Below are 144,179 nucleotides of genomic sequence, written 5' to 3'. Positions count from 1 at the left end.
AAGGGCTGAGTACCGGCCATTAGAGATGGCCATTAGCAAGTTTGGTAGGCTGCTAATGACCATCAGAGGCGTTAGAGTGCATTTTTGGAGTAGACTGGTTACCGTAACTCAACTGTCACATATAATTTGACTGCGGTCATGACTTGTGACTGCCAGTGAGGCGGTAATACGGTCACCGTAAACAGCCCTATTCATGACGCATTAGAAGGTAATACATTTTTGCAGTTAAAGTAAGTCTTTACTATAAAGCCCATTAAAAAAAAATCCACATAGGAGGTTCCATTACAAATGTAGCGACCTTCGAATGTCATGGTATAATTTGCACTATGGATGACACTTTCAAGTGAATTTACTGCTGTATGCTAATACCCGTACATAATATCCTGATCTTGAATGCAAACACGGTAACAAGAATGTTTGAATTGATTTATGATGTATTTGAACAGGAAAATGTACCAGCTTAAGCACTTAATGCATTGAACCATCATAATTACAGTACCAGTCAAACGTTTGCACACACACCTACTCATTCAAGTTAAAAAAAAAAATATTTTCTACATTGTAGAATAATAGTGAAGACCTCAAAGCTATGAAATAACACATTCTGAATCATGTAGTGACTAAAAACAGTGTTAACTTCACTAGGGTAGGGGTGCACTATTTTCACTTCCGGATGAAAAGCGTGCCCAAAGTAAACAGCGTGCTACTCAGGCCCAGAAGCTAGGATATGTATATAATAGAAAACACTCTAAAGTTTCTGATTTGGCAGGCAAAAACCTGAGAAAATTCCATCCAGGAAGTGGGATTTTTTATGTTTGTAGTTTTCTATTGAATGCCATTACAGTATCCATTGACTTAGAACTCAAATTGCAGTTCCTATGGCTTTCACTAGATGTCAACGGTCTTTTGAAATGGTTTCAGGCTTGTATATTGAAAAATGAGGGAGTAAGACCACTCTGAATGAGTGGACCCTATAGTGTCCCAGAGCTTTTTTATGCTCGAGACTGAGAGCGCGCCTTTCCTGTTTAACTTTTAAATTGACAACGTTATTGTCCGGTTGAAATATTATTGATTGTTTAGGCTAAAAACAACCTGAGGATTGATTATAACATCATTTGACATCGTTTGACAAGCTGTTCTTACCATAATATGGACTTGGTCTTTTACCAAGTAGGGCTATCTTCTATATACCACCCCTACCTTGTGACAACACCACTGATTGGCTCAAACGCCTTAAGAAGAAAATAATTTCCACAAATAAATGTTTAACAAGACACATATTAATTGAAATGAATTCCAGGTGTCATCAAAACTATGTTTTCTCACACAATTGCATAGCCTATGGAAATGTTCTGCAACATGGGCTTATAGGAACATTTATTTAATTCCATGCATCAACCAGCTATGAGGAGCTGGCTCTTACTGGGCAACAGCGGATCCTATTCTGCTCACACTCTGAACGCCAGCTGTTTGAGAGAATGCCAAGAGTGTGCAAAGCTGTCATAAAGGCAAAGGGTGGCTACTTTGAAGAATCTCAAATATACAATATATTTTGATTTGTTTAACACTTTTGTGGTTACTGCATGATTCCATATCTGTTATTAGTTTTGATGTCTTAACTATTATTCTATAATGTAGAAAATAGTAAAACAAAGAAAAATCCTGGGATGAGTACGTGTGTCTAAATCTTTGACTGGTACTGTATATATATATATATATATAACTTGCATCGATTAAGTTTCAAACTGTTATGGCCCCACTAAACTTGGTTTGTGCCCCACCTTTGCAACCTCATTTAAAATGTTCTGGACACGCCACTGCTCTCAGGGTACCTGTTATTCCATCAGTCAGTCCCTATCTGACTGTTCTTGATTCTCTCTCTGTCATCCTATTTAGCTCTCTAGTGGCAGCAGGATGTTTTGCTAGGCAAAATAATATTTTACCTAAATGCAGATGTTGTTGTGCTCCATAAACTGAGCCTTTGTTTGCTTCTCCTCTCGAAAGGGTACACTACTGGAATTGACAGAGGTGTTGACTTCTTCTGACATGGAAAATAATAATTTAAATTAAACATTGAATATCCCTTTGAGCATGGTGAAGTTATTAATTACACTTAGGATGGCGTGTCAATATATCCAGTCATTACAAAGATACAGGCATCCTTCCTTACTCAGTTGCCCGAGAGGAAGGAAACTGCGCAGAGATTTCACCAGGAGGCCAATGGTAACATAAACAGTTACAGTTTAATCCTTAAGAGTTCATTGATGCACCCGTGCGTCAATCTGAGTAACATAATTTTAAAAATCCCCATCAAAATCCGTAAATGTAAAACTTCTTCTGGATAAGTGTCAATTCCACGGGACGGTTGAGCTAATGTAGGCTAATGCAAATAGCATGAGGTTGTAAGTAACAAGAACATTTCCCAGGAATTAGACATTTCTGATATTGGCAGAAAGCTTAAATTCTTGATAATCTAACTGCACTGTCCAATTTACAGTAGCCATGCTATTGTAGCCATTCTATTGCTAAGAATACCATGCTATTTTATCAAAGAAAACGGCACTTCATTTGATCACTGGGACCCTCAGGAAGAGAAATAAGAGCAAGATATCAGACTGTAAGTCATAATTTTACCTTCAGATGTGAATGTGTAAAAACTGTCATGGCGGAAAATGTTTCTGTTGTTGATTGCTCTTCTCAAACAAAAGCATGGGATTTGTTCTCTGTAATAGCTATTTTTAATTGGAAAACATAGTTTGATTACCAAGATTCTAATCTTTTGAAGGGTGTAAGACACTTGCATTTTCAAGAATGTTTAATGTTACGAAGTTGTATTTTTAGTTGTCACTCTGAAATTTCCCCTGATGTTGATCCCTGTACGGGGATTGCAGTCACAACAGGTTACAATTTTGAACAATGCACAATTTTGAACATGAAAAGTTATTAATAAAGAAATTAGGCACATTTGAGCAGTCTTGATACAACATTGTGAACAGAAATACAATGGTTTATTGGATCAGTCTAAAACATTGCACATGCACTGCTGTCATCGAGTGGCCAATATCTAAATACATGAGGGTGTTTCTCTTGCAATTCAAAGATGATGGTACAAAGATAAAGAATGGTTGTTTTTTTCTTTGTATTATATTTTACCAGATCTATTGTGTTATATTCTCCTACATTCCTTTCAGATTTCCACAAACCATTGTATTTCTGTTCAAATGGTACCAAGAATATGCATATCCTTGCTTCAGGTCCCTCAGTCGACCCTCAATTTGGGTTTCCAGTCTCTCCAAAAGAATGTGGTGATCGATGGTATCAAAAGCAGCACTACACCCAAGCAAGGGCACTGCGTTCATCCACCTCTGGCCTGCTCGCCTCCCTACCATTGAGGAAGTACAGTTCCCGCTCAGCCCAGTCAAAACTGTTCGCTGCTCTGGCCCCCCAATGGTGGAACAAACTCCCTCACGACGCCAGGACAGCGGAGTCAATCACCACCTTCCGGAGACACCTGAAACCCCACCTCTTCAAGGAATACCTAGGATAGGATAAGTAACCCTTCTCACCACCCCCCCCCCCCTTAATGATTTAGATGCACTATTGTAAAGTGGCTGTTCCACTGGATGTCAGAAGGTGAATTCACCAATTTGTAAGTCGCTCTGGATAAGAGCGTCTGCTAAATGACTTAAATGTAAATGTAAGGTCTAGGAGCACGAGGACAGATGCAGAGCCTCGGTCTGACGCCAATTTACGCCAATTTACCACCTTCACAAGTGCAGTCTCAGTGCTGTGATGGGGTCTAAAACCAGACTGAAACTTTTCGTATACATAGTGTGTCTTCAGAGAGGCAGTGAGTTGCTGTGCAACAGCTTTTTCTAAAATGTTTGAGAGGAATGGAAGATTCGATATAGGCCTATAGTTTTTTATATTTTCTGGGTCAAGGATTGGCTTTTTCAAGAGAGTCTTTATTACTGCCACTTTTAGTGTGTTTGGTACATAGAGAGCCGTTTATTATGTTCAACATAGGAGGGCCAAGCACAGGAAGCAGATCTTTCAGTAGTTTAGTTGGAATAGGTTCCAGTATGCAGCTTGAAGGTTTAGAGGCCATGATTATTTTCATCATTGTGTCAAGAGATATAGTACTAAAACACTTGAGTGTCTCTCTTGATCCTAGGTCCTGGCAGAGTTGTGCAGACTCAGGACAACTGAGCTTTGGAGGAATACGCAGATTTAAAGAGGAGTCCGTAATTTGCTTTCTAATGATCATGATTTTTCCTCAAAGAAGCTCATGAATTTATTACTGCTGAAGTGAAAGCCATCCTCTCTTGGGGAATGCTGCTTTTTAGTTAGCTATGCGACAGTTTCAAAAAGAAATTTCAGATTGTTCTTATTTTCCTCAATTAAAGAAGACACTATACAGTGTCTTCATATAGTATTCACACTCCTTCACTTTTTCCTAAATAAATTGTGTTACAGCCTGAATTTAAAATGGATTGAGTTTTTTTGGTTACTGGCCTACATACACTACCCCATAATGTCAAAGTGGAATTATGTTTTTCAAAATGTTAAATGTTTCAAATTAATTTAAAAAATGAAGAGCTGAAATGTCTTTAGTTAATTTTTGCTTAAATAGGTTCAGGAGTAAATATGTGCTTAACAAGTCACAAAATAAATTGCATGGACTGTACCCCACACATACAGTTCAATTTTCCTGTAAGGTCCCTCAGTCGAGCAGTGAATTTAAAACACAGATTCGACTACAAAGACTAGGGAGGTTTTCCAATGCCTCGCAAAAAAAACAGCACCTATTGGTAGATGGATATAACAAAAAAGCAGACATTGAAAATCCCTTCAAGCATGGTGAATTGTTAATTACACTTTGGATAGTGTGATACACCCTGTCACTACAAAGATACAGCCGTCCTTCCTCACTCAGTTGCCAGAGAGGAAGGAAACTGCTCAGGGATTTCACCATGAGGCCAATGGTGACTTTAAAGCAGTTGCAGAGTGATGGGAGAGAACTGAAGATGGCTCAACAACATTGTAGTTACTCTATAATACTATCTAATTGACAGAATGAAAAGGAAGCCTGTACAGAATACACATGTTTAAAAATATGCATCCTTTTTGCAACAAGGCATTAAAGCAATACTGCAAAAAATGTGGCAAAGCAATTTACTTTTTTTCCTGAATACAAAGTGTTTTGTTTGGGGCAAATCCAATAATATTTTTATGAATTTGTTTTTCAGGATAAAAAATAAACAAAATGGAGTTAAGCATAGGAAAAATCTGGAGGAAAACCTGGTTCAGTCTGCTTTCCACCAGACACTGAGAGATGAATTCAACTTTCAGCACAACAATAACCTAAAACACAAGGACAAAAATACACTGGAGTTGCTTACCAAGGCCGAATTACAGTTTTGATTTAAATCTACTTGAAAATATATGGCAAGACCTGGAAATGCTTGTCTAGCAATGATAAACAATCAATTTGACAGATCTTGAATAATTTAGAAAAGTATAATGGGTAAATGTTGCACAATCTAGGTTTGGAAAGCTCTTAGAGACTCACACAGAAAGACTCACAGCTGTAATCGCTGCCAAAGGTGCATCTACAAAGTCTTGACTCAGGGGTGTGAATACTTATGGAAATTAGATATTTCTGTATTTAATTTAATACATTTGCATACATTTCTAAAAACATGTTTTTACTTTGTCATTATGGGCTATTGTGAGTATGTGGGTAAGAAAAACATATATTTAATACATTTTGAATTAAGGCTGTAACACAACAAAATGTGGAATAAATCAAGGGGTATGAATACTCTTATATTTATGTATGAATACCCCCCCCCCATCAATTTGACAGATCTTGAATAATTTAGAAAAGTATAATGGGTAAATGTTGCACAATCCAGGTTTGGAAAGCTCTTAGAGACTTACCAAGAAAGACTCACAGCTGTAATCGCTGCCAAAGGTGCATCTACAAAGTATTGACTCAGGGGTGTGAATACTTATGGAAATTAGATATTTCTGAATTTAATTGAATAAATTAGCATACATTTCTAAAAACATGTTTTCACTTTGTCATTATGGGCTATTGTGTGTACGTGGGTGAGAAAAACATATATTTAATACATTTTGAATTAAGGCAGTAACACAACAAAATGTGGAATAAATCAAGGGGTATGAATACTTTTATATTTATGTATGAATACTCCCCCCCAGATTGTCTGTCAGGCCTAACCGACAGACAATCTGGGCAGTATTCTACCGCCTGATTGCTCTGAAAGTCTAACTTGTAGGGTAGACTCATTTCCTATTGTCCTGACTGGCTCATATTACGACCCACTGGGCACAGATGTCTATTCCACATTGATTCAACCTAATTTAACTGAAATTACTTGGAAACAATGTTGATTCAACTAGTGTGTGCTCATTTGGATGGCAAGTCAAATGTGGTAGATAGAACATTTGCAATGTTCTCCTTTTGCATGTACAATGAAGACTTCATACATTTGAGGCCATCTAACCAATTGATGTTGTTGACTTGCAGATACCATGGCCTTAAAGAATATGATTCATTTCTCACATACTAGCTGAAGCAGTATTTTTTTACCAATACGCCGCAGTGACAGTGTCATTCTATGGCCACCGCCACCATAAGTTGTAGGTAGTCTAACTGACAGGCCTCCTCCAAAGACGGTGTAAACGAAAACCACCTCCATCTACGTACAAATGGCACCCTATTTCCTATGTAGTGCACTACGGGTCAAAAGTAATGCAGTATATATTTGGGATGCAGGCCCAGAGAAGAGGGCTAGCGCTGCCCCGGGCCCAGGGGAGGGCACTGGTGCAGGAAATTGAAAAGCGGACAACACAGACCTCATACGTCCTAGCACTTAACAAGCCTACTTTGGGGTGACAAAAAGAAACCTAGGGCTTTTATTGATTTGATTGTTCAGGCTGATGTGTTAACTGACAGGCCATCTAACGGTGACAGATGTAACATTACTGCTGCAGGGAGGGATGAGAGGAAAGTGTGGGAGGTTTTAGGGTTCAGATAAAGAGGAGTGTACAGTTGTGGTATGTTGATTTAGTTCCAATATGTAGCTCATAATATCTTCCCTTGTGTTTATAAGTTGGCCCTATGTTAAGCATAGGCTATTGTTCACATGTAAGACAAAATGCACTTGCGTTGTTATTTGGAGTGTTCATAACAACCTCGGCTTGGATGACAATCCCACAGAGCTTCTTTTGCACATTTGTGGCTCTTTTGTGTCTACATCAATGTCAAGTCAAGGTCATATACCTGCCCACCACATGCTTATGGAGTTTACAGTTGTACTTCTACTAGCCATAAGATCTTACGATACGACCCAGACATCGTCAATTCATGGATGTGTGGTTTTATAGATATAAAACCTTTGTAACATGTTGAGGGAATTGTATGACTTTTTCATTCAAAATAATACTGCTATTACACCTGTGGTCTGCTGTTTGCAATAGCATACCTGTTATGGGTTCGTGTTTCACATTCATTGTTGTTCCATGGACGCCTTCTGTGGTTTGTAGTACAACAGTGCATTGTGGTTTGTAGTACAACAGTGCATTGTGGTTTGTAGTACAACAGTGCATTGTGGTTTGTAGTACAACAGTGCATTGTGGTTTGTAGTACAACAGTGCATTGTGGTTTGTAGTACAACAGTGCATTGTGCTTCCAGTGAGCAGCTGATATTTCATAATAAGGCAACCCACATGCAGCAGTTACTCTTCCTGGGGTCCACATAAAACACACAACAAGGGACAGAACCGTTGTAGACTGTCCCGCAGCGGTCTAAGGCACTGCATCTCAGTGCTAGAGGTGTCACTACAGACCCTGGTTTGAGTCCAGGCTGTATCACAACTGGTCGTGATTGCGAGTCCCATAGGACGGTGCACAATTGGCCCAGCGCCATCCTGCCCTCATTGTAAATTTGTCCTCAACTGACTTGCCCAGTTAAATAAATAAATAAAAATAAGATATTACATTAAGTAAAAAAATATAATAAAATAAGAGTTATATATTGGAAAGAGACAACACATACTATTACACCATTGATATACAGTACCAGTCAAAAGTTTGGACATACCTACTCATTCAATGGCTTTTCTTTATTTGTACTATTTTCTACATTATCTACTTATTATACATACAGTTAAATTAAACTATGAAATAACACATATGGAATCATGTAATAACCAAAAAAAGAGTGTTAAACAAATAAATATATTTTAGATTCTTCAAAGTAGCCACCCTTTGCCTTGATGACAGCTTTGCACCCTCTCGACCAGCTTCAATTAGAATACTTTTCCAACAGCCTTGAAGGAGTTCTTAAAAAAATGCATTTTCTTCACTCTGCGGTCCAACTCATCCCAAACCATCTCAATTGGGTTGGGTGATTGTGGAGGCCAGGTCATCTGATGCAGCACTCCATCACTCTCCTTGGTCAAATAGCCGTTACACAGCCTGTAGGTGTGTTGTGGGTCATTGTCCTGTTGAAAAAGAAATGATGTCACAACACAAATGATTCGCTCAAATGCATTAAGAAGGAAAGAAATTCCACAAAGTAACTTTTAACAAGGCACACCTGTTAATTGAAATGCATTCCAGTTGATTGCCTCATGAAGCTGATTGAGTGAATGAGAAGAGTGTGCAAAGCTGTCATCAAGGCAAAGGGTGGCTACTTTTAAGAATTTCAAATATAAAATATATTTTGATTTGTTTAACACTTTTCTGGTTACTACATGATTCAATATGTGCTATTTATTGGTTTTGATGTCTTCACTATTATTATACAATGTAGAAAATAGTACAAATAAAGAAAGTAGGTAGGTAGGTGTTCAAACTTATTATACATACAGTTAAATTAGATCTTTAGAAAGAGAAGTGCTGTGATACAATATGTTTTTAAAATATTTTTCATGCTAAACTTGCTTTTTGCCTGAGTAACCTCTGGTGGCAGTACATACCATGATGACATGTCTACATATAGTACATAACTGAGCAATTCATTAAATCTGTTTTTGGTTTGGGTACAGTGAAGAAACCCATAGTGGCGTGTCTGGTGGGGTATGTACATTGCCTTCAGAAAATATTCATACCCCTTGACATATTCCACATTTTTGGTGTTACAGCCTGAATAAAATGTAAATAAATGCTCACACATCTACACACAATACACCATAATGATAAATTGAAAACGTGTTTTTAGACATTTTTCAAATGTGATAAAAATGAAATACAGAAATAGCTCATTTACATTCACACCCCTTACACCCCACACCCCAAATACTTTGTAGAAGCACCTTTGACGGCGATCACAGCTTTTGAGTCGTCTTGGGTATGTCTGTATCAGCTTTGCACATCTAGATTTGGGGATTTGCTCCCATTCTTCCCTGCACGTTTTCTCAAGCTCTGTGAAGTTCGATGGGGAGAGGTGTTGAACAGCAATCTTCAAGTCTTTCCACAGATTTTCAATGGGATTCAAACTTGGGCTTTGGCTGGGACACTCAAAGGCTTTCACATTCTTGTTCCGAAGCCATTCTAGCATTGCTATGGCTGTATGCTTAGGGGTCATTGTCCTGTTGGAATTTAAATCTTCACACCAGTCAGTAGTTAACTTGTTCTTTGAAAAATAGCATTGTATTTGTTCAAACAATTTTCTCCATCAGTATACTAAGAACAGGCAGCAAACGTATAGGTCAGCTGTTAGAGCCAGCATATGGTGCTTTACTATTTTTAGGTAGTGGTATAGGTCGCTATCAATAAAACGTCACGATAAGGTGCAGAGCGTTCGATTAGACTGCTGGGGGGCAAGGAGACCCCAGCTCTGCTAAAACCATTGACAACTTTTTATTTAACCAGGTAAGTAGACTGAAAACACATTCTCATTTATAGCAATGACTTGTGGAAAGGTTACAGGGGAGAGGAAGGGGGATGAATGAGCCAACTGGAAGCTGGGGAGGAGTAGGTGGCCATGAAGACCAGATTTTGAATTTAGCCAGGACACCCGAATTAACACCCCTACTATTGCAATAAGTGTCATGGGGTATTTAGTGACCACAGAGAGCCAGGTCACCCATTTAACATCCCATCTGAAAGACGGCATGCTACACAGGGAAATTCTCCCCAATCACTGCCCTGGGATAATTTTTTAGACCAGAGGAAGAAGAGCCTCCTACTAGCCCTCCAACACCACTTCCAGCAGCATCTGGTTTCCCATCCAGGACCAACCCTGCTTAGCTTCAGAGGCAAGCCAGCAAGGTGGTATGCTGCGTGTCATTGTTAAATAAATGTTAACTATTTGGTTGTAATATCATCACCTCTTGAAGAGCATAGATCAGAGAACTACACATTTCCAATTATTCCATGCAATACAATTGCACAGCTTTAGCTCTATCATCAGAGTTAAACAGCATGTAACGGCATGCTTTTCATGATCAGTAAGCATCAATTGATCATGTCATTTTAGATACAGTATGTGAGGGTAGACTTACACTATCTCTCAATATTGGTCACCATTAATTAGACATTTGAGTGAGCTAAAAATAAAATAGAACTATACATGACAAGAATGAGTGGTTTAGGTTAATTTCCCATCCTTTATGAGCTTTGCCTGTCAAGGACCAGAAGGGGTATTTGCCGATGTACTGTACTGTTAGCTGGTCATGTTTACATTGCAACCTACTGGTAGAAATATTGTTCAGTTGGTAAGTAGACCGAATGTACATTTTTCTCCATCCACTGTAGGCCTATCTAGCGAAGTTAGCTAACATCCCCTTTTAAACATTGTTATTAAGAGTGTTTAATCACAACTGCTGCCGACAGACATGTCGTGGAAATTCTAACCAGAAAGGAAGAGACTAGATTCTTCAAACAACAACTTTTTATTGTAAGATTAACAATCACTCAAAAGGTGCAAAGTTAAGAGCCCAATGAACAAGAGTTGGTTCTCAGCTTTTATAACCTTAGTCTACGTGGCAGTTTAGCAGGTGTGTGAGATCATGATGGGAACATAGAGTACAAACAAGTAATAATGCCAGTTTTGTTACTCCTTTCTGTCACTGAATTGTTTCTGCTGCTCAAGCTAGCTTCTTCTCTTCATATCTCCACACAGCTGTGTACTCTAATGGTATGAAAAGAACACGATGGACCAAAAAACTGGTCACTCTCAGATGGCCCTTTGTCTTTGGCCGCATAACTAAGTTACTCAGAAACAAGAGAGGAAAAACACTACCTACCTCTTACTTACATCAGAGAAACAGACAGTGGAAATGTACAGGTTTAAGGCTCAAACAGTGCATGTGCATAACAAAGTTTGTAATTTTCCCCCATAGACATGATAGGCTACATTGATTGAGGGACCAAATTGGCAAGCTAATAACAGATCACATCCATATGGCTAGTTAACAAGCTAACTTACAGGGAATAAACTGGATGACAAAATCCAAATATTCTTTGATTTTCTGTCCGCCTATAGTGGTGATGACAATAGTCTGACTGACAACTTTACCTGGACGAGGACTTGCCAATGGCAGGCTATTTCCAAAAGCCTAATCTCTGGTGAAGCTAAAAGACACATGTTGTTTGCTTAGCTAGCTAGCTAGCTATATGCCAAATGGATAGGCTACCCATGACGTATCTGAAATGTCATGATCAATTTATGTTTACTGATCATGATAAGGATGCAATTATTTGTTATAAAATTCGGATTATACATTTGGAAAAATCGGAAATATGTAGTTGTGACTATGCTCTTCAAGAGGAGATGATATGAAAAGCAAAGAGTTATAACATTTACTTAACAATCCCTTGAAAATGGCAAGTAGTTGTCAATGGTTTTAGTGAAGCTGGAGGTCTTCTTGCACCCTGCACCCTATTACATTAGCTTCCTTTCACGCCTGTGGACACACACACTCCTTTAGGCATTGGTTAAAGACATGGAAAATAGGGGTGGCAATACAGTCTGCTGCCATTCTACATTTTTTTAATGTTATTTATCTTGTTTTTGGTCATATATTTGCTTATTTTTTGTTAGGTTTAGTCACAACATTTTTCAATTGACAGTATGTTTACCAATCAGCTGAGCAGCCTGACTTGTGTGCCACCTTTTTTGCATAATTTCTTTGAACCATCAATTCAATTCATCATTGATCCAGGGGGCTCTAACAGTTCTCACAGTTAGTTTCTTAGCAGGTGCAAGACCAATTTTACAAATTCTCAAAGTGCTGCATCTGGATTCTCCTCCTTATACACATCAGACCAACATAAATTTTTTACACCTTAAAAAAAAATTGTCCTGAGAAAATATTTGGAATGATTTCTTATAAATAACTTTAGGCCCTGCCTTTGGTACTTTAGCATTTTGTGTTATTGCCCCATTATGGTTACTACAGCCAATGGGAATTGATATTGCTTTGCAGCATTAGCAAAGATATTATCAAGAAAAGTGGATGTCACAGATCCAACGCTATTGGTATACACTTTAGTTGGCTGACTTACAGGCATTAGCAGCCTGGTCTCATAGACTAGACATAACATAGTAAATGTAAATCCGGGACACTCAAATTAGTATGATACTAGAACAGTATCTTTTGAGGCTCTTGTTATCGGGCCTTAATTAAAATGATATGTCAAGATGGCCTCCTCTCCTCGCCTGCTCCACACCCCCCTCGCCAGTCACAGTTACGAGACACCATCATGGGACAGACAGAAGGGTTGTTGATGCCCACCCTGAGTGGAATGGCCACAGTGTAAGTAAAGCCGTGTTAGAATGACTATATAGTTTCACCTTTCACTGTGTCATCGTCATATGACATGTGTAAAATAAGGGAACAGGATGGGGTTTTATGGGATGTCTAAAATAATGCTGGGGCAGTTATAGGAAAACTCCACCAAAAACTATCTTTTGGTATTTGTTTGTTAGTCCATTGTTGATCTACTACCAACATGTTTTGCATGTCAGCATTCAAGCTTTCAAGATATATAACTTTCAAAATATTGAAATACACCTGGTTTGCACCATTCAGTACAATGCAAAATGCATCATACCAGGTGTTTGGGACTAGATCAACAATGGACTAATGAAACAAATACCAAAAGAGAGTTTTTGGGTGGAATTTGCTTTTGAGGGTGTAGAAACAAACTCAATATACTTTAAAATGACTAAAACCAAATTGAAACTGTGTAGAAATAATGGTCCTACATTCATACAGTCTCTTGAATGGGTCCAGTTCGCTAATAATCCCCAAAATGAACGCTAGGCAGTCATCGAGCATCGGAAATTCAAAAAATGATAGATATTTTTATTTTGACCACGAGGAAATATTTAACATTTTCAGTGTGGCCCTTCGTTGAATACTGAATGCGGCCCCCGGTGCAAAATGTGTTTGACACCCCTGGACTAGAGAGAGTTAGGGCGTCTACTCTCTGAAGTGGTCCCAGTAAGTTTCACCGTAATACTTTATGCATATTTCATGGCTGTTTTTTATCATTTGCATCTCATAAGAGCCTGACAATCTTTATTGAACTTACATTAAACTGTTTACATTATTGATGGCATTACTAATTGTTGTAATGAATTCATTATTGACCAGAGGGCGTATTTGTTGCTTGACAACCTTTAACTCAGTAATCAATGGGCAGTGGCCAGCACAACTGATTAAATACACTACAATTACACCATGCCAAAGGGCCTGCAGCACAAGCCAATCATTCTGTGGATTTACACAGATTGTTATCAGGTTGCAGATAGCCTTGAAAATAGCCGATCTGTCACAGATTTGGTCTCCAGAACATCTCAAATACCTGTCTGGTTAGATTAGGTTACTGATACACAAGCCAGATACAGAATGAAATGTTTAACTATGGTTTCTGTGTTGGTGGTAGGTTCACCTTCCAACAGGACAATGATCCTAAGCACACAGCCAAGACAACGCAGGAACGGCTTCAGGACAAGTCTCTGAATGTCCTTGAGTGGCCCAACCAGAGCCCGGACTTGAACCCGATTGAACATCTCTGGAGAGACCTGAAAATAGCTGTGCAGCGACGCTACCTATCCAACCTGACAGAGTTTGAGAGGATCTGCAGAGAAGAATGGGAGACACTCCCCCAATACAGGTGTGCTAAGCTTGTAGCATCATATCCAAGAAATCTCAAGGTTGTACTCACTGCCAAATGTCTTATGTAAATGTGATATCAGTTTTTTTTAAATATACATTTGCAAACATTGAAAAACACCTGTTTTTGCTTTGCCATTATGGTGTCTTGTTTGTAGATTGATGAGGATTTTTTATTCATTTAATACAGAATAAGGCTGTAGTCTACCAATATTTGCAAAAAGTAAAGGGGTCTGAATACTTTCCGAAGGCACTGCATTTTATATTCAGTAAAAGAGAGGATGTGTTCTTGTAAACATGGCAGTGTAAACATGTTTCCCTCCTTGTAAGCTATCCTCTGTCTGTCTGCACATCTGATGTGATTCAGATAGAAATGGGATCAGCTACAAGGCGACATCTTGTTTTGCACTTATAATCGATACCAAGAGAGTAATGTTGTCTCCTCAAATCAGAATCACATTGGACATTTTATCTGACAGTCTGCTTTTTGTTGTTGAAAACACAACACATATTACCCTTCACTTTGGACTAGAGAGGTCTTGGCAACCAGGGTGGGTGTCTGTGTGTGTGTGTCGCCCGGCCAGATGTGCACTGTTTCTTAAATTAAGTGGCTAATGAGAATACAGCAGCTGCTTCCCTTTAACACTAGACCTACAGTATTGATCTGCAGTCTGCAATGCACACGCACGCACGCACGGACACACACACACACACACACACACACACACACACACACACACACACACACACACACACACACACACACACACACACACACACACACACACACACTTGATCTGAAAGATCAAGTCAAATTCAAAGCAACCCATGAAAACATCGCTCTGTTCTTTTCAGACACAGAAGACACCATTCTTTCCACCGACAGTGCACTCGGAAAGTATTCAGACCCCTAGACCTTTTCCACATTTTGTAAGTTAGTCTTATTCTAAAAATGGATTAAATAGTTTTCTTCCTCTCATCAATCTACACACAATACCCCATAATGACAAATAAACATTTTTTTTCTTCTTCAAATGTATATTAAAACACATTTTGTTGAAGCACCTTTGGCAGCAATTACAGCTTTGAGTCTTGGGAATTTCTCCCATTCTTCTCTCCAGATCCTTTCAAGTTCTGTCAGGTTGCGTCGCTGAACAGCTATTTTTAGATCTCTTCAGAGATGTTCAATCGGGTTCAAGTCCGGGCTCTGGTAAGGCCACTCAAGGACATTCAGAGACTTGTCCTGAAGCCATTCCTGCGTTGTCTTGGCTGTGTGCTTTGGGTCGTTATCCTGTTGGAAGTTGAACTTTCGCCCCAGTCTGAGGTCCTGAGCGCTCTGGAGCAGGTTTTCATCAAGGATCTCTCTGTACTTTGCTCCGTTCATCTTTTCTCGATCCTGACTAGTCTCCCAGTCCCTGCCACTGAAAAACATCCCCACAGCATGATGCTGCCACCACACGTGACACTTGGCATTCAGGGCAAAGAGTTCAATCTTGGTGTCATCAGACCAGAGAATCTTGTTTCTAATGGTCTGAGAGTCCTTTATGTGCCTTTTGCCAAACTCCAAGCGGACTGTCATGTGCCTTTTACTAAGGAGAGGCTTCCGTTTGGAAGCTCTACCATGAAGGCTTGATTGGTGGAGTGCTGCAGAGATATTTGTCCTTCTGGAAGGTTCTCCCATCTCCACAGAGGAACTCTGGAGCTCTGTCAGAATGACCACCAGGTTTTTGGTCACCTTCCTGATCAAGGCCCTTCTCCCCCGATTGCTCAGTTTGTTTGGGCGGCGAGCTCGAGGAAGAGCCTTGGAGGTTCCAAACTTCTTCCATTTAAGAAGGATGGAGGCCACTGTGTTCTTGGACACCTTCCATGCTGCAGAAATATTTTGGTACCCTTCACCCAGGTCTGTGCCTCAACACAATCCTGTCTCTGAGCTATATGGACAATTCCTTCGACCTCATGGCTTGGCTTTTGCTCTGACATGCACTGTCAACTCTGGGACCTTATATAGACAGGTGTGTGCCTTTCCAAATCATGTCCAATCAATTGAATTTACCAGAGGTGGCCTCCAATCAAGTTGTAGAAACATCTCAACGATGATCAATGGAAACAGGATGCACCTGAGCTCAATTTCGAGTCTCTGTTTTTTAATTTCTACAAATTCTAAAAGCTTGTTTTCACTATTTCATTATGGGGTATTATGTGTATATTGATGAGGAAAATGTTTAATTTAATCAATTTTAGAACAAGGCTCTAACGTAACAAAATGTGGAATATGAGGTCTGAATACTTTCCGAATGCACTGTATGCTCAAAAAGTAATATGAACATTCCGAAGTGAATCGTTTGATGAATGATGAATTTGGGTGTTGAATAGGAGACAATAAATAGTCCAAGACATTCTTGACTGCTCAGGACAAATAAACCTGCAATTAGACAGAAGGGTGGGAATTAGGTCAGGATGGTTTCTAACGTGCTTTTCTGTCGCCCCTTGATATAGGCTAACAACACAACTATAATGATTTTGAACAACAGCAACAAAAAATAGAGCCCAGTAATGATCGATACTTGCGAACAAGAAACAAAATAAAGAGATTCTACAATGAACCACAGCCCAGATAGTCAAACGGTACTTTCTACAAGCACTCAATGAATTTAATTAATTCATCCATTCGTTCATTTATTCCAATCTTTTTTGCAATATAATACAATACATGATAGTCACAAAAACAGAATGGGCATTGGAACTGAGCGGCAGGGTAGCCTAGTGGTTAGAGCGTTGGACTAGTAACCGAAAGGTTGCAAGTTCGAATCTCCGAGCTGACAAGGTACAAATCTGTCGTTCTGCCCCTGAACAGGCAGAACGACAGATTTGAACGACACTGTTCCTAGGCCGTCATTGAAAATAAGAATTTGTTCTTAACTGACTTGCCTAGTAAAATAAAGGTAATATAAAATAAATAATAAACAACATCTCTAATCAGATAGTAAGATAAGGCATGTTTCTCAGATCACGTTTGCTGTGAGAATCACATATGATTTCTCTCCCTTGTAAAAGCCAGGGGGTGACAGAGTGAGATGTAGGGGTTGTTTGGGGGCCACAATGACAACTTGGTGTGTCGCCAGAATACTAATCTCCCTAGCCAGTCTGGGTGGGATGGTTCCTCTGATCCGTGTGTGTGTGTCAGTCCAGGCAGGATGGTTCCTCTCTTATCCTTGGATGGATATTTTTTCCCTGTGATTTTGACAGTTGGAAAAACAGGCCCTATCAAAGAAGAGGTTAAAGGGTCTATCTGCCATTTGACACATTCATTAATCTACCACACATTACATACACTGTTCAGAAATGAGAACATTAACTTAGGTAGGGGATATGCAAGATTTATTGATATATAGGCCAAGTCCAGAATATAACCACTTTTTTAGCACACAAATGCACAGGGATAGCCTACTAAGAATTTAAAAAATGAATATTAACATGGTAAAACATAAAATATGGATGTCTTCAATTATATGTCTGTCTGCAGAGAGAGTCATACCTAAAGTAGTTCAGGGGATTTCCACCTCAGCTGCAGGTTCAGGTTGCCATGTAAATGCCACCACCCAGTGACAAGGCTATTGTCAGCTGTTGTCAGAGAGTTAGTCATGTTAGTATTAGCATATATTAGAATACCTCAGCACAGCTGTCCATCTCCTCAGAGATAATGAAGGCAGAAGGACCACGAGATCGGACTGAATGGGCACCTGTATAGATGGGGGGAGGAATTGAGTGTGTGTGTGACTATCAAGTGTGTGTGTGACTGTCGCCCCATTGCACTCACTTCTGTCATCATGAAGTGCTTTGAGAGACTAGTCAAGGATCATATCACCTCCACACTACCTGTCACCCTAGACCTACTCCAATTTGCTTACCGCTCCAATAGGTCCAAAGACGATGCAATCGCCAAAACACTGCACACTGCCCTAACCCATCTGGACAAGAGGAATACCTATGTAAGAAGGCTATTCATTGACTACAGCTCAGCATTTAACACCATAGTACCCTCCAAACTCATCATTAAGCTCGAGACCCTGGGTCTCGACCCTGCCCTGTGCAACTGGGTCCTGGACTTTCTGACGGGCCACCCCCCAGGTGGTGAGGGTAGGAAACAACATCTCCACCCTGCTGGTCCTCAACACTGGGGCCCCACAAGGGTGCGTTCTCAGCCCTCTCCTGTATTCCCCGTTTACCCATGACTGCGTGGCCATGCACGCTTCCAACACAATCATCAAGTTTGCAGACGACACTACAGTGGTAGGCCTGATTACCAACAATGACAAGACGGCCTACAGGGAGGAGGTGAGGTCCCTTGGAGTGTGGTGTCAGCAAAATAACCTCACACTCAACGTCAACAAAACAAAGGAGATGATTGTGGATTTCAGGAAACAGCAGAGTGCGCATCCACATCGACGGGACAGTAGTGGAGAAGGTGGAAAGTTTTAAGTTCCTCGGCGTACACATCACGGACAAACTGAAATGGTCCACCCACACAGCATGATGAAGAAGATCCAACAGTGTCCTCAGGAGGCTGAAGAAATTTGGCTTGTCATCTAAAACACTCACAAACCTTTACAGATGCACAATCGAGAGCATCCTGTTGAGCTATATCACCGCCTGGTACTGCATTTGCACCGCCCTCAACCGCAAGGCTCTCCAAAGGGTAGTGCGGTCTGCACAACGCATCACTGGAGGCAAACTCCCTACCCTCCAGGACACCTACAGCACCCGGTTTCACAGCAAGGACAACAACCACCCGAGCCACTGCCTGTTCACCCCGCTATCATCCAGAAGGCGAGGTCAGTACAGGTGCATCAAAGCTGGGACCAAGAGACTGAAAAACGCTTCTATCTCAAGACCATCAGACTGTCAAACAGCCATCACTAACATGAAGAGGCTGCTGCCAATGTAGCAGTGTGATGATGTTCCCCTAGATTATGCACCAAGTTGCACACAAGGACCAATTCAAATAGGCAAGGTCAAGAGGGGATGTTATTAATAATTTAATAATAATAATAATAATTCAGTGCATTTTTTATTTAATTACAGCTGCATAGCTAATATTTTTCTTTGGAGTACAAACACTTTTTCACATCAATATTGTACATACATGTGATTGTAAAAGTTGTGTATATTTTGGTTTGGCCCATCGCGGGTTATCTGTATTTCCATACCCCCTTATTGTTCTCTTTTGCCTGACCTTCGGCTAGCAAGGTATGTTGTCCTTGGCTCTGAAATTGTTTACTATAAAACCATCATAATGTTACACAATGTGCTGTTATGCTACCATAAGTTTGTTACAATGTGGATAAGATAAAGATTTCTGTTAACAAGTTTCACCAAGCTCGCTAACTCGGGTATCTATTGTAACTTGTGAATACTTGGGACAGTGTTTGAGTGAGTGTCCATGTTCTTGCGCAGGTGCCTGATAGCTCGGACTGAGCCAAGGGTTAACATAATGTGTGTTGTCTCTTCGTGTGCAGGTATGTCTTTTACTTTGTCCAAATTATGTTCTGTATCATTTTACTTGTATTGTATGGTGTGCTGTTGTGCGTTGAATGTGTGCACGCAGCACCTGTTATTTCCTTTTGGCGCTCCTTTGCCTGACCTTCAGCTAGTAAGGTGCCTGAGAGCTAGGACTGTGCCAAGGGTTAACATAATGTGTGTTGTCTCTTCGTGTACAGGGCAAATAAAAATAATTCAACTAGCAGACGGTTAGTTGTGGCAGCGTCCTAATTAAAAGTACACAACGCAGAATGAACCACGCTACACCAACATACAGACTCAAATCTCTGGCCACTTAAATAAATGAACTTAATAAAGGTATGTCTAGTCACTTTAAATGACGGCAATTTAATAATGTTTACATATCCTACATTACTCATCTCACCATCTACTGCATCTTGCCTATGCTGAACGCCATCGCTCATCCACATATTTAAATGTACATATTCTTATTCATCCCTTTACATTTGAGTGTATAAGGTAGTTGTTGTGAATTTGTTCGATCACTTACTAGACATTACTGCATAGTCGGAACTAGAAGCACAAGCATTTCGCTACACTCACATTAACATCTGCTAACCATGTGTGTGACCAATAAAATTTGATTTGATTTGTGTTTGTGAGTGTGTGTGGCGTCAATATACTTGTTTGTGTTTTATGTGTGTGTGTGTGTGTTTGTGTGTGTGTATAAAGGTGGGGCAGGAATTCTAAGAAACTTGAAATGAGTCACCTTGCTGACATCAGTCTAACTCTTTAAACTCACATTTCCTTCAATCAACTTATTCAACAGTGTCAGCCTGAATCAATCATTTACCCTGACAACCTGACAGTTCCTGGAATTTAAACAACAGGTCAACTAGAAAGACCCTAGCCACAGAAGACAGACATGCTATTGTCAACTCACATTTGTTAACATTGTGAATTAACATTGTGCAATCATAAAATTACTTCAACAGAATGCTTTGGCAGGAATATCAAATGATGTTTGCACTTTGTTTTATGCTACGCTTTTATGCTTGTTTTAATTCAATACTAAAGAAACAAACAAGTAATGTTATTACAGTGTAATCATTGTTGTACCATTCACTTTCTAAATTGTAATAAACACTCCTGGATAATGTGAAACCATCATCTTCAGGAATTTCTATTTTAGTCTCACTAATGAAAACACACTATGCTAAGACAGCATTACCGTATCTGGTTGTTCAGAGACACCAACAAGACCAGGAGGACCTGTGGTGGTCCAACCACAGCTCTACCCATTCTGAATCAAGTCATTGTGACTGATGAATCACAGATGAGACTGCATCCCAAATGGTACGCTATTCCATATATAGCACACTTATTTTGAACAGAGCCCTATGGCATAGAACAGTGGTTCTCAATTCTGGTCCTGGGGACCCAACAAAACAGAATTGTGCACCCCTTTGTGTCCCCAGGACCAGGATTGAGAACCACTGCAATATAACGGAAAAACTGTAAATTATATAGTACATTTTTGTATTATCAACAGTAAATTACTCAGAAACATTTTGCTTCAGCATATTGTAAATGATGGTGCATTGTAGGAAGATGTTGTGGGAGGGGAAACAATTGTTGTATTTCAAATGGTACTTTAATTCCAACCCACAGAACACAGTAATGTACCGTATCATTGGAGCGCCAAAAACCTTTTGACCTCTAGTGAGTGCATGGCATTGTTGTTTTGAGGAGTGCCTTGTAAAGAGGCCATATTTGTTGCACCCAGGAGTGAGAATGCTGTACCAATTGAACTGATATGTGGTTATAGTGCCCTGTTCATCTCAAATGTTTAGGGGATATGAGGCTGCAAGTCTTAAACCTTAAATGATTTAGCATTTTGCCACATCCTTTTGGTCTGTTTTGCCTTGTCGTCACTGCCAGTTTGGAAGCCTTTGATCATTGAGACCTCTAGAAATGCAAGTAATGTAAAACACCAAATATTCATTAATATGTTGTAATGTTTGTAAACACGTTACCTAGCAGCCAACCTGGGGGTATCCTACTAAGCAGGTTAGAGCCAGGTAACTTTGATCAACTCTGAGTTCAACTCAGGATAACCAGTCATGAGAAAGTGTCTCACTTTAACCCAGGTAAGATTCTATTGCAACGAATCCTTCAGAACATACCTGCTCGGTGGCAGGCTAACACACAGCTAACTCCACTAACCCTGAATGAAATGACTGAGCCACAAGTTGAGGACCAATGAAATCAAATTTCCTCCCTCTTGAAAATATTGCGTTATCATCCCCTTCATTTGAGGAAGAGACTGATTCAAAATTGTATTATTCAAATGTTTTTTTTTGTGTACATTTAAAAAAAAAATCTTAAAATGTATTACATTACACATTTAGTAATGACAGAATGCATTTGAAACTTCACACACAGTAACACTTTAGCATGACTTATTACAATCATTGTGGGGAAAAAGGTGATTGTGGTTGTGCACCAACAGCACAGCAAAGTTGACGTTAATGATAAGTAATAAAACAAAGACGGCATTTCTAAAAGCCTTGACCTCTAGAAGCCTGAGTTGGAATGTAAAAGCCAACTAAAGCTGGTTGGCTTTAGAAAACTCTGATTAGATCTACCTTGCTTTGTAGGACCTCTGCTTGCACCAATCCCTTGTAATTACTGTAAAATACTGTGAAATACAAACCCCTCACCTCAATGAATTTTATTCATTCATCCATTCGTTAATTTACTCCGATTATGGTAGCATTTACTTTTTTACAATATAATACAGTCCATTTTACGGTATTGTACTATGTGGCATTAGACAGTACTTGCTTTGATACCGTATTTATATTACAATAGGTGTAAAGCATTTTACTTGCCACCGAGCTGCTTGTAAGCTACTGTCAAATTCACGGTAACCCCTTTGGGGCCTGTGATGAGAGCCAAAATGGTTGATCTTCAAACGAGCTACTCACTGATTAATGCACTTGTGTCTAGTGTCTCACCTGCTATTACCACCTTCTGTCACCTCATCACTCTATCAATTACATCTGAGGGTTTTACAGTGTGGAGCATCAATAATTTAGGCTACTTCATCTAGTAAGTGCAGTGTGAAGAAAGATTTAATTGGTAGAGATGGTGAAAAGATGGTAACGTGTAACAGGACTAAAAAAAAATGCCTGTGTTGTACAAAATGAATCCTGATTGTACAAAATGTATTATAATGCTGTATAAAATGTATTTTTTAATATATGTAATCTTACATACAGTTTCTTCAGAAAGTAAATTACTTTTGAAACATTTTGTTGTGTTTGAAATTAAAATGTATTACATTGAGATGATTTTGTCACTGGCCTACACACAACACTCCATAATGTCATAATGTACGTTTTTTGACATTTTTACAAATTAATATAAAAATGAAAAGCTGAAATGTCATGAATCAGTAAGTACTCATCCCCTTTGTTATGGCAAGCCTAAATAAGTTTATTTGCTTAACATGTCACATAATAAGTTGCATGGACTAATAACTGTGCAGTAATGGTGTTTAACATGGTTTTTGAATGACTACGTAATCTCTGTACCCCACACACAATTATCTTTAAGTCCCTCATCAAGCAGTGAACTTCAAACACACAAAGACCAGGGAGGTTTTCCAATGTCTCGCAAAGAAGGGCACCTATTGGTAGATCATTAAAACATCCCTTCGAGCATGGTGAAGTTAATAATTACACTTTGTATGGTGTATCAATACACCCAGTCATTACAAAGATACAGGCATGCCCCCTAAATCAGTTGCCAGAGAGGAAGGAAACTGCTCAGGGATTTCACCATGAGGCCAATGGTAACTTTAATACAGTTACAGAGTTTAATTGCTGTGATAGGAGAAAACTTAGGATGGATCCACAACATTGTTGTTACTCCACAACACTACCCTAATCGGCAGAATGAAAAGAATGAAGACTGTACAGAATACAAATATTCCTAAATATTCCTATAATACTGCAAACAAAATGTGGCAAAGAAATATACTTTTTGTCATGAATACAAAGTGTTAAGTTTGGGACAAATCCAATACAACACATTACTGAGTACCACTCTCCATATGTTCAACCATATTGGTGGCTGCATTAGGTTATGTGTATGCTTGTTATCATTAAGGACTGGGGAGAAGACAGTGAATGTTCCCGAGTGGCCGAATTACAGTTTTGACTTAAATTTGCTTGAATGTCTATGGCAAGACCTGAAAATGGTTGTCTAGCAATGATCAACAATCAATTTGACAGAGCTTGAAGAATTCTGAAAAGAATAATGGAAAATGTTGCACAATCCAGGTTTGGAAAGCTCTTAAAGACTTACCAAGAAAGACTTACAGGTGTAATTGCTGCCAAAGGTGCTATTACAAAGTATTGACTCAGGGGTGTGAATATATATGTAAATTAGATATTTTTGTATTTCATTTTCAAACAAATTGCTAACATTTCTAAAAACATTTTTTCACCTTGTCATTATGGAGTATTGTGGGTAGATGAGTGAGAGAAAAAATATATTTAATCAATTTTGAATTCAGGCTGTAACATAAAACGTGCAATATGTCTAGGGGTATGAATAGTTTCTGAAGGCACTACACTTTGCAGAACAAATGACCTAGGAAAATAGGGTCTTTGCAGACACTTACAATGCAACAAACTGCACCTTGAATGACCTTGGGCAATAATAATCATCATTAGTAACCAAAATGAATATTAACACAGTGTTTTACATAACTGGCAAGGCACAGATTGTTCCCCTACCGAATGCAATAAGGAACAATTCTATTGCTTCTCCTGTTCTCTAGCTTCTGGTGACATTTGCCATGTATAAAATACGGCCCAGGATTAGCATCCCCCCTCTCTCCCTCCCCTACAGGCCATAGCCATTTCCTACCATGATTAATTTCATTGTTGCTTGGGATATTATTATTCACTTATTTGGTTCGGCTGGTGGCTGAGTTCCATAGCAATTTTATAATTCAGGTTAGGTTGCAGCAGGGAGGATTTTTAGGTCTGCGTCATAATCCTATTTCCTACATAGTGTACTTTCTTTGACCATGCAGAGCCCTTATGGGCCCTGGTCAAAAGTAGTGGGGCCCGGCCGAGGAAGGGAGGCCGTATACACAATGTTTTTCTCTCTCTCTCTCTCTCTCTCTCTCTCTCTCTCTCTCTCTCTCTCTCTCTCTCTCTCTCTCTCTCTCTCTCTCTCTCTCAATAAAGGAATGTCAACGGGGCGTTGCTGTATATGATGTGAGCCATATACCTGTAAAGCTCAGAGAGGATCTCATGACAAATTAAGTAGAAGTGCTGTGGTTACAGGTTCACCTGCCTCATCTGAAGCCTCTTCGTTTAGGGTGCTGCTATAGGCCACCAAGTGCAAACTGTCAGTATCTGGAAAATATGTGTGTGATGTTTCTTGGTGACCTGAACATCAACTGGTTATCATCTAAGTGTCCTCTCAAGATGAAGCTTCTTATTGTTACTAATGCCAACCTGGTCTCAGAGCATTTCATATTATTCTACACGTAAATCCTAGACACCATATTTATTATGAAAGGTTCTATAGATAAAGTCTGTCATCATTATCATTCCTGCCGTTATTGTATGTCCACTTGTTTTATGAACACAACAATTAATTCTAAGTATTAATGGGTATGAGCACAATGGATTCAAATGTCACCATCGTCTCCTGCATGGATGCATCCCAAATGGCACCCTATTCCCTACATAGTGCACTACACTTGACCAGTGCCCTAGGGAATAGGGTGCCATTTTGGGATGCAACTATGTTATGGAGCTAGAGTGCCCGTGCAGCATTAGGCAGGTATTGTGTTATTTCACAGGCTCTCCTCTCTTATAATAGAAGGCACTGCACTGCCATGAGATATGGCAGGAAGAGCTTGAAAAAAACATTAATTGGGAGCCTGTCAGTGCAAACTGGAGAAAAAGTCAGTCACCTATTCTATCACTGCCTTATCAGCCAGAAGGAAGGAAGATCTGTCTGAGGCCTGTCATTAAAATAGGCTCAGCGTTTTATTAAAGATTGTTGTGTGCTAAATCTCAAGGTCTAGTCAATGGCAGCAGACAAATGAAATGAAACTATCCTCCTGGCCCATCTTCAGTCAGTGGAGACTGGAGAGATAGTGTTCCTGTCGCTGCAGTACAGAAGGAGACTGTTTATAATGGGGACATCATGCATCATCTGTATGCTCTACCTTCTGTGTCCCAAGTTACCCCCTATTCCCTTATATAGTGCATTACTTTTGCCAGAGGCCACCTGGAGATAGAGTTCATGTCATCAGGAGACTGAGCTAGAATAATCTGGTTTTCACATCATTGGGTTTCTATTAGGTCTGTCAAACAACATATATATTGTTTAATTAAGTTGTAGGATTTGCTGTGATTAATCACAATTAAACGCAAATTAAGAAATTGCTCAAATTGAGACATATTTTAAGATTTTGTTTTATACAGAAAGCATTACAAGAATATTGACTTCTTGATTTGGTCCAAAATAATGGTCAGCAAAACCTCAATGTCAACTTGTTTTGACATTGCGTTGTTGCTTTTAGATGATGTATTGTGGATGTTTTAAGTGTATTTTGAACGCATTCAGACAAATGCGATTAATCACGATATATATATTTTTTCTGCTATGAAATTACAAAAAGTCGACTTGAGTTAACGAATGAACTCTGACAGCCTTTGTTTTAATATATTTTCCCCCATGAAATCTCACACACAGTTCAGATGTTCTTATTCACCTTATGAAGCTTGGCAACAAGGACGAGTCCAATTTGTTGCGATTGTTTTCCTCATTGAAATTTATTGAGACTCACCTGATGATGTCGTTAAATTTCAATTACATTTGTCAGGGCCTCCCGAGTGGCGCAGCGGTCTAAGGCACTGCATCGCAGTGTTAGCTGCGTCACTACAGATCCTGGTATGATACCGGTCTGTGTTGCAGGCGGCGCACAACTGGCCCAGCGTCGCCTGGGTTAGGGGAGGGTTTGGCCGGCCGGGATGCTCTTGTCCTATCGCGCTCTAGCGACTCCTGTGACATGCCGACCGCATGCACGCTGACATGGTCACCAGGTGTAAGGTGTTTCCTCTGACATATTGGTGTGGCTGGCTTCTGGGTTAAGTGAGCAATCCAGAATTTTGATTAAGACATTAAGAGCGAGCTAGGACGAACTTAGTCAATATAACTATTTGTTTAGCACTTTTGAAATGTACAGCGACATAATTCAGAACATGGGATGTTCTTACAGTGTTCCCCCTGTACACCATGTCAGGGGGCATATAAGCAGACAATGAAAGCTCTTACAAAATGTAAGAGATTATAGGCTACATGTGCACCACCAAGTCAGAACAGTAGGCGAAATTAAGAGGGGTAAATAGACCAAATGATTCGGGTGAGGCACATGGGCTACTGACATCTTACTACACAGCATACACTTAGTATTACTTTCTTAGCTACAGTATACATATCTCCCTGGCATATTACATTGTTTATGCAGCAGCACACAATACATTTTGGACACCTTGAGCTTTGCTCACTTGAACAGGAAGCTGGCACGGCTGGGTCCTTCGTGAGCAAATTTTAGTCAATAAGATTCTTGCTACGTAAGCATTTTAGTCAATAAGATTCTTGCTACGTAAGCTTAACTTTCTGAACATTCGAGACGTGTAGTCCACTTGTCATTCCAATCTCCTTTGCATTAGCGTAGCCTCTTCTGTAGCCTGTCAACTATGTGTCTATCTATCCCTGTTCTCTCCTCTCTGCACAGACCATACAAACGCTCCACACCGCGTGGCCGCGGCCACCCTAATCTGGTGGTCCCAGCGCGCACGACCCACGTGGAGTTCCTGGTCTCCGGTAGCCTCTGGAACTGCCGATCTGCGGCCAACAAGGCAGAGTTCATCTCAGCCTATGCCTCCCTCCAGTCCCTCGACTTCCTGGCACTGACGGAAACATGGATCACCACAGATAACACTGCTACTCCTACTGCTCTCTCTTCGTCCGCCCACGCGTTCTCGCACACCCCGAGAGCTTCTGGTCAGCGGGGTGGTGGCACCGGGATCCTCATCTCTCCCAAGTGGTCATTTCTCTCTCTCCCCTTACCCATCTGTCTATCGCCTCCTTTGAATTCCATGCTGTCACAGTTACCAGCCCTTTCAAGCTTAACATCCTTATCATTTATCGCCCTCCAGGTTCCCTCGGAGAGTTCATCAATGAGCTTGATGCCTTGATAAGCTCCTTTCCTGAGGACGGCTCACCTCTCACAGTCCTGGGCGACTTTAACCTCCCCACGTCTACCTTTGACTCATTCCTCTCTGCCTCCTTCTTTCCACTCCTCTCCTCTTTTGACCTCACCCTCTCACCTTCCCCCCTACTCACAAGGCAGGCAATACGCTCGACCTCATCTTTACTAGATGCTGTTCTTCCACTAACCTCATTGCAACTCCCTCCAAGTCTCCGACCACTACCTTGTATCCTTTTCCCTCTCGCTCTCATCCAACACTTCCCACACTGCCCCTACTCGGATGGTATCGCGCCGTCCCAACCTTCGCTCTCTCTCCCCCGCTACTCTCTCCTCTTCCATCCTATCATCTCTTCCCTCTGCTCATACCTTCTCCAACCTTTCTCCTGATTCTGCCTCCTCAACCCTCCTCTCTTCCCTTTCTGCATCCTTTGACTCTCTATGTCCCCTATCCTCCAGGCCGGCTCGGTCCTCCCCCTCCCGCTCCGTGGCTCGATGACTCATTGCGAGCTCACAGAACAGAGCTCCGGGCAGCCGAGCGGATATGGAGGAAAACTCGCCTCCTGCGGACCTGGCATCCTTTCACTCCCTCCTCTCTACATTTTCCTCCTCTGTCTCTGCTGCTAAAGCCACTTTCTACCACTCTAAATTCCAAGCATCTGCCTCTAACCCTAGGAAGCTCTTTGCCACCTTCTCCTCCCTCCTGAATCCTCCTCCCCCCCCTCCTCCCTCTCTGCAGATGACTTCGTCAACCATTTTGAAAAGAAGGTCGACGACATCCGATCCTCGTTTGCTAAGTCAAACGACACCGCTGGTTCTGCTCACACTGCCCTACCCTGTGCTCTGACCTCTTTCTCCCCTCTCTCTCCAGATGAAATCTCGCTTCTTGTGACGGCCGGCCGCCCAACAACCTGCCCGCTTGACCCTATCCCCTCCTCTCTTCTCCAGACCATTTCCGGAGACCTTCTCCCTTACCTCACCTCGCTCATCAACTCATCCCTGACCGCTGGCTACGTCCCTTCCGTCTTCAAGAGAGCGAGAGTTGCACCCCTTCTGAAAAAACCTACACTCGATCCCTCCGATGTCAACAACTACAGACCAGTATCCCTTCTTTCTTTTCTCTCCAAAACTCTTGAACGTGCCGTCCTTGGCCAGCTCTCCCGCTATCTCTCTCAGAATGACCTTCTTGATCCAAATCAGTCAGGTTTCAAGACTAGTCATTCAACTGAGACTGCTCTTCTCTGTATCACGGAGGCGCTCCGCACTGCTAAAGCTAACTCTCTCTCCTCTGCTCTCATCCTTCTAGACCTATCGGCTGCCTTCGATACTGTGAACCATCAGATCCTCCTCTCCACCCTCTCCGAGTTGGGCATCTCCGGCGCGGCCCACGCTTGGATTGCGTCCTACCTGACAGGTCGCTCCTACCAGGTGGCGTGGCGAGAATCTGTCTCCTCGCCACGCGCTCTCACCACTGGTGTCCCCCAGGGCTCTGTTCTAGGCCCTCTCCTATTCTCGCTATACACCAAGTCACTTGGCTCTGTCATAACCTCACATGGTCTCTCCTATCATTGCTATGCAGACGACACACAATTAATCTTCTCCTTTCCCCTTCTGATGACCAGGTGGCGAATCGCATCTCTGCATGTCTGGCAGACATATCAGTGTGGATGACGGATCACCACCTCAAGCTGAACCTCGGCAAGACGGAGCTGCTCTTCCTCCCGGGGAAGGACTGCCCGTTCCATGATCTCGCCATCACGGTTGACAACTCCATTGTGTCCTCCTCCCAGAGCGCTAAGAACCTTGGCGTGATCCTGGACAACACCCTGTCGTTCTCAACCAACATCATGGCGGTGGCCCGTTCCTGTAGGTTCATGCTCTACAACATCCGCAGAGTACGACCCTGCCTCACACAGGAAGCGGCGCAGGTCCTAATCCAGGCACTTGTCATCTCCCGTCTGGATTACTGCAACTCGCTGTTGGCTGGGCTCCCTGCCTGTGCCATTAACCTCTTGAAACTCCCCATCCCGGATCCGGGATTGTGACTAAGCCTCAGGCTCATTAGCATAACGCAACATTAACGATTTCTGAAAATCGCAAATAAAATTAAAATAATGCGTTTGCTCTCAAGCTTAGCCTTTTCTTAACAACACTGTCATCTCAGATTTTCAAAATATGCTTTTGAACCATAGAAATTGACTAATTTGTGTAAGAGTATGCTAAGCTAGCATAGCATTTTGTGTAGCATGTAGCACGCAACATTTTCCCAAAAGCCAGATAACCAAATAAATAAAATCATTTACCTTTGAAGAGCTTCTGATGTTTTCAATGAGGAGACTCCCAGCCACATACCAAATGCGCAGTGTTTCCTGAAAGCGTCTGTGTGTAGGAGAAATCGTTCCGTTTTCTACATTGCGCCTGGCTACCGAAACGAACCGAAAATGCAGTCACCTACAACGTGAAACTTTTTCCGGATTAACTACATAATATCGACCGAAACATGGCAAACGTTGTTTGGAATCAATCCTCAAGGTGTTTTTTCACATATCTCTTCATTGACATGCAGTTCTTGGAAGCTTGCTTTTCTCTCTCTGCCCCATGGAAAAATACTGGCAGGTGACTTTTGCGCACCAATTTCGGCGCAGGACACCGGGCGGACACGTGGTAAATGTGGTCTCTTATGGTCAATCTTCCAACGATCTGCCTACAAATACGTCACAATGCTGCAGACACCTTGGGGAAACGACAGAAAGGGCAGACTCATTCCTCTTGCGTTCACAGCCATATAAGGAGATCATGAAAGACAGAGCCTCAAAAATCCTTGTCATTTCCTGGATGCCAAGTCATCTTGGTTTTGCCTGAAGCTCACGTTCTAGGGCACGCACAGAGAAGATATTTGTATTTCTGGACACGTCAGAGTGTTTTCTTTCGAACAGTAGCAATTATATGCATAGTCGAGCATCTTTTTGTGACAAAATATCTTGTTTAAAACGGGAACGTTTTTCTTCCAAAAATGAAATAGCGCCACCATAAGTGTAAGAGGTTAAACCCCTACAACTCATCCAGAACGCCGCAGCCCGTCTGGTGTTCAACCTTCCCAAGTTCTCTCACGTCACCCCGCTCCTCCGCTCTCTCCACTGGCTTCCAGTTGAAGCTTGCATCCGCTACAAGACCATGGTGCTTGCCTACGGAGCTGTGAGGGGAACGGCACCGCAGTACCTCCAGGCTCTGATCAGGCCCTACACCCAAGCAAGGGCACTGCGTTCATCCACCTCTGGCCTGCTCGCCTCCCTACCTTTGAGGAAGTACAGTTCCCGCTCAGCCCAGTCAAAACTGTTCGCTGCTCTGGCCCCCCAATGGTGGAACAAACTCCCTCACGACGCCAGGACAGCGGAGTCAATCACCACCTTCCGGAGACACCTGAAACCCCACCTCTTCAAGGAATACCTAGGATAGGATAAGTAATCCTTCTCACCCCCCCCTTAATGATTTAGATGCACTATTGTAAAGTGGCTGTTCCACTGGATGTCAGAAGGTGAATTCACCAATTTGTAAGTCGCTCTGGATAAGAGCGTCTGCTAAATGACTTAAATGTAAATGTAAATGATTTAGTCATCAAAGTCTGGAATTCTCTGGATTGATTGTGCTTTCAAAACAAGTAGGAACTCGGGGAAAAAACAAGGTTGAATCATGATGACGTCATTGATCTTCAAGTCGTAGCTCAGAAAGAGTTCGGATTTACAATTCCAAGTTGGATGACCGTTCAAACCGTACTTTCCCAGTCGGAGTGTTTTTGTTCCCAACTTCCCAGTTGTCTTGAACTCACTGAAGTCAAGTTTTCACAGTTCCGAGTTAACAGTTGTTTTGAGTGCGGGACAAATCATGCTTCATTGACAGCATGGCCAATGTTGAATGTTTATAATTTTAAACTTGGAAAAAAGCCCCTGAATCCAAGATTTGGGACCACACAGACACTCCACAGAATAGCAGGCTTGTGATTGTCACTGATGCCACTGTCACTGATCCCTTCCAAACCACTTATTGTTGAATTTGCGATTTCCAACTTGTTGTGTAATGTTTATGTCCAATAGCCGAAGAGCACCGATACATTTAACTATGATTTCTCTTCATTATTTCCCTTAATTTGACAAGGATTAAAATGTATTTTCCAGTAGGTTGTCAACTTGATTCATGATGATGACTGCTAGCTAAGATTTTGATGATGTATGATGTTGACATGATCAGTCCACTCAAAGCTACTGTAGATATATCGTGATTTGGCGTTTTATCTGTGGCCAATGACCTTGTGCCTTCTTGGATGGGCACTTCTAATGTAACTCTATGGCAGCACCCAAGGGGCTAGAATCTACCCTTAGACATGGTGGTGACGTAGTGTCCCCATGAGTTACAGAACACTGAGCCAATCACGGCGCAACACTCCGTATTTTCTGCTGCTTGCCCCACCACCACCACAGAAAGCACTCGGCTAGGCTGAAGCACTGCCTTTCTTGAGCTGCCTTAATCAAGAAAATAAAAAAGAGACCATGTTTGTATGCGTCTTTATTAACTAAATGTTTTACATTGTTTGCAAACTGATATGTGACACTTATTAATAAGGCTGTTTTTTTTTGTTGCTAAAAATATGGGGCTCAATATGTGGCACCTGCCCTGAATGGCGGGTCGCCCCTGGGTGGAACATAAGATACTACAGTTTTTAATGTCCTGTTGGTAGTCTCGAACGGAGGTCATTCAGTTTATTCCCTGGTGATTGCAATTTAGCCAATTGAACGGATGGTACCCACTCGTAGACTAATTCACACAAGTCACCCCGATCTCCACCCCCTGTACCTCTGTCCTTTCGACATACTAATGACAGGGATTGCGGCCTGTTCTCGGAGAAACAGTATATCCTTTGCGTCAGACTCATTAAAGAAAAAATCTTCATCCAGTTCGAGGTGATTAATCAATGTTCTGATATCCCAAAGCTCTTTTCGGTCATAAGAGACAGTAGCAGCAACATTATGTACAAAATACGTCACAAACAATGCAAAAGAACCACACAAAATAACACAGTTGGTTAGGATCCCGTAAAACGGCAGCCATCCCCTCCAGAGCCAATGTGGACCATTGACATTCGATGTCAATACAGATTTCTGTTCCCAAAACAGAAATTTGTAGACTTGACCCTTTGGCAAAGTTCCCAGAATTGTATTGTTTAGATGTCAGATATAAGCATTCTTTAGAAAAGTTGACAGAATTAGCATGTCTTAGTCTTCCTTTGAAACAATCGGAATCTACATTCCCGTACACACTGTACATACAGTACACATACAGTACCTTGCTAGTCCTATCACCCTGCCTTGAAGATTATGGTTAGCAGTGGTCAGGGGACTGATTTAAACTGGGGAGGGTCACTCAGGGATTATCCGTGTTTGATGCAGGCGAGACTGCTGACCTATGTGGTAAATTGGTTTACATTTTTCCTAAGAGATGCTTTGAAGTCGTCTGCAGAGGAAGTTGGTTTTATCAGTTTTTAACGATCACTCAGAGCCAGGGCTGAGAAACAAGTGAAGATCAGACGCGGCTCTTATTCATAGGCTTTGAAGTGTTAGTATCCTTGTAGCTGGAGAATACTTCTCAACATTGTTTTGAATGGGTTCTTATGTTACACAATACTTGAAGATTAGGTTTTATTCTGAATGATATTCTAGAACAAAATTAAATTCTGTATTTAATTAAGGGCCGTGTTCTGTTAAACAAATCTCTCATCACTGTGCAATTTTTAAGCACCCCAAATCTTTGGGTGTGTCCCAAATTACACCACATTCTATCTCTCTAAAAGTTTGTGCCGGTGACCATTGCAGTTATTTTCTCATCTAGTTGTTTTGGGGTCTTTTTTTTACACATGTAGCATTTTTTGGTGTTTTGTCTCGAGTCAAGGGGTGTAGTTAACTACTTAACTCCTCTATTAACCCATTACTGTAATCTATAGATATTCAATGGGGAGGTAAAACCAAGTTTTGTTTGGGCATTCACATAGATCTCAAAGGACTCAATAGTTAGCTCTGTTCAGCACCTTTGTTTGAAGTTGGCAACTTGACATCAGCAACAAAGGAGAGAGGGAGAGATACATCGAGCAGTTGTGTTTAAAGGTTGCATCTGCACACTATCTGAATTTAGATATGTTTCTGTTAAAATTGGTGTTCCTACCATGCACCTCTCAGTCCTATACCTCAATACAAAACATTTTTGCCTGTCTTCTGGGGGGAAAATGGCTTGATGTCTAAGCTGTTACTCACTGATGAGGCATTCAGGTATTGGTTGACTGATGGATGGATTTGTATTTGTTTTTTTTATGGATCCCCATTAGCTGCTGCCAGGGTCCAGCAAAATTAAGTCAGTTATATATTAAGTGTGTGCCTTCAGGCCTCTACTCTACTACCACATATCTACATCACAAAATACATGTGTATGTGTGTGTAGTGCCTATGTTTGTGTTGCTTCACTATCCTGCTGTATTTTTTTAATCTGTTTTTTTTTTAATACATTTTTACTGCTTGCATGAGTTACTTGATGTGGAATAGAATTCCATGTAGTCATGGCTCTATGTAGTACTGTGCTGGTCCCATTGTCTGTTCAGGACTTGGGGAATTTGAAGAGACCTTTGGTGGCATGTCTTGTGGGGTATGCATGGGTGTTCAACATGTCAATACCTCTCACAAATATAAGTAGTGATGAAGTCAATCTCCCTTCCACTTTGATCCAGGAGAGATCGACATGCATATTATCAATGGTAGCTTTCTGTGTACATCCAAGGGACAGCTGTGCTGCCCTGTTCTGAGTGACACCTTGTTCCCTTTATATTGCACTACTTTTGACCAGGGACAATAGGGCTCAGGTCAGAATAGTGCATTATGGAATAGAGTGCCATTTGGGATGGAGGCAGACTGTATTAGAAACTTAGCATGACTTCACATGCAGAGTGAATGTGACTCTCAATAAAATGGTAATAGAAGTCACTGTCATTATGCTTATCGGAAGAGGGTGGTCAGTGTGGCAGTGTGCCACCCATGGCTCTATATTTCTTCCAGCCAGGTCACCTGTGAAACAAGTCAGTATTCGACATCCCTCTACTGTATGTTTGAGGACGTTGGGAGATTGTGGAAACCTACCACTAGGGGCAACAACGAGCGCTGTTACCTTCAAGTAGGTTTTAGTTTTGCTAAGGTGTTATGGATGGGGATTGTGGATGGGCATCAGCATCCATCTCTGATTCCAAAGGTTGCAAGTTCAAATCCAGCAATAGAAATTAATTTTTTATATTTTTTAAGCATATGCCTCTGAATGTCTGATGGCGCCGGAGAGGATGGCTGCCGTTTTATTGGCTCCTAACCAACCATGCTTTTTATTTTTTTGCATTGTTTGTATCTTATTTTATATAAACTCAGCAAAAAATGAACGTCTCTTTTTCAGGACCCTGTCTTTCAAAGGTAAAGGGTTTAAACACTGTTTCCTATGCTTGTTCAATGAACCATAAACAATTAATGAACATGCACCTGTGGAACTGTCATTAAGACACTAACAGCCTACCGACAGTAGGCAATTAAGGTCACAGTAATGAAAACGTAGGACACTAAAGAGGCCTTTCCACTGACTCTGAAAAACACCAAAAGAAAGATGCCCAGGGTCCCTGCTCATTTGCGTGAACGTGCCTTAGGCATGCTGCAAGGAATGAGCGTTACACCGAGGCCTGTACACTGGAGCGAGATCGATTTGGAGGTGGAGGGTCCATCATGGCCTGGGGCGGTGTGTCACAGCGACATCGAACTGAGCTTGTTGTCATTGCAGGCAATCTCAATGCTGTGCGTTACAGGGAACACATTCTCCTCCCTCATGTGGTACCATTCCTGCAGGCTTATCCTGACATGACCCTCCAGCATAACAATGCCACCAGCCATACTGCTCGTTCTGTGAATGATTTGCTGCAAGACAGGAATGTCAGTGTTCTGCCTTGGCCAGCGAAGAGTCCGGATCTCAATCCCATTGAGCACGTCTGGGACCTGTTGAATCGGAGGGTAAGGGCTAGGGTCCCCTTTTGTTCAGGGACACACTATTCCATTTCTGTTAGTCACATGTTTGTGGACTTTTTTCAGTTCATGTCTCAGTTGTTGAATCTTGTTATGTTCATACAAATATTTACACATGTTAAGTTTGCTGAATATAAATGCAGTTGACAGTGAGAGGACGTTTCTTTTTTTGCTGAGTTTGTAATGTTGCTGCTACTGTCTCTTATGACCGAAAAGAGCTTCTGGACATCAGAACAGTGATTACTCACCTTGAAATGGACAAATAATTTTTCTTTAACTTCTTGCGTCGAGCAATTCCGGATACGGGATCCTATTTATAGCCTCAAACTGATTAGCATAACGCAACGTTAACTATTCATGAAAATCTCAAATGAAATGAAATAAATATATTTGCTCTCAAGCTTAGACTTTTGTTAACAACACTGTCATCTCAGATTTTCAAAATATGCTTTTCAACCATAGCTAAACAAGCATTTGTGTAAGAGTATTGATAGCTAGCATAGCTATAAGCCTAGAATTCAGCCAGCAACATTTTCACAAAAACAAGAAAAGCATTCAAATAAAATCATTTACCTTTGAAGAACTTCAGATGTTTTCAATGAGGAGACTCTCAGTTAGATAGCAAATGTTCAGTTTTTCAAAAAATATTATTTGTGTAGGACAAATCGCTCCGTTTTGTTCACGTTTGGCTATGAAAAAAACCTGTATCCAGTTATAGCCTCAAGCTCATTAGCATAACGTAACGTTAACTATTTATGAAAATCGCAAATGAAATGAAATAAATATACTATCTCTCAAGCTTAGCCTTTTCTTAACAACACTGTCATCTCAGATTTTCAAAATATGCTTTTCAACCATAGCAAAACAAGCATTTGTGTAAGAGTATTGATAGCTAGCGTAGCATTTAGCATAGCATTTAGCGGGCAACATTTTCACAAAAAAACAGAAAAGCATTCAAATAAAATCATTTACCTTTGAAGAACTTTGGATGTTTTCAATGAGGAGACTCTCAGTTAGATAGCAAATGTTCAGATTTTCCTGAAAGATTCTTTGTGTAGGAGAAAAATGCTCCATTTTGTAAATCACTTTTGGCTACCAAAACAAACCGAAAATTCAGTCACCAAAACGCCTAACTTTTTTCCAAATTAACTCCATAATATCGACTGAAATATGGCAAACGTTGTTTAGAATCAATCCTCAAGGTGTTTTCACATATCTCTTCATTGATATATCGTTCGTGGAAGCCTGCTTTCTTCTCTGAATCACATGGAAAAATGCAGCTGAGGTTTGCGCACCAATTTCGGCGCAGGACACCGGGCGGACACCTGGTAAATGTGGTCTCTTATGGTCAGTCTTCCAATGATATACCTACAAATATGTCACAATGCTGCAGACACCTTGGGGAAACGACAGAAATTGTGGGCTCATTCCTGTCGCATTCACAGCCATATAAGGAAACATTGGAAAACAGAGCTTCAAAACTTTTGCTCATTTCCTGTTTGAAGTTTCATCTTGGTTTCGCCTGTAGCATCAGTTCTGGGGCACTCACAGATAATATCTTTGCAGTTTTGGAAACGTCAGAGTGTTTTCTTTCCAAAGCTGTCAATTATATGCATAGTCGAGCATTTTTTGTGACAAAATATTGCGCTTAAAACGGGCATGTTTTTTTTATCCAATAATGAAATAGCGCCCCCATAGATTTAAGAGGTTAATGAGTCAGACGGGAAGGATATACACCAAACACCAGAACAGGCCCTCACCCTCATCCTTTGCAGGAGAAAGAAGCTGAGATTTTGCGGAAGGAGATCAGGATACCTTGTGAGGATCAGGCGATGAGTGACTAATTTGCCTTTGCCATCCGTAGTCTTAGCCAACATTCAATCACTGGAAAATAAATGGGACGAACTAAAAGCGCGTATATCCTACCAACGGGACATTAAAAACTGTAGTATCTTATGTTTCACCGAGTCATGGCTGAATGACGACATTAATAATATACAGCTGGAGGGTTATACACTCTATCGGCTGGATAGAACAGCAACCTCTGGTGAGACATGGGGTGGCGGCCTATGTATATTTGTAAACCACAGCTGATGCACAATATCTAAGGAAGTCTCAAGGTTTTGCTCGCCTGAGGTTGAGTATCTCATGCTAAGCTGTAGACCACACTATTTACCTAGAGAGTTTTCATCTGTATTTTTTGTAGCAATCTACATACCACCACGGACCACTCAATGAGCTGTATACCGCCATAAGCAAACAGGAAAACACTCAACCAGAGGCGGCGCTCCTAGTGGCCAGGGACTTTAATATCGGGAAACTTAAATCAGTTTAACCTAATTTCTATCAGCATGTTAAATGTGCAACCAGAGAGAAAAAACTCTAGACCACCTTTACTCCACACACAGAGACGCGTACAAAGCTCTCCCTCATCCCTCCATTTGGCAAATATGACCATAATTCCATCCTCCTTGTTCCTGCTTACAAGCAAAAATTAAAGCAGGAAGCACCAGTGACTCGGTCTATAAAAAATTGGTCAGATGAAGCAGATGCTAAACTACAGGACTGTTTTGCTAGCATAGACAGGAATATGTTCAGGGATTCTTCCGATGGCATTGAGGAGTAAACCACATCAGTCACTGGCTTCATTAATGTGACTGTACATACCTACCCCAACCAGAAGCCATGGATTACAGGCAACATTCACACTGAACTAAAGGGTAGAGCTGCCGCTTTCAAGGAGCGGGACTCTAACCCGGAAGCTTAAAATAAATCTAGCTATGCCCTCCGACAAACCATCAAACAGGCAAAGCATCAATAAAGGACCAAGATCGAATTGTACTACACTGGCTCTGACGCTTGTTGGATGTGGCAGGGCTTGCAAACCATTACAGACTACAAAGGGAAGTACAGCCGAGAGCTGCCCAGTTACACAAGCCTACCAGAATAGTTAAACTAGTTCTATGCTCGCTTCGAGGCAAATATCACTAAACATGCATGAGAGCACCAGCTGTTCTGGAAGACAGTGTGTTCGCGCTCTCCCATAGCCGATGTTAGTAATAACTTTAAACAGGTCAACATTCACAAGGCCGCCGGGCCAGATTGATTACCAGGATGTGTACTGTGAGCGTGCGCTGAACAACTGGCAAGTGTCTTCACTGACATTTTCAACCTCTCCCTGTCCGAGTCTGTAATACCAACATGTTTCAAGCAGACCGCCATAGTTCCTGTGCCCAAGAACACTAAGGTAACTTGAAAAAATGACCACCGACCTGTAGCACTCACGTGTGTAGCCATGAAGTGCTTTGAATGGCTGGTCATGGCTCACATCAACACCATTCTCCTAGAAACCCTATACCCACTCCAATTTGCATTGGACACAGCTCAACACCAAAGTGCCCTCAAAGCTCATCACTTAGCTATGGACCCTGGGATTAAACACCTCCCTCTGCAACTGGATCCTGAGCTTCCTGATGGGCCGCCACCAGGTGGTAAGGGTAGGTAACAACACATCCACCACGCTGATCCTCACACAGGGGCCCCTCAGGGGTGCGTGCTCAGTCCCCTCTTGTACTCTCTGTTCCCTCATGACTGGATGGCCAGGCATGAATCCAACACCATCATTAAGTTTGCCGATGACACAACAGTGGTATGCCTGATCACTGACAACGATGAGACTGCCTATAGGTTGGAGGTCAGAGACCTGACTGTGTGGTGCAAGGACAACAACTTCTCCCTCAACGTGATCAAGACAAATGAGATGACTGTGGACTACAGGAAAAGGAGGACCGAGCACGCCCCCATTCTCAAAGAAGGGGCTGTAGTGGAGCAGGTTGAGAGCTTCATGTTCCTTGGCGTCCACATGACCAACAAACTAACATGGTCCAAGCACACCAAGACAGTCATGAAGAGGGCACGACAAAACATTTTCCCCCTCAGGAGACTGAAAAGATTTGACATGGGTACTCAGATCCTCAAATGGTTTTATAGCTGCACCATCGAGAGCAACTGACAGGTTGTATCACTGCCTGGTATTGCAACTGCTCGGCCTCCAACCGCAAGGCACTACAGAGGGTAGTGCATACGGCCCAGTACATCACCCGGGCCAAGCTTCCTGCCATCCAGGACCTCTATACCAGGCGGTGTCAGAGGAAGGCCCTAAAAGGCCCCCCCACATTGACTCTGTACCAGTACCCCCTGTATATAGCCTCGCTATTGTTAATTTACGGCTGTCCTTTAATTATTTGTTACTTTTACTTTTATACTTTTACACAATTTGATTTGATTCCAAAGGTTGTAGGTTTCAATGCAGCTATAGATTTTTAAAAAATAAAGATTTAAAAAAAATATATTTATGTTTTAGCCTTTCCCTAACCTTTACCTGAACCATTCAGAGCTAAGGTCTAACCTTAAAAATTCTGAGTTAATGCCTAAACTTAACCTTAAACACCTTGAAATATGACGTTTGGAACAACTTCAAAACCTGACATTTAGTTCTGATGCGAGACTGTGAGAGCTGGGAGATTTCTTCTCATGTGACAGTACACTTTATACAAAGTCAAATGATAAACGGATGCTCTCTCTCTGTCATGTTACAGTACAGCAAAGGATAAGACAGGCAGCTGAATGAGAAACCTGGGTATTGTTTGGCCTTTCTTAGAACAAACACTGTGCTTGGTGGATTTGACCTTGGTTGACCTTACAGAGTTGTATTGTGTATTCCAACTAGTAGCAGAAAATAAGAAAGTGTATTTGAACTGAAGCAGTCCTCTCTTCATCCCTTGTCATCCTTGTGTGTGCAGACCCTAATCTATATTACTACCTAGTTGCTCTTTTACATGCATTTTACAGACAAAAGACATCATTCAAAAGTGGTCACAGTACATGGCTCCTGGCAAGACTTATTTTCAATCTGCCTCCATTTGTCCCAATACCTAAGAGCATTTAATCACGAACCACTTTGATTTGCGAGTGTATGTAAGGAGAGGGTAGCAGTTCTACATAATTTGCCTTGAGGGTAGACCAATGCACTTGAGCACTATTTTCACTAATAATAAAACAGCTTGTTACACTAAGACTACTCACAAAAACTACAGAATGCTGATGAGATACAACCCCAGAGCTCATGCTCCTTCAGTTTAGTATGGGTTGTTTGTGTTTGGAACCAGACCTGTGAAAGGTTTCGCTCCCAAGTGGTGCAGTGGTCTAAGGCATTGAATCTCAGCTAGAGGCGTCACTACAGACAACCTGGTTTGAATCCAGACTGTATCACAACCGGCCGTGATTGGGAGTCCCATAGGGCAGTGCACAATTGGCCCAGCGTCGTCTGAGATTGGCCAGTGTAGGCCGTCATTGTAAATAAGAATTTGTTCTTAACTGACTTGCCTAGTTAAATAATGGTGAACAATGACACACTGTATGTCTCTCTCATACAGTATAGTATTGCATGTTATGTGGCAGCCAGTATCACAGGATAGCATTGAGGTGTTTAAAAAAAGAATATTATCCATAATAAATTAAATTGACAATATTAAATCAATTGCATTTGTGACCAGATGCATTCTATGGAATGGAATTCCCACAATGTGCTTCCATGTTTTCTTGCATATACCTTTTCACTTTGTCAGCAAGGTAACTGACATCCTTGTCATTATTAAGTAGCCTGGCTCAGTCACTTATAAAGGAATACATCATGTTCTCTGTGCAATCCCAGAGAGAGCAAAAAGTCATGAGGATGAGGAGCTCCACATCTGGGCTTGTCATGTGCTCACAATACATTACACCTATGTAATTAAAACTGTCATATGTGAAGCTGGGACAAACATATATATGTGTTACAACTTTCTCGGTCCCAGTGAATGCGTGGCCCCTTGACATAGGATCTCCTGAGATCACGTGATTTTATGTGAAGTTAGTGTGACACAAAAGTTCAACATGTGATACCATGAAACTACACATGTGACATTTGAAAACCCATTTGTTGTTGAGAACATTTTCAGGACATTGTTTCATGGTCCCCTGGATTACTTGGGACCCAACCTCACTTCAGATTAGAACTCACATCCTCTTGGTCGCTAGGTACCTGAAATTTCTGCTGCGCCACCAGATCTGTGGACATATTGGTGATTGACTATACATACTGTACACTGAGTGTACTAAACATTAGGAACACCTACTCTTTCCATGCTATAGACTGACAAGTTGAATCTAGGTGAAAGCTAAGCTCTCCTATTGATCTGTTAAATCCACTTCAATCAGTAGAAACCATGAGACAATTGAGACATGGATTGTGTAAGTGTGCCATTCAGAGGGTGAATGGTTAAGACAGCATATTTAAGTTCTGTCATGATGTTGCCCTCTTTGGGTACAGCAAGCCCACCCCCCTCTCCCTGCCTCCCCCTGCCGCCTTCAACTACGATGCTGTGGTCAGAGAGAAGTCGTAAATTCCTGGGAACACTATGCCTCATGGCCACACAGTATAAGAGACAGAGTGAATTTTCATAGTGAACAAAGGAATTTCTTCCACCTCACAGAACTTGAGGTCCGAACAAATTTCATGTTCCGGACAAGGTGTAAAAGATTGGTGAAAAATCCAGCTTCAAACTGCTCCGTTTGTTACATTTTGGGGAAGCTCATGGGAGACGGTATGGCCACATTGCCATAACGCTGTTTATATAATAGCCTCAGATATGAGGTTTACATCTAATTGTTGTATAAGATGAATGAGTGAGTATGATACTGTCTGTAAAATTGTGCGATGTGATTTTGGACTGTTTAATGAAGGAAACTCCAATTCCCTTTTGAGTTAGCTAAAGCTAACTCTCTCTCCTCTGCTCTCATCCTTCTAGACCTATCGGCTGCCTTCGATACTGTGAACCATCAGATCCTCCTCTCCACCCTCTCCGAGTTGGGCATCTCCGGCGCGGCCCACGCTTGGATTGCGTCCTACCTGACAGGTCGCTCCTACCAGGTGGCGTGGCGAGAATCTGTCTCCTCACCACGCGCTCTCACCACTGGTGTCCCCCAGGGCTCTGTTCTAGGCCCTCTCCTATTCTCGCTATACACCAAGTCACTTGGCTCTGTCATAACCTCACATGGTCTCTCCTATCATTGCTATGCAGACGACACACAATTAATCTTCTCCTTTCCCCCTTCTGATGACCAGGTGGCGAATCGCATCTCTGCATGTCTGGCAGACATATCAGTGTGGATGACGGATCACCACCTCAAGCTGAACCTCGGCAAGACGGAGCTGCTCTTCCTCCCGGGGAAGGACTGCCCGTTCCATGATCTCGCCATCACAGTTGACAACTCCATTGTGTCCTCCTCCCAGAGCGCTAAGAACCTTGGCGTGATCCTGGACAACACCCTGTCGTTCTCAACTAACATCAAAGCGGTGGCCCGTTCCTGTAGGTTTATGCTCTACAACATCCGCAGAGTACGACCCTGCCTCACACAGGAAGCGGCGCAGGTCCTAATCCAGGCACTTGTCATCTCCCGTCTGGATTACTGCAACTCGCTGTTGGCTGGGCTCCCTGCCTGTACCATTAAACCCCTACAACTCATCCAGAACGCCGCAGCCCGTCTGGTGTTCAACCTTCCCAAGTTCTCTCACGTCACCCCGCTCCTCCGCTCTCTCCACTGGCTTCCAGTTGAAGCTCGCATCCGCTACAAGACCATGGTGCTTGCCTACGGAGCTGTGAGGGGAACGACGCCAGGACAGCGGAGTCAATCACCACCTTCCGGAGACACCTGAAACCCCACCTCTTCAAGGAATACCTAGGATAGGATAAAGTAATCCTTCTCACCCCCCCCCCCCTTAAATGATTTAGATGCACTATTGTAAAGTGGCTGTTCCACTGATGTCAGAAGGTGAATTCACCAATTTGTAAGTCGCTCTGGATAAGAGCGTCTGCTAAATGACTTAAATGTAAATGTAAATGTAAATCAGAGGACCGCCCCTGAGCCCAGTTAGAGTCAGACATCCTGGGACAGGCCCTTTCTGTAATTCCAAATAAAACCCAACTTTGAGAAATTATCACCAGACCATGTTTTTCTCAATTAGGCGGGGACGAAGTTTGCAGACCACTGAATCTACTGAATCATTTAACCATACCACGTGCTTAAACTCTTAGACTATCGATACCAACAGAATAAGAACAAGTCTGATATTGAACAGGGTATGGTAATAGGTGCCAGGTGCACCGGTTGGAGTGTTGAGAACTGCAACGGTGCTGCGTTTTTCACACTCAACAGTTTTCCGTGTGTATCAAGAATGTGTCACCACCTAAAGGACATCCAGCCAACGGCAGGCCAGTAGTCAAAAACAGGTAATTGATGAAAGAGAACAAAGGAGTCTGACATGAATTGTGCAGAGCAACAGACAGGCTACAGTTAGTCAACTGACAGTCTAGTACAACATTGGTGCCCAAAGACACATAAAAGAATGCACGACTTAATGTACCTTGACATGAATGGGGTATGGCAGCTGACGACCTAACCGAGTTCCACTTCTTTCAGCAAAGACCCCAAAACGGGGATTTCAGTGGGATACAGAATGAAAACACTGGACACTGGAGAATTGGAAATTACATTGCCTGGTGAATCCCGGTTCCTGCTGTTTCACACTGATGGGAGAACTAGGGTATGGAGGAAACCACAGGAGTACATGCATCCATCATGACCCATGTCAGCATTTCAAGCTGCTGGTGGTGGTGTGGGCTGTGTTTTCATGGCACACACTGGGCCACTTGATACATTTGGAGCAACGTTTGAATGCCACAAGATATCTGAACATATAATAGAATAAAACTCTACTGCCCATCCAGGATGGACACTTTTCTTTGGCATCACCTTCCATTAAAAGGACCACATACAGATACATTCTCACATCATACACATTTAAACCAGTCAGTCCATCATGTTGCATACACTATATACACATAGAGGACATTAATACATTCACTCACAACTGACTGCTGTCCCAACTGCACTGGATAGATAAGTACATACAGTGGAAAGAAAAAGTATGTGTACCCTTGGATTTAATAACTGGCTGACCCTGCTTTGGCAGCAATAACTTCAGCCAAACGTTTTCTGCAGTTGCGGATCAGACCCGTACAATGGTCAGGAGGAATTTCGGACCATTCCTCTTTGCAAAACTGTTTCAGTCGAGCAATATTCTTGGGATGTCTGGTGTGAACTGCTCTGTTGAGGTTATGCCACAGCATCTCAATCGGGTTGAGATCAGGACTCTGACTGGGCCACTCTAGAAGGCGTATATTCTTCTGTTGAAGCCACTCTGTTGTTGATTTACTTCTGTGTTTTGGGTCGTTGTCCTGTTGCATTACCCAACTTCTGTTGAACTTAAAATTGGTGGACAGATAGCCTAACATTCTCCGGCAAAATGTCTTGGTAAACTTGGGAATTCATTTTTCTGTCGATGATAGCAAGCAGTCCAGGCCCTGAGGAAGCAAAGCAACCCCAAACCATGATGCTCCCTCCACCATACTTTGCACTTTGGATGAGGTTTTAATGTTGGTGTGCTGTGCCTTTTTCTCCACACATAGTGTTGTGTGTTCCTTCCAAACAACCCAACTGTAGTTTCATCTGTCCACAGAATATTTAGCCAGTCGCGCTGCAGAACATCCAGGTGCACTTTTGAAAACTTCAGATGTGCTGCAATGTTTTTTTGGACAGCAGTGGCTTCTTCCGTGGTGTACTACCATGAACACCATTCTTTTTTCGTGTTCATGACGTTAGCATGTTCCAGAGATTTCTGAAAATCTTTAGCTGAGACTCTAGGATTCTTCTTGAGCTGTGCTCTTGCATTCATCTTTGCAGGACGGCCACGCCTAGGGAGAGTAGCAACATGCTGAACTTTCTCCATTTATAGACAACTTGTCTTACCTTGGACTGATGAACATCAAGGCTTTTAGTGATGCTTTTGTAACCCTTTCCAGCTTCATGCAAGTCTACAATCCTTAATCTTTTGTCTTCTGAGATCTCTTTTGTTCAAGGCATGGTTCACGTCAGGCAATGCTTCTTGTGAATTGCAAACTCAAATTTTGTGAGTGTTTTTAATAGCGCAAAGCAGCTCTAACCAACATCCCCAATCTCGTCTCATTGATTGGACTCCAGGTTAGCTGACTCCTAACTCCAATTAGCTTTTGGAGAAGTCATTAGCCTAGGGGTTCACATACGTTTTCCAACCTACACTGTGAATGTTTAAATTCTGTTTTCATTATAGACAAGAAAAATACAATAAATTGTGTCTTATTAGTTTAAGCACTCTATGTTTGTCTATTCTTGTGATTTAGATGAAGATCAGATCAAATTTCATTACCAATTTATGCAGAAATCCAGATAATTCCAAAGGGTTCACACACTTTTTCTTGCAACTGTATACAAATCAAATCAAATGTATTTATATAGCCCTTCGTACATCAGCTGATATCTCAAAGTGCTGTACAGAAACCCAGCCTAAAACCCCAAACAGCAAGCAATGCAGGTGTAGAAGCATGGTGGTTAGGAAAAACTCCCTAGAAAGGCCAAAATCTAGGAAGAAACCTAGAGAGGAACCAGGCTATGTGGGGTGGCCAGTCCTCTTCTGGCTGTGCCGGGTAGAGATTATAACAGAACATGGCCAAGATGTTCAAATGTTCATACATGACCAGCATGGTCGAATAATAATAAGGCAGAACAGTTGAAACTGGAGCAGCAGCACGGCCAGGTGGACTGGGGACAGCAAGGAGTCATCATGTCAGGTAGTCCTGGGGCATGGTCCTAGGGCTCAGGTCCTCCGAGAGAGAGAAAGAAAGAGAATTAGAGAGAGCATATGTGGGGTGGCCAGTCCTCTTCCGGCTGTGCCGGGTAGAGATTATAACAGAACATGGCCAAGATGTTCAAATGTTCATAAATGACCAGCATGGTCAAATAATAATAAGGCAGAACAGTTGAAACTGGAGCAGCAGCATGGCCAGGTGGACTGGGGACAGCAATAGGCCTATAGCAAATGCAGCATATGGCATTTTTTTTCACATGTAATAGCACTTTTCAGTAGTGCTCAAAGAATTCCATTCCATGAGCGCAGCATTTATTTTTCAACTGGAATCAATGAGCCCAATCAGTCCTCTATGACAACAAAAGCATAAATTACAAGGAGGGGTGGCTAATAAGTCCTTAGTTTTGGGGTCATGCTCAGGTAAAACAATATGGCAAATCAATACTTCCATATTTCCAAGTCCTATTCTTGAAGATCAAGGGGTATAACTTTTAATGGAATGACTGGAATTCTGATAGACTTTGTTTTTTAAGGTAAAGATATAATTTAATCGTATTATATGCAGTAGAAAGCGATGGGTTGGAAGAAGCCTACATAACCAACCAAAGTAAAATTTAACATCCATAAATGGCCAGCTGTGTAAACTTTAACATTGATTTATCCTGCAATAGATGTCCTTCAATTGGTAACATACATTTGTGTCTTCTAATGCCTCTTATGGGGAAAGAGGCATTAGTAACGGAATGTAATCAGATTACGTTACTGAGTTTGGGGTAATCCCCATACTGGTGACCGTAGCGTACGTGTAGGTATGTACGGCAGGACCAAATCGGAGAGATAGGTAGGAGCAAGCCCATGTAATGCTTTGTAGGTTAGCAGTAAAACCTTGAAATCAGCCCTTGCTTTGACAGGAAGCCAGTGTAGGGAGGCTAGCACTGGAGTAATATGATCAAATGTTTTTGGTTCTAGTCAGGATTCTAGCAGCCGTATTTAGCACTAACTGAAGTTTATTTAGTGCTTTATCCGGGTAGCCGGAAAGTAGAGCATTGCAGTAGTCTAACCTAGAAGTGACAAAAGCATGGATTAATTTTTCTCCATCATTTTTGGACAGAAGGTTTCTGATTTTTGCAATGATACGCAGATGGAAAAAAGCTGTCCTTGAAAGGGTCTTGATATGTTCTTCAAAAGAGAGATCAGGGTCCAGAGTAACGCAGAGGTCCTTCACAGTTTTATTTGAGATGACTGTACAACCATTAAGATTAATTGTCAGATTCAACAGAAGATCTCTTTGTTTCTTGGGACCTAGAACAAGCATCTCTGTTTTGTCCGAGTTTAAAAGTAGAAAGTTTGCAGCCATCCACTTCCTTATGTCTGAAACACATGCTTCTAGCAAGGGCAATTTTGGGGCTTCACCATGTTTCATTGAAATGTACAGCTGTGTGTCATCCGCATAGCAGTGAAAGATAACATTATGTTTTCGAATAACATCCCCAAGAGGTAAAATATATAGTGAAAACAATAGTGGTCCTAAAACGGAACCTTGAGGAACACCGAAATTTACAGTTGATTTGTCAGAGGACAAACCATTCACAGAGACAAACTGATATCTTTCCGACAGATAAGATCTAAACCAGGCCAGAACTTGTCCGTGTAGACAATTTGGGTTTCCAATCTCTCCAAAAGAAAGTGGTGATCGATGGTAAAAAGCAGCACTAAGGTCTAGGAGCACGAGGAGAGATGCAGAGCCTCAGTCCGATGCCATTAAAATGTAATTTACCACCTTCACAAGTGCCGTCTCAGTGCTATGATGGGGTCTAAAACCAGACTGAAGCATTTCGTATACATTGTGTGTCTTCAGGAAGGCAGTGAGTTGCTGCGCAACAGCCTTTTCTAAAATTTTTGAGAGGAATGGAAGATTCGATATAGGCCGATAGTTTTTTATATTTTCTGAGTCAAGGTTTGGCTTTTTCAAGAGAGGCTTTATTACTGACACTTTTAGTGAGTTTGGTACACATCCGGTGGATAGCGAGCCGTTTATTATGTTCAACATAGGAGGGCCAAGCACAGGAAGCAGCTCTTTCAGTAGTTTAGTTGGAATAGGGTCCAGTATGCAGCTTGAAGGTTTAGAGGCCATGATTATTTTCATCATTGTGTCAAGAGATATAGTACTAAAACACTTGAGCGTCTCTCTTGATCCTAGGTCCTGGCAGAGTTGTGCAGACTCAGGACAACTGAGCTTTGAAGGAATACGCAGATTTTGAGTCTGTAATTTGCTTTCTAATAATCATAATTTTTTCCTCAAAGACGTTCATGAATTTATCACTGCTAAAGTGAAAGTCATCCTCTCTTGGGGAATGCTGCTTTTTAGTTAGTTTTGCGACAGTATCAAAAAGGAATTTCGGATTGTTCTTATTTTCCTCAATTAAGTTAGAAAAATAGGATGATCGAGCAGCAGTAAGGGCTCTTCGGTACTGCACGGTACTGTCTTTCCAAGCTAGTCGGAAGACTTCCAGTTTGGTGTGGCGCCATTTCCGTTCCAATTTTCTGGAAGCTTGCTTCAGAGCTCGGGTATTTTCTGTGTACCAGGGAGCTAGTTTCTTATGAGAAATGTTTTTAGTTTTTAGGGGTGCAACTGCATCTAGGGTATTGTGCAAGGTTAAATTGAGTTCCTCAGTTAGGTGGTTAACTGATTTTTGTCCTCTGGCGTCATTGGGTAGACAGAGGGAATCTGGAAGGACATCAAGGAATCTTTGTGTTGTCTGTGAATTTATAGCACGACTTTTGATGTTCCTTGGTTGGGGTCTGAGCAGATTATTTGTTGCAATTGCAAACGTAATAAAATGGTGGTCCGATAGTCCAGGATTATGAGGAAAAACATTAAGATCCACAACATTTATTCCATGGGACAAAACTAGGTCCAGCGTTTGACTGTGACAGTGAGTGGGTCCAGAGACATGTTGGTCAAAACCCACTGAGTCGATGATGGCTCCGAAAGCCTTTTGGAGTGGGTCTGTGGACTTTTCCATGTGAATATTAAAGTCACCAAAGATTAGAATATTATCTGCTATGACTACAAGGTCCGATAGGAATTCAGGGAACTCAGTGAGGAACGCTGTATATGGCCCAGGAGGCCTGTAAACAGTAGCTATAAAAAGTGATTGAGTAGGCTGCATAGATTTCATGACTAGAAGCTCATGCCGATACACCGATACAATGCACTTTGTATTTAGTAGTCCAACAGCAGAAGGAACAAATTAATGTTTGAACACGTTCTTCTAGACCATGAGCATTCTGAAGCGCCGGCAAGAGGGAAGCCTCTCAAACAGAGGGTGGGAGTGGTCGCCAACGACAGCCAGTGCCTTCTTTTTGGTAGCCTTGTGGAACAGACTGCTCAAATGGGCCTGTGGTTGACCAATTGCTTTACTGGCTGTGTTTACAATTCTAGTCATCCCACTAAGATTACCATACCAGACGGCCATATTGAACGTGAGGATGCTCTCCACCAAGCTGCTGTACACCCTCCAGAACATCCTGGCTGACCCCAAACCCCTTCAATTTCCTGATTAAAATCAGGCGCTGGCTTGCTTTAAAAAAATATATAGTCTGCATTCTCTGTAAAACTCAGCTTGTTATCAATTTGTGTCCCTATGTATTTTAAACACTCACCCACCTCTACTGGTTGGTTGTTCAGAGAGAGAGTGGTTGGGACATTGGTAAGTTGTTGCCATTGATGATCCACTCCTTTGTCTCATCCACATTGATGTGGAGGGCACTTGACCGGCACCATTCTTGAAGGTTGTTGGTCTGTTTGAAATAGCTGTCCCCACCTGACGTAACATCTTTTAAAAAGAGTCCTACCAGAGCCATGTCATCCGCGTACTTGAAAAGGCTCACAATGTTTCCTTGCATCTTCATATCATTAGTGTTAATAGAGAACAACAATGGTGAAAGGACACACCCCTGGGGCGCCCCTGTGTTCAGGGTCAGTTCATCAGAGAGGGCCGCATTTATGAGGACCCTCGGTTAAAAAGTCATAGATCCAACCTGCGAGGCCTCCGTTGACATTCAGGTTCAGTAATAATTTCAGCAGTGTATGTATTTGCATTGTATTGAAGGCTGAACTAAAATCAATAAATAAAATGTGTGCATATGATTTTGCATGTTGAAGGTGATTAGACACCATGTTGACCAAGGTCAGGGTAACATCCTCAGTCCCCCTCTGTGCCTTATAGGCAAACTGTAACGGTCCAGTTGATCTGCTATGGAAAGGGTAAGGTGCTTATTAACAACCCATTCCATGCATTTGTCCAAAAGGGGCGTGAGGGCCTCAGGAGAAAGTCATTTTATGATTTGGCCCCTGACTGCTTAGGAACCACTGCCTCTGATTGGGAACCATACCAGGCCAACATAGAAATGAAACAACCTAGATTACCCTCCATGGTCACACTCCTGGTGCCCAGTCCAGGCAAAACATCCAGTCCCGCTCCTTGCAGGAGCCTTCCTCTGTGCCGGTGCCCATTCCAGGCACGGCGTCCAGTCCAGCTCCATGGCCAGAGCCTTCTTCGGCGCCGGTGCCCAGTCCGGGTGCGGCGTTCTACCCAGCTCCATGGCCGGATCCCTGGTCTGGGCGGGTGCCCCCGCACCAGAGCCGCCACCGATGCTGGCAGATCCGCGAGCGGAGTGGGTACTTCGCTCCGCACCGTGCATTTCACGAAATAAAAGATGTGGAATCTATATCACGCTGCGCCTTGGTCCGAATGTTATTTTGACGATTGTGACAACCGCTCCATACTTTCTGATCTAGTATGTTAATTCTTCAGTGAGTCCTTCATGTTCCATCACACGTTTCGATTAATGTCTTTCTCATGCGGGCGTGGTTACTGACTTTGCAAAAGTTTTTATGAGACACCATTATCTCATTTAGAAGGCTAAAATCACACTGTTATCTTCACAAGTTTTCCCATATTTAATCATATCATTTTTACAACATTTAGATGTAATTCTGACTAATACATTGTGAAAGCTCTTAACTTCCTGGCGCACCCATCCCGTTAGCGGGATCATTTTTGTCAACATCCGCTGAATTGCAGAGCGCTAAATTCAAATTAAATATTTAATTTTCATGAAATCACAAGTGAAATATAGCAAAACACAGCTAAGTTTGTGGTTAATCCACCTGGTGTGTCAGATTTAAAAAAAAGCTTTACAGCGAAAGCAAACCAAGTGTTTATGTAAGGACATCTCTCTCAGTAGACAAAACATTACAAACAGCTAGCAGCCACGTAGATTGGTCACGAAAGTCAGAAAACCAATAAAATGAATCGCTTACCTTTGATGATCTTCAGATGTTTGAACTCAGGAGACTCCAGGTTACACAATAAATGTTCCTTTTGTTTGATAAAGACTATTTTTATATCCAAAAACCTCTATTTGTTATAGTTCTTTGGGCAAAAGTCTCTCTATACCACTCAGACATCCCATTCTTGGATACTGAGAGGTAAAGGGAGAAAGTTAGAAACCATTTACGACTAGTCGTTAAGTCATAAAACTGCCCCCACTCCACCTCTTCCTCTCTGGTGGGAGAGAGGGGGGGCTATCTTTGATCCTCACCCAGGAGTGAGGATCAAGTGACAATGTGCTTAACATGTCACATAATAAGTTGCATGGACTCACTCTGTGTGCTAGAATAGTGTTTAACATGATTTTTGAATGACTATCTCATCGATGTACCCCACACATACAATTACAGTATCTGTAAGGTCCCTCAATCGAGCAGTGAATTTCAAAAACAGATACAACCACAATGACCATGTCACGCCTTGGTCTTAGTATTTTGTGTTTTAGTTTATTAGTTGGTCAGGCCAGGGTGTGACATGGGTTTATGTTTGTTGTATTTCTTAGTGGGGTTTTTTAGTTATTGGGATTGTGGCTGATTAGGGGTGTGTGTTGCATAGGTTTGGCTGCCTGAGGCGGTTCTCAATCAGAGTCAGGTGATTCTCGTTGTCTCTGATTGGGAACCGTATTTAGGTAGCCAGGGTTTCACTTTGTATTATGTGGGTGATTGTTCCTGTCTCTGTGTTAGTGTTCACCAGACAGGCTGTATAGGTTTTTTCACGTTCCGTTTGTTGTTTTTGTTATTTCATGTATCGTCATTTGTTCTATTAAAAACATGAGTAACCAACACGCTGCATTTCGGTCCGACTCTCTTTCGACAAACGAAGAACGCCGTTACAGACCAGGGATGTTTTCCAATGTCTCACAAAGGAGGGGACCTATAGGTAGATGGGTAAAAATAAATATTAAAGCAGACATTGAATATCCTTTTGAGCACAGTGAAGTTATTAATTACATTTTGGATGGTGTATCAATACACCCAGTCATTACAAAGATAAATACATCCCTCCTAAGCCAGTTGCCAGAGAGGAAGGAAACAGCTAAGGGACTTCACTGTGAGACCAATGGTAACTTTAACATAGTTACAGAGTTTAATGGTGGTGATAGGAGAAAACTGAGTATGGATCAACAACATTGTTGTTACTCCACAATACTAACTTAATTGATAGAGTGAAAAGAAGGAAGCTTGTACAGAATAATAATGTTCCAAAACATGCATCCTGTTTGTAACAAGGCACTAAAGTAATACTGAAAAAACATGTGGCAAGCAATTAACTTTTTGTCCCAAATAAAACCTTTTATGTTTGGGGCAAATCTAATACAACACATTACTGAGTACCACTCTCCATATTTGTAAGCATAGTGGTGTCTGCATCATGTTATGGGTATGCTTGTAATCGTTAAGGACTGAGGAGTTTTTAAAAGGGAAACGGAATGGAGCTAAATATAGGCAAAATCCTATATGAAAACCAGGTTCAGTCTGCTTTTCACCAGACACTGGGAGATGAATTCAACCATCAGCAGGGCAATAACCTCAAACACAAGGCCAAATCTACACTGGATTTGCTTACCAAGAAGACAGTGAATGTTCTTGAGTGACCAAGTTACAGTTATGACTTCAATCTACTTGAAAATCAATGGCAAGACCTGGAAATGGTTGTGTAGCAATTATCAACAACCAATCTGAGCTTGAAGATTTTTGGGCTGCGGACTCCTACCTTGCAGGGGTATTTCACATGTATACATTTTGTTTTGGAACACTTCACATGTGATCACATGAAAATCCTGTGTTTTTCCGTAAGGCTGAGGACAATTCTTGAATGTTTGTAAGAGTTTCTCAAGACATTTGTTTTACCACTCGTCAGGACATCTGGTGATGGACCCAGATGGTCTCAAACCATCCCAAACCATTATAAGTAAAGCAATGAAATGGTGGTTTTAGAGTCAGTGGGATGCTGTTCAGCTGAAGTATGACCCCGCCTGGGATTTGAACTCATATGCTCTGCATTCCCATACACATTCATTACTTAATAATAATATATCTCAGCACTTAGTAAATCTCGGCACTTAGCCTTCTGCACTGTTATTTTAGTTATAACCTGACTATCCTATTTGAGGTTTTTCTGTATATTTGTCTAATGTTGGTAGGGCATATTATTCTGTTTTAACGTTGCTCCTGAATCACTATGATAAATGTAAGTGTTGATTTTTAACAAAGCTGAGATTAACTTTGAAGTTCAAAGTGTAGGAATACAGGCAGTGTCAGTTAACAGCAGAGGCATGGTGGCATAGCAGAACAATCAGAATGCCATGAACTAAGAGGTTGTGAGTTCAAATTCCAAATGAGGACTCGTTGAATAATAATTAACTGTATAAATAAACATACATTATGTAGTCAAATATGTCATGTAAAAAAATCACTATGTGTATCATAGCTACTCTTTTCACATGTGAAGCGTTCCAAAAACATAATTTCACATTACTTCTTCAAAGCAAATTATAGTAAACTATATAAAATCACATTTTACTGGTCACATGCACCGAATAGAACAGGTGTAGACTTTACAGTGAAATGCTTACTTATGAGCCCTTCCCAACAATGCAGCATAAGACACATTTTTGCTAAAGACAAAATAAAATAGTACACAATAAAAACAATAAAGAGGCTATATACAAGGAGTACCAGTACAGAGTCAATGTGCCGGGGTACCAGGTAGTTAAGAGGCTATATACAAGGAGTACCAGTACAGAGTCAATGTGCCGCGGTACCAGGTAGTTAAGAGGCTATATACAAGGAGTACCAGTACAGAGTCAATATGCCGTGATACCAGGTAGTTATGAGGCTATATACAAGGAGTACCAGTACAGAGTCAATGTGCCGGGGTACCAGGTAGTTAAGAGGCTATATACAAGGAGTACCAGTACAGAGTCAATGTGCCGGGGTACCCGGTAGTTAAGAGGCTATATACAAGGAGTACCAGTACAGAGTCAATGTGCCGATACAAGGAGTACCAGTACAGAGTCAATGTGCCGGGGTACCAGGTAGTTATGAGGCTATATACAAGGAGTACCAGTATAGAGTCAATGTGCCGGGGTACCAGGTAGTTAAGAGGCTATATACAAGGAGTACCAGTATAGAGTCAATGTGCCGGGGTACCAGGTAGTTAAGAGGCTATATACAAGGACTACCAGTATAGAGTCAATGTGCCGGGGTACCAGGTAGTTAAGAGGCTATATACAAGGAGTACCAGTACAGAGTCAATGTGCCGGGGTACCAGGTAGTTAAGAGGCTATATACAAGGAGTACCAGTACAGAGTCAATGTGCCGGGGTACCAGGTAGTTAAGAGGCTATATACAAGGACTACCAGTATAGAGTCAATGTGCCGGGGTACCAGGTAGTTAAGAGGCTATATACAAGGACTACCAGTACAGAGTCAATGTGCCGGGGTACCAGGTAGTTAAGTGGCTATATACAAGGAGTACCAGTACACAGTCAATGTGCAGGGGTACCTGGTAGTTGAGGTAATTGAAGTAATACAGTATGTACATGCGGGCAAAGGTGTAGGAGTAAAGTGACTAGGCAATCAGGATATATAATAAACAGAGTAGCAGCAGTGTGTGTATATGTGTGAGTGTGTGTGGTGTCAATATACATGTGGGTGTGAGTATTTTGTCTGTGTGAGTGTATGTAGTCTGTCTGTCTGTCTGTCTGTCTGTCTGTCTGTCTGTCTGTCTGTCTGTCTGTCTGTCTGTCTGTCTGTCTGTCTGTCTGTCTGTCTGTCTGTCTGTCTGTCTGTCTGTCTGTCTGTCTGTCTGTCTGTCTGTCTGTCTGTCTGTCTGTCTGTCTGTCTGTCTGTCTGTCTGTCTGTCTGTCTGTCTGTGTTGGAGTGTCAGTGTAGTATGTGTGAGTGTGTGGGTAGAGTCTAGTGAGTGTGCATAGAGCCAGTGCAAGTGAGTCATTTAAAAAAAATTGCAGAAAAGGAAATAAATAATATACATTACTTTTGAATCACTCCCACTCCAGAGTTGAAGGTAGAACTAATTCTATGTTCTTGGCTCCAAAATTCATCAATATCGTCCCTGAAGCTCATCCAAACCCCATAGAAACAATAGTTCCCTGTTGGAGAAGGTTGGATGGACCTGTAGCTAGGAAGCAATTACCAGACATGACTGGCTTCCCTCACAGCTTATCATGGGATACAATTAATTGGATTTAACTGTCCTCAAAAACGATTATGTTCCTCGTGGGTTCAAGCAGCACATTGCATTCCAGTCATGGCAGCCATCGTTGCACCCCCTCACCCTTAATCTCCTACTGGCAGTGCAGAGCAGAGACGGCAAAGGGACAGTGGTGGATTGCAGATAGACAATGTTGCTGTACCGTTCCTCCAAGAACATTTCCTTGATATTGGTGATATTGGACCTGTCCAGATCCCGCCTGACCCAAGGCCTCGTCTTAAAGCCTTGTTATACAGGAGCACTGAGAGTCAGCACTCTAGTAATTCCAGGAGAAAAGCAAGTGGCAGTATCAGAGGACAAGGCTGTGCTCACAGGTCCACAGAGAGGTCCACAGGTCCAGTAACCGTGTCACGATGCCATCATATCAGATCCTTTCTGGCTTGCAGGGCTCTCTATGTGGCTTTCTTTGTCAGGTCCTTACACCTGTTGCTGTCTGTTCTCAGACTGTCTTTGAGACTCTAAGGTCAGGGCCCAGATTCAGAGACTAAGAGAGACTAGCCCTAATGGGACTGGTGGCTTCTTCTTCCTCCTCATCCTCTGCTGGGCGGCTCAATCTCCTCTCATCTCTCCACACAATAAACACTAACTAGGCCTACTGCTGGTGGTGGCTGGTGGCTTCTATATGCGGGCCAATGTGACCATGTGGCCAATGTGACCACATGACACACACCAAGTTGTCTGGACCCAACTGATGCTGACTGAGAATGGAGGACGTGTCTGTTGGAGCATTAGACTCTCTCTGTCTCTCTGTATATCTTTCTGTCCCCCCCCCCCCCACACACACACACACTCAGTCTCTCCATTTCACTCCCCCGCTCTCTCTCTCCACTATGAAAACAACATCTGTATGAGTCAAAATTACATTTCAGTAATGAGAGGGTGTAGCAGCAGAGCAAGTTAGAGGCTAAGCAGGCGTTTTCACATAGTTTCAACACTTTATAAGACCCAAAGGAGAGACTTATATTTGTGGTTCTGCTGTAGCTGTCAATGCAGTCTTTGTAATGATATTGAGATGTTGCCAAAGGTTATTTTTTATTGATCCAACAGGCCGCTTTACAAATATGGATTAATTGTCAAGAGCAAATATCACATCCGTAGACAGTTTGTGAATTGTGAAAGTTTCCCCCAGGTTGCAGGTTGCTATGAAACTGCTATTCCGACATTGATGTGAAGCTTTTCAGTACGTGAAAAGTAAACCTTTTACAACAACTGGTGACATTTGCATTCACCACAGTCTTTTCTACCTACTCCTTTCCTCATATCAGTTTGGGTCATCTATATATTCCACTTAGCACGTCTTTTTAAAAATCCGAAATGACTTACAGTACAGTGAGTGCATACGTTTGATGTGATCCCTGCAGGAATTGAACAACCTTGCTGTTGCTAGAGTCAAGCTCTTACAAAGGACCATCTGTAACCATCAGCTGCCAGCCATGACTTCCAGACACCAGCATAGACCTTAATCACTAATGGGAAAACTTGTTGCCCTTTTCCTATAATAGGTACAAACAACATCACAAAGAAGTATGTGTTACCCTTTAATATCAATACTCCAAATGGCAGAATTAGCACTTTGTAAAAACACTGAATTTAATATCATAGGTGACATACAAACATACAGTACAGTAGTCAATAGAATCCATTAAGCAAAGCAGGCCAGATTATCTCTAAAGAGCATGCATGGTTATTGGTTCCATTTCACAACCTTGTGGCGTTCAAATGGTAACCTGCACTCTCCTACTTTCCTCCCATCCCCTCCCAACCCCAACAAAACTCTGCATTCTCATAGGATACATCCCAAATGGCACCCTATTCCCTTTATAGTGCACAACTTTTTATGCTGCATAGGGAATAGGATGCCATTTTGAACATAACGATACGTTCCCTGACACAGCACATGGAGATAATTCAAGCATATACCTGCTAATTCCATACGATAGCTTTTATTTTATGTTGATTTTCAATAGGGTTTTGGCTGGTTTAACAGTATCTAGTGCTGTCTTCCTCTGTTTCACCAATGACACACTATTCCCTGTATAGTGCTCTACTTTTGACAAGAGCCCTATGGGCCCGGGTCAAAAATAGTGCAGTATACAGGGAATAGGGGTGCCATTTGGGATGCAACCATCCTCCATACACAAATTTGTGATAATGAGCTTCTTTCTGTGCAAAAGCGTTGACATTCTGCACAGAGGTACAGTACTAGCAAGAGCCTAAAAACATCAAACACAGAAACAACCAGGCTTATTCCCACAATGGATTAGCTGCTCTGAGTGAATGTGCATCTGGCTGAATGGACAGGAGGAAGCCAGGAACGTACATTCTCAGTGTATCCAAAATGGCACCCTATTCCCTATATAGTGCACTACTTTTGACCAGGACCCATAGTGGAATATGGTGCCATTTGGGACACATCCTCTATTTCCCTTATCTACGTGTTCCGTACTCTTGGTAGGTATAGGAAAGAATACAACTAGCTGTTAATTATCTTTTTCATTAGGCTGCTCTGAAAGGTCTGACAAGTCTTAATCATGACCGTTCTCACTTTGCAGAGACTCTGAAAACACTGTTTGCAGAAGAGAGAGGGCAGGAGTAGTTGAGAGGAAATGAGAAAGGAAAGGAGCAAAAGTCATATGCATTATTATTAGGCACCTAGGCATTTTTTTTATTCTAGGACACAGTCCCCTGATTTATCCAGTATTACACAGGATCCATGGAAACTATGGATTCTCTCATAGAGTAATGCTGAAATGTAAAAACTGAGATACATGTAGCCTACATACTTTCCTTGTCATTTCCCCCATATTTTGTTTAACTTTCTTCTCTCAAAAACATTCTGAAGGTTTCGCTGTGTAGGCCTGATCCATTCACCCCTGATATGTCAGATAATTATACAATCATAGAAATGTAGTTCTTATATTAATATACAACAGAATGTGACTACCCAGCAAACCAAAATTGGTTCTATGAAAGATCCCAGAACATTTGTTAGGTTGCGGGAAATGTTCTCATAACACGTAAACGGTTGAGTTGTGCTGATGATTATACAATGTTTGTATAAAACATTCGACTGAAAATGCAAGAACGTTCCAAGATCACATTTTGTTTGTTTTTTAAAGGTTTCGACCATGTTTTATTAGGTTGTGGGAACAGTCTTTTGTATGTAAAAAAATGTGTTTTGGGAACATATATTTTGTGATGTCCCCATAATGTTCCCAAAACACATTTTTTACATACAATGTTTATTTTAGGTTGCAAAAAACGTTCAACTGATGTTACAAGAACGTTCCCAGAATATATTGTTTAGATTGTGGTGTTATTGTGGGGGCATAAGAGATACAGTATGTTGCCAAAACACAAAAACTGTTGACTACAATGTAGGTCAAATAGAATTACCTGAATTACCTGATGCTGCAAGAACGTTCCCAGAATAAATGTTTTTTTAATGTTCTTTAATAACCCATAAGGTCGATGTCCACACCCCAGTCTTTTTGCATTGGATTCGTCTCAATCCACCGCATCCGCCTATGTCGCACTTTTGCATCTGTGGTGAAAGGTGACAGAGCTAGAAAGGTATTTGTCAGACCATGAAAGGTCTGTAGTGGCCGAACGGTTTGGCCTAAAAACTATTATGAGTCTGTCACGAACACGATGATTCTTTCCGTTTGGCTCTACGACCCCAACAATAGTCTTGGGACTTGTCTGAAGTCGGTACAGCCGATCTGCCAACTTTTGTCGGCAGTGTCTGAACAGTTTGGGCCACACACTAGTATGACCCCTCTGTGGAAAGGTGAGACTCTCACAAACCCGTACATGTCAGTGTACTGCTCTAGGATGCCCACAGAAGACTCGTCTGAAGGTACCAGTTGAAAAAATGAATGGAACTATATACAATGTCGTGAAAAAGTAGTTGCCCCTTTTCTCTATTTTTGCATATTTCTGATACTGAATGTTAATCAGATCTTCAAAAAAACTAATATTAGATTAAAGGGAACCTGAGTTTATAAATATCAAAATAATTATACTTATTTTTTATTTAATTAACAAAGTTATGCCACACCCAATTCCCTTGTGTGCAAAAGTCATTGCCCCCTTACACTCAATAACTGGTTGTGCCACCTTTAGCGGCAATGACTGCAACCACATTTTTCCTGTAATTGTTGATCAGTCTCTCACATCACTTTGGAGGAATTTTGTCTCTCGCTTCCATGCAGAACTACTTTAACTCAATGACATTTGGGGGCTTTCAAGCATGAACTGCTCGTTTAAGTCCTGCCACAACATCTCAATTGGGATTAGGTCTTAGATTAGGCCATTACAACATTTCAAATGTGTTGCTTATAACTATTTTCATGTAGACTTGATTGTGTGTTTTAGATCATTGTCTTGCTTCTTAACCCAGCGAGCTTCAGCTTCAGCTCACAGACGGATGGCCTGACATTCTCCTGTAGAATTCTCTGATACAGAGCAGAATTCATGGTTCCTTCTATTGAGGCAGTTATATACATTATAAAATAGTACATCACATTACATTTCATAACACTTTTCACAACACATTCAGTGTGTTCCCTTAGGCCCCTACTCTACTATCACATATCTACAATACAAAATTCACTGTGTGTAGAGTGTGTGTCTTCTGATGTGTATGTGTGTCTGTGCCTGTTTGTGTGTCTCTTCATAATCCCTGCTGTTCCATAAGGTGTATTTTTATCTGTGGTTTTATCTGATTCTACTGCTTGCATCAGTTACCTGATGTGGAAAAGAGTTCCATTTAGCCATGGCTCTATGTCGTACTGTAGAAGGTGCAGTTAGATCTGGCACCAGTGTGACGATGTATGATTTGCAAGTAGATATGTATAAAATGGAACTCCCCATTTCCAACACGTAATTGAATCACCCAGTTTACCAAATTACGCAAGATTTTAGTTCAGGATTAACCAAGATTATGAACTGGGTGGTTCGGCCCTGTGTGTTTATTGGCTGACTGAAGCGCTATACCACAGTTATGACAAAACATTTATTTTTACTGCTCTAATTACATTGGTAACCAGTTTATAATAGCAATAAGCGGGGGGTTATGGTATATGGCCAAAATATCATGGCTAAGGTGTCCAGGCAATCCTGGGGCGGCAGGTAGCCTAGTGGTTAGAGCGTTGGACCAGTAACCGGAAAGGTTGCTAGATTGATTCCCCAAGCTGACAAGGTGAAAACTCTGTCATTCTGCCCCTGAACAGTTAACAGGCTGTCATTCAAAATAAGAATTTGTTCTTAACTGACTTGCCTAGTTAAATAAAAAAAACATCCAAGATGTGTTGTACATAAGAACAGCCCTTAGAAGTGGTACATTGGCCATATACCACACCACCTTGTGCCTCATTGCTTTTATAAACTCGTTACAACTGTAATTGGAGCAGTAAACATATTTTTGGAGTCATACCCAAATGTAAACTTGAGTAAATGTAAACTTGTTAGCCCAGGCCCACCCATGACTGCGCCCCAGCCCAGTCATGTGAAATCCATAGATTATATAAGGAAATCAGTCAATATAAATACATAAATTAGCCCCTAATTGAAATGGTTGCGTTTACATTTTTGTTCAGTATGTATTTTAGAGGTGGCAGCCGATCAGAAGATTGGAGGTGTGGCTTGTGGGAGGCATGGTTTTCAGAAAGTTATTTTTGGCCACCCGTTAGAGTAAAAATATCCTTCCTGTAAGTAATTTGCAGTTCACGAAAAAGAAACATTAATTTTACTGACCTGATTTGTTTTTCTGAACTAATTATTTGTTTGAACTGCTGGCTGCAATGAGTTCCACAGCAGAATTAGTACACACTGCTCTGGCTCAGCTGCTCAGGTGACTTGCACTGACCGGGAACTGTCTATCATGTTTTTTCTGTGAGGGAAAATAGATCATGAATCATAGAGGAGAAAAAGACATGTATAAAACACATCATTGATTGCATGGTGCAAGAATGAATGCTAATCATTTACTATTGGATGTTACTGTCACTCCCTGACCTTAGATATCCTTATTATTCTCTATGTTTGGTTAGGTCAGGGTGTGATTCGGGTGGGAAAATCTATGTTTTCTATATCTTTGTGTTTTTGGCTGAGTATGGTTCCCAATCAGAGGCAGCTCTCTATCGTTGTCTCTGATTGGGGATCATATATAGGTTGTCATTTTCCTTTTTGGGTTTTGTGGGATCTTGTTTTCTGTATAGTTTATTTTGCCTTACAGAACTGTGCGCTTTTGTTTTTGTCGTTGTTATTTTCCTTTTGGTGTCATCAATAAAAGGAAAGACGTACGCCTACCACTGCCTGCACCTTGGTCCGGTCATTCCACCAACGAGAGCCTTAACAGTTACTCAATGGGCTAAAGGAGAAATGTTCGCTTACCTAGAAAGACTCACAGCTGTAATCGATGCCAAAGGTGTTTCTAAAAAGTATTGACTCAGTGGTGTGAATACTTATGTCAATTAGATATGTCTGTATTTTATTTTCAATAAATTAGCTACAATTTCTAAAAACATGGTTTCACTTTGTCATTATGGCGTATTGTGTGTAGTTGGGTGAGAAAAAATGTATATTTAATACATTTTGAATTCAGGCTGTAACACAACAAAAGGTGGAATAAGTCAAGGGTTATGAATACTTTCTGTATATCAGTGCATAAAAACAGCCGTAGATGCTCCATCTACCTGCTGGGTTGCTAGATGAGCTGCTCTGCCTCAGAGCCTCAAAGCGAACCGGCCACAACAGCAGGTGAACCATGAAGCCATGCATGGCAGCATCACTCTACCATTGCGGACTAATCGGCAGATGTATTTTACAGCTGTTCCCATGACAGAACCACCAGAACGACCACTCGTTCAGTTTGCTTCATCAACCATGGACTCCCTCACCCTGAAAACGCCCTGAGCAATGCTCCAGCAAGGCAGGCAACAGACTGTCTGGCAGCAGTCATCTGGACACACAATCAAACATCACACTCAAAGGGGTTGACAGTTGACCTAGGGCTGACATTAGGAGGGGAGAGTAAGGCACTGTGTGGGTGGGTGGGGACTGGGGAGGGAGCCTTGTGGTTTACAGTTTTTTTTTACAATCGCTTACACACTAAAAGTGGTACTTGAAGCACACTCAGTGAGACCAGTAACTCATGTACCTAATCTTCAGACCAAGTCTGCAAAACTGCAAGCACATTATTTGCTTTATAATCAGTTTGCAATTGTAAAACACTAAACACAGATCTCTACATTAGACACATCATTCAAAACTAAAAGGTCTTGTGTTTTGTTTGGAAAACACTGCCATTCCAAATGCCTCACTCATTTACAGATTACCCACAACCAGTGCTGACATGTGAACACACTTATAGCTAATTTCTTCACTTAGAAATCAGAGATTGAGCACTATAAATTGGCTTCAGGTTGGCTTTCTTGGTTTGGACAACAATGGAGGCCAATTTTGGAGATAGAGTTAGAGGAAGAAGAGTGAGAGTTTTGAGGGGGGACGAGGACAAGGAGGATGAGGAGGAGGACAAGCCTATTTGTTTATGTTCTACTGTATTTGTTTTGTCTGTTACTGTTCATCCTGAAATCTGGAGGGAAATACGATGTTTTGAGAAAGAAATACATATAATCCCCCCCTTGCATTTCTGTTTACATTGTAAATATTTACTGCATATGGATACATATTGTATTTGTGCATATACTTGTACGTGTGAGTGATAGACAAACTGCCGTGGACTCCACTGGAACACTGAACATGCAAAAGACACGTCACATCCGTGTGTAGTTGACGTGTATAGAGCTAATCATTTGATGGTTCGTGTGTAGAGTTTTGATGCAAAAACACAATTTTGAGAAGAGTTCAAATAGTTTTGAATGAAGTGTTTGGTTTTGCAAGAGATGTGGGACATTTTGCATGTTGTGTGTGTGTTTTGGGGTTTTGTGTGTAGAGTTTAGTGAAAAGGAGCCATAGTTTCAGAAATCATGTGTAAGCAATTGTCAAAAACTGTAAACGTGAATTATCTTCTTGGTCATTAGTAGGCTCGTTATGTGAGCAATCACTGAGTATTTAAAGGACTGGTGCAGTCAAAAACGTGAATAATTTTCCTATGTTTTATACATATTTCTACAATTTGATGTTGCAATATATACTGTGAAATATTGAAAATTATGTTAATGCCCTTTAAGTGTAAGATCTGTTTGAAAAGAAAAAGCCTGAAATATCATTTTTTTTTGGTGGGATGGAGTTTTGGCCTGCCTGGTGACCCTTCTGAAAAAAAATGCATAGACCAGCATAGGCTGGTGACCAACCTTCGTTGTGCTTTCACTGATGACCAGCCTTCATTGTCACATCCCGACTTTAGAGAGCCTTGTTTATTATCTATTTGGTTAGGTCAGGGTGTGACTTGGGTGGGCAAATCTATGTTTCTATTTCTTTGTTGGCCTAGTATGGTTCCCAATCAGAGGCAGCTGTTTATCGCTGTCTGATTGGGGATCATACTTAGGCACGGTCGGTTGTAGTTTGTTATTTTTGTTTCGTGTTCATCTAATAAAATGATGTACGCTTACCACGCTGCACCTTGGTCTAGTTCTTCCATCAACTAGCGTGACATTCATTGTGTTTTCGTTGGTGACCAGACGTCGATGTGTTTTCGCTGGTGACCAGCATAAGCTGTGTTTTGAACACTGGTGACAAGCATATAATGAATTGTCACCTGCAAAACTAGCAACACATCACATTATACTGGCTTGCAAATATATTCCTATTGGAATCCAGCCTGAGTGGGGATATCCAACAATTGTAGCTTTCATTCACACATAATCTGCATTCAGAAAGTTTATTAATGAGACTGCCTAAACCGTCTAAACTGGAACAACCATTTCAGGGTGCAATAAATCCAACTAACAAATTGAATTCGTTTAGAACAATGTATGTTATTCATCTTTGTGTTGCATAAAAGAAATTAATTGATTCATTAATCAAATGTAGATATTGACACAAACAATTCCCCAAAAATCTAACTGCAATAGAACATGATGAGTATGGTTTTGCAGACCAGCTTGACCATGCTGGACCAGCATAAACCAAAATAAGTTATGGAGGGTTTTGTCTGGGGCATATCAGGAAGGGATATTTACTGTTTTGAAAGAACTATCTTGTTATTTTCCTCTCCACCATGTTTTTCTTTTATGCCATGAAATGCAATGTTAAAAAGTTCCTGTAATCTTACCGTACACTACAGGCTACTAGTTTCAGTGAAAGTAAGGTAAACAACAACAAGATACTGTAACGGCTTTCTTTAGGTGAAAGAGAATCGGACCAAAATGCGACGTGGCTATTTAGATTCATGTTTAATAAAACAACTAAACACAAACACTACAAAACAAGAAACGTAACACGAAAACCGAAACAGCCTATACTGGTGCAAAGTAACACAGAGACAGGAACAAGGACAATCACCCACGACACACTCAAAGAACATGGCTGCCTAAATATGGTTCCCAATCAGAGACAACAATAAACACCTGCCTCTGATTGAGAACCACTTCAGACAGCCATAGACTAAGCTAGAAAACCCCACTAAGCCACAATCCCAATACCTATGAAAAACCCCAAGACAAAACACACCACATACCAAAACCCATGTCACACCCTGGCCTGACCAAATAAATAAAGAAAACACAAAATACTAAGACCAGGGCGTGACAGAACCCCCCCCAAGGTGCGGACTCCCGGCCGCACACCTAAACCCATAGGGGAGGGTCCGGCTGGGCGTCTGTCCACGGTGGCGGCTCCGGCGCGGGACGTGGACCCCACTCCAACAAAGTCTTAGTCCATTTTCCTCGCGTCCTTAGATAGGCGACCCTCGCCGCAGACCTTGGCCGAGTAGCCCTCACCAAGGACCGCACTGGACTAAGGGGCAGCTCAGGACTGAGGGGTAGCTCGGGACTGAGGGGTAGCTCGGGACTGAGGGGTAGCTCAGGCAGGTAGTTGGCTCTGGCAGATCCTGGCTGGCTGGCGGTTCTGGCAGATCCTGGCTGACTGGCAGATCTGAAAGAGTCTGGCTGACTGGCGGATCCTGGATGACTGGCGGATCCTGACTGACTGGCGGATCCTGGCTGACTGGCGGATCTGGAAGATCCTGGCTGACTGGCGGATCCTGGCTGACTGGCGGATCTGGAAGATCCTGGCTGACTGGCGTATCTGGAAGAGTCTGGCTGACTGGCGGATCCTGGCTAACTGGCAGATCTGGAAGATCCTGGCTGACTGGTGGCTCTGGAAGATCCTGGCTGACTGGCGGATCTGGAAGAGTCTGGCTGACTGGCGGATCATGGCTGACTGGCAGATCTGGAAGATCCTGGCTGACCCATGCTGACTGACGGCTCTGGCTGCTCCATGCTGACTGACGGCTCTGGCTGCTCCATGCTGACTGACGGCTCTGGCTGCTCCATGCAGACTGGCATCTCTGGCTGCTCCATGCAGACTGGCATCTCTGGCGGCTTCTTGCAGACTGGCAGCTCCATGCAGACTGACTGCTCCATGGCAGCTCTGGCAGCTCCTTGCAGACTGGCAGCTCCTTGCAGACTGGCAGCTCTGGCTGCTCCTTGCAGACTAGCAGCTCTGGCTGCTCCTTGCAGACTGGCAGCTCCATGCAGACTGACTGCTCCATGCAGACTGGCAGCTCTGGCAGCTCATTGCAGACTGGCAGCTCCTTGCAGACTGGCATCTCTGGCTGCTCCTTGCAGACTAGCAGCTCTGGCTGCTCCTTGCAGACTGGCAGCGCTGAACAGGCGGGAGACTCCGGCAGCGCTGTAGAGGCGGAAGGCTCTGGCAGCGCTAAACAGGCGGGAGATTCCGGCAGCGCTGTAAAGGATGAAGGCTCTGGCAGCGCTAAACAGGCGGGAGACTCCGGCAGCGCTGTAGAGGAAGAAGGCTTTGGCAGCGCTAAAAAGGCGGGAGACTCCGGCAGCGCTGGAGAGGAGGAAGGCTCTGGCAGATCCTGGCTGGCTGGCGGTTCTGGCAGATCCTGGCTGACTGACGGATCTGGAAGAGTCTGGCTGACTGGCGGATCCTGGCAGACTGACGGCTCTGGCTGCTCCATGCTGACTGGCAGCTCTGGCTGCTCCATGCTGACTGACGGCTCTGGCTGCTCCATGCTGACTGACGGCTCTGGCTGCTCCATGCTGACTGACGGCTCTGGCTGCTCCATGCAGACTGGCAGCTGTGCCCAGGCGGGAGACTCCGGCAGCGCTGAAGAGGAGGAAGGCTCTGGCAGAGCTGGAGAGATGAGGCGCACTGTAGGCCTGATGCGTGGTGCTGGCACTGGTGGTACTGGGCCGAGGACATGCACAGGAAGCCTGGTGCGGGGATATGCCACAGGAGTGCTGGTGCGTGGAGGTGGTACTGGGTAGACCGGACCGTGCAGGCGCACTGGAGCTCTTGAGCACCGAGCCTGTCCAACCTTACCTGGTTGAATTCTCCCGGTCGCTCTACCAGTGCGGCGAGGTGGAATAACCCGCACTGGGCTATGCAGGCGAACCGGGGACACCGTGCGCAAGGCTGTTGCCATGTAAGCCGGCCCAAGGAGACGCACTGGAGACCAGATGCGTAGAGCCGGCTTCATGGCATTTGGCTCGACGCTCACTCTAGCCCGGCCGATACGCGGAGCTGGAATGTACCGCACCGGGCTATGCACCCGCACTGGGGACACCGTGCGCACCACAGCATAACACGGTGCCTGCCCGGTCTCTCTAGCCCCCCGGTAACCACAGGAAGTTGACGCAGGTCTCCTACCTGGCTTCGCCATACTTCCTGTGAGCCCCCCCCCAAGAAATTTTTGAGGCTGACTCTAGGGCTTCCATCCGCGTCGCCGTGCTGCCTCCTCATACCAGCGCCTCTCCGCTTTCGTCACCTCCAGCTCTTCTTTGGGGCGGCGATATTCTCCTGGCTGTGCCCAGGGTCCTTTACCGTCCAGTTCGTCCTCCCATGTCCATTCCTCTTTGAGCTGCAGCTTGGGGCGGCTATACTCCCCTGGTTTAGCCCAGGGTCCTCTCCCGTCAAGGATTTCTTCCCAAATCCAGAAGTCCTTATTACGCTGCTCCTGCTGCTGCCTGTTACCACGCCGCTTGGTCCTGTTGTGGTGGGCGATTCTGTCACAGTTTTCTGTAGGTGAAAGAGAGTCAGACCAAAATGCGGCATGGCTATTACGATCCATGTTTAATGAAACAGAAGAAAACACGAATCAAAATGCAAAACAAACAAACGTAACACGAAAACCGAAACAGCCTAATACTGGTGCAAACTAGCACGACAGACATAAGGACAGGAAAAGGAACAATCACCCACCAAACCCAACACCAAACAGGCTACCTAAATATGGTTCCCAATCAGAGACAATGACTAACACCTGCCTTTGATTGAGAACCATATCAGGCCAAACACAGAAACAGACAAACTTGACACACAACATAGAATGCCCACTCAGATCACACCCTGACCAAACAAAACATATAAACATACAAAGCAAACTATGGTCAGGGTGTGACAAGGCAACAAATTCAAAAATGTTACTAATTTACAATTCATATAAGGTAATCAATTAATTGCAAGATCTTCATTAGGCCCTAATCTACGGATTTCATAAACTGTTCAGGGGCGCAACCATAGGTGCGCCTGGGAGGGCTGAGGGCCCACCCACTTGGGAGCCATGCCCAGCCAATAAGAATTTGTTTTTTTCCCAACAAAAGGGCTTTATTAAAGACAGAAATACTTCTCAGTTTCATCAGACGGTCCCTCAGGTGAAGAAGCCGGATGTGGAGATCCTGGGCTGGCGTGGTTACACATGGTTTGCGGTTGTGAGGCTGGTTGGACATACTACCACATTCTCTAAATTGACGTTGGAGATGTCTTATGGTAGAGAAATTAACATTCAATTCTCTGGCAACAGCTCTGGTGGACATTCCTGTAGTCAGCAAGCTTCCTCAAAACGTGAAACATTAGTGGCATTGTGTTGTGTGACAAAACTGCCCATTTTAGAGTTTTTATTTATTTGACAAAACTGCCCATTTTAGAGTTTTATTTATTTTATTTTCCCCACCACAAGGTGCACATGTGTAATGATCATGCTGTTTAATCATCTTCTTGATATGCCACACCTGTCAGGTGGATGGATTATCTTGGCAAAGGACCAACGCTTACTAACAGGGATGTAAACACATTTTAGCACAAAATTAGGGAGAAATAAGCTTTTTGTGCGTATTAAACTTTTCTGGGATATTTTATTTTAGGTCATGAAACATGAAACATGAGACTAACACTTTCCATGTTGCATTTATGTTTTGGTTCAGTAATATTATTAAAGCAGTTCAAAATTAAACACCTCCCATCACAAAATAGTTCTGGTTTGATCCTTTACACAGGGGTTCCTCAAAGATCCTTTTCAAAGGAGTTTCTCAAGGAACCTTTTTGAACTGGAATGGTTCCACATGAGTGGCAATTAAGAACCACAATAGGTTCTTCTAGGCTCTGTTAGTTCTAAGAGTGTACATAACAAGCATGCAACAATTATGGCCTGTCTTCACCGTCATGCCTGGTTCTGGTTTTCCTTAGTTCTCTTTAGTTATAGTTCCTCCTTGTTCTTCTATTGAGGAAACAGCAAACGTGCGTGAACCACCTGTTGCATGAACTTGAACTTGCATGAACATGAACTTGCATGAACATGAACTTGCCACATGTATATCTGGAAACTAGTCACAAACCTTGAGTTGTCTTTGTTTCCAGCACTAAACAAATCGCCCTCCCTCCCTCCCTCCCTCCCTCCCTCCCTCCCTCCCTCCCTCCCTCCCTCCCTCCCTCCCTCCCTCCCTCCCTCCCTCCCTCCCTCCCTCCCTCCCTCCCTCCCTCCCTCCCTCCCTCCCTCCCTCCCTCCCTCCCTCCCGCTCCTCCCACCTTTTCCTCTCTCTCGCTGTTCCTAAAAGCATGTTCAGTCCCTGTCGTGTATGCCATTGTGACGTGTGCTGTTGTCTTTTGACTAGACATATAACCAGCCTCAAACGACTGTCATGCTATTTTTCCAGGTTTACCATTGACAGCTTAGTGTCCCACTCACGTTCTCGTGTGCGTCTCCAATGGCAGTCTATTCCCTCTGGTCAAAAGTTATACACTAAATAAGGACTAGGGTGCCATTTCGGATCCCTGTGACAGTGTTCCTGCTGTGACCTCAAGGACAGATCAGGGGACTTTACATTCTGTTTTTGCAGAGAGAGAGAGCGAGAGAGAGCGAGAGAGACAGAGAGAAAGAGAGTGAGCCCACTCAGGTACAGGCCTACTCTGCTGCTGTGTGTCCCATAGTTTCCAGTCAGAAATAAGTTAGATCTTTTTACTGTTCGGTGGATGGAGGAAGAAGGATTTTAATGTTACCCTCATGGATGTGGTATATATACTGTACGAAATGTAATAACAATCTCCTGGCAGAGGCACAATAATTGACTTCGCCAAAGTATTGTAAAAAAGTAGGTTCAATACAAATTATGATGTAGAATTGTACTTTATTTTCTACTGTTCATTGTGGTATCATGAGTACAAAAAATGTACCTCTATTTAATACCTTTCTTTCCATTCATAATATTGGATTTCTGGAATTATATGACAGGATGCAACATACGGTGCATTCAGAAAGTATTCAAACCACTTGACTTTTTCCACATTTTGTTACGTTGCAGCCTTATTCTATAAATGTTTGTTTTTTTAAATCATCAATCTACTCACAATACCCTAAACATGACAATGCAAAAACAGGTTTTTAGACATTTTTCCCAATTTATAAAAAAAAAATATACTGAAATATATTTTTTACAAGTATTCAGACCCTTTGCTATGAGACTCGTAATTTAGCTCAGGTGCATCCTGTTTCCATTGATCATCCTTGAGATGTTTATACAACTTGATTTGAGTCCACCTGTGGTCAATTCAATTGATTTGCGATGATTTGGAAAGGTACACACCTGTTTATAGTACACGTGCATGTATATAAGTGCATGTATATAAATGCATCTATACAGTGTGTGTTAAAAGCTATTTGATCCATGGTATTGCTTTTATACCGTATCCTTCCTTTTCAAATTCACTATTGTGTAACGGCGTTCTTCTTTAGTTGAAAGAGAGTCGGACCGAAATGCAGCGTGTAAGTTACTCATGTTTATTTAGTGAAGACAAACGAACGAACTATACACGAATAACTAATAAATACAAAAATAACAAACAGAACGTGAAACCTATTACAGCCTGACTGGTGCACACTACACAGAGACAGGAACAATCACCCACGAAATGTAAAGCGAAACCCAGGCTACCTAAATACGGTTCCCAATCAGAGACAACGAGAATCACCTGACTCTGATTGAGAACCGCCTCAGGCAGCCAAACCTATTAAACACACACACCCCTAATCAGCTACAATCCCAAACACTACAAAAACCCCAATACGAAAATACAATACAATAACCCATGTCACACCCTGGTCTGACTAACTAATAAACTAAAACACAAAATACTAAGACCAAGGCGTGACATATTGAGAGTTTTGTACTGTCACATGAGGACATTTTAATTACATTGCAGGTAATCGTTAATTTGTACTGTATATACAATACAATTTGCTTCTCAAAATGAATACATCATTAGTAACTTATATTTATCGAATTTGTGTCCTCAGGGCACCATTGTAAAGGAGACACTGGTCTCAATTGGGCTCCCCTGATTAAATAACAGTAAATAAAACTCAGGTTGAAAAGAAGCACGATAAACTGAAGAATAATTGCTTTTATCTAAATTGTTATTTTCAGCAGAAAGTGGAATGAATGAAGTTGCTTTAACCCATGCAATGTTTCTCAGAATATGTCATTAAATTGTACTGTCACACAGTCGTGATTTTAGCATGTAAATCTTGGAGGGGCCCCAAAAAAGTAATGTGGGATACATGCCAGCAAAGCCACTACACAACACTAAACAATATGTTAATTGCACTATAACGGTGACAAACAGTGCCCACAAACTGTTAGGGCCCACAAAAGTTGTCCCAACAGCAGACTCCCAACACCTTACAACTGCTACACCTGGCTATCAGCGGCACCTTGTCTTGCAGCAAAACAGTTCCTTCAGCCTAATTTTCTGCTTAAAAAAACCCACATGATATGGCTGACTTGCTTAAACAAATATGGTTTGTACTGACAATTGAGATGTACAAACTATGTCATAAGGGGACAATAAGCGGATAAGAGGCAATCCGTAATTTTGAGTAAGACATTAATGAGCGAGCGAGGATGGACATAGTAAATATAATGATTTATTTAGCACTTTTGAAATGTATAGCGACAGAATTCAGAACATGGGCTGTTCTTACAGTATTCTCCCTGTACACCAAGTCAGAACTGTAGCCTTGTCACGTTCTGACCTTTATTTCCTTTGTTTTGTCTTTATTTAGTATGGTCAGGGCGTGAGTTGGGTGGGCAGTCTATGTTTGTTTTTCTATGTTTTGGGGTATTTCTATGTTTCGGCCTAGTATGGTTCTCAATCAGAGGCAGGTGTCATTAGTTGTCTCTGATTGAGAATCATACTTTGGTAGCCTGGGTTTCACTGTGTGTTTTGTGGGTGATTGTTCCTGTCTCTGTGTCTGCACCAGATAGGACGGTTTGGGGTTTTCACATTTCTTGTTTTTGTAAGTATGTTCATGTTAAGTGATTTATTAAAACATGAATCAAAGTAACCACGCTGCGCTTTGGTCCGCCTCTCCGTCAATGGAAGAAATCCCTTACAAGGCTAAATAAAGTGGGCATAAAAGCAGACAATGAAAGCTCTTACAAAATTCGATGATTACATTTCTCAAAAATAGGTGATAGGATACATGTGCACCAACAGCTTACTACAAAACATACACCTATTATTACTTTCTTAGCTACAGTATACATTTCTCCCTGGCATATTACATCATTTATGCAGCAGCATACAATACATTTTTGGACTCACCTTGTGCTGTGCTCACTTGAACAGGAACTTGGTGCGGCAATCCTTTGTGGGCAAATTCTGCCATCAAACTTTGTTATCAAAATATGGCATTCTCTGGATTTATGGAGCTTTCAAGACAACTGGGTACTCGTAGAAGAAGAAAAAGGTTGAATCATGATGACATCAGTGATCTACAGGTCGTAGCTCTAGAAAGAGGCCCGAGATTCGAATTTACAATTTCGAGTTGGATGGAAGTTCAAGACATATTTTCCCAGTCGTAGCTTTGGTGAGTTCCCAGTTGTCTTGAACTCACTAAAGTCAGATTTTGCCTTTCCAAGATAACAGTTGTTTTGAGCGAGGCATAAATCATGCTTAATTGTCAGCATGGACAATATTGAATAGTTATAATTTTAAACTAGGAAAAGAGACCCTTAATCTTAGACTTGGAACCACACAGCCACTCCAGTGAATAGCAGGTTATGCTCGCAGTTAGTCACTGATTCCTTCCAAACCACTCATTGTTGAATTTGATTTCCAACTTGTTGTGTAATGTTTATATCCAATGGCCGATGTGCACTGGTACGTTCTGTCTATAATTTCTCTTCATTATTTTAAGGAGTAAAAAGGATTTGCCAGTAGATAGTCGATTTGATTCATGGTGATATTCATATTCATATCGAAGCTTTTGAAAGTATGAAGTTGACAATCCAATCAAAGCTACTGGAGATATAATGTGATTTGATGTAATTTTATCTGTGACCAATGACCTTGAGCCCTCTTGGATGGGCACTTCTGTAACTCTATGGCAGCTCCCAAGGGGCTTGAATTTTCTAGCTCTACCCTTAAACTTGGCAGTGACGTAGTGTCCCCATGAGTGACAAAACACTGAGCCAATCACAACGCAAAACTTGCCCCACCGCCACAGAAAGCACTGAACTAGGCTGAAACGCCTGCGTTTTGGAGCTGCCTCACTCAAGAAAACAAAAAAGAGACCATGTTTGAATGTGGCTTTATTAACTCAATGACATATATATTTTTTGCATTGTTTGCAAACTGATATGTGACACGTATTAATGCCAAATTAACATGCAAAAAGGAAAGTAAAAATAAACGTTTTTTAAATGTGGGGCTCAAAACAGGTGGGGCTCTGCCTGTTTTGAGGCTATTCAGAAATTATTTGGAAAATCTGGACTGACTGCCATCACACTCAAGAAAGAGGGTACTGCAGACTGAGGGCAAAGTTCAACTGGAAAAAAGCCCCTGGCAGGCAGCAGCCCTTCTGTCCTCAAGCAGGGAAGGTTTGTTGATGACCCTCTGAAAGTGTATCATTACAGTTACAATGTTGTACACAGAGGTTTGCGTCTCAGTTGGCACTCTATTCCCTTTATAGTGCACTACTTTTGACCAGGGCCAATACCCAGAATTCCTTAACAAGATCAGAAGAAGGTTAATGACCATTACCTCATTACCTTGGTTGCAGTAGAGTTAACCCCATCGGGCATGAAACCTAGTGGTATGACAACCATCCTCTATTAAGGCAGTTTTGTGATGTAGCTATTTACAGGGAAGTTTTAAAAGTCTGGGTAGAGTTGATACTCTGGTAGGGAGAGATTTTGTTTGTTTCTCTAATCAATACGACTTAGAATGCATCCCGAATGCCACCCTATTCCCTAAATAGTGCACAACTTTTGATATAAAGTGAATGGGTGCCATTTGTGAAGCAGACTTACACAGTACCTGTCAAGTCTTCAAACCAGTCTATCTAATTTTATTCAAAACGCACATATATTGGTTCAATGTCAAATAAAATAAAATACAATTTTAATGGTCACGTACACATGGTTAGCAGACATTATTGCGAGTTTTGTGAAATGCTTGTGCTTCTAGTTCCGACAGTGCAACAATATCTAACATGTAATCAAACAATTCCACAACTACCTAATACACACAAATCTAAGTAAAGGAATGGAATAAGAATATATATATATATTCTTATTCCAAATATATATATATATATGGATGAGCAATGATAGAGCGGCATAGGCAAGATGCAATAGACGGTATAAAATACAGTATGAAATGAGATGAGTGATGCAAGATATGTACACATTATTAAAGTTGCATTATTAAAGTATATGGATGAGCAATGAGAGAGTGGCACAGGCAAGATGCAATAGATGGTATAAAATACAGTATGAGATGAGATGAGTGATGCAAGATATGTACACATTATTAAAGTTGCATTATTAAAGTATATGGATGAGCAATGAGAGAGTGGCACAGGCAAGATGCAATAGATGGTATAAAATACAGTATGAGATGAGATGAGTGATGCAAGATATGTACACATTATTAAAGTTGCATTATTAAAGTGACTAGCGATCCATTTGTCTGTAGGATTCAGTGCAGACAGGTTGCTCCCCACCGACTGCATAATTCAATATTCAGAGAGTCTGGAGAAAAGTGACCTCCATCTCCATCTACCTTTCTCTGATATGCACTGTAAAACATTTCATGTAAAATTTGCAGTAACGTACTGGCAGCAATTGGCAAATTACTGTAATTAATTTTACAGTATAACTACTGTAGTCCATTGTAAGTTATCCATTTTACGGTACCCCTATTTTTACTGTAATGTAAAGTACAGCATATTACTGGAATAACCAATACAGTGACATATTACCCAGTAATCTTGGAAAAAACATTGAAATATATTTAAATCATACTTCATTAACATATTTAAAAATATTTATATATATCCGTGATATCTATACTTCAGCATATTGAAAATGATCTAAATTGCAACAAATTGAAATACTTTTAATGTCAATTTAATTCGTGTTTTACTAGCATTTAATAACTTTAAATTATCCAAATTTGGACACTTTAGTTGTGCTCTATTCTTAGTATGTTAGAATAAATATACTTTGAATACACCTTAGGTGTATTTTTATGTATATTCTTCTAATTAATAATATAGTAAAACAGTGCTAAAATTGGGATTACTTTATTTTTTAAGCAGACTTCCACTCAATAACTTTTTTAATTAGCTATAAAAAGTTTAAATTGATTGACTAAGGTATTTCCTCAGCCAATTATAACATGCTATTTCCAAACAGTTATGACTGGAGTGAAAAGTTTAAAGAGCTGTGCACCAGTGGGATTTCACACTTTAGTTGTTCCCATTATAGTGATAAGTTAACATTTCAATCAAATGTGTAATGTGAAATATTTAATGTGTAATTAAAAGTACAACATTATTCAGTTTGAAAATGAACATCAAAACATTTGAATAAGCTAAATATGAGGAACAATATAATAGTATAAATCAAACATCAACTGCAGAAAAGTATGCTGGGTAATATTCAAACGTTTTTAACGTGTTTTTTAAAGTATACTTTAAAAATATTTAGTGGACATTTAAGTTAAATATACTTTTTAAAAGTACATTTAGAATATTTACTTGCGATATGAAAAAGTATACTCCCAGGAAGCATGTTCCTCAGCTGTGTATGTTTTCTCATGTGGAATAAACAATAGTTATCATTGTCAACTTTCTCTGCAATCGTCTGAACAGGAATTCAGAAAGTACTGTACTTCAAAACTCATTATTGGCACTGAAACCACAGTGCTTTTTGCAAACCGCAGTGCCTTTTGCAGATCAGTTCAGAAGGACGACTGTATCTTTGATGTGTCTGGGTGGTCTAATACATAATCCACAGCATAATTATTAACTTGACCATGCATAAAGAGATATTCAATGTCTGATTTGATATTGTTACAGATCTACCAATCACTGAAAGGCTCCCTGGTCTTTGTTGTTCTTTGTTTGAAATTCAATACTTGACTGAGGGACCTTACAGATGTTGTATGTATGAGTGACAGATGAAGGGTTAGTAATTAAAAAATCAGGTCAACCCCTATTATTTCACACTATGTAACATATTCTGTGATTTGTTAAGACACATTTTACAGTTTTTCTCAATTGCTAAAACACCATTTCTGAAACCTTGCTCCATTTCCTGAGAACATTAAACACAAAACCTCATCTTCAAGCACTATTTACATAACTTCTGAGTCCTCTCGCAAAATGAAACATTTGCCTCAAAACAGTTTTACCTGTGTTCAAAATCAAACACTGCTCTCAAATCATAAACAAAGTGATCAAAATTATATACACTCTCAAGTAAACAATACACCGAAAAATAGAAAACACATTGTTCAAAACATACAATTATCAGGGAGAAGTACATTTTTAATCTAAAAAAATATTTTCCGTCATTGTCTTTTGATGAACGAAAACATGTTCTATCATAGTAGCTCAAAATTGATCAGAAATTACTACTCTGCTTTGCTCTTTGCAATTTTGTTTTTTGTTTTTTCTCCTCCTTGTACCCCTATTTTTACAGTATTGTACTCTGCATCTCACAAACTTGTCATTTGTCTCTGTGATACTGTAATTCTTGTTCTTTGTTGATATGAACCTGCAACCAGTCAAAATCTATTGAGCAGTCAGTACTGTTAATAAATGGAAATCACATTGTTCAGGGCCTTACCATTTGTCCATTGTACAGTATACAGCCTATAAAGCACTGTACTACATTATGCAATACTAAAAGGGACAAAACAAAAATCAAAGGAGTAAACATGTTTTCAATGTGCTTCTTCTTGTCTTTGGGCTGGGTCAGGCCAAAGCACTTCGTCGACATCACAAGCAATATTGTCCCTCCTGAGGCAACGGGGGAAGAAGCCTCTTGTGTGCCGTATCCAGCCCTGACATGATTCCTCACCTATATCACCACGGCTAAATCCATGGCTTGCAGCAGATTTACTCCGGTGTAGTGTTGTCTATCATACACATTCCATCTCCAAGAGGAGAAAAAACTCCTCAATCGGATTCAGGAAAGGCGAGTATGGAGGGAGGTACAAGTTCATAAACTGCCCATTGATGTTAAACCATTCCCTTACCTGAGCAGCTCGGTGGAAACTGACATTGTCCCACACTATCACATAGGTGGGAATGGGATTCTCATTTAGCTATTGACCCTGCTGCTCTTGACCCTGCTGCTCAAATAAAATATCTCTTAGATTGGCAATACATCTTAGAAGGTACTGGGTGTTATATGGCCCGAGTGTAACATGGTGATGTAGAACACCATGGTTGCTGATAGCAGCACAGATTGTGACATTGTCACCTCGTTGACCAGGGACTTCAACAATGGCCCGCTGTCCAATCATGCTTCTCTTCTTTGTTAGATTGAAGCCTGCTTCATCGACAAAGATGAATTCATGGGGTCTGTCCAAGGATTCCAAGTCAAATATTGTCTGTGTAGAAGTACAATATACAGTATGTAGGACTTTGTAAGTCATACAGAGACAGTGCTATACTGTAGAGTACAATTAGGCTTCTAATTCACATACATTGTATGTACTGAAGAGTAATGTCATTCATATAGTATGTGTTAGTACTGTAGACAATCTGGATTACAGTAAATGTTTCTGAATGTACACTTACTTGCACTTACTGAGCTCGCAGTTCTTTCACCCTTGGTGAGTTGCACTCAAAAGGTACTCTGCATACTAGTTTCATTCACATCCTGTTACGACGGAGGACACGGTCAAAAGTGGAAATGCTCACACTGTCGATTCCCTGGAATTGTGTGTTGTCTTGTATCACTTGTTCCTGGATTTCTCTGAGTCGTATTGCATTATCTTGAAGGACCGTGCCAACTATAACAGCCTCTTGCTCCCGAGTGAATATAGCTGTCCTTCCACCTGCATGTGGCAGCCTTGCAATTCTACAAAAAGTATTTGTGCAGTTACAAAACATATTCATGCAGTACAATACATACAGTGATTAACTTTACAAATGTCTATTGAAACAGCTGCATATAGTGTAGTACAGTAAAATTGCAATACAGTAAAATACAGTATTAAACTGTACCTGTACTATTCTCTGACTGTCCTTACTATGGTGGACACAGATTATCGGCTCAATTTGGATTGCACTCTATGTCCTGCTTCCCTCATTGTCAGTCCATGGACAAGAACATGGTCTATAACTGTTGCTCGAATTTCAACAGATATTTCCACTCTTTGTCTTCCTATTCATCGTCTTCTTCCAATTTCTTGCCCTCCTCCTCTTCTGTCGCCCACCTCGCATACGTCCTCGTCCTCTCACATTGTTTCTTCTATTCATTCCCAGACTTTCTCCTTCCCACCTTCAACAACCTGTTTGCTCTCTGAACTGGCTTATATTGGTTGTGTCACATCATTTGAAACATGTTAAATAAATTTTGAGTGGTTGTGTTCAAGCAATGACATGTGTTCTCTATTTGTTTTTTATTGTTGCCACTTGTGTTTACCAGTATGGATAACATGTGCATTAGAGTGCAGAATGTGTTTTGAGAATGAGAATGTGTTTAGAGTTTTGCTGAAAAGTCTAAGTGAGATCTGGAAATTGTGTTTTACCATGTGAAATGGTTTAAGGTATTGACAAAACACTGTATAAATCCTGTTGTGACTAGGGGGCAGTATTTTCAATTTTGGAAAAATAACATACCCAAAGTAAACAGGATATTTTGTTAGGACAAGATGCTAGAATATGCATATAATTGACAGCTTAGGATAGAAAACACTCTAAAGTTTCCAAAACTGTAAAAATATTGTCTGTGAGTATAACAGAAATGATATTGCAGGCAAAAGCCTGCAAACATTGGCTATCTAAATGGGAGTCTCGTGAGTGAAAACATCCGAAGCTCATCAAAGGTAAACGATTTAATTTGATTGCTTTTCAGATTTTCGTGACCAAGTTACCTGCTGCTCGCTGGACATAATGCTATGCTAGGCTGTCGATAAACCTTGCGACCTTTTGCCACATTTCAGGCTTCAAACATAAAGATATAAAACTGTATTTTTTTGTGAAGAATCAACAACAAGTGGGACACAATCATGAAGTGGAACGACATTTATTGGATATTTTGGACCTGGAATAGTTTAAAAATAAACATATCCAGGTGTTAGAAAGGCCAAGTCAAAGTCCAGACCTGAATCCAATTGAGAATCTGTAGAAAGAACTGAAAACTGCTGTTTTTTTAATGCTCTCCAGCCAACCTCACTGAGCTCGAGCTGTTTTGCAAGGAGGAATGGGAAAAAATGTCAGTCTCTCGATGTGCAAAACATACCACAAGCGATTTACAGCTGTAATCGCAGCAATAGGTGGCGCTACAAAGTATTAACTTAAGGGGGCTGAATAATTTTGCACAACCAATTTTTAAGTTTTTGATTTGCTAAAAAAGTTTCAAATATCCAATAAATGTCGTTCCACTTCATGATTGTGTCCCACTTGTTGTTGATTCTTCACAAAAAAAATACAGTTTTATATCTTTATGTTTGAAGCCTGAAATGTGGCAAAAGGTCGCAAAGTTCAAGGGGGCCGAATACTTTTGCAAGGCACTCTATGCTTCTAAACTGACAGTGACAACAGGGAAAACAGATCAAAAGGCCATGGCTAAACCATTTAAGGTTTGAGGTAATTTTATTAGTTTTTTTCAAAATTCTTTACAGTTAAAATGTCAAATAAGTTACAATTTAATCATCATTAATTTAAAATGCAAAATAATTCAAATAATAAATAATACATTCAAATTAGGTAAACCAAATGGCCATCTAATCAAAAACAAAAGAATTGGGAGAATCAGTCCGTCAAGCCGTTCAATATTCGATTTCCAAAAGCCTAACATTTCTAAGCCTCTCATATTAAACAACCATCTGTTGCTCACACTAAACAATGTGGCACTGATGGGGGTCACACTCCACAAGATTCTTCACTTGGTCTTGAGGTTTCTCGATACCACAGTGTCTCGCGAAAACAATGATGTAATGATGTGACTATATTTAACGTAGCTACAATGAGCTGTGGCTCAATGAACCCTCATGAACTTTTTCAGTCAGACATTCACGCTTGCCAGACAAAGCTGAAATATCTAGTCAACATTTTTAATTGAATAACATTGCTTGTTAACTTGTTAAAGATTTGACATTCAGGCAAGTACAAACGCATACTAATAGTAGTCATTGTTCCTGCTCAAGAGACTACACATTCTGGGTGATACGAAACAATGTCATCTCACTAGCTTCTTATCTGGCGAGCTCTCATTGACTATTGCTGATCACCATTCTCAAAACATGTCGTTGCACATCTCACACGACAAGAGTATTGAAGATTTGATGAAATCAAACATGCTCAAAAACAAGATCAGTAGCCCTCAGATTGCATCTCTGACCTGCTCACATTAAACAAATGTCGGTGACGGCCGTGCACCCCGAGTAGGCAACGACATGGGATTTTTATCTCCGATCTCAAAAAACTTGTCTGGGACAGCTAAATCGGGGCCAAAATCTTGCACACCTGGATTCAGTCAATCAATCCGCCAGTCCGTCAGTTAGTCCAGACTGTGTATGTGTTTTTGTTTCAGGGGTAGGGGTGTGGTCTGGTCTGGCAATTGCTGGATGGAGTTGGCAGTTGTGGTTGGTCGGTGGAGTGTCCAGGGTTGTTGCTAGTGTTGGAGCCGGGACTGGAAGTTGTGCTGGTGCTGGGACCAGGGCTGAAAACTGGGGACCGGGGCAAAAACTGGAACCGGGAACCAGGGCAGGTGCTGGGTTGGAAACTAGGTCTGCAGAGGGGAGGAAGGACAACCTGAGGATGCGAGCAGACACACAAGGGAACCCTAGACCCACAGGTTAATGGTGGTACTTCCCTGTGACCTGCTCTTTCAAGGTGGTGGTGGTGGTGTGGAGGAGAAGCGATGCGGCAGCAAGGCTGGATGCTGAAGAATGGGTCTGGTCTTGGTCTGGACCTTTCAGGATGTTCTCTGCTGTCATGCGAGGTAGAGTCTGCAACACTGGTGGGGGGTCCCAGCAGTAGGAAATTGTAAATAAGAATTTGTTCTTAACTGACTTGCCTAGTTAAATAAAATTTAAAAAATACAGTATGGTGCTGAGTCTGAGGGTTTTGAGAATGGGGGTGGCAAAGTACTGTTCGAAGTAGCTATTTTTCCTGTTTGTCTTGTAGATGTTGGTGACCAAGTTGGATAGTCCCTGTGCCCTAATGATGTTAAGGATGTCTGGGCCCCCCTTCTCAACTGCTTTGTACAGGGTGCTGTGCTTGAGTCTCTCCATCTGGCTCCTCTAGACAAAGGTGAACATCATGCGTTCAATCTTCTTGCTGGTCGCTATGTCTGGGGGAAACCCTCTGCCTAGGTACAGGACAATGGGGAGAACGATTGCCATCAGGACCAGGACCTTATCTGTCATTGTGAGGGATCGTGCACTCCCTTCACACACTCCCTTTCAAGCGGCGGATGGCCTCCTTCAAGCTGACGGAGCCATCTTGATCCATCTGGAAGGTGACCGACAACAGCTTGATGGTCTCTATTTTGACAGGGAAAGAGGTGGTGAGAGTCTCATGCCAGTCCTTGACAGGAACAGTTCACTCTTATCCATCTTGTCCAGGCTGCCAGTGACAGCACAGTAGTCAACAAACACCTTTGTTGCCATCACGTTGAAGCGACTATCCTTGCTGACAATGGTTATGTCGTCCATGTACTCCACCACTTTGAGCCTCTCCCCTTGTGCTTTTGGCATCTGGTGCCAGGTATTCCTGGTGTTGACCTGATCTTCTGGAGGAAAGGCTCTAGGTAGATGACGTATAGCAAAGGAGCTAGGGGTCAGCCTTGGCATTCGCCAGATCTGATGGGGACTGGGTCTGTGAGGGTGATGTTTACCAGAATTCCTCATGACACAGCTAACCATGTCAAAACCCTTCTCCATTAAAGGTTTAAAACATGTTACCACTCTGATCTGCCTCTTATATGAAAGTAATTGTTAGGGAACCACTAACACTTAAATTGGTACAGCACTCTCGCTAATGGGTGCAACAAATACAGCCTCTTAAAAAAACACCACAAAATACATTGATAAGTGAAAAACAACAACACCACACATGTTTGAAAGGTTTTTGGAACTTCAAAAACATGGTATTGTATGCTGAATTACAGTAAATTACTGGCATCAATTGGCCAATAAGTCTCTGTAGAGGTTCCTAGAATTCTTAAACTAAAATATATTACCATACTCTGTGGAGGTACAGCATTCTCACTCACTGGTGCAACAAATATAGCCTGTTTCAAGGCACGCCTTAAAATATGTTAATGAGCTGGAGACTCTTTCCCCACACATACAATTTTCCCACAATGCACTATGATTAATACTGTGAAACAACTCTATGATATTATTCAGGTCATACAGTATTATATTGTCGATTAATACAGCAAGTTATTGATAAACCTACAAAACGGCTAATAGTGTGGTTAATACAGGAGGGGAAGGTCCTGCAGTGAGCAGTGTTGTGAGTATTGGTCAGTAATGAGAGTCTATATCGGTGCTGAAGTAGAACTAGCTGGTACATTGGGCTGTGATGAGTTGTAGAGAGCAGTGATCACCTCCTCAGTGCGCGTGTGTGTGGCCTGTGGGGAGAAGTTCACTGCAGTGATTCACTCAGTGAGATAACTGGGTCTGATGGGAGAATGAATGTTCTTGTCAAGAAGAGGAGTGCTGAGAAAGGTAGCAGCCACCAGAGAGGCAGCTGGAAGGTGAGAGAGACAGAATGAGATGATTGGAGCAGAGCTGGGTGTATGTCCCAAATGGCACCCAGCTTTTGACCAGGGCCCATAGAGCTCTGGTAAAAAAAGTGATGTACTATAAAGGGAACAGGATGCCATTTGGGAGGCACATCTATTCCTGAAACTTTCCTTCACTAAGGTTATTTTTCCCAGCCTGTGGAAAACACCTAATGCTTTCCTGCATTTGATCCCACTGGCTGTGGGGATATTTTGGTTAGACTGTTTATTAGTTATGAATGGTATCAGACTGCTATTTTATGCTTAGTTTTTGGATGCAAATGTAAATAGGACTCATTTGGAACAGTAGCCTAATTAAAGGGCCCTGTGTTTTGCACGATCATGTGACATGCTTGTATTTGAACCTTTAATTAAAGCTTTTTCATAAAAACGTCTCCTTTACTTTTTTATGTCAGATGTTCCAGCACCATCCTCAGACAATAGAATACCACAGTAACCACAGTTTTGTCGTCATAATACCCATAAAACTTTGCGGTCAAACACGGGAATCCTTCCAGTCGTTTTTTTCACCATTCATTTTCCCATAGGGGATTTAAAAAAATACTTAAAATAAGATCTGTGTTTCGTTTAGGCTTTTCCTGGCATGATGTTTTGATAACTTTACAAATTTTTCAGACAAGTTGATATTTATCCATATATTCAGCTCTACTCTTCAGAATTGGAAAATACTCATTACCATCAAAGTAGACATCATGCAAGGCTGCAAATCCCTACAAGCTCCTGCACGTCATCTCAAGACAAAACATTTGCTATCAGCTAGCTACATTGATCCAAAACGAAATATATACTTAAGTTAATTTATCGTTCCATATTTTAACTAATATGTGTTAGTTTATTTATGCATTTGGTCTTGTGTCTTCTACAGAATACTATCCTAGTAGCAGTCAGATACAGTGCCTCACACCCCTTGACTTTTTCCACATTTTATATTACAGCCTGGATTTAAAACAGATTAAATATATATATTTTTGTCACTGTCCTACGCACAATACCCGATAAAGTCAAAGTGGAATCACGTTTTTCAAAATTTTAACAAATTAATAAAAAATGAAAAGCAGAAAGTCAATAAGAATTCAAATCCTTTGTTATGGCAATTCTAAATAAGTTCAAGTAAGTTCAGTAAAAATGTGCTTAACAAGTCATATATAAGCTGCATGGACTCACTTTGTGTGCAATAATAGTGTTTAACATGATTTTTGACTGACTACTATACCTCATCTCTATACCCCACACATACATCTGTAAAGTCCCTCAGTCAAGCAGTGAATTTCGAACACAGATTCAGCCACAAAGGAGGTTTTCCAATGCGTCGCAAAGACGGGCACCTATTGGTAGATGGGTAAAAAATGTTTAAAAAAACAGACATTAAATATACCTTTGAAGTTAAAAATTACACTTTGGATAATGAATCAATACACCCAGTCACTACAAAGATACAGGCCTCCTTCCTAACTCAGTTTCCGGATAGGAAGGAAACCGCTCAGGGATTTCACATTGAGGCCAACGGTGACTTCAAAACAGTTGCAGAGTTTAATGGCTGTGCTAGAAGAAAACTGAGGATGGATCAATAACATTATAGTTACTCCCCAATACTAACCTAATTGCCAGAGACATAAGAATGAAGACTGTACAGAAAACAAATATTCCAAAACATGCATCTGGTTTACAACAAGGCACTAAATACTGCAAAAAATGTGGCAAGCAATTACATTTTTGTCCTGAGCACAAAGTGTTATGTTTGGGGCAAATCCAATAGAACACATTACTGAGTACCATTCTCCATAGTTTCAGAGGTGGCTGCATCATGTTATGTGTTTGCTTGCAACCGTTAAGGACCGGGGAGTTTTTCAGAATAAAAAAGAAATGGAATGGAGCTAAACACAGGCAAAATCCTAGAGGAACACCTTGTTCTGTCTATTTCCACCAGACACTGGGAGATAAATTCACCGTTCAGCAGGACACTAACCTAAAACAGAAGGCAAAATCTACAGTGAAGTTGCTTACCAAGGAGACAGTGAATGTTCCTGAGTGGCCGAGTTACAGTTTAGACTTAAATCTACTTGAAAATCTATGGAACGACCTAAAAAATGGTTGTCTAGCAATGATCAACATACCAATTTACCAAAGCGTTAAGAATTTAAAACAAAATTGTTGCACAATCCAGGTGTGGAAAGCTCTTTTACCTAGAAAGACTCACAGCTGTAATCGCTGCCAAAGTTGCTTCTACAAAGTATTGACTCAGGGGTGGCAGGGTAGCCTAGAGGTTAAAGCGTTGGACTAGTAACCGAAAGGTTGCAAGTTTGAATCCCCATGCTGACAAGGTACAAATCTGTCGTTCTGCCCCTGAACAAGCAGTTTACCCACTGTTCCTAGGCCGTCATTGAAAATAAGAATTTGTTCTTAACTGACTTGCCTAGTTAAATAAAGGTTAAAAAAGGTGACATTTCTGTATTTTTTTTCAATACATTTGCAAGCCTTTCTAAAAATATGATTTCACTTCGTCATTATGGGCTATAACACAACAAAATGTGGAATATGTCAAGCAGTGTGGATACTTTCTGAAAGCACTTGTATTTACTTTTCTGTAAAGAAGCTAGCTAGCAAGCTAGCTACCAACCCAGATGTTATTAGCAACATACCATTATTTTACCAGATCTTCTTCTCCTTCAGCCAGTGGAGGTGTAATATTTAATTCCTTAAGATTTCTGCCAACTATTTGAACAAGTTTAAATGTATTTAAATTCATGGTGTCTGAATGCACTGCTGTATTAAAGTAATTCAGAGGTAACTTGTTAAAACATCTCATGGACCAGTGTCCCGTCAACGGGACAGTTGTTGCTCAATATGAATAATGTGATTAAAACGTTGTTTTAAACAACAACAACAACAAATCCGCACATGTAAATGTCTTATATGGGCTGAAAACTTAAATTCTTGTTAATCCAACTGCATTGTCCAATTTACAGTCGTTATTACAGCGGAAAAATTAATACCATGCTATTGTTAGAGGAGGGTTCACAACAACAAAACACTTTTTTCACTGTGAAAGGTTTGATACATTCACATCTGAAGGTAAATCGTTTACTTACATTCTGAAATCTTGCTCTAATTTACCATCCTAAGGGTCTCAGAGACAAAATGCAGTGTAGTTTTGTTTGATAAAATCCTTTTTCATTTCCTAAAAAGGTCCATATATGCATGATCGATTTTGAATTTCCACTCGTTCAACATGCAAAGAAAGAAATCTGTGAAAATTGTATGCTAAACGTTGCTTAAACCAGTCAAATTACCTTCATTTTTATTCCTCAGACACTCTAAAAAGTCACAAGCACTTTATCATTCTGTATTCAATATATCCACTGGAAAGCCAATTTTAGCCAGTAAGGTATGACGTCATTGCGTGCCGATGACACGGGCGGTGTTCACTTGATTGACTGTATCTTTGTCAAATGTCAATCTATTGTTTTCAAATCTAGCTAGCTAGATAGCCAATGAGCTGTGCTTTAGGAGAGTAGGTGGAAACCCTTTGTGTGAAGAATAATCTTTCAGCTAATCTCGCGCGTATGAGTCGAGCGGCGTTTGGACATTTATGCAAGAGCATGACGAAGAGCGTTACGCATATCTGTGAGTTATGAAAAATATGTTTTTTTTTTGTAAATTTTGAACTTACAATACGGCTACTAATACTGGAAAAGCTAAATCAAAGTCCAGGTATACAGATTTTGGACGATATTCTAGCAGAAATCTACCGGGAAAGTGTCATAGACAACACCTACAGGAGAGGATACTACATTAGACTTGTAAGGAAACTACCAGTCTTTATATTTACATGATTTAATATTGTAAATCCGAGTTAATGCAGTTTTGTTTCAGTGGTTGCATAGTATTCATTTGAGAGATTTTTGAAATATTTTCTGTGATTGCTTTATATTTACGTATACATATATATATATAAACTCAGCAAAAAAAAGAAACATCCTCTTACTGTCAACTGCGTTTATTTTCAGCAAACTTAACGTGTAAATAGTTGTATGAACATAACAAGATTCAACAACTGAGACATAAGCCGAACAAGTTCCACAGACATGTGACTAACAGAAATTGAATAATGTGTCAAACTCAAAAGTAACAGTCGGTATCTGGTGTGGCCAACAGCTACATTAAGTACTGCAGTGCATCTCCTCAACATGGTCTGCACCAGATTTGCTTGTTCTTGCTGTGAGATGTTACCCCACTCTTCCACCTTCAAGTTCCCGGACATTTCTGGGGGGGATTGGCCCTAGCCCTCTGATCCAACAGGTCCCAGACGTGCGCAATGGGATTGAGATCCGGGCTCTTCACTGGCCATGGCAGAACACTGACATTCCTGACTTGCAGGAAATCATGCACGGAACGAGCAGTATGGCTGGTGGCATTGTCATGCTGGAGGGTCATGTCAGGATGAGCCTGCAGGAAGGGTACCACATGAGGGAAAAGCATGTCTTCCCTGTAACACACAGCGATGAGATTGCCTGCAATGACAACAAGCTCAGTCCGATGATAAGGTGACACACCGCCCCTGTGACACACGGACCCTCCACATCCAAATCAATCCTCCACATCCAAATCAATCAGTTATATACATTGCAGAAGACTGAAATACAACAAAACTGTTTGACATAGAACACTGGAATTTCAGCAGCTTTTACTGAAATGATGTTTATTAATTATTAAACTTATGAAAAATATTAATAGCATTCCACCCATGAGGCCACTAGGTCATTTGGCTGTTTCAATCCACAGCATCTGCCTATGTTGACCTTCCAGATCTGCGGTGGAAAGTGGGAGAGCTACAGCGCTTTTTGTCAGACCAGGAGACATCCCGAAAAACGGTCTTCTCACGAAAACATCTGTAGCATCTGAATGGTTTGTAACAACGAACCACTCTATGGAAAGGGGAGACTATACAAAGGGGAAACTCTCACAACGACAATGGTGTTCTCAGTTGTACTCTACAACCCCCTCAAGTGTCACAGGACTCTTCTAAAGGTAACCTTTAGCCTACAATGAATGGAATTGTGGAAGTAGTTTTGTGCCAACAAAAACAAGGGGTTTAAAAATAAAAAACTAATCTCCTGAGTTTTCTTATATCTCCGACCTAGATATAGGACAGACACTTCAAAACCTTATTCATTATGATGTATTGGTGTTTTTTTTGCCATTTATGAATATGTTATTCAAAGCATTTCTATGGGCTATAGTAGTGAAGGCCAAATTCAGTATCTTATCAAATACAATTTTGGGGAATCCTTAAGTGTTCCTGAACTTCAAATTGAAATAGCTAAACGATTCATGTTATGACCTTCTTAACCCTCCTGTGTTCGGTCGAATTGGACCGATTTACAAGTTTTCTCTCTGAAAAATGTTGTTCATTTAGTTTGATTGCCATAAGTTTCCATGACTTTGTCCACACAGGGCATCTGAACACACAAAATACATTTAGATGATTTTCATTACATTTTGGGTGTTTTATTTAACTTTTCTACACCTGTGGTGTTCCCGGTAAAAAATGATCGATCATTAGAAATTAATGGGTGAGGCTACGATTTGAGTTCAGGCAAATGCTCAGTCATCAGATGAGCAAATTCCATCTACCAGACCCCCACATGCATGTGTGTTTGAGCGCGCGCACACGCTCGCTCACACACACACACACGCACACTCACCTCACTCCCCTACTTAGATTCCATGGCAACCCCCACGGGAACCTTTGCCAAATATAATCTTTCCCCCGTGGGAACTACACCTGTTGGCATTCTCACAAACAATTGCAACATTGTTTCAATAATATATAGATCTTTTCTCGCAGCTTTGGTATATAAAGCTTTTTTGAAGCCTTGCTCACAATTCATTCTGTGGCAGCACCAAACGATACACTGTATGTGAGGCTCTTGATCATATCTTTGATCATGACACTGGTGAGGAAGAGAGTCCTTGTTAAACTTTGACACAAAGTAGTCTGTGATAAATAGCACAATATGTTTCATCTAAGTATCTGTTATAGTCAAAATAAACAATGCATTGCTTTTTTTAACTCAAAAATGAGTTGTATGAGCTCAGCTCAATGAGGCCTACAGGCCATAAACCCCAAATATAAGTTCAAAATGTCTAATGTTCACAAGAACTTAAGTTGATAAAAAAGATGTAACACAACATTAGGTGATAATATATGTATTATTATGGATTTATAATCGGCTATAATGGGGCAGTCATTTTGGACCGGGAACACAGAATGAATTAACATGAAACGAACACAACAGGACGGTTAAAACAGTTCCATATGTCAGCTTATATCCCCCAAAATGCAGCATTTTACATGTCCCTCTGTGCATCCTCTATGACTTCCAGGAAGATTTGAACTTTAACTCACTTTAACCCCCCAAAATACTACAAGTTTTCACCATTATTGTAAAGCCAGAGTTATTTTGTTGCTTTGACAGTTTTAGTGATTAATTTATGTTTGTCCCTCATTTTAAAGTCAACCCTGTTACGCAAACTGAACTCTTGTTTTAATACAGTGAAACTATTCCATGTTATATTTATTTGAAAATAAACATTGAACATCTAAATGTCAAATCATATTGTAAAAGCAGGTGAGTTGGTTCTGCTATTTCGTGCCATATGCTGATGTTTTGTGGGTCAAGCATAACACATCAACCAAGTTACCCATAGATAGACAGGCTAGAAATGTTTTAACAATGTGACAATTTTTGTAAATCTTGCATTCTACTACCTCTCCCTGTTGCACACAACAAGCTTCCATTCCTCCTGTCACAAAGGGATTCATGGCTGATTTAACTAGTCATTACCAGTTCGAGGGCAATTCAAGTGGATTTTTCCCAGATGTGGTATATTTCCACTTCACACGTGGTTAGGAACGCACCATAACGCCGCTAACCATCCACTTTAGAGCCGTATATTACACTTTACAGTGGCTTGCGAATGTAACGGTTCTCGTCTGTCGAAGGAGAAGCGGACCAAAATGCAGCATAGTGGTTATTCATGTTCTTTAATGAAATGAACTAGACATGAAATAACGAACAAAACAAAGAACGAACATGAAAACCTATACAGCCTATCTGGTAAACACAGAGACAGGAACAATCACCCACGACACACTCAAAGAATATGGCTGCCTAAATATGGTTCCCAATCAGAGACAATGATAAACACTTGCCTCTGATTGAGAACCACTCCAGACAGCCATAGACTTTGCTTGATACCCCCACGAAGCCACAAACCCAATACCTAACAAAAACCCCAAGACAAAACACACCACAATAAACCCATGTCACACCCTGGCCTGACCAACTAAATCCAGAAAAACACAATATATTTTGACCAGGGCGTGACAGCAAAAGTATTCACCCCCCTTTGCATTTTTCCTGTTGTCTTGCCTTACAACCTGGAATTAAAACAGATTTTGGGAGGGTTTGTATCATTTGATTTACACAACATGCCTACCGCTTTGAAGATGCTAAATATTTTTTTCTTGTTAAAAAAAAAAGAAATAAGACAAATAAACAGCAATGTCAATACTTTGTAGAGCCACCTTTAGCAGCAATTACAGCTACAAGTCTCTTGGGGTATGTCTCTATAAGGTTGGCACATCTAGCCACTGGGATTTGTGCCCATTCTTCAAGGCAAAACTGCTCCAGCTCCTTCAAGTTGGATGGGTTCTGCTGGTGTACAGCAATCTTTAAGTAATACCACAGATTCTCAATTGGATTGAGGTCTGGGCTTAGACTAGACCATTCCAAAACATTTAAATGCTTCCCCTTAAACCACTAAAGTGTTGATTTAGCAGTATGCTTAGGTTCATTGTTCTGCTGGAAGGTGAACCTCTGTCCTAGTTTCAAATCCCTGGAAGACTGAAACAAAATTTCCCTGTATTTAGCACCATCCATCATTCCTTCAATTCTGACCAGTTTCCCAGTCCCTGCCGATGAAAAACATCTCCACAGCATGATGCTGCCACAACCACGCTTCACTGTGGGGATGATGTTCTTGGGGTGATGCGAGGTGTTGGCTTTGTGCAAGACATAGCGTTTTCCTTGATGGCCAAAAATGTCACAGATCCCTTGGGAACTTTCATTATGCACACCTATCCCCTGTTCCCACTGATTAGCACTTGAATAAGTGTGCCCTTTGATTTCCATTGGGCTGTCGATTATTGTTACTATGTCTGTTCGTGCGTGTGAGTACCTGTGCTGTGTGTTTTCTCTTGCGTGCCATTGTTGATTGCGCAGATGATTACGGGTCTCGTCCAGTGGTTAATTAATCATGGTGTGCTTGTGTTATTTGAGGTACTCCTCGCTCTTTGTTTTGGTTTCAACCCTGTGTTTTTGTTACGTGATTGTTTGGTCTTCGTCCCCGTTACGCATTCCTGCGTCTGTCTCCCGACTCTCTTCATACCAATGTGACAGAATAATAAACCTTTAAGGGAGACAGCGGAAATGGCCCGCCCGACGACGCTGTGACTGGGCCGTCCGATGACTCCACTTCAGCAGCCACAACTGGCCCCTCCGATGACGATGCAACTTCGCCAGCTGCATCGGGTCCTGATCAATTCGCATTGTGTTCCTGTGATTGTCCTCGAGGCCGGTGTCGTTCAAGGGAAGAGTACTATCACGGATCCTCGTAACTTTCATTACACACACCTGTCCCCTGTTCCCACTGATTAGAACTTGTATAAGTGTGCCCTTTGCTTTCCATTGGGATGTCGATTATTGTTACTATGTGCGTTGGTGCATGTGAGTACCTGTGATGTGTGTTTTGGGCTTTCGTGCCCTTGTGGATTGTGCAGATGATGTGTGTTAATCATTGTAGTATTTATTCAAGGTACTCCTCGCTCTTGTGTTTTAGGTTCCTACCATGTGTTTTCTTACGTGTTTGTGTGGTCTTCGTCCCTGTGCCTTTACACAGCACGCCGTAATTTGGGCTTAGTAAAAAAAAAGCTATTACACATTATTGTGCCTGGCTCCCGACTCATTTATACCAACGTGACAAAAAAGCTCAATTTTAGTCTCATCTGACCAGAGTACCTTCTTGCATATATTTGGGGAGTTTCCAACATGCCTTTTGTCAAATACCAAACTTGTTTGCTTATTTTTTTCTTTAAAACTTCTTCAGGGTCGGGGCAGTGTTCTGAAATTCAGATGACTGACATGCCCTAAGTAAACTGCCTGTTACTCAGGCCCAGAAGCTAGGATATGCATATAATTGGTAGTATTGGATAGAAAACACTGAATTTCTAAAACTGTTAAAATAATATCAGGCAAAAACCTGAAGAGAATCCATACGGATTTTGTTTTGTTGAGGTCACCACCATTTAAAATGCCTGTCTATGGGAAAATCAAAGGAATACCTCCCAGATTGCAGTTCCTATGGCTTCCACTGGATGTCAACAGTCTTTAAAAAGAGTTTCAGGCTTGTTCTTTGAAAAATGAGCTAGAATATGTAGTTTTTCTTGATGGCTTTCAGTTTGCCAGTAGTGTTGTGGTGCACGTCGGTGAGGTCGCACACTTCGTTATTTATTTCCGGTAATGAACATACTATTCTCCATCTTAAATTTGATCATTTATTTACATATTAGGGTACCTGAGGATTGATTAGAAACATTGTTTGACTTACTTGGATGAAGTTGGTATTGGTAACTTTTGGGATTCCTTTGTTTGTGGAATGTGTGGATTACTGAATCAAACGCGCCAGCTAAACAGACTTTTTTTGGGATATAAAGAAGGACTTTATCGAACAAAAGACCATTTGATGTGTAGCGGGGACCCTTGGAATTGCAAACAGAGGAAGATCTTCAAAGATAAGTGATTTATTTTATTGCTATTTTTTGTGTGAATTTTACCCCTTTTTCTCCCCAATTTCGTGGTATCCAATTGTTTTTTTAGTAGCTACTATCTTGTCTCATCGCTACAACTCCCGTATGGGCTCGGAAGAGACGAAGGTTGAAAGTCATGCGTCCTCCAATACACAACCCAACCAAGTCGCACTGCTTCTTAACACAGCGCCTGTCCAACCCGGAAGCCAGCCGAACCAATGTGTAGAAGGAAACACCATGCACCTGGCAACCTCGGTTAGCGCGCACTGCGCCCGGCCCACCACAGGAGTCACTGGTGCGCGATGAGACAAGGATTTCCCTATCGGCCAAACCCTCCCTAACCCGAACGACGCTAGGCCAATTGTGCGTCGCCCCATGGACGTTGCCCCATTGTGTGTGGGGCGCCGTCCTCAGATAATCACATGGTATGCTTTTGCCGTAAAGCCTTTTTGAAATCTGACAAAGTGACTGGAATAATAAGAAGTGAAGATTTGAAATGATGTAGGACAGTTCATGAATGTTTAATATTACGATTTTGTCATTTCAATTTGGTGCACACCAGCTTCACCGGATGTTGTCGATTTTGCGCTAATAGGTTTTAAGCAATGGCTTTTTTTCTGGCTACTCTTCCATTAAAAACCCAGCCCTGTGGAGTGTACTGCTTAAAGTGGCCCTATGGATAGATACTCCAATCTCCGCTGCAGAGCTTTGCAGCTCATTCAGGGTTATCTTTGATCTCTTTGTTGCCTCTCTGATTAATGCCCTCCTTGCCTGGTCCGTGAGTTTTGGTGGGAGGCCCTCTCTTGGCAGGTTTGATGTTTTGCCATATTCTCTCCATTTTTTAATAATTTAATGGTGCTCCGTGGGATGTTCAAAGTTTCTGATACTTTTTTTATAACCCAACCCTGATCTGTACTTCTCCATAACTTTGTCCCTGACCTGTTAGGAGCACTCCTTGGTCTTCATGGTGCCCCTTGCTTAGTAGTGTTGCACACTCTGGGGCCTTTCAGAACAGGTGTATGTATACTGAGATCATGTGACAGATCATGTGACACTTAAATAAAGTCCACCTGTGTGCAATCTAACTAATTATGTGACTTCTGAAGGTAATTGGTTGCACCAGATCTTATTCAGGGGCTTCATAGCAAATGGGGTGAATACATACAGTATGCACGCACCACTTTTCCATTTAAGTTTTTAAAGAATTTTTGGAAACAACTTATTTTATTTCACAAATTTGGACTATTTTGTGTGTGGCCATTACATGAAACCCAAATAAAAATCAATTTAAATTACAGTTTGTAATGCAATAAAATAGGAAAAACGCTAAGAGGGATGATGACTTTTGCAAGGCACTGTATATATACTAAAGTATGTGGACAATTAGTGGATTTGGCTATTTCAGCCACACTCGTTACTGACAGGTGTATAAAATCGAACACACAGCCATGCAAACTGTATAGACAAAAATTGGCAGTAGAATGGCCTTACTGAACAGCACGTTCAACATGGCACAGTCATGGGATGCCACCTTTCCAACTGTCAGTTCGTCAAATTTCTGCCCTGCTAAAGCTGCCCCGGTCAACTGTAAGTGCTGTTATGGAGAAGTGGAAACGCTACACAAGCTCACAGAAAGGGACCACTGTGTGCTGAGGCGCATAAAAATGGTCTGTCCTCCGTTTCAACACTCACTACCGAGTTCCAAACTGCCTCTGGAAGCAACTTCAGCACAATAACTGTTCGTTGGGAGCTTCATGAACTGGGTTTCCGTGGCCGAGCAACTGCTTGCAAGCCTAAGATCACCATGTTCAATGCCAAGTGTCGGTTGGAATGGTGTAAAGCTCGCCGCCATTGGATTCAGTGGAAACTGTTCTCTGAAGTGATAACGCTTCACCATCTGGCAGTCCAACAGACAAATCTGGCTTTGGCGGGTGCCAGGAGAACATTACCTTTCTGAATGCATAGTGCCAACTGTAATGTTTGGTGGAGGAGGTCTGGGTCGGTTTTTCATGGTTCGGCCTAGGCCCCTTACTTACAGTGAAGGGAAATCTTAACACTACAGCATACAATGACATTCTCAACGATTCTGTGCTTACAGCCTTGTGGTAACAGTTTGGGGAAGGCCCTTACCTGTTTCATCATGACAATGCCCCTGTGCACAAATCAAGGTCCATACAGAAATGGTTTGTCAAGATCGGTGTGGAAGAACTTCACTGGTCTGCACAGAGCCATGACCTCAACCCCATCGAACACATTGGGATGAATTGGAACACCGACTGCGAGCCAGGCCTAATTGCCCAACATCAGTGCCCGACTTCACTAATGCTCTTGTGGCTGAATGGAAGCAAGTCCCCGCAGCAATGTTCAATCTAGTGGAAAGCCTTACCAGAAGAGTGGAGGCTGTTATAGCAGCAAAGGGAGGACCAACGTCATATTAATGCCCATGATTTTGGAATTAAATGTTCGATGAGCAGGTGTCCACATACTTTTGACCATGTAGTGCATCTCTGGAATAAAATGTTATTTTAGCAAATATGCAAATGTATGTAAATGCATTTGAAATAGATTTTATGTGACATTTTGTATAGGATTGATGGACATACGCTGTTGAGGGGGGGACGATTTAGTGTATTAAATGCACCAGTAGTCTGGTATTGATGGGTTGAATCAGGGCTGTCCACAAGGCTTTCACAATCGTGGCGGCCGTCTGGTCCCGGGTGGGTACTGCAAGGGCATAGCGAGAGAACAGATCAGTCATAACCAGTATATAAGGGTAGGTATCGCTCAGTCTGCTTAAGGACTGGTAATCCAGCCCATCAATTTCAAAGGGCTAACTGCTCTGGATAGGATTTTAGGAGTGCACGGAATTTTGTTCCGGCTTTACTTACCACAGAGGTTGGGCACTCCGAAGTCTACACCCGGACATCCTTACCCATACCCATGCCAGAAGAACCATTGCGAAGGACAGACAGTAGTGGAGTCCCACAGCTGGAGTTGCCTACTTTTTTGTGGTACTTCCTTCAGATGTCCTGAACATGGTCAGGGGGAAGAAGGAGTTGGCGGGCTAGGGTGCCTGTGTCTGGCTCTTCCATGCACTGAACCTGGAGGCCATTTTTCAACTCCAGCCTGCTCCTCTCCTGCAGCAGTTGGCCCATCTGAGGGGAAAGTGAGCGTCTGTTCAGGTTAATGGGCACCCCACCTGACTTCAACCAGGCATGCAGATTAGGATCCTGTTGTGGCCACTCCTTCCAGGGCTGCCCCATCCTCCAAGGCTTGGCTGTGTGGGTCACCCTCCGGATGACCAAACAGCCCCAGCTGCTCTCCCACTACTTGGACCCCTGAGCGGATGGAGCCTGGAAGTCTTGACAGTAAATGTCACTGTTGGCAGTGCCTTGTCTGTATTTAATGTCAAAGGTTTAATTTGCAAGTCTGTTGGTGTCTAGATGCACCAGTGGGTTGTTGTCAGTTAAAATCGTGAATTTGGTCCCCCAGAGGTAGTCTTCAAATTTTTCAGTCACTGCCTACTTGAGACCCAGCAAATCGAACTTGAATGAGCTGATATTTTGGTTGTTGCTTTCTGTGGGGATCAGGCTTTGGCTCTCGTATGCAATGACCCTCTCTCGGCCATCCTGGACTTGGGCCAACATGGCCCCCAGTCCCTCTAGACTAGCATCCAGTGTTTTTCATAAGTGCCGGCCGTCGGCTAAACAGCCAATAACTGACTCATTGTCTGCCGGCTACTTTTTCCACTGAAAAGTCTGTATAGCAGCCTCCTGCTAGAATGAACGAAATGCATCTTCTAGTGATCTATTGATAGGACAGACGCCTGTCAGTCATAAAGCGAGCGATGACACACTGCTGTTTGCTGTCTGCTGTCTGTCCCGCCTCTTGGTACCTGTATTATTTTCATGGAGGGACAGCATAATCATCATCTCCTGTGAGTGAATTTACACATCCCATGTAATGTAAGTGATAACGATGAGTTGAAATTCACGTAACTATTGTTTTGTGGCACATTCATTTATATTATTTTGTGTGTTTAATAAGCCTATAGCCAGCCATGGAGTCACCTGCCACAAGGTAAATTACAACCTCTTCCCGTTCCACAACGGCCGTGGACCCATCTATCGGTGGATTTTCTTACTGACCTTCCCCCCTCTCAGGGTAACACAACGATCCTGGTCGCTGTGGATCGGTTATCTAAGTCCTGCTGTCTTATCCAATTGCCCGGTCTCCCTACGGCCCTACAGACTGCGGAAGCTCTTTTCACCCATGTCTTCCGGCACTACGGGGTGCCCGAGGATATAGTTTCTGATCGGGGCCCCCAGTTTATCTCCCGTGTTTGGAGGGCATTTATGGAACATCTGGGGGTCTCGGTCAGCCTGACCTCAGGGTATCACTCGGAGAGTAATGGGCAGGTGGAGAGAGTGAACCAGGAGGTGGGTAGGTTTCTGCGGTCATATTGCCAGGACCGGCCAGGGGAGTGGGTGAGATATATTCCCTGGGCAGAAATAGCCCAGAACTCACTAAGCCACTCCTCTACCAACATGTCACCATTTGAGTGTGTGTTGGGGTACCAGCCAGTCCTGGCACCGTGGCATCAGAGCCAGACTGAGGCTCCTGCGGTGGAGGAGTGGGTGCAGCGCTCTAAGGAGACCTGGAGGGCTGTCCAAGAGTCATTACACCAAGGCAGAAGAAGAGCGCTGACCGTCACCACAGTGAGGCCCCTGTGTTTGCACCTGGGGACAGGGTCTGGCTGTCGACCCGAAACCTGCCCCTCCGCTTGCCCTGCCGGAAGCTGGGTCCACAGTGTATAGGGCCATTTAAAGTCCTGAGGAGAATAAACGAGGTTTGTTATTGATCATTACTTCCTTTGTATTATCATATTAACCCCTCGTTTCATGTGTCTCTTCTCAGGCCGGTGGTAGCTGGTCCCATGCAGGAAGGTGAGGTTCTGGAGGTTCCCCCGCCCCCTCTGGACATCGAGGGGTCCCCGGCATACAAGATACGAGCTATTCTGGACTCGAGACGCCAGGTGAGGGGCTTGCAGTACCTCGTTGACTGGGAGGGGTACAGTCCGGAGGAGAGGTGCTGGTTTCCGGTGAGGGATATTCTAGATCCATCTATGTTGAGAGAGTTCCATCGCCTCCGTCCGGATCGCCCAGCGCCTCGGCCCCCGGGTCGTCCCCGAGGCCAGCGTCGGCGCGCTGCGGGAGCTGCGCGTCGGGGGGGGTACTGTCACTAATATTACCGAAGGTGACTCCCCTTCTTGTTCGGGTGGCGCTCGGCGGTCGTCGTCGCCGGTCTACTAGCTATCCCGATCCGTTGTTCTGTGTTCCTTTGGTTTTGTCTGATTGGTATCACCTGTTTCTTGTTTGGTTGTTAGGGTAGGGTTATATATAGTTTGTTCAGCCCGCTTCTGTTTCGTGCGGGCTTGTTCGTCTGTTCTATGTTTGAGTGTATTTTGTTTGTATTTTGGGTTTCGCGCTGTCCATTAATATTTCTGATCATTTGTTTTCCTACTTTTGTTCATGTTATTTTTCCAGGACATTAAAGCGTGTTTTTTTCCCACATCTTTTGCTCTCTGCGCCTGACTCCACACCTCCTCACTCATTTGTCGTAACAATTACAAAAACTGATTTTATTAGGATTTCTTTTGGTCCACATTTGGACTAATCTTCCAAGAGTCCTTAAACATTAAAATACAATTTATAATATGATCACATTTTCACATCTAACACACTGTTACAAACAGACTTAATATACTGACATATTGACCAGATAAATACTTGAATAGTCTAAAAATATTGATTCCTCATCTACCATTTGAATTTATATTTTGAAAGGTTTCTGATTTGCTCAGATAAATTATTCAATTTCTTTATTGCTCTAAATCAAAATGTATTTTTTTTACTTATTTCTCTTTACTGTCTGGGAAACACATAGCTGGTGGACAATCTATTACTAGCATTTACTGAATGTCTGTCTCTTTCAGGGGTAGAAGTAACAAATTACAATTACTCACGTAACCTGTAATTTAGTAGCTTTTCTGTGTACTTGTACTTTTTTGAGTATTTTTCAAAGGCTGTACTTTTACTTTTACTTAAGTACATTTTCAATACCATCCGCTACAGTTACAATGTAGAAAAAGGATATACGTCATCATGGCAAGCACATGAAGTTTGCGCCTTTTATTTCAGCTCGAACTGTTTGTCAGTGACAAGTAACATGACCAAATGGACCAATGCAATTCAATTGCACACATCGGGCCATCATGCATGCAAACCAAATGATGATCGGTAGCAAGATTTTCTAACAGTAAAAAAAGAAGGTAGTTACATGCCGTGAAAAAAAATTGTTTCCTAATCAACTTGAAAAATAAATGGAGCCTAACGACATTGACCAGGTTCAGGAGACAATACAGACACACACAGATACAGAGCCAGTGGCCGGGTCTTCTGAAGACAATGAGGAAGTAAATCCATGGCCGCATTTCAAAGAACACTTCAACTTCAAGCAGAGACCGTGTAATTATGGAATGTAAGTTCCATGGAGGTGCCTGCCTACCTACCAAAAAAACAGCGTCAGACTTGAGGAAACATGTAATGGTATGAAAAGGAAAGTTTTATAAATATATTTTATCACCATGAATGGTGTATGTTGTGGAGGCTATGTATGTAGCTAACAAAGTGTTGCTACTAGCCCGTTGCATTCCATCTGTAGCATAATGCTAATGTTAGCTAGCTCATCCTGTTGCTGGCTAGTTACAAGCTAACCCTGATCAACATCTTTATATAGCTGAAGGAACTATAAGCTGTAGTGCGGGCTACTACCGCATTGACATTATGGTGGCTAGTAGCTAGCCATCTCCATAATGTACGTTATTGGTGAGAGCTAAACGTGTAATTAATGAACTTGTGAAGATAAAATTAATACATCCTTTTGAGACCTGGTATTTTTAGGTCTCTGTATTCTTTTTTTGCTTGCTTATTTCCTAGCTGTATCTGTTTAGATCACAGAGTTTCGAATAATAGCCATAAACTATAGTTCTTATAACTGGGGAAAAGAACAATATTCCCCAAAATCCATATGTATTTGGCCAGTGACATTATTCAAAACATGTTGTAATTTCTAAATGGTTCATTTGATATGAATAAAAACAACTTCTTATAGCTGACAGTCTGCACTTTAACCCCATTGTCGTTGTATCTTTTCAACTCCAATGGGCTGGACAACAGAGCCAAAACAAAATTTTGTCATTGCCCAAATACTTACAGATTGCACTCTGTGCTGGTTTTAAGGTAATTTATATAAAAACCAAACTGGTCAGGCTATATATATATATATATATTTATTTATTTATTGCCCAGATTGATGCAATAATTTTGTCCACAGAGGAAACATCCATTATTAAAGATGACAAACTACAATATGCCCACCTCTGTAACCACAAACAAACGAACCAAGGAACTCTCAAACACCTCTTCAACTTGCAAGCCAGCAAAGATTTCTGAAATGATGGCAGTGGGAGGAGCCAGGTCCATCTCACAGGCAACCGCTGTGAGATGCTTGTCATGAATTTGATCTGTCAGGGCCAACAGCCATTCTCTATGGTTGAACAACCAGCTTTTAAAGAGTTGGTAACCACCCTGCATCCTCAATGCAAAGTCATCTCCAGACCTACTGTTTGTTTAATAATACTTAAAGCTGTCAATCACATGAAGGAGACAGTTATGGCACACCTTGGCAGGGTAAATTATGTTGCCACCTCCACTAATTGTTGGAGAGCTCATCAAAGGAGTTACATCGGGGTCACATGCCACTGGATAGATGGTGAGTCGTTCTGCTGCACTCGCTTGCAAGAGATTGAGAGGTTCCCACACATTTGATGTGCTTGCAGGTGCCCTCGATGACATCCATTGTGCATACAGGATCAGGGGGAAAGTGGTAAGAACCACAACAGACAGTGGATCAAACTTCATCAAAGCATTCAATGTTTTTGGTGAGCAGAGCCAGGCAGTCGAGTCAGCAGACCAAGACTCAGATGCTGAAGAGCCAGCAGAGCAGGTTGAATACCAAGACACCTATTCCATCCTGGAAAATGACAGTGGCCTAGAATATCAACTCCTCGGTGTGCATGATGAATCTCATTGCAACAGATTCTGGTTGGCAGAAACAAATAGAGATAGCTACAAAAGGTTGTCCTGGTGGTCTTTTGCCAAATACCAAGCTATGTGGAATAAAACGGGGCGGTCAACCTTAGCTGCTGAAGTTGTAGAGAATGAGTGCAAACTGCAGTTGATCCATCCAAATCAAACACGTTGGAACTCAACTTACCTGGATCACACGTATCATACAAGAGAATGGGGAGGATGCCGTAAGAAATGTGTGTGAATTAAAAGTTAAAATGTGAGTAGCAATTCTTTGAATCAATGTAATGTTTTCCTATTACAGTACTATTTATTGTCCATGAAATGTTAGAATTCTAAGAGGTATTACATTTACCTTACCTTGTCTTTCAGGCTGAGCCCGGCAGAAATGTCCTTCTTGAATGAGTACTGCAAAGTGATCAAGTCTGGTCTCAGCTTTGAACATTCTACAGTCTGAGACCAACACGCATATGGGGTAGCTGCTGCCATGGATCTGCTTACTAAAAACAAAACTTCAAAGGCTGGAAGCATCTTGCCAAATGTGCCTATCACTTATCAGAGCCATTCAGAATGGTCTCCAAAAGCACTTTGGAGAAATGATGGAGGAGCCACAGCTTATTGCTGCCGAAATCCTTTTGCCAAAGTTCCAGACGTCTTGGACTGACAAAGTTGGTGTCATCACAGCCGCTATAATTTCTTTACTCCAAAAGGTTTTAACCTCATTGTCCATATGATGATATCTTTTAGTCTGAGTCTTTTATTTAATAGATTTTTTGTTATGCTTTTCTTTATTCATTTATTTAAGTTGTATTACAGGTGTTAGACAATCACCTTTTGCATATAACACATTTTTGGGTACAGCCAGACATGGACTCACCTCAACATTAGAGAATTTGTTAGGTCTGAATGTATTTGAACAACTCAAATCAATCTCAGTGTCTGAGAATAACAAGTGGAAGTCTGTGTTAGAGCTATTGCAATGCCAATAATATGATTGTGTTGCCAGCCACATAGTTTGCTGAAACAAGGAATATGTGAATGTTGTGATGCTTCCAATGTATAGATTTGGCGTAGCTGCAGAATCAACTTGACACAATCACACAGGACGTTTTTTTAAATTGTTGTTGATTTTCCCATGATGTCAAGCAAAGAGGCACATAGTTAGAAGTTAGGCCTTGAAATACACCTAAAGGTACACTTCCAATTGACTCAAATGATGTCAATTAGCCTATTAGAAGCTTCTAAGGCCATGACATAATTTACTGGAATTTTCCAAGCTGTTTAAAGGCACAGTCAACTTAGTGTATGTTAACTTCTGACCCACTGGAATTGCGATACAGTGAAATAATCTGTCTGTTAACAATTGTTGGAAAAATTACTTGTCATGCACAAAGTAGATGTCCTAACCAACTTGCCAAAACTATAGTTTAACAAGAAATTTGTGAAGTGGTTGAAAAACAAGTTTTAATGACTCCAACCTTTGTGTATGTAAACTTACGACTTCAACTGTATAAGGGAGAACTATCGTCTTATGGTGAGGATAGCCGTGTTGCAAGCCCAGCTTCAGATGCAATCGTTAGGCAAGGGCAATTTAAGTGAAACAGCATCTGTGTCACCAGTAAGTACAGTTATTAGTATAAATTTACACTCACAGTCCCTGCAAGGCTTTTGGAAAGAAATGTTGGCATGCTCAACCGGTGTCGCTCATTCAGCAACGAGTCAGAGTTAGAGGCCGAGCCTTCTCAGGTTTCTCCTCCACCCATTACGGGTCTGAGCCGCCCAAGCCTCCCACAATTAACTATGACAAATTGAAAACCCTATTGACGACTCCATTAGCCGCAATATTAGACTTGAAAATAATCATCCGGCGACACTGTTACTCTGTTTACCAGGGGGCAGGGCTACTGACAGGGGCTAATCTGAAGAGGGTGCTTGCTAAAGCTAAAACTGGCGAGCATAGAGTATAGGGACATTTTTATCCACGTCAGAACCAACAATGTTAGGATGAAACAGTCAGAGTCACTAAGTGCAACATAGCTTCAGGGTGTAAATTAGCTAGAAAGATGTGTTGGCATCGAGTAATTGTCTATGGCCCCCTCCCAGTTAGGGGGAGTGATGAGCTCTACAGCAGACTCTTTCGCTGGTTGAAAACTGTTTTCTTTCCCTCCCAAAAGATAGAATTTGTAGATAATTGGCGCTCTTTCTTGGACTCACCCACAAACAGGACCAAGCTTGGACTGCTAATGAGTGACGGACTCCATCCTAGCTGGAGGGGTGCTCTCATCTTATCTATCAATATAGACAGGGCTCTATCTCCTCTAGCTTCACAATGAGATAGGGTGCAGGCCCGGCAGCAGGCTGTTTTAGCCAGCCTGCCAGATTTGTGGAGTCTGCCACTAGCACAGTCAGCGTAGTCAGCTCAGCTATCCCCATTGAGACCGTGTCTACCTTGATCGAGGTTGAGCAAAACTAAACATGGAAGTTTTCTTCTTGGCAATCTCACTGGAATAAAGACCTCCTCCATTCCTCTCATTATTGAAAGAGATTGTGAAATCTCACAACTCAAAACATGTCTAGCTAATGTTAAATCCCTCACTTCCAAGGCAGTCATAGTCAATTAACTAATCAATGACCATAAACTTGATGTGATTGGCCTGGCTGAAACATGGCTCAAGCCTGATTAAATTTACTGTGTTAAATGAGGCATTTTCTCCTGGGTTCACTGGTGACCTTATCCCTTGCGCATCCCGCAAAGATGGAGGTGTTCCTAACATTTATGACAGCAAATTTCAATTTACAACAAAAGACTCTAATCATGAAATCTGTGCAGCCTACTCAATCACTTTTTATAGCTACTGTTAACATGCCTCTTGGGCTGTATACAGTGTTCCTCACTGAGTTCCCTGAATTCCCATCGGACCTTGTAGTCATGGCAGATAATATTCACATTTTTGGTGACTAATATTCACATGGAAAAGTCCACAGACCCACTACAAAAGGCTTTCGGAGCCATCATCGACTCAGTGGATTTTGTCCAACATGTCTCCGGACCTACTCATTGCACAGTCATAACCCTGGATCTAGTTTTGTGCCATGGAATATATATTGTGGATCTAAATGTTTTTCCCCATAATCCTGGACTATTGGACCACCATCTTACTATGTTTGCAATTGCAACAAATAATCTGCTCTGACCCCAACCAAGGATCATCAAAAGCCGTGCTATAAATTATTGGACAACCCAAAGATTCCTAGATGCCCTTCCAGACTCCTTCCACCTATCCAAGGATGTCACAGTACAAAAACCGGTTAAACACCTGAGGATCTAATCTTAACCTTGCATAATACCCTAGATGCAGTCACACCCCTAAAATAAAAAAAACTTTTGTCTCAAGAAATTGGCTCCCTGGTATACAGAAAATACCCGAGCTCTGAAGCAAGCTTCCAAAAAATTGGAACGGAAATGGTGCTCCACCAAACTGAAAGTCTTCCGATTAGCTTGGAAAAACAGTAATGTGCAATATCAAAAAGCCCTCACTGCTGCTCGATCATCGTATTTGTCCAATCTAGTTGAGGAGAAATAGAACAATCCAACATTTATTTTTGATACTGTCGTAAAGCTAACTGAAAAGCAGTATTCCCCAAGAGACGATGGCTTTCACTTCAGCAGTGATGAATTCATGAACTTCTTGACTTTGCACAGAACTGCCAGGAACTAGGATCAATGGAGACACTCCAGTTTTTTAAAACCTGTATCTCTTGACACATTCATGAAACTATTATTGGCCTCTAAACTTTCAAGCTGAATAGTGGACCATATTCCAAGTAAACTACTGAAAGAGTTGTTTCCTGTGCTTGGCCATCATATGTTGAACATAATAAATGGCTCCCTACCCACCGGATGTGTACCAAACTCACTAAAAGTGTCAGTAATAAAGCCTCTCTTGAAAAAAAAAACATGACCCAGAAAATGTAAAACTATCGGCCTATATCGAACCTCCTATTCCTCAACTTTTTGGGGGAACAAGCTGTTATGCAGCAACTCATTGCCTTCCTGAAGACAAATAATGTTTACAAAACGCTTTAGACCCCATCATAGCACTGAGACTGTACTCGTGAAGGTGGTAAATTACCTTTTAATGGCAAAGACCAAGGCTCTGCATCTGTCTTCATGCTCCTAGACCTTGGTGCTGCTTTTGACACTGTCAATCACCATTATTTTGGAGAGATCGGAAACCCTAATTGGTCTACACGGACAAGTTCTTGGCTTGTTTAGATCTTATCTGTGAAATATATCAGTTAGTCTCTGTGGATGACACACAGCTGTACAGAGAAACATGGTGAAGCCCTAAAATTACCTACCCTGGAAGCCAAAACAAATATGCTACTTTTAGGTCCCAAAAAAACAAAGATATGCTGTTAGATCTGACAATTAAGCTTGCTGGTTGTACAGTTGTCTCAAATAAAACTGTGAAGGACCTTGTTGTTACTCTGGATCCTGATCTCTCTTTTGACGAACATATCAAGAATATTTCAAGGACAGCCTTTTTCGATCTTCGTAACATTGCCGAAATCTGAAACGTTTTGACCAAAAATGATGCAGAAAAGCTAATCCAAGCTTTGGCCACTTCTGCAATGCTGATTACGTCAATGCTTTACTCTCTGGCTATCCAGGTAAAGCACTAAATAAACTTCAGTTAGTGCTAAACACGGCTGCTAGAATCTTGACTAGAATCCCAAAATTTGATCATATTACTCCAGTGCTTAAGGCTAGGTATTAGGGCTGGGCGATATGGCCAAAATCTCATACCCCGATATAGGTCATTTCACATCCCGATAACGATACATATCACGATATCGCACATTTTCTGTCAATTCAAAGAATAAATAGTTTATATAAAATGACCACATGTAAAGGACTATTTCTTATTACATTTTGAATCATACTCAACAAACAAAAAGGTACTTACTCATATTTGATTATTTATTTAATTTAGAACCTGTGCAAATGTTTAATTAAGCATGTAATAAAATATGAATGTATACAATCTAAAAAGGTAAATAGAAAACACTTAAATTATAGTTGCAAACAAAATAAATATAGGCCTAAAATAGCAATTAGTTATTTTGTCATTTAATACGTGTCACATATCAATGTGCATTTGGTACCTTGGGTCGAGTGTTAGCACCAACTCACGAAACCCCTGTTTCTCTACTGTGTAAATGGGGCCATGCCTTTGCAGAACCTGTTGTTGGGACCGGCCTGCGGCATATTTTGCAGTGGACGGTTTTCTGGTCCGTGTCATACTTTTCATACCCGAACCACATCCATGCGACCGAAGTTGCCCCTCTTTTTAGGTACGAGCTCCGTGTCTCCGTGCTCTGTGTCACGTTCACTCTCTTTCATGTTTGTTTGAGTTGCACATTTCCTTCCGAATGCAAAGCTTTGTCCAATTGACGAAAAATATTGCCGTAAAGAGTGTGATTTGCGACACAACTAAAAAAACAATAGAAAAATGTCTATTGTTTCATATTATGCTCTATCGTCACACGATATGTATCGTCATTTCGCCCAGCCCTACTAGGTATGATTTCAAGGTTTTACTGTTAACCTACAAAGTATTACATGGGCTTGTTCCTACCTATCTTTCCAATTTGGTCCTGCCGTACATACCTACACATATGCTATGGTCACAAGACGTGAACCTAGAATTTCTAAGCGAACAGCTGGAGGCAGGGCATTCTCCTTTAGAGCTACATTTTTATGGAGTGGTCTGCCTATCCATGTGAGAGACACAGACTCGGTTTTGACCTTTAAGTCTTTACTGAAAACTCATCTCTTCAGTAGGTCCTATGATTGAGTGTAGTCTGGCCCAGGATGTGCAAACGTGAACGGCAAGGCGCTGGAGCGACGAACCGCCCTTGCTGTCTCAGCCTGGCCGGCTCCCTTTTTCCCACTGAGATTCTCTGGCTCTGACCCTATTATGGGGGCTGAGTCACTGGCTTACTAGTGCTCTTCCATGCCTTCCCTAGGAGGGGTGCATCACTTGAATGTGTTGAGTCAGACATGATCTTCCTGTCTAGTTTTGCGCTCAGGCTTGTACGGTGGAGGAGATATTTGTGTGCTATACTCAGCCTTGTCTCAGGGTAGTAGGTTGGTGGACTGTTGATATCCATCCAGTGGTGTGGGGGGTGTGATTTGCTAAGTGGGTGGGGTTATATCCTGCCTGGTTGGCCCTGTCCGGGGGTATCATCGGATGGGGCCACAGTGTTCCCGACCCCTCTGTCTCAGCCTGCATATCTATCCCCAGTCCACCTGGTCGTGCTGCTGCTCCAGGTTCAGCTGTTCTGCCTGCGGCTATGGAACCCTGACATGTTCACCGGACATGCTAACTGACATTTACTCCTGAGGTACTGACATGTTGCCCCCTCTACAAACCTGCTGGTCATCTATGAACAATTTGGCCTTAAAAGAACTGTGTGTATCATAATGACTAATTTCTGTTTTCACATGTGAAGTGTTCCAAAAAACGTATGGTTTCATGTGATTTCACATGTGAAATTGAGCCACTTTCCATACTTTAGGAATAATACCCAAGAGAATGGATTGATAAATATGTGTCATGGTTCCACAATCAGTTGCAGCAAGCCGTAGAAGACACGGGTCAAGCATGTCTGCCCCAGTGGACTTTTTAACAACTAAGAGTAGAGAGAACAGTGGTTCACCATTTACAGTATAAGGAAATTCTGTGATTGAACAGGGGTGCATCATCTAGAGATGAGCTTGTGTCACAAACAGTCTTTTCAGTTGTCCTTATTGCTGCTATATCCCCTTTCAAATAATTGGGCTGCAGCAATAAAATGTTGGTTAACCGCTTCAGTTATTAAAGTATCGACGTTAAAACCTCAGAGGTGTGGCTGATTCTTTTTAGGGATTTAATAGCCTTCCAAACTTTGCTGGATCGACACGAGAGTCAGAAATTGAATTAATGAAATAGCCCTTTTTATGGAAGCAGTACATTTGTTTCCAAGTTGTCTGAAAGTGAGCCAGTCAGTAGAGCTTCCAGCATGTCTGGCTCCAGACCAAGCTTTGTTCCTTAGCTGAAATAACACAGCAAGTTCAGGTTTGAACCATGGGTTGGCTCTATCTTCTAAGTCTTAATCTCTTCATAGCAGCATGTTTATCAAATACAGAGATAAACATGGTAGAGAGTTGTTCAAGGGCAAATTCCGCATCTGGAATGTCATTATCACTAAGTAAGCCTGAGTGGTAAAGGTCATATAAGAACCCTTGCTCATGGAAGTGTTTAAAGTTTCTTGTAGTGATAAGGTGTAGTTTAGTTTTAGGCAACTTGGTGTTTCTGACAGACAATTGAAAAGTGATCACCGTGGTCCATACAAAAATATCCCACTAGTTGAGTATTTATGAGGGTTATTTGTAAGTATCAAATCAATCAGAATTGATTTAGCAGGATTCTTTACATTCAAACGAGTGGCATCAGAAATCAGTTGGACTAAATTCAAATCAATGCATACTGATTTAAGACAATCTGACGAGAGAGTAAGCCATCGAGATTCAGGTCCTCCGATATCACTGTTTCGGAGGCCATGAAAGGGCCTAGTAGCTCAGAAACAGTCATGGTTGATCCGGCTGTGGCGGAGGGAGGGCGATAGATCCCTGCCACGTAGAAAATATAATTTTGAGAAGTAAAAACATTTATAACTTGTAGCTCAAATTGCTTTGGAAGCCAGACATTGAGAGATTGGGCCGCCTTATTAAAGTTATTTTTCAGATAAATAGCTACACCGCCACCCTTCTTTGCCCTATCGACTCTGTAAACATTATAATCATGAAGTGCAAGGGAATTATCATCAACATAGCTTTTTAGCCATAAGGCACTGGAATTATCTTGATTCTTTAAGTACTTGTTTTCTGGATCATTCAAATGTCATAGACCATAGATTCACCCTTTTAAAAGTTTAAATTCAAGACAAATTGTAAAGCACACTCAGATTCCAAACATGTCATGTGCTTGATATTGTCGCAGAACTACTGTAAAGGCCAAAACAATTCTACTGACTGAAATCTAAACCTCTACCCTTTTAAGTCTGCGTCTTGTACAACATATTAACTATTACTATTTTAATGATAAAATTAGCAACAGACTGTAGTATTACATCAACTACAATCCAATGAAATGTGTCTCTGATGGAGAGAACCAGGCTGTGGTGATTTGCTGCTTGTGTCTCTCTGGGGGAAGTTCTGTCTCTGGTGACGCAGGACCAGGCCAGCAGAGGTATGAAAAGCACGTTATCGTCACTTCATCCCAAATGGCACCCTGTTCCCTTTATAGTGTACTGTACTGTAGGGCTGTAGGAACTGTAGGGCTCTGGTCAAAAGTAGTATATTGCATAGAGAATATGGTACCTTTTGGGACACAGACAGATCAGGGTGTGTTGGCACCTTGCCTCTGACCGCTATAAGGGCAGGTTAATCAAGAGCTTAGCAGTGTCAAGACACTCAGTAATAGAAAAAAATGCTGCCTTCTGGCTACGGAGTCTATGAACTCAAGTCACTGCATCTCAGTGCTTGAGGCATCACTACACATAACCTGGTTTGAATCCAGGCTGTATCACCGGCCGTGATTGGGAGTCCCATAGGGTGTTGCACAATTGGCCCAGCGTCGACCGTGTTTGGCTGGTGTCGGCCATCATTGTAAATAATAATTTGTTCTTAACTGACTTGCCTAGTTAAATAAAGGTAAATAAAAACAATTAAAAAGTATATTTGAAAAAGCCTGCAGATGTTTTTATCAAGCGCTGAGGAGCTGCAGAAGTGAACTCTGTGTTTGCGTCCCAAATGGCACCCTCTTCCCTATATTTTATTTATTTATTTTTTATCAGGGAGTCATACTGAGACGAACGTCTCTTTTACAGATGAGCCCTGAATTAAATAAATGACAGAAAATGCACAGTTCAATATAAATACAAAAGGCAAGTAAAAATAAAACATGGTCATAAAAACAAGCACATTAATAAGGTCTTAATCAGCTTTCTGAATTGCAATAGAGACACCAAAACATCACATTTGAGAAGGTTCTTCCACAAATAATGTGCAAGAAAACTAAAAGCTGGTTTACCTTACTCTGTAGAGTCCATCTCTGAGCCCGGGTGTGGTAACTCTTATGTCTGAAGTTTAGTAAAGATGTTCGGTACAGTGGGACTTTAAGTTTATTTGTCACGTGCGCTGAATACAACAGGTGTAGTAAACCTTACAGTGAAATGCTTACTTACAGGCTATAACCAATAGTGAAAAAAATGTATTAGGTGAACAATAGGTAGGTAAAGAAATAAAACAACAGTAGCGAGGCTATAAAAGTAGCGAGGCTACATACAGACACCGGTTAGTCAGGCTGATTGAGGTAGTATGTACATGTAGATATGGTTAAAGTGACTATTCATATATGATGAACAGAGAGTAGCAGTAGCGTAAAAGAGGGGGTGGTGGGTGGGACACAAAGAAGACAGCCCGGATAGCCACTGTGTGGGAGCACTGTTTGGTCGGCCCAATTGAGGTAGTATGTACATGAATGTGTAGTTAAAGTGACTATGCATATATGATAAACAGAGAGTAGCAGCAGCGTAAAAAGAGGGGTTGGGGGGGGGGCACTCAAATAGTCCGGGTAGCCATTTGATTACCTGTTTAGGAGTCTTATGGCTTGGGGGTAAAAACTGTTGATAAGCCTTTTTGTCCTAGACTTGGCACTCCGGTACCGCTTGCCATGTGGTAGTAGAGAGAACAGTCTATGACTGGGGTCTTTGACAATTTTTAGGGCCTTCCTCTGAAACCGCCTGGTGTAGAGGTCCAGGATGGCAGGCAGCTTGGCCCCAGTGATGTACTGGGCCGTACGCATTACCCTCTGTAGTGCCTTGTGGTCAGAGGACGTGCAGTTGCCAAACCAGGCAGTGATGCAACCAGTCAGTCTCAATGTTGCAGCTGTGGCACCTTTGAAGGATCTCGGAACCCGTGCCAAATCTTTTTCATTTCCTGAGGGGGAATAGGCTATGCCGTGCCCTCTTCACGAATGTCTTGGTGTGTTTGGACCATTCTAGTTTGTTGTTGATGTGGACACCAAGGAACTTGAAGCTCTTAACATGCTACACTGCAGCCCCGTTGATGAGAATGGGGGAGGGGGGGTGCTCTGTCCTCCTTTTCCCGTAGTCCACAAAAATCTCCTTAGTAATGGTTACGTTGAGGGATAGGTTGTTATTCTGGCACCAGCCGGCCGGGTCTCTGACCTCTACCTATAGGCTGTCTCGTCGTTGTTGGTGATCAGGCCTACCACTGTTGTCATCTCCAAACTTAATGATGCTGTTGGAGTTGTGCCTGGCCATGCAGTCGTGGGTGAAGAGGGAGTACAGGAGGGGACTGAGCATGCACCCCTGGGGAGCTCCAGTGTTAAGGATCAGTGTGGCAGATGTGTTGCTACCTACCCTCATCACCTGGGGGCGTTCCGTCAGGAAGTCCAGGATCCAGTTGCAGAGGGAGGTGTTTAGTCCCAGGATCCTTAGGGTACTATGGTGTTGACTACAGCTCAGCATTCAATGAATAGCATTCTCACATAAGTGTTCCTTTTGTCCAGGTGGGAAAGGGCAGTGTGGCGCGCAATAGAGATTGCATCATCTGTGGATCTGTTTGGGCGGTGTGCAAATTGGAGTGGGTCTATGGTTCCTGGGATAATGGTGTTGATGTGAGCCATTGCCAACCTTTCAAAGCACTTCATGGCTACAGACGTGAGTGCTATGGGTCTGTAGTCATTTAGGCAGGTTGTCTGTGTTCTTGGGCACAGGGACTATGGTGGTCTGCTTGAAACATGTTGGTATTACAGACTTAATCAGGGACATGTTGAAAATGTCAGTGAAGACATCTGCCAGTTGGTCAGCACATGCCCGGAGCACACGTCCTGGTAATCTGTCTGGCCCTGCAGCCTTGTGTATTTTAAGGTCTTACTTGTCTGTTTAAAGGTCTTACTCATGTCAGCTATGGAGAGCGTGATCACACAGTCGCCTGGAACAGCTGATGCTCTCATGCATGCCTCAAGTGTTGCTTGCCTCTAAGCGAGCATAGAAGTGATTTAGCTCGTCTGGTAGGCTCATGTCACTGGGCAGCTTGCGGCTGTGCTTTCCTTTGTAATCTGTAATAGGACAAGCGTTGAAGCCGGTGACAAGCGATGGAGCCGGTGTAGTATGATTCAATCTTAGCCCTGTATTGACGCTTTGCCTGTTTGATGGTTCGTTGCAGTGCATAGCAGGATTTCTTGTAAGCTTCCGGTTTAGAGTCCCACACCTTGTATCACCGCCTGGTACGGCAACTGCTCCGCCCACAACCGTAAGGCTCTCCAGAGTGTAGTGAGGTCTGCACAACGCATCACCGGGGGCAAACTACCTGCCCTCCAGGACACCTACACCACCCGATGTTACAGGAAGGCCATAAAGATCATCAAGGACAACACCCACCCGAGCCACTGCCTGTTCACCCCACTATCATCCAGAAGGCAAGGTCAGTACAGGTGCATCAAAGCGGGGACCGAGAGACTGAAAAACAGCTTCTATCTCAAGGCCATCAGACTGTTAAACAGCAACCACTAACATTGAGTGGCTGCTGCCAACACACTGACTCAACTCCAGCCACTTTAATAATGGGAATTGATGGGAAATGATGTAAAATATATCACTAGCCACTTTAAACAATGCTACCTAATATAATGTTTACATACCCTACATTATTCATCTCATATGTATATGTATATACTGTACTCTATATCATCTACTGCATCCTTATGTAATACATGTATCACTAGCCACTTTAACTATGCCACTTTGTTTACATACTCATCTCATATGTATATACTGTACTCGACACCATCTACTGTATTTTGCCTATGCGGCTCTGCACCACCACTCATTCATATCTTTATGTACATATTCTTTATCCCCTTACACTGTGTATAAGAAATTAGTTTTGGAATTGTTAGTTAGATTACTTGTTGGTTATTACTGCATTGTCGGAACTAGAAGCACAAGCATTTCGCTACACTCACATTAACATCTGCTAACCATGTGTATGTGACAAATAACATTTTATTTTATTTTATTTGATTTGATTTGAAAGCGGCAGCTCTACCCTTTAGCTCAGTGCGAATGTTGCCTGTAATCCATGTCTTCTGGTTGGGGTATGTACGTATGTATGGCTTTATAAATTAAAACATAGCAATGTATCAAACTATGTGAAGTCAAAGAGGGCCAACCAACTTTCTGGTGGAGAATGCAGTGATGAGTACTAACATTGTCACCAGTAATAAAGAACAGTGCGCTATGATAAACTGCATCTAACGGCTTTAACGAAGTGGCAGCTACATTCATATAGATGATGTCGCCCTGATATAGGACCGATAAGAATGTTGACTGAATAATCTGCTTTCTACTATTTAGCGAGAAGAGTATAGAAGACAATTCGTTTTATAGAAGAAGCCCATTTTTATTCTCAGCTTCTTTACAAACTCATCAATATGCTTTTTAAAGACAGTTTTTCATCTATCCAGATGCCCAGATATTTGTAAGCAGGTAAACAATCAATTTGGACACCATCCAAAGTACATATGCTTAAAGATTTTATGCGTCCTCTAGAGAACATAATTAGTTTTACATGCATTCAATACGAATTTCAGGTCAATAAAGTTTTTCTGGAATACAATGAAGGAAGACTGTTGTTAAGATGGAGCCACAGGAAAGGAAGACACAGAGTTACCTCTGCTGCAGAGGACAAGTTCATTAGAGCTACCAGCCTCAGATATTGCATCACAAATAAATGCTTCATAGAGTTCAGACACATCAACTGTTCAGAGGAGACAGCATGAATCAGGCCTTCATGGTCGAATTGCTACAAAGAATCCACTACTAAAGGACACCAATAATAAGAAGAGACTTGCTTGGGCCACGAAACACAAGCAATGGAAATTAGACCGGTGGAAATATGTCGCAGGGTTGCAGGGTTGCAGGGTTGGGGCTGCCATGGGGTGTAGGACAGTCCTGGGGATGGGAGTAGGGAAGGTAACCATAACTAGCCTGGGAGAGAGGTTGTGGGGGGATTTGAAGAGGGTGGTGTGGAGGGCCATGTAGGTGGCAAAACGCCAAACTCAGCATATGAGTGCTGATGATGTGGATTATAGATGGTGTGGACTGCATCATATGGTGTACTACCCTCGAGAATGTTTTGTCATAGCACTATCTCTACTAAATCCTTCCTCTTTCTCACACTGTTGGTTTTGTGTTTGTTTATCTACACTATGTGCTAATTCTTGTTGAGGTCCTTGTTTGGTTTATAGTCCTCCTATCCCATTCCTTCCTTATGTTGCCTAATGACTCAGCAGATGAGTCTTGTGAAAACCAAGTCGATCAATCTCTCAAAATCTCTCAACTATTTCCACAAAAGAAAGGTATCTTCAAATTCCTCTAGATGGACAGAACACAGCAATGCACAAAAAAACTAAACTGTTCACTTATACTACATGTATTTTTATTGCAATTTAGGGAGGAGCTCTTAAGTGCTGCTGCTCGTGGAATTGGTTTCTAGGAGATTATATAGTTCACTACTGTTGGCCAAAGCCCATAGGGCTACTAAAGGGCACTGAATAGGCGACAATTTTGGATGCACCTCGTCTATAAGAAATGTAATTTGTAGAAGTTCGATGATGTCACCTTAGGAAGTCTGATTGTCCTGGTGCTTTCTCACAATATGGGCCATAATTTCTATAGTATGGAAGTGACAGGGCCATTCCAGTCACCTCTCCCAATCGCTTCTCAAATAACTTCCCTGTTTCTCTTTGTACTGTACTGTGGTTGGGGAAAATGTAATGTAGCATACAAATTGTTCAGTTGCCTTGTATTCCCAGCCATGTCAGGAGAGTGTAATTTGTGTGTTGCTGTTAACTCACTGGCAAAATAAAAGCCCTGGCAAAATAAGAGAGAACTCAATAAAAAAAAGGTGACAACCCCCCCTAATCGTGCAATGAATAGTCACACTTTAGCAGCCCGTCTGGCTTGGAAGAAAAGCAGCGTGAAACATAAGCACCAGATGGAATTATATTTCCTTTGTTGTTGCGGTTTTAAGCTGAAATACATGCTATTGTTTGTGATAATGTTTAATTTTCAGACATCTACGTTGCAGAAAAAAGAAAGAAGAGGAAGAAAAAAGCAACAACAAAGAATAACGCAACGATTATAAAATGTCCTCCTGTGGGGTGTATGATCTAAAAGAAAGTGGGATCAAACCACTTTGTGGAGAGAGAGGCACGAGAGTTAGAGAGAGATAATGAGAGGGAAAGCATCAAACACTCTGTCCCACAATGGGGCCCCCATACTCAGGGTCCACGTGCACCCCTCACTCATGAATAGTCACTTTCATCGACTTTTATTCCGCTTGTTAAGATCCTGTGTTGTTCTTTTTGTACCGTGTTTGTCTTAGAAATACTTATTCTACCTTCCATTGTCCCTTTCCCATAACCTGTTTATGTTTGCCTTTCGTTCATTCTCACAGTAGAACAATTACAGGATGTGGGTAATTATTTTGATGTGGCTCTTTAGAAACTGGCTGTGTCCCAAATGGCTGCCTATACATACAGTATTCCCTATAGGCCGCGGTCAAAAGTAATGCACCATGTAGAGAATAAGTTGCCATTTGGAAGCAAACAATGTGTAAAGTGTATTTTGAGTGATAGATGTGACGTGAGTTGTCCATCAGTGCCCTGGGTGGGCTTCTGGCTGGATGGAGCTGGCAGAGCACTGACAGTAGACTGCGTCACAAATGCAGAACAGTCTCAATTCGTCTGGGCATGGACTCCACAAACGTCCAACAACCCAACGGTTGCAAGTTCGAAACTCATCACAACTTCAGCATTTGAGCTAATATGCAACTTTTTAACAACTTACTACATGTTTGGCTTCTTTGCAACTCCTTAGCATGTTAAATAACCCTTCTCCTAACCCTCTTAGCTAAACCTTCCCCTAACCATAACCCTTTTAGCTAACCCTTCCCCTAACCTTAACCCTAATCGCAACCCTTTAACATAACGCCTAAACTTAACACTAACCTTAACCCTAACCCCTAGCCAAACTAATGTTACCCAGCTAACTAATGTTAGCCACCTAGCAAGAATTTGTAACATATTGAACATTTTACAAATTCGTAACATATATGAATTATAATTCGTAACGTATCATATGAAATGGGCATGGACTTTAACATTAGGAGATATAAATGCAGGTTGTCACGCAACAACATTTGGAACAAGTCAAGGGTTGTGAATAGTTTCTAAAGAAAGACTCACAGCTGTAGGCTAATTGCTGCAAAAATGATAATTCTAACATGTGTTGACTCAGGGGGTTGAATACTTATCTAACCAAGATACAGTGCATTCCGAAAGTACTTAGACCCCTTGACCTTTCGACATTTTGTAACTTTACGGACAGCCCTCCACCAATCAGGCCTTCATGGTGGTGGCCAGATGGGACCCACTCCTCAGTAAAAGGCACATGACAATCCGCTTGGAGATTGCCTAAAGGCACCTAAAAGACTCTCAGACCATGAAAAGCAAGATTCTCTGGTCTGATGAAACCAAGATTGAACTCTGGCCTGAATGCGAAGCGTCACGTCTGGAGGAAACCTGGCACCATCCCTATGGTGAAGCATGGTGGTGGCAGCACCATGCTGTGGGAATGAGAGAAACTCCCCAAATACAGGTGTGCCAAGCTTGTAGCGTCATACCCAATAAGATCCGATGCTGTAATCGCTGCCAAAGGTGCTTCAAAAAGTACTGAGTAAACGGTCTAAATACAAATGTGTATGTGATATTTTAATGTTTTTTGTCATTATGGGCGCGATTGATGAGGAAGAAAAACACATTTAGTAAATGTAATAAAGCTGTAACGTAACAAAAGGTGGAAAAAGTCAAGGGGTCTGAATACTTTCTGATGGTGCAGCTGTTCTGCCTTTTGAGGATCTGGGGACCCATGCCAAATCTTTTCAGTCTCCTGAGGGGGAATATGCATTGTTGTGCCAACTTCACAACTGTCTTGGTGTGTTGAGACCATGATAGTTTGTTGATGATGTGGACAGCAAGGAACTTGAAGCACTCAACCCGCTCCACGACGGCCCGTCGATGTGAATGGGAGAGTGTTCTGCCCTCATTTCCCTGTAGTCCATGATCAGCTCCTTTGTTTTGCTCACTCTGAGGGAGAGATTGTTGTCCTGGCACCACACTGCCAGTTCGCTGACCTTCTCCCTATAGGCTCTCTCGTCGTTGTCAGTGATCAGGCCAACCACTGTTGTGACGTCAGCAAACTTAATGATGGTGTTGGAATCCAGCTTGACCAAGCAGTCATGGGTGAACAGGGAGTGGAGTAGAGGAGGGGACTAAGCACGCACCCCTGAGAGGCCCCTGTGTTGAGGATCAGTGTGACAGATGTTGTTGCCTACCTTTGTATTTACAATGACGGCCTACACCTGACGACACTGATAGAATTATGCGCCACCCTATGGGACTCCCAATCACGGCCGGTTGTGATACCTCCTGGAATAGAACCAGTGTGTCTGTAGTGACGCCTCTAGCACTGAGATGTAGTGCCTTAGATCGCTGCGCCACTCGGGAGCCCAAGTTGGGATGGTTTGTGAATTAGAGTGGGTCTAGGGTTTCCGGCATGATGTTGTAGACGTGAGCCACGACCAGCCTTTCAAACACTTCATGGCTACCGACGTGAGTGCTACGGGTCGGTAGTCATTTAGACAGATTACCTCTGCGTTCTTGGGCACAGGGACTATGGTGGTCTGCTTGAAACATTTCGGTATTACAGACTCGGTCAGAGAGAGGTTGAAAATGTCAGTGAAGACACTTGCCAGTTGGTACGTGCATGCTCTGAGTAGATTTCCTGGTAGTCTGTCTGGCCCCGCGGCCTTGTGAATGTTGACTTGTTTAAAGGTCTTTCTTACATCGACTATGGAGGGCGTGATCACACAGTCGTCTGGAACAGCTGGTTCTCGCATGCATGCTTCAGTATTGCTTGCCTCGAGGCGAGCATTAAAGGAATTTAGCTCATCTGGTAAGCTCTCATCACTGGGCATCTTGCAGCTGGGTCTCCCTTTGTAGTCCGTAATAGTTTGCAAGCCCTGCCACATCCATAGATTAGAGTCTAATGAATTTATTTAATTTGACAGGTTTCCTTATATGAACTATAAGTCAATAAAATCATTGAAATTGTTGCATGTTGTTTTTATATTTTTGTGCAGTATATTTATATACATACATACATACATACATACATACATACATACATACATACATACATACATACATACATACATACATACATACATACATACATACATACATACACACACACAAAACCTGTCAATAAAAACTTATTGTGTGTACTCAAAGCTAATCAATAAAGCCATATGATTAAGGCATAATTCTAATGAAGTCATATCCTTCTTGATATTTTGGTAACATTAACAGAACATTAACTAGACAAAGGGCTGTGCTTAAATGTTTTTTTTTTCCCCAGGTTATCATTTAACATTCGTCCCTTTCGTCTCACCCCTCTCTCCTGTAACTTCTCCCTAGATAATACCCAAGACTAGCTAGCATGATACTTGAAGCCTACGCTGTCATTTAGTCACTAGATGGGTAAAGAAAATGACATACTGTATGTTTGTAACCTTGAACAGCTAAACACAACTCTACAACCAAAAAAACAAAAAACAAGCCCAGGTCTGTTTTTATACGTTGCTGAAAACAACTTTTTTGTTGATAACACGGCGAAACATGGTCGGACTGGGCTGCTCTTTTACAGTAAGGTTGTCCTGCTCACTCAGATCGTGTTCACTACATTATTCTAGTTTCTGTGTTATCTGAGAAAATGGGCGTGTTACTTTTGTCCCGGTTCTCCCCTAGTTGCAAAGTAGAAAGTATTTGCGAAGTTGCTAATTAGCTCAAATCGTCAGTGATGTGATTTGAACACGCAAGCTTTGGGTTACTAGACATTCACCTTATACGCCCACCTATCCTATCCTGTCCTCACCAACCAAAACCCCTCCTTTCATTTATGGCTTAAGTAACCTTCTGTCTTATGTAACCATACCAAACACAACTTATCTTACCAATTGAAGGGACTTGAATTTACATTTACTATGGTACGTCTCGTCTTTGAGGTCCGGCTTTATTTTCAACACTTGGAGAGAACGCTTATTTGGGCTGTTTTGTGATGTGGGAGCAGGGTTAAAAACGTTGTGCAAACACCATAAGTTTAACCCAACAGCATGTGTTTCCCAGCGTTTGCATACCAAACTGAGATAAGAACGTCCCCTATTTCCCTTTCTCTACAGTATTTCATTCTAAAATCAATAATTCACGTTGTGGCACAAATAATTGAAGTGTTGATTTCTCTATCACAGACACACATTCAAATGTATCACGGCTGCTAGATGCAGCATGTCACACTGCCTCTGTAAAAAGCAGGAGAAGAAGAAAAGCCCTATGTTTTCAGACCTCCAGTTGAGAGCACTCCACAATTCATTCCCATTACACACAGATAGCCTGCTCACTCATTTACTCTCTCCCGTGGCAATTCCCAGACACTAATGCTCTGCAATGACGCTCAATACAGAGTCCACAAGAACAGTCGTATGTGCTGCAATGAAGCTAAACTAACACACACAGACTCTCGGTCCGCGCACCATCCCCCAGCAGTGCCATCACAATATTGTTTTCTTCATAATGTATCTGGATTTGTCTTTTTTTGTTGTCAGCTCAAATATCTTATTAATGAAAACTAGCTTGTACATTCCGGTTAGAGGGAGAGGGAGGCTATTAAAGGCCTGGATGCGCCGTGAGGCCTTACAGCTCTCAATCCATCATATATGTCATCAACCATGAGTAGAAACTATGGGTGCATCCCAAATGACACCCTATTCCCAATATAGTGCACTACTTTTGACCAGAGCAAGGCTCAGCCAACCTATAGACTATATTCTATCGAAGTAGAACCTGGTTTCCAAGGTAGGTAGAAGAAAACAACACGGATTGTTCCCACTCTGCGAGAAAGCATGTTTGCATTACTATGCTTTACACCAACATATTTGCATCAGGTTACAACACATTACCTCAGGAAAAGGCTGAGTTTATACAGAACACTACAGTGTATGAAAATCATCCACTCAATACAAATAAGTCAGATTTTTTTTTTTCCAGAAACAAATGGCATATTTCTTCATTCCCAAATTTCCAGAGTATTGACAAGCTTTCAATTCATTTACATTTCCCTCACTCATACAGGATAATAGTGAACAGGAATGCACAGTAGTTCAACAGGAATATTTATCATCCAAACCTGTTTATAATGTCTTCTGGGCTTGTCTTATTATTCAACATGGCAACAAATCATTTTATTGAATGAACCTATTTGTCTTGCTCCTTGACTATCTTAAACAGAGGAGTCTTAATTTTCCTCTGTCACTGCAGAGAGGACAAAATTGAGAATGGGCTGTGCATATTTTCTGTTAAACTGAACATTATGTATCACTGTTATTAGATTCTCTAATTTGATATGCAGTCGAATACTGGCAGAAAATGTTATTTTCCATTCGGGGAGAACACCCCCTACAAAATACGAGATGTCAAGACGGTCGCTCACTAACTAGACATAGGCCTTTTGAGGCTATAAAGGTATAAGTTGACACTAGCCTTCTCACCAGATAATGTTCTTCTTACGTCTCCCTAAAGATGAAGATATCTGACAGGCAAATAAAATAAAATATGTACTGTAACAACATACTGTGACAACATGCAGATTAATAACCTGCCTGTTTTGTGTTATATTATATGCTTTTGTTATTTTTTAAATGTTGAAACACATGCAAATAACAAAAAAAACCTCTAACAGTCTAGTTAGGGCTGTGATGTTAAGAAACTGCCTTTGTCTAAGACAGGTTGTTTTGAGAGAAGTTTCTATCACTGCTGCTCCTGGGGGTGGCTACATGCACACAATAATATGATCATTGTGGTTGGTCAGATGAATATAATAGTTTGTTGAAAATGTTTACATGCTTTGCAAGAAGAACAATGTCCTTAAAATCCTGTTAACACAGTCATATACCTAATGGGACTTGAATAAATGCAAAAATCGCCAATCAAAATAAACGTTTTACCACAGCGACCGTTATTTTGGCGAAGTCTATTTGATTCTGAGTTTGGACATATAACATTTTTGTGTGAAATATTTCTAAGACGAATACTTTCAGTTTTTTCCAAACTCACTTCAAATCGTTCATAAGAGGGAGTCTTGCTCTACCCGTGCTGGCATGTGCAGATCAAATACACCGCAGGAACACAAGTTAAGCTATCTACAGGTCCTAATATTTTTAAAGATTGCTCAGAAAACCAGGTATTTTAATCAGCGTATGATTTTGACTTTACACCGTTGAAGATACACAGAGTAAAATGTTCACATGACTATTGCCATACTCTGCCTTCTACCATAATCAGTTTAATATTGAATTATTAGTGTGCATGTAAAACGTACTCAATGACTGTAGCTTCAGGACATCCTGAAAAGGATATGATGGACAACTGCTAGCTAGGAAAATGAAGGACAAACTTCAGTCTTCTTCTATGAAGCTGCCAGATACTGGAAAGGCTAACATCTGTATCAGGGAGATAGCACCCTAAATGGCATGCTATACTCATTATCGTGCACAACATTTGCCCAGAGCCCTACGGGCCATGGTTAAAAGTAGTGCACTATAAAGCAAATAGGATGCCATTTGTGCTTATCCCAGCTCTGTGGTTCTCCTCTCTGATCTCTCATCAGCTGAAGTTGTGCTGCCTGCAGTTCTCCCAGACTGGAGGATCCACTTATCCATCGGCTCCCTGTCACTGCTGTTATGATGATGAAGGGGCCAAACGTTAATGGCAAAGCTAAGTCGATAGCTGAGACTGTAGATATTTCCTGCAAACGGAATGGTTGTCAGAAAGCTCATTACAGAGTTATACCCAGTTGTATGTTATTATTATTGTGGGAGATGGGGAGGGGGTGTACATACTGTTAAACAACATCTCTGACATGACTCAGAAAACAGAAATACAGACAAATAACCAATTCTGTGACCTTTGTATTCAGAGTTTTGTTTTGCCCTTTGCATGTCTGGGTCGATATGCAGTGCATTTGGAAAGTATTCAGACCCCTTCACTTTTTCCACATTGATGAGGAAAAGGCTGTAGCATAACAATCTACACACAATACCCCATAATGACAAAGGATAAACTGTTTTTTAGAAACTGAAATATCACATTTTCATAAGTATTCAGTCCCTTTACTCAGCACTTTGTCATTGATTACAGCCTTGAGTCTTCTTGGGTATGACGCGACAAGCTGAGTGCACCTGTATTTGGGGAGTTTCTCTCATTCTTCTCTACAGATCCTCTCAAGCTCTGTCAGGTTGGATGAGGAGCATCGCTGCACTGCTATTTTCAGGTCTCTCCAGAGATTTTAGATCGGATTCAAGTACGGGCTCTGGCTGGGACACTCAAGGACATTCAGAGACTTGTCCCAAAGCCACTCTTGCGTGGTCTCGGCTGTCTACTTAGGGTTATTGTCATGTTGGAAGGTGAACCTTTGTCCCAGTCTGAGATCCTGGACGCTCTGAAGCAGGTTTCCATTAAGGATCTCTCTGTATTTTGCTCCGTTCATCTTTCCCTCGATCCTGATTAGTCTCCCTGGGTTTCCCCCAGACATTACACTTGGTCTTCAGGCCAAAGAGTTCAATCTTGGTTTCATCAGACAGGAAAATCTTGTTTCTCATAGTCTACATGCCTTTAGGTGCCTTTTGGAAATATCCAAGCGGGCTGCCTTTTACTGAAGAGTTGCTTCCGTCTGGCCACTCTACCATAAAGGCCTGATTGATGGAGTGCTGCAGTGATGGTTGTCCTGGAAGGTTCTCCCATCTACACAGAGGAACTCTAGAACTCTAGAACTCTGTCAAAGTGACCATAGGGTTCTTGGTCACCTCCCTGACCAAGGCTCTTCTCCCTCGATTGCTCAAATTAAATCAAATCATATTTTTTGTTTGCCCCCGGTGATGCGTTGTAATGACCGCACCACCCTCTGGAGAGCCCTGCAGTTGTGGGCGGTGCAGTTGCCATACCAGGCGATGATACAGCCCGACAGGATGCTCTCAATTGTGCATCTGTATAAGTTTGAGGGTTTTAGGTGACAAGCCAACTTTCTTCAGCCTCCTGAGGTTGAAGAGGGGCTCAGTTTAGCCAGGCGACCAGCTCTAGGAAGAGTCATGGTTGTTCCAAACTTCTTCCATTTAAGAATGATGGAGGCCACTGTGTTCTTGGGGACCTTCAATGATGCAGACATTTGTGCCTCGACACAATCCTGTCTCGGAGGTCTACGGACAATTCCTTCGACTTCATGGCTTGGTTTTTGCTGGTTTTTGCTCCGACATGCACTGTCGACTGTGGGACCTTACAAAGGGAGACATGTGCCTTTTCAAATCATGTCCAATTAATTCAATTTACCACAGGTGGACTCCAATGAAGTTGTAGAAAAATCTCAAGGATGATAAATGGAAACAGGATGCACCTGAGCTCAATTAGAAGTTTCATATTAAAGGGTCTGAATACTTATGTAAATAAGGTATTTCTGATTATTTTTAATACATTTGCAAAAAAATCTAATTGCTTTGTCATGATGGGGAGTTGTGTGTAGAATGATTGGGATGTTTTCATTTATTTAATCCATTTTAGAATAATGCTGTAATGTAACAAAAGGTGAATGGGTCTGAATACTTTCTGAATGCTCTGTAGCAATGAATCAGACTAGGGAGTAATGGTTGGAATATTGTGTGTATCGGCATTTATTCCCTCCCTGTTACATTTGGTGTATTCTGCAGGATGAAATATTTACTATTTACCAATTTATCCCGATGTGTACAGTAGACACTTACATTTTTAAACGACTGGTAACTTTGGTAATGAGACTCATATTAAGATATGTCTACAAGTGAGGAGTTCATTTCCAAAATTGTGTTTTATCATCAGAAATGAATGCTTACCTTTATGTGTTTGTAAAATGTTAATGTTCTCAGATTTCCAATTAATATATTTTAGATGTGTAATAAATGGGTTTTGTTGCAAAACTGTAACGGTTTTCATGCGGTGAAAGAGAGTCGGACCAAAATGCAGCGTGTAGATTGCGATCCATGTTTAATGAACAAAACGTAACACGAATCTAAATACAAACACTACAAAACAAAGAACGTAACGAAAACCGAAACAGCCTATACTAGTGTAAACTAACACAGATACAGGAACAAAGACACTAAGGACAATCACCCACGAAACACACAAAGAATATGGCTGCCTAAATATGGTTCCCAATCAGAGACAACGATACACACCTGCCTCTGATTGAGAACCACTTCAGACAGCCATAGACTTAACTAGAACACCCCACTAAGCTACAAACCTAATACCAACACACCACATACAAAAACCCATACCACACCCTGGCCTGACCAAATAAATGAAGATAAACAAAAAATACCTCGACCAGGGCATGACAAAAACACTATATGTAGTGCCTTCAGAAAGTAGCTGTGCCCCCCTTATTTAGATTTTGCAGTGTTACAGCCTGAATTCAAAATATATAAAACAAATCCTCACCCATCTACACACAATACCCCATAAAGACAAAGTTAAAACATGTTTTTATACATTTTGGCAAATTGATTGAAAATGAAATAACGTATGTACATACTGTAAATCTATACATGTTAGAATCACCTTTGGCAGCGATTACAGCTGTGAGTTTTTCTGAGCAAATCTCTAAGAGCTTGGCACACCTGAATTGTACAATATTTGCACATTATTCTTTAAAAAAATCTTCAAGCTCTGTCAAGTTGGTTGTTGATCAGACAGCCATTTTCAAGTCTTGCTATAGATTTTCAGCGCGATTTAAGTCAAAACTCTATCCAGGCCACAGGAACATTCAATGTTGTCTTGGTAAGCAACTCCTGTGTCATTTTGGCCTTTGTCCTGCTAAAAGGTTAATTTGTCTCCCAGTGTCTGTTGGAACGCAGACTGAATCAGGGTTTCCTCTAGGATTTAGTCTGTGCTTTACTCTATTCCAATTATTTTTATCATTTAAAACTCCCCAGTCCGTGCTGACAAGCATTCTTATAACATAATGCCGCCACCACCACACTTGAAAATATGAAGAGTGCTACTGGATTTGCCCCAAACATAATGCCTTGTACCCGGGACATAAAGTTAATTTCTTTGCCACATTTTTACCAATTGTACTTTAGTGTCTAATTCAAATCAAATGTTATTGGTCACATACACATATTTAGCAGATGTTATTGCATCTGTAGCGAAACATTTGTGTTCCTAACTCCAACAGTGCTCCAACTGTTGCGCCTTCTTCACCACACTGTCTGTGTGGGTGGATCATTTTAGATCATCAGTGATGTGTGCGCCGAGGAAGATGAAGCTTTCCTCCTTCTCCACTGCTGTCCTGTCAATGTGGATAGGGGTGTGCTCCCTCTGCGTTTTCCTGAAGTCCACAATCAGCTCCTTCGTTTTGTTTTGATGTTGAGGGAGAGGTTATTTTTCTGGCACCCCTCCTTCAGGGCCGTCATCTCCTCCCTGTAGGCTGTCTCGTCATTGTTGGTAATCAGGCCTTGTGTCATCTGCATACTTGATGATTGAGTTGGAGGCGTGTGTGGCCACGCTGTCATGGGTGAACAGAGAGTACCAGAGGGGGCTGAGTACACACCCTTGTGGGGCCCCAGTGTTGAGGATCAGTGAAGTGTAGGTGTTGTTTTCTACCTTCACCACCCGGATGTCCAGGACCCAGTTGCACAGGGCGGGGTGGCAGCCTTGCGAGGGTTAACCCGCTTAAATGTCTCATTCATGGCCACGGAGAACGAGAGCCCATAGTCCTTGGGAATGGGCCACGTTGATGGCACTGTGTTATCCTCAAAGCGGGCAAAGGAGTTTCGCTTGTCTAGGAGCAAGACGTTGGTGTCTGCAACGTGGCTGGTTTTCCCTTTGTAATCCGTGATTGTCTGTAGACCCTGCGACATACCTCTTGTGTCTGAGCCGTTGAATTGTGACTCCACTTTGTCTCTGTACTGACATTTTGCCTGTTTGATTGCCTTACGGATGGAATAGCTACACTATTTGTATTCAACCATTTTCGACAGGGATTTTAGAAACACTTAAAAGAAGGGCTTTGATTCGTGTAGGCTTACCCTGGCGTGACGTTTTGATAACCGTGTAACTCTCTCTCGGACAAGGTGACTTTTCTCAATATATTTGCCTGTATTTACCACCAACAAATGAAATGTTAATTAGTTGCTAATGTGGTTGTCATAAAGAACTACAAATGCCATGATGAGCTGGACGAGACTGACGAATCGAAGCCAAAGTCACCTTGTCCGAGAGAGATTTACATGGTTATCAAAATGTCACGCCAGGGTAAGCCTACACGAATCAAAGCACTTATTTGAAGTGTTTCTAAAATCCCTTATGGAAAAAAAATGAATGGTGGTTAAACGATTGGAACCATTTCTCTGTTTAACCGTTAGGTTTTATGGGGATTATGACACCCCTGCTGTGGGGCTCTATGGCACCCTGTTTCCTATATAGTGCACTATTTTTGTCCAAAGCCCAGATCTCATACTACTGTATTGATTACTTTTTAAATATATGTGTTTTACAATGTTGATGTCACAAACTTCCAGTGCTACTTTTTTTCTGAGAATGTAATGGATAACTCATTTCACAACAGAATGTGATTGTCTCTCTGAAATAAATCCATCTAGTGATAGGATTCAAACAAATACATGTCTGTCATTTAACAACTCCATGCCATGATTAGATGTGGCAAAACATACCAATCTATGTAATATGTTTTTAAACAAGAAAAGCAAATTGACCAACGTTTCTGAAAATTGATTTACAGTTTAAGGTTTTGGAAAGACATTTGTCAAGTGCTCCTCTTATACTGACTTGAGACTGAAAAAAATGTGACTATTATTTCTGTCCTGAGTATATGTTAAGCAGAAACTGATTGTCAAAAATTATATTGTACTGTAACATCAACAAGCACATTTTAGGGGGGGGGGGTGATCTGACACAGTGCCAGTTAAAGAGATAGCTGAAGTTCTTATCAGAGCTCGTTCCCCATATGTGGATGGCCTCTAACTCGGCCATAAACCAGTCCTGTGGTATTCCCCTGCAATCGTTACCAATTGGATTAAACTAATCTGTCATGCCTCTATCTGATGGCAGATCCTAGGATAGCATCCGACTTTGAATGCCTCTCGTCTGCTGCTTTATATTCCGCTTATGAACACTCTCTATCTCTCTAACATTCCACATCTCAGTTCTTCTCAGAAAAAAAGGTTTACATGGCGAGAGAAGAAGAAGAAGAAGAATACAAAGCTACAGTGCCTTCAAAGTATTCACACACCTTGACTTTTTACACATTTTATTGTGTTACAAAGTGGGATTAAATTGATTTAATTGTCATTTTTTGCCAACTACACAAAAATATACTAATGTCAAAGTGGAAGAAAAAGTAAACCCTTTGTAAAAAATAAATAATCTTGATTAGTTAAGTATTCAATCCCCTGAGTCAATACATGTTAGGATCACCGTTGGCAGCGATAACAGCTGTAAGTTTTTCTGCGTAAGTCTCTTAAGATCTTTCCACAACTGGATTGTACAGCATTTGCCTAAAAATGTTTTTTTTATTCTTCAAGCTTTGTCAAATTGGTTGTTGATAATTGCTATACAACCATTTTCAAGTCTTGCCACAGATACTCAAGCAGATTTAATTGAGTGAAAACTGTAACTTGGCCACTCAGGAACATTCACTTGCTTCTTGATAAGCAACTCCAGTATACAGTTGAAGTCAGAAGTTTACATACACTTTAGCCAAATACATTTCAACTCAATTTTTCACAATTGCTGACATTTAATCCGGGTAAAAAATTCCGTTTTAGGTTTTAGGATCACCACTTTATTTTAAGAATGTGAAAAGTCAGAATAATAGTAGAGAGAACGATTTATTTCAGCTTGTATTTCTTTCATCACATTCCCATTGGGTCAGAAGATCACATACACTCAATTAGTATTTGGTAGCATTGCCTTTAAATGGTTTAACTTGGGTCAAACGTTTCGGGTAGCCTTCCTCAAGCTTCCAACAATAGGTTGGGTGAATTTTGGCCCATTCCTCCTGACAGAGCTGGTGTAACTGAGTCAGGTTTGTAGGCCTCCTTGCTCGCACATGTTTTTTTTAGTCCTGCCCACAAATTGTCTATAGGATTGAGGTCAGGGCCTTGTGATGGCCACTCCAATACTTTGACTTTGTTGTCCTTAAGCCATTTTGCCACAACTTTGGAAGTATGCTTGGGGTCATTGTCCATTTGGAAAGACCCATTTGCAACCAAGCTTTAACTGATGTCTTGAGATGTTGCTTCAAAATATCCACATAACTTTCCAGCCTCATGGTGCCATCTATTTTGTGAAATGCACCAGTCCCTCCTGCAGCAAAGCACCCCCACAACATGATGCTGCCACCCCCGTGCTTCACAGTTGGGATGGTGTTCTTCGGCTTGCAAGCCTCCCCATTTTTTCTCCAAACATAACAATGGTCATTATGGCCAAACAATTCTATATTTGTTTCATCAGACCAGAGGACATTTCTCTTTAAAATTATGATCTTTGTCCCCATGTGCAGTTGCAAACTGTAGTCTGCCTTTTTTTGGCGGTTTTGGAGCAGTGGCTTCTTCCTTGCTGAGGAGCTTTTCAGGTTCATGTCGATAAAGGACTTGTTTTACTGTGGATATAGATACTTTTTTACTTGTTTCCTCTAGCATCTTCACAAAGTCCTTTGATGTTGTTCTGGGATTGATTTGCACTTTTCGCACCAAAGTACGTTCATCTCTAGGAGACAGATCAAGTCTCCTTCCTGAGCAGTATGACATCTGCGTGGTCACACGGTGTTTATATTTGTGTACAATTGTTTGTACAGATTAACATGGTACCTTCAGGAATTTGGAAATTGCTCCCAAGGATGAACCAGACTTGTGGAGGTCTACAATATTTTTTTCTGAGGTCTTGGCTGATTTCTTTAGATTTTCCCATGATGTCAAGCAAAGAGGCATTGAGATTGAAGGTAGGCATTGAAATACATCCACAGGTACACCTCCAATTGACTCAAACAATGTCAATTAGCCTATCAGAAGCTTCTAAAGCAATGGCATAACTTTCTGGAATTTTCCAAACTGTTTAAAGGCACAGTCAATTTAATGTAAACTTCTGACCCACTGGAATTGTGAATTATAAGTGAAATCATTTGTCTGTAAACAATTGTTGGAAAAATGACTTGTCTTGCACACAGTAGATATCCTGACCGACTTGCCAAAACTATAGTTGATTAACAAGAAATTTGTGGAGTGGTTGAAAAATGAGTTTTAATGACTCCAACCTAAGTGTATGTAAACTTCCGACTGTAAATTTTGCCTTGTCTTTTAGGTTTCTGCTTTGCTGAAAATTGATATACAGTAAAATGTTTTGGAAAGAAATTTGTTAAGTGCTCTTCTTATATCGATTTGAAACTGAAAAAAATGTGACAATGTAAGTCAGACTGACAAAATGTGACTGTATTATTTCTGTCCTGAGTTTATGTTAAGCAGAAACTGATTGTCAAAAATTATATTGTACTGTAGCATCAACAAGCACATTTTAGGGGGGAGAAAGTGATCTGACACAGTGCCTGCTAAAGAGATAGCTGGAGTTCTTATCAGAGCTCGTTACCCATATGTCGATGGCCCTCTTAGTCGGCCCATAAACCAGTCCTGCGGTATTCCCCTGCAATCGTTGCCAATTGGATTAATAAACTAATCTGTCATGCCTCTATCTGATGGCAGATCCTATAATAGCATCCGACTTTGAATGCCTTGTCTGCTGCCTTATATTCCGTTTATGAACACTATCTCTCCAACATTCCACATTTTGTTCTTCTCAGAATAAACGGTTTACATTGCGAAAGAAGAATAACAATGCAAAGCTACAGTGCCTTCAAATTATTCACACACTTTGGAAGAAAAATTATAATTTGTAAAAAAAATCCAAACAAAAGAAAATACTTATTTAGATACAATGCATTCAGAAAATATTCAGACCCCTTGACTTGTTTTGCTAATGTTAAAGAACAATTTTTTTATTTAATCTACACACAATATCCCATAATGACAAAGCAAAAACAGTTTTTTAGAATTTTTTACAAATATATAATAATAGAAAAACCTTATTTACATAAGGTGCATCCATTTCCATTGATCATCCTTGAGATGTTTTTTATTTTTTATCCAGCTGTGTTAAATTCAATTGATTGGACATGATTTAGAAAGGCACACACACCTGTCCATATAAGGTCTCACAGTTGACAGTGCATGTCAGAAAAAACCAAGCTATGAGACAGGTGCCATGATTCTCCTGTGAGGATCACAATGGGTCAGATCAGCTTGGCAATGAGTGACAATAACCAGAACCTTCTCTCACCCACAGAAAAGGGAAGGAAGCAACTGGGCCGGTTTGGCAGTTCACACGCTGTTGTAAATTACAGAAGATGGGTGGCTCTTTCTCCCCCTTTTGTATCAACCAAAGGAATGACTTTGTTTCGCAGACTTTGAAACACAGTCAAAAGTGGATACTGGAACAATATTTCTAACATATGGTCAGTGGGGTCAGTGGGGAGCTATAATAAACAAATGTCATATGGGTTTTCATTTTGTGATGTCATTAAAAATTGTAAGGATGAAATGCTGTAACTTGGAAAGTATATCCCCTTTATCTGTCAAGTTTCCATCCAATACGTTGTGCATAAAATATGAAAAAGGATGAAGGTATTTTTGTTAAGATATGAATGTGATTTTAGGAAGGATAAGATAATTGATCTTTTATAAACTGTTCATAGTAAGTAGCCATGCCCCGAATGAGGGCAGAGAGCGTGTCAGACTGGCGGAACAATCTCCTTTTGATGAGAGTGCATAAAAAGCACTGCCAACGAAATTAACAGTAGACCAGGAAACGTGAGGCGATAGCTACATGTTTGAAATGGTTGGAACTTTGAACCTCAACACGAGCTGAAGAAATAAACTCACCTTCCTTTAGACCAGAGAGACGGCGAGTTGCAGCTCATGTCCATTGTGGTCCAAATCCTGAATAATCAACATGAGGTGTAGGCGAGAAGCTCACCTCTCAGACAATCACTGAGACACCAGATTTGCTGTCATGAGTCAAATATCTCGAACTCTTCAAACCATCCTACTATTCTTGTCAAATCACCTAGTACTCTACTTGCATCACCCCACTGGAACCATCAGCACAGCTGGCTAGCCATCTTTCAGAGTGAACAACAATAGAAGATGGGAAAGGAAAGACCCCTTTTAGACAATGAGAGCCATACAGCTTGACGCTGAAAGGCCAATGACCTTCTTAAGGAGGGCTGGTTCTGACCGAACAAAGGCATTCACACGTAAATACATTAATGATTCCTTATTCCAAACGGTCAGCGGTTCATGTGCAAACTATATGATTAATGTGAGAATAGTTCTGAAATGTATTGCCAATAAGTGTCGTTTTCTTTCTCTCTCTCTCTCTCTCCCTCTTCATGTTGTTGTGTAAAAGCCGCCATGTTGTAAAAGTTTGCTAGGGTTGTATTAAGTGTATATGTTTTCCAGTTCTTATTTAGTTAGCGAGTAAATTGACAATTAAACCAATTGGAGTAGTACTGAATCATTAGTGAGCTGGGGTTTTTGCAGATGCATATGAGGTTACGAATGTTCAGAATGATGATATGATAAGAGGTAATGATTAATAAGATGACTCATTATCAACGTAATAGATACAGTGACTTTCAAAAATATTCAACCCCTTGATGTTTTTCCTAATTTGCTGCATTACATCCTGGATTTTAAATGGATTTTTTGGGGGGTTGTATCATTTCAATTACACACCATGCCTTCCACTTTGAAGATGCAAAATATTTTTTATTGTGAAACAAATAAAAACAAAATAACTTGAGCGTGCATATTTATCCACCGCCCCAAAGTCAATACTTCATAGAGACATCTTTTGCAGCAATTAGAGCTGTAATTCGCTTTTTGGCAATCGAGGAAAATGCTATGTCTGGCACAAACCTAACACCTCTTTTTACCCCAAGAACACCATCATGGTGTTGGCAGCATCATGCTGTGGGGATATTTTTCACAGGCGGGGTCTGGGTAACTGGTCAGAATTGAAGGAATGATAGATGGAGCTAAGTTCAGGGAAATTCTTGAGGGAAACCTGTTTCAGTCTACCAGAGATCTAAGACTGGGACGGAGGTCCACCTTCCAGCAGGACAATGACCCTAAGCATACTGCTAAAGCAAAACTGTTTAAGGGGAAACAGTTAAATGTCTTGGAATGGCCTACTCAAAGCCCAGACCTCAATCCAATTGAGAATATGTGGTGTGACTTAAAGATTGCTGTACACCAGTGGGGTGCAAATCAAATCAAATTTTATTTGTCACATACACATGGTTAGCAGATGTTAATGCGACTGTAGCGAAATGCATGTGCTTCTAGTTCCGACAATGCAGTAATAACCAACGAGTAATCTAACCCAACAAAATCACAACAGCTGCCTTATACACACAAGTGTAAAGGGATGAAGAATATGTACATAAAAATATATGAATGAGTGATGGTACAGAACATCATAGGCAAGATGCAGTAGATGGTATCGAGTACAGTATATACATATGAGATGAGTAATGTAGGGTATGTAAACATATAAAAGTGGCATTGTTTAAAGTGGCTAGTGATACATGTATTACATAAAGATGGCAAGATGCAGTAGATGGTATAGAGTATATACATATGAGATGAGTAATGTAGGGTATGTAAACATAATATATAGTGGCATTGTTTAAAGTGGCTAGTGATACATTTATTACATCAATTTTTCCATTATTAAAGTGGCTGGAGTTGAGTTATTATGTTGGCAGCAGCCACTCAATATTAATGGTGGCTGTTTAACAGTCTAACAGTCTGATGGCCTTGAGATAGAAGCTGTTTTTCAGTCTCCCAGTCCCTGCTTTAATTCACCTGTACTGACCTCGCCTTCTGGATGATAGTGGGCAGTGGCGAGGTACTTGATGGTCTTTATGGCCTTCCTGAGACATCGGGTGGTGTAGGTGTCCTGGAGGGCAGGTAGTTTGCCCCTGGTGATGCGTTGTGCAGACCTCACTACCCTCTGGAGAGCCTTACAGTTGTGGGCAGAGCATTTGCCATACCACGTGGTGATACAGTCCGACAGGATGCTCTCGATTGTGCATCTGTAAAAGTTTGAGTGCTTTTGGTGACAATCCAAATTTCTTCAGCCTCTTGAGGTTCTTCACCACACTGTCTGTGTGGGTGGACCAATTCAGTTTGTCCGTGATGTGTACGCCGAGGAACATAAAACTTACTACCCTCTCCACTATTGTCCCGTTGATGTGGATAGGGGGGTGCTCCTTGGTTTTGTTGACGTTGAGTGGAAAGTTATTTTCCTGACACCACACTCCGAGGGCCCTTACCTCTTCCCTGAAGGCCGTCTCGTCGTTGTTGGTATTCAAGCCTACCACTGTAGTGTCGTCTGCAAACCTGATGATTGAGTTGGAGGCGTGCATTGCCACACAGTCGTGGGTGAACAGGGAGTACAGGAGAGGGCTCAGAACGCACCTTTGTGGGGCCCCAGTGTTGATGATCAACTGGGTGGAGATGTTGTTACCTACCCTCACCACCTGGGCCCGTCAGGAAGTCCAGGACCCAGTTGCACCGGGCGGGGTCAAGACCCAGGTTTGACGATAACAAGTTTGGAGGGTACTATGGTGTTAAATGCTTAGCTGTAGTCGATGAACAGCATTCTCACATAGGTATTCCTCTTGTCCAGATGGGTTAGGGCAGTGTGCAGTTTGGTTGCGATTGCATCGTCTGTGGACCTATTGAGGCGGTAAGCAAACTGAAGTGGGTCTAAGGTGACAGGTAGGGTGGAGGTGATATGATCATTGACTAGTCTCTCAAATCACTTCATGATGATAGAAGTGTGTGCTGGTAAACGCATGCTGTTTTACTCACATCAGCCATGGAGAAGGAGAGCCCACAGTCTTTGGTAGCGGGCCATGTCTTTGGCAGTGTATTGTCCTCAGAACGCGCAAAGAAGTTGTTTCATTTGTTTGGAAGCAAGACGTCAATGTCCGCAACAGGGCTGGTTTTCTTTTTGTGATCCGTGATTGTCTGTAGACCCTGCCACATATGTCTCTTGTTGGAGCCGTTGAATTGGTACTCCACTTTGTCTCTATACTGACACTTTGCTTGTTTGATTGCCTTACGGAGGGAATAACTGCACTGTTTGTATTCGGTCATATTTCCTGTCGCCTTGCCATGATTAAATGCGGTAGTACGTCCTTTCTTTTTTGTGCGAATGATGACATCAAGGGGAGGGGCCTTGTATGCAGCGTGGAAGTTAGAGTAGCAATGGTCGAGCGTGTTACTCGCTCGTGTACAGCAATCGATATGCTGATAGAATTTAGTTAGCCTTGTTCTCAAGTTAGCTTTGTTAAAATCCCCAGCTCCAGCAGCATCAGGATATATGGTTTCCAGTTTGCATTAAGTCCGGTGAATTTCCTTGATGGCCGTATTGGTATTCACTTGCAAGGGGATATACACGGCTGTGACAATAATTGAGTTGTCTTTGGAGATAATACTGTTAGCATTTGATTGCGAAGAATTCTAGAACAGGTAAAGAAAATGACTTGAGTTCCTGTATGTTGTTACAATTATACCATGAAACATACATCCCCGCCCTTCTTCTTACCGGAGAGATGTTTATTCCTGTCAGCGGGATGCAATGAAAGTCCCATTGGCTGTATGGACTCCGACAGCATGTCACCAGCAATCCATGTTTCTGTGAAACAGCTTATGTTACTATCCTGAATTTCTCTTTGGAAAGCAACTCTTGCCCTGGTTTCATCGACATTGTTAATTAGGGACTGGTCATTAGCAAGTAATATTATCGAAAGCGATGGGTGGTGTGCGCACATCCGTAAACTCACTAGAAGACTTCACCGGCAGCCTCTCCTCCGGCAGTGTTGTTTTGGGTCGGCCACTGTAATCAGTTCAAATGCCCTGGGAGGTGCAGACAAAGGATCCACATATGGAAAGTCGTATTCCTGGTCGTAGTGCTGGTAGTTTCCTAAGGACTAGAAGCGAAGCTGCCATTTCTATCGGAGCTATCTTGCTTCCTCCCACTCCTACCTACATGTACAGACATACTGTACCTCAATCACCTCAACTACCTCATACCCCAGCACATTGACTCAGTACCGGTGCTCCTTTTATTGAAAACAAGACTCCCTAAATTGCCTCAGCATATCGATTGCGCAACCAGGGCTGGAAGAACCTTGGATCATTGCTATTCTAACTTCCGCGACGCATATAAGGCCCTGCCCCTGACTCCATTTTGTTGATCCCTGCCTACAGACAGAAACTAAAACAAGAAGCTCCCGCGCTGAGGTCTGTTCAACGCTGGTCCGATCAATCTGATTCCACACTCCAAGACTGCTTCCATCACGTGGACTGGGATATGTTTCATATTGCATCAAACAACAACATTGACAAATACGCTGATTCGGTGAGCGAGTTCATTAGAACGTGCGTTGAAGATGTCGTTCCCATAGCAACGATTAAAACATTCCCAAACCAGAAACCGTGGATTGATGGCAGCATTCGCGTGAAACTGAAAGCGCGAACCACTGCTTTTAATCAAGGCAAGGTGACCGGAAACATGACCGAATACATACAGTGTAGCTATTCCCTCCGCAAGGCAATCAAACAAGCTAAGCATCAGTATAGAGACAAAGTAGAATCTCAATTCAACGGCTCAGACACAAGAGGTATGTGGCAGGGTCTACAGTCAATCACGGATTACAAAAAGAAAACCAGCACCGTCACGGACCAGGATGTCTTGCTCCCAGGCAGACTAAATAACTTTTTTGCCCGCTTTGAGGACAATACAGTGCCACTGACACAGCCCGCAACCAAAACATGTGGACTCTCCTTCGCTGCAGCCGATGTGAGGAAAACATTTAAACGTGTTAACCCTCGCAAGGCTGCAGGCCCAGACAGAATCCCCAGCCGCGCCCTCAGCGCAAGCACAGACCAGCTGGAGGGTGTGTTTACGGACATATTCAATCAATCCCTATCCCAGTCTGTTGTTCCCACATGCTTCAAGAGGGTCACCATTGTTCCTGTTCCCAAGAAAGCTAAGGTAACTGAGCTAAACGACTACCGCCCCGTAGCATTCACTTCCGTCATCATGAAGTGCTTTGAGAGGCTAGTCAAGGACCATATCACCTCCACCCTACCTGACACCCTAGACCCACTCCAATTTGCTTACCGCCCAAATAGGTCCACAGACGATGCAATTTCAAACACACTGCACACTGCCCTAACCCATCTGGACAAGAGGAATACCCATGTGAGAATGCTGTTCATCGACTACAGCTCGGCATTTAACACCATAGTGCCCTCCAAGCTCGTCATCAAGCTCGAGACCCTGGGTCTCGACCCCGCCCTGTGCAACTGGGTACTGAACTTCCTGACGGGCCGCCCCCAGGTGGTCAGGGTAGGCAACAACATATCCACCCCGCTGATCCTCAACACTGGGGCCCCACAAGGGTGCATTCTGAGCCCTCTCCTGTACTCCCTGTTCACCCACGACTGTGTGGCCACGCACGCCTCCAACTCAATCATCAAGTTTGCGGACGACACAACAGTGGTAGGCTTAATTACCAACAACGACGAGACGGCCTACAGGGAGGAGGTGAGGGCCCTCGGAATGTGGTGTCAGGAGAATAACCTCACACTCAACGTCAACAAAACTAAGGAGATGATTGTGGACTTCAGGAAACAGCAGAGGGAACACCCCCCTATCCACATCGATGGAGAGGGTAGTAAGTTTTAAGTTCCTCGGCGTACACATCACAGACAAACTGAATTGGTCCACCCACACAGACAGGATTGTGAAGAAGGCGCAGCAGCGCCTCTTCAACCTCAGGAGGCTGAAGAAATTCGGCTCACAAACTTCTACAGGTGCACAATCGAGAGCATCCTGTCGGGCTGATTCACCGCCTGGTACGGCAACTGCTCCGCCCACAACCGTAAGGCTCTCCAGAGGGTAGTGAGGTCTGCACAACGCATCACCGGGGGCAAACTACCTGCCCTCCAGGACACCTACACCACCCGATGTCACAGGAAGGCCATAAAGATCATCAAGGACATCAACCACCCGAGCCACTGCCTGTTCACCCCACTATCATCCAGAAGGCGAGGTCAGTACAGGTGCATCAAAGCTGGGACCGAGAGACTGAAAAACAGCTTCTATCTCAAGGCCATCAGACTGTTAAACAGCCACCACTAACATTGAGTGGCTGCTGCCAACACACTGACTCAACTCCAGCCACTTTAATAATGGGAATTGATGGGAAATTATGTAAAATATATCACTAGCCACTTTAAACAATGCTACCTAATATAATGTTTACATACCCTACATTATTAATCTCATATGTATACGTATAGACTGTACTCTATATCATCTACTGCATCTTTATGTAATACATGTATCACTAGCCACTTTAACTATGCCACTTTGTTTACATACTCATCTCATATGTATATACTGTACTCAATACCATCTACTGTATCTTGCCTATGCCGCACTGTACCATCACTCATTCATATATCTTTATGTACATATTCTTTATCCCCTTACACTTGTGTCTATAAGGTAGTAGTTTTGGAATTGTTAGCTCGATTACTTGTTGGTTATTACTGCATTGTCGGAACTAGAAGCACAAGCATTTCGCTACACTCGCATTAACATCTGCTAACCATGTGTATGTGACAAATAAAATTTGATTTGATTTGATTTTATATTGCCTCGTTAATGTTACTTTATTGTTTTACTTTATTTTTGCAAATTTTCATACTTTTGAACTATTCATTGGTGGGAAAGTGCTCGTAAGTAAGCATTTCACGGTAAAGTCTAAACCTGGTGTATTCAGCATGTGACAAATACAATTTGAGTTTACAGCGTAATCCAGCACCATCAACAAAACACTAAATGATGGAATCTTTCATGGAATAATGGTGTCACATTTCTCCAATAGAGTTCCATATACTTGTAGAATGTATGCCAAGATACTTTGAAGCTGTTCTGGCTTGTTGTAGGCCAACAACCTATTAAGACACTTAATGTTAGTGTTTCCTTTATTTTTGCAGTTAACAGTATGTTCTTTCATAAGCATTGGAATGATCACAATGTGCACTTTCCATTTAGCATACATCCATACAGTAAAAGTCTAACCTTTTGCATCTGAGCTGGTGAAAACGTCATACTGCAAAATATACTGTACTGTTTCAAATCACATACTATATATATATATATATATATATATATATATATATATATATATATATATATATATATATATATTATCAGTGCAGTATTCTCACCTTTCCCAGTGCACTCTAGCCATTTTCCTGCTAATAGTACATCATTAAGATCCATGTGTCAGTTAGATTGAGGGGCGGGTAACCTTTCAAGCAGCTCATATGATCAAAAGCCTGGCTAGAACACTGGAGGCGGGTGAAGTGACATTATCGTGGGTCAGTTACAGATGCTGAAGAATGAAGATTCAACTCTGGTCAGATCAATATGGTCATGGGTTGTGTCCCAAATGGTTCATTTTGTGAAAATTTTCAGCAAGGAAAAAAAGGAAAAAATGAAAGTGATAATCCTGCATTATTATATATTTACATAAACCCACTTCAGTAAGAATAGAAAGTCGTCATCTGTACTGACGTAAAATAATGAGCACAATCCACCACCTCTGTTTGTTTTAGTTTATGTCATCAACACAGCATGACTACATCACAAGTCACACACAGACACAGTTCGAATCTCAGGCTCCTCTATGATTGCGTCCCAATGGCACTGTATTCCTTAAATAGTGCACCGTATTCCCTAACTAGTGCACACTATTTTCCAAATAATGCACCCTATTTAATACATATTGCAATACTTTTGACTTGCAATTGGACGAAGTTGTGCGCTATATCAATCTGGACTCCAGGATGGACATAACATAGTAAACTGAAACCCGGAACACTCAAATAAGTATGACATGTGACGTTTGGTATAGTAAACTTATCAAAAAAAGAAACTTCCTCTCACTGTCAACTGCGTTTAATTTCAGCGAACTTAACATGTGTAAATATTTGTGTGAACATAACAAGATTCAACAACTGAGACATAAACTGAACAAGTTCCACAGACATGTGACTAACAGAAATGGAATAATGTGTCCCTGAAGAAAGAGGAGGGGGGGGGGCAAAATCAAACACAACAGTCAGTATCTGATGTGGCCACCAGCTGCATTAAGTACTGCAGTGCATCTCCTCCTCATGGACTGCACCAGATTTGCCGGTTCTTGCTGTGAGATGTTACCCCACTCTTCCACTAGGAAGTTCCCGGACATTTCTGGTGGGAATGGCCCTAGCACTCACCCTCCGATCCAACCGGTCCCAGACATGCTCAATGAGATTGAGATCCGGGCTCTTCGCTGGCCATGGCAGAACACTAACATTCCTGCAGGAAATCATGCACAGAACGAGCAGTATGGCTTGTGGCATTGTCATGCTGGAGGGTCATGAGAGAATGAGCCTGCAGGAAGGATACCACATGAGGGAGGAGGTTGTCTTCCCTGTAACACACAGCGTTGAGATTGCCTGCAATGACAACAAGCTCAGTCCGATGATGCTGCCCCAGACCATAATGGACCCTCCACCTCCAAATTGATCCCGCCCCAGAGTACATGCCTCGGTGTAACGCTCATTCCTTCAACGATAAACACAAATCCGACCATCACCCCTGGTGAGACAAAACCGCAATTCGTCAGTGAAGAGCACTTTTTGCCAGTCCTGTCTGGTCGAGCGATGGTGGGTTTGTGCTCATAGATAACGTCCTTGCCTGTGATGTCTGGTGAGGACCTGCCTTACAACAGGCCTACAAGCCCTCAGTACAGCCTCTCAGCCTATTACGGACACTGATGGAAGAATTGTGTGTTCCTGGTGTAACTCTGGCAGTTGTTGTTGCTATCCTGTACCTGTCCCGCAGGTGTGTTGTTCGGATGTACCGATTCTGTGCAGGTGTTGCTACACGTGGTCTGCCACTGCGAGGACGATCATCTGTCCATCCTGTCTCACTGTAGCACTGTCTTAGGCGTCTCACTGTATGGAAATTGCAATTTATTGCCCTGGCCACATCTGCAATCCTCAAGGTTCCTTGTAGCATGCCTAAGGCACGTTCCCGCAGGTAAGCAGGAACCCTCAGCATCTTTCTCTCTGTGTTTTTCAGAGTCAGTGGAAAGGCCTCTTTAGTGTCCTAAGTTTCCAAAACTGTGGCCTTAATTGCCTACCGTCTGTAAGCTGTTAGTGTCTTAACGACCGTTCCACAGGTGCATGTTCATAAATTGTTTATGGTTCATTGAACAAGCGTGGGAAACCCTTTACAATGAAGATCTGTGAAGTTATTATTTTTATGAATTATCTTTGAAAGACAGGGTCCTGAAAAAGGGCCGTTTCTTTTTTTGCTAAGTTTGTTTGGTTATCTAATTAACTAACAATTTAGCAGTGTTATGGCTTGGGGGTAGAAGCTGTTCAGTTCCAGACCAACTACCGCCTTGCGGTAGCAGAGAGAAAATTCTGACTTGGGTGCTGGAGTCTTTGACAATTTTTAGGGACTTCCTTTGACACTGCTTGGTATTGAGGTCCTGGATTCGGCCGTGCTTGTTACCCTCTATAGCACCTTGTGGTCAGATACCAATCAGTAATCCAACCAGTCAAGATGCTGTCAAAGGTGCAGTTGTATAACTTTTTGAAGATATGAGGGGGAATATGCGGTGTCGTGCCCTCTTCACAGCTGTGTTGTTGGGTTTGGAACATGATAAATCCTTTGAGATGTGGACACCGAGGAACTTGAAGATCTCGCACTGCTCCACCTCAGCCCCGTCTATGTGAATGGGGGCGTGCTTGGCCCTCTGTTTCCTGTAGTCCAAGATCATCTCCTTTGTCTTGCTGACATTGAGGAAGAGGTTGTTGTTCTGGCACCACACTGCCAGGTCTCTGGCTTCCTCTCTATAGGCTGTCTCATTGTCGTCGGTGAGCAGGCCTACGAACGTCATGTCATCAGCAAACGTAATTAAGGTGTTGGAGTCGTGCACAGTTGTGGGTGAACAGGGAGTACAGCAGGGGACTAAGCACTCACCCCTGAAGGGGCCCAGTGTTGAGGGTCAGCGTGGCAGATGTGTTGTTGCTTACCCTTACCACATGGGGGCGTCTCGTCACAAAGTCCAGGATCCAGTTGCAGAGGAAGGTATTCAGTCCCAGTGTCCTTAGCTTAGTGATGAGCTTGGAGGGCACTAAGGTGTTGAACGCTGAGCTGCAGTCAATGAACAGCCGACTCTCTAGGTCTTTTTTCCAAGTGGGAAAGGTGTTGAGTGCAATAGAGATTACATCATATGTGTAACTTTTGGGGCGGTATGCAAATTGGATTGGGTCCAGGGTGACTGGGATGTTGATGTGAGCCATGGCCAGTCTTTCAAATCAGTTCATGGCTACAGATGTGAGTGCTGTGGAGCGATAGTCATTTAGACAGGTTACCTTGGCACAGGGACTATGGTGGTCTGCTTGAAACGTGTACGTATTACAGATTGGGTCAGGGAGAGGTTGGTCATGAAGACACTTTACAGCTGGTCAGCGCATGCTCTGAGTAGGTCTCCTGGTAGTTCGCCTGGACCTGCGGCCTTTAGCCTTTTTAAAGGTCTTACTCATATCCAGTAGCGGTGTGTGGATAAAATCACTGCGGAAGCCAGAAAAAAATCCATATTATACCCTTGCGTTGTGATAATTGCATTGCTTGCTCTATAACCTGTTAATTCATATGCCTTGCGACTGTGATATATACAGTTGAAGTCGGAAGTTTATATACACCTTAGCCAAATACAGTTAAACTCAGTTTTTCACAATTCCTGAAATTTAATCCTAGTAAAAATTCCCTGTCTTAGGTCAGTTAGGATCACCACTTTATTTTAAGAATGTGAAATGTCAGAATAATAGTAGAGAGAATTATTTATTTCAGCTTGTATTTCTTTCATCACCTTCCCAGTGGGTCAGAAGTTTACATACACTCAATTAGTATTTGGTAGCATTGCCTTTAAATTGTTTAATTTGGGTCAAACATTTCGGGTAGCCTTCCACAAGCTTCCCACAATAAGTTGGGTGAATTTTGGCCCATTCCCCCTGACAGAGCTGGTGTAACTGAGTCAGGTTTGTAGGCCTCCTTGCTCGCACACGCTTTTTCAGTTTTGTCCACAATTTTCTATAGGATTGAGGTCAGGGCTTTGTGATCGCCACTCCAATACCTTGACTTTGTTGTCCTCAAGCCATTTTGCCACAACTGTGGAAGTATGCTTGGGGTCATTGTCCATTTGGAAGACCCATTTGCGACCAAGCTTTAACTTACTGTTGCTTCAATATATTCAATATATCCACATAATTTTCCAGCCTCATGATGCCATCTATTTTATGAAGTGCACCAGTCCATCCTGCAGCAAATCACCCCCACAACATGATGCTGCCACCTCCGTGCTTCACAGTTGGGATGGTGTTCTTCAGCTTGCAAGCCTCCTC

Source organism: Oncorhynchus masou, chromosome 15 (assembly GCF_036934945.1).
Source record: "Oncorhynchus masou masou isolate Uvic2021 chromosome 15, UVic_Omas_1.1, whole genome shotgun sequence".
Classification (NCBI taxonomy): domain Eukaryota; kingdom Metazoa; phylum Chordata; class Actinopteri; order Salmoniformes; family Salmonidae; genus Oncorhynchus; species Oncorhynchus masou.
The sequence above is the reverse complement of the archived record's forward strand: the minus strand, read 5'-3'. Positions refer to the sequence as shown.